Raw genomic sequence first — 133,485 nt, forward strand, 5'->3', positions numbered from 1 at the left:
AAGATCGGATGTGAAAGAACTAGCATTCAGGGTAATGGTTACCTTTTGGACAGACTGTGTGGAAGAAGGGGACTGAATTCAAACTGTATCTTAACCATTTGTTTTTCAATTACAACAATATTTAATCTGGAATAGGGTAAAATGTAAATCTGTTATATCTGAGGAGGAGGCATATGGTTTCTATGTAACTCTGTATTGTATTACATTTTTAAAATAAATTGAAATTTTAAAATAAGAATAAATGCTATGCAAAGGATTGAATTCCCTGGGCAGAGAGGGACATGGTTAGTTTTATGCTCTGGAAAGCTCCCTCTGGCCCCTGTGTGGAGGAATTTTTATGAGAAGGTAGGCAGAGACAGGGCTATTGCAAGAGACTAAGAAAGAGTTAATGAGGCCTGGTGCAAATTCATGGTCAGGGAGTGAAAGGAAAGGAAGGGTTTGAAAACTATTTAGGAAGTAAAATTGCCAATATACTGTCAGTCTTTTTCTTTAGCCTTTGGTATTTTTGTTTGTTTTTACACACGTTCCTTTTTCCCTTTAGAATTGAAGTATGGCATAACAATAGGTAAATGCATAAATCATAAGTAGACTGCTTCGGAAATTTTCACAGTGACAACCACCCAAGGCAAGACCTCTCCTGGTCGACATACCCCCAAAGGTAATCACATATCTGATTCTGTCACCAAAGCTGAGTTTCACCAGTTTTGTTTGTTTGTTTAAACACTAAAATAAATTTATTAAAATAACAGAGGCATTTAATAATCACATATCATGAGAGTCTAGATCCAGGTGGCTTCAGAGCTGATCCATCCAGGGTATTGGGTCAACAGCTCTCTGAAGTTCTGGCTTTTTCCTTAGGCTGGCAAGGTGGCTGTCATCATCCCAAACATCATACCCTCACCAGACAATGCCAAAGGAAGGAAGCAGCAATAACCAGCTTCATGAGCTGTCTCCTCAAGTGCCTTCCTGTTTTCTCAAAGACACAGAATATGAGCAGCTGCAAGTGGCCTTGGAAAGCCAGTGCCCCTCTTTTTTAGACTCCATGGTCAAGGTAGGTTAAGAACAACCTTCTTAGGGTGGGGGCCATTATGACGGTCAAGCCATTTCCTTGGTTTCCAACCAGGCCAATTTGACGCTAGGAATCAAGTAGTACAAATATTTATTTTGGTTCAAGTGTCCTTTCTGTCTAAGGTATAATCATTACTGTGGAATTTTCTGTTCTTGTTGAGCTTCTTGAAGTACTGTTTTTGTTAGGGTGGTTTTATTTTTTGTTGCTGCTTTCCAGTTTTGAGATATAATTGACATACAGCACTGTTTAAGTTTAAGGTATATAGCATAATGATTTGACTTACATGTATTGTGAAATAGTTACTACAGTAAGCTTAATTAATATTTATCACCTCATAAAAATAGCAAAAAAAAAAAAGGAAAGAGAGAAAGAATATTTTTTTTCCTTGCGATGAGAACTCAGGTTTTTTTTTAAAAAGCTTTTAAATATACTGTACAGCAGTGTTAACTATAGTCATCATTGCATCCCTAGTAGTTACTTATCGTATACCTGGAAGTCTGTACCTTCTACCACCTTCATTCAATTCTTTCTCCTCCCGCCTCTGGCCTCTAGTAACCACAAATCTGATTTCTCTTCTATGGCTTCATTTTCTTGCTTGTTTTTTACATTTTGTACTGAAGTGAGATAATACGATATTTTCCCCCCTCTGATTTATTTAAAGCCCTTAGAGTGCATCCATGTTGTTACGAATGGCAGAATTTCCTCCTTTCCTATGGCTGGATAGTATTCCATTGTACATATATTCGACAACTTCTTCATCCACGGATGACACTTAGGTTGCCTCCCTGTCTTGGTTATTGTAAACGTAGCTGCAGTGACATGAGGGTACAGATAGCTCTTTGACATCATGTTTTTGCTTCCTTCAGATATCTTTTCAGAAGTGGAACTGCTGGATCCTATGATATTTCTATTTTTAATTTTTTTTTTAAGATTTTATTTATTTATTTGACAGACAGAGATCACAAGTAGGCAGAGAGTCAGGCAGAAAGAGAGGAGGAAGCAGGCTCCTGGCTGAGCAGGGAGCCCGATGCGGAACTCGATCCCAGCACCTGGGATCATGACCCGAGCCGAAGGCAGAGGCCTAACCCACTGAGCCACCCAGGCGTCCCCTATTTTTAACTTTTTGAGGAACCTCCATACTGTTTTCCATAGTGGTTGCACTGTTTGCATTCCCACCAACAGTGTGCAGGACAGTTCCTCTTTGTCCACATCCTCACCAGTGTTTGTTATCTCTTGTCTTTTTCATGTCATTCTACCAGGTGTGAGGTGGTATCTCACTGTGGTTTGGGTTTGCATTTCCCTGATGATGAGGGATGCTGAGCATCTTTTCATGTATCTGTTGGCCATTCATATGTTTTCTTTGTGAAAATGTCTAGTCAGGCCCTTTGGTGATTTTTGAGTTGGGTTATTTGGTTTTTTACTATTGAAGTTAATGAGTTCTTTATATACATTGAATATTATCCCTTTATCAGATATAGAATTTGCAAATATTTGTTCCCATTCCATTGGTTGTTTTTTCATTTTCTTGATCATTTCTTTCACTGTGAATTTTGCCTGTTTTGAACTTCATAAAAATGAACTCATGGTGTGTATTCTGCTGGGCCTGGTTTCATTCATTCTATAGTCTTTCTGTGAAATTCACTCATATTGCTCTGCATAATGGGGCTTTGTTCATTTTTGTTGTTAAATAGTGTTCCTCAAGTGACTGTGCAATTATCTACTTAATTGTTGATGAGAATTTGAGTTGTCTCCAGTCCTAGATCTGTAAGCATTCTTATGTCTTTTGGTGAGCATACATAGATCCTTCTGTTGGGTACATATTTAGGAGGGCAATTTCTGGGGGATAGGGTGTGTGTATTACTGGCTTTAGTAGATACTGCCAACATTTTCCAAAATAGCTGTGCCAATTTACTTCCACACTTGTAGTGCATGAAAGTTCCAGTTTTCATGCCCTCACCATTTTGTAGTATTGGGTTGTCTTTTCTTTTCTTTTCTTTTTTTTTTTTAAGTTAGAAAAGGATGTCACAAGTATGTATTGATATCTCATTGCGACTTTAATGTGCCTTTCCCTGTGACTAACAGAGTTCAGCACGTTTTATGTTTATCTTCCATTTGTATATCCTCCATAATGAAGTTTTAAAAATGGGTTGGCTCTTTTTCTATTTCTGCCTTGGTTCTTAATTACAAATGTGTGTGACTATTTGATTTTATACATTCTCCTCTAGCCTATAAACTCCTTAAAACTGACATCTGGTTCCTTTAATCCATGAGTCTTATCTCATGTGTTTGCTAGTGCTCAGGACACAGTAGGTAATTAATCCTAATCGACAAGTAATTGAAATGGTTTGGACATGAATCCCAGAGTTGTCTGTACTATGGCATGGTTCTGTCTCTCCTTAAGTCTCCAGGAAATGGGATTATTTCTTCTTGAGACCAGCTGAGTCTGTCCAGTGCTACTGAAAAGTTGTGATGGGAAGACTGGAGAATTAGCAGTATGGGACACTTGGGGGTTGGTCTCCCAGTCCTTCCTCTAACTTGCTGTGTGTCCTCTTTTATCCCCCTCCCCCGGCAAGTTATTTTGTCTATCTGGACCTTTGTTCCCCTCGATTTGAAAGGAAGATTTGGATTCTGACCTCAAGGATTGCCCTGGCTGCATCCTGGGGCCCAATGAAACATTTCTGCTTACAGGAAAATGCTGGGAAAAGTGCTGAGCTAATATCAGGGCCTGACCGGGCTTGTCTCAAAGTGAAGAGCTGGGGCGCCTGGGTGGCTCAGTGGGTTAAGCTGCTGCCTTCGGCTCAGGTCATGATCCCAGGATCCTGGGATCGAGCCCCTTATCAGGCTCTCTGCTCAGTGGGGAACCTGCTACTCCCCCCTTTCTCTCTCTCTGTCTGCCCCTCTGTCTACTTGTGATCTCTGTCTGTCAAATAAGTAAATAAAATCTTAAAAAAAAAAAAAAAAAAAAAAAGAAGTGAAGAGTTGACTGACCTGGATGGCAGGAGCTACGAGCCACATGGGCTTATTCCCATAGCCTGAAACCAAATGAAGTTTGCCTGGTTGGATTTTGAAATTGTGTGCTAACCATGGCTTCTTTTTTTCTGTCCATTTTCTCTTTTGAAGAAAGTCTGTTATTCTATGCCTAGCCCGTCACTGAATTTTGGGAGCAGCTGACTTGTTTCACAGGCTTACTGATGGAGGGCAATTAATTATGCCTCAGAACAGATTCAACCCCGCACCTCATCTTTACCTGTTTTAGATGATCTCGTTTCAATGATGAGATCTGAGACTCTGAAGTTCAAAATTAGGTAAGATTTTGGATTCGAGCTGATGCCCTGTGTTGAAACCTTGTGGGATGTTGGGATCCAGTACAAGTATTTCGTGTGTGGCCTGGAGGGTGAACTATGGTAGGCAGCATGACCCTCGCTTCCCCTAAGTTGTCCATGTTCCAGTCCCTAGGGCCCACGTATCTGCTATGCACCATGCCAAGGTGGAACTAAGGAGGAGATGGAATGAAGGTTACTAATCAGCTGACCTTAACATAGGTAGAGAAGGTGGGCCCAACATAATCACCAGGGCCTAAATGTGGAAGAGGTGGAAGAAACAGAGATTCAGAGAGAGAGTGAGCCAGACTAGGCCCAGCGCTGCTGCCTTTGCAGATGAAGGCCACAAACCAAGGTATGCAGATGGCCTCGAGAGGCTGCAAAAGACCAGGAAACAGCTTCTGCCCTAGGGCCTCCCAAACTGCCAGATAATAAATCTGGGCTGTTTTAAGCCACTACGTTTGTGATAACTTGTTGCAGCAGTAATAGGAAATGAATACAAGTCCCGGCCAGCAGCTGACTCCTCCAGGATCTTAGACAAGTCGTTTGATCTTTGCATTCCTCTGTATTCCTCATTTCTCAAAATAAGAACTGCCATCGGGATCAAAAGTGACAAACAGGCATAAGTGCCTGGCACACAGGTGCGTGTTGAAGGAGAAATTTCTAGCTTCCCCGTTCCTCTCGGCTGGGCAGGCACCAGGAGAGAAAGCAAGGGCCAGCTGCCATTCTCCCTGGAGCGCCCTCCACCCTCCTTCCTTTGATGTATAAAGGGCTCCCTTGGGAGCTCCCCAAGCACACATTATCTGGAGCACTGCTCCTTATCTGCCTTTGGGGGGCCCACAGCTCCTCCCTCCCGACAAAACCCCTTTAGAATACAAAAGCTCTTTAGAAGGGTCCGAGACAGAGCAGAGGCAGAACCTCGCTGGGCAAACAGGCTTTCAGAGATGAAAGAGCAGCTCAGACAGCTATGGCAGTCCAATGGCCACCATATTTCCCATTGGAAGGATCTGGTAGTGGTGCCCTGAGGTGAGGCTGGCCTATTCAAAGACCTCAGATCGCCCACAGTCCCCCCTTCTTCCTACCACACACTGGAGACAACACATCCCTCGAACATTCTAGGATTCCAACTCCTTCATTAGTTGTGTTATGAGCTTTTATTTAAAAAGCACATTTAATACAAGTATAGTTTCGCAGATACAAGTTTTCACTTTGTATTCTACAAAAGTCTTTGAATATTATTCTCTTTACAAAATGGAACCTTACAAAAATACTGACACTTTAATGTTTTTATACAGTTTTCTCTAGTTGTAGTTATTTCTTTCATTGTAAAACAATGTCTACCACAGAACTACGGTATTTTAGTTGATATTAAAAAAAATAACTCAATGCTTTTTTAAGCAGCTAATGTAAATAACACAGGTCGAGACACGGTTTATAATCATAGTGGATATAGCTAAAATTGTTTCAGAAATAATATCTTACATAGTTAACTTTTAATGTTTTATACATTATTTATATAATATTTATATATAAAAATCATAGCTTGCTAGGAGTTGAAATGAAAGGACGGCTTCTGTAGTAAGGCTGTGCGTGTGGTTGATCCATGTGGTTACACTTAGTCCTTTGAAAGGTCTGCATCCGTGATCGGAAAGCCTTTCTTCCTTCCTCCTTTCCTCCAAGATTCAGTAGAAAGGATCCCTGTCTACTGCCTAGAGCGAGGCCTTGCTTGGAAGGACACTTATGGATAGAGGATGAGAAAAACTCTACGGAGATTTAACCCATGTGTTCTGCCCAGCAGAACCTACCGAGAACTGCCCTAGAGATCAACCCCAAGACAATAGTGCTTTACACAGCTTAGCAAGAGCAGCACCCACAGAGACCCTCGTCAGCTCCGAGATCTGGAAGGGTAGCCTCTCAGGCGTGAGACTGTCTGCTACTCTGGCTCATTCTGACTTCGAGTAGCCAAAAGCTTGGTGGGTTTTTTCATTCTTGCCCCTTCACTCCCATGTCTCTTGTGCATAAGGCTGCTTTCCATCAGCTGGCGGCAGAGCATGCCTTGGCTCGTGTCCGGACCCTCCCGGGAAACCCTGGCGGGCACACAGCAAGGGCCTCGAGGGAGAAAGCAGTGACGGAAGCTAACTAACTATTATCCCAGGGCGTGCAGGTGCTGGGTGACTGGTGAACACAACAGCGGCCTCCAGTAGCCGACGGTCCCCCACGGCAGCAGGACGTGGCAAAAGAAGACAAAGGAGGGCCAGCACCCTCGAGCTCTTCTGAAATTGTGCTATTTGCGAAATTCACTCATCCACAAAGAGTCTCCTAATCACTAACGTGAGGGGCTGTGGTTGCTGGCCTGTGGGCCGGGGAGTGAGGGCTGAGGCCTCAGGGCTGGGAGCTAGGACTCAGGATCGAATCACCTGGTGTAGAAAACCTGGTCTTTCCTTAGATTTAACTTCCCGAACCAAAGTCACAGTACAGAATAGAGTGGTGTGGACAGAGAGACACGAGAGAGGAGCCCCCCATGGCTATTTTCTTGATTCAGTGCTATTTCTGGCATTGTGTGCTACAATGGGAATTTGAGCTTTTTCTCACAGGCCTGGGATTCCTCGGGTCACAAGGGTGATCGGCAGACTGTACGCAAATCATTTTTAGTGTCTGTTCCAGAACAAGCCCGTGTTCACTAGAACATGAACACTTAAACCAATTGCACATCCAGGATTTCGGCACTTGGTGTTAATTTGCTGTTGTTTCCACATAGGTGAAAGCTACCTATTTTGGAAGGCCACAAAGTAAGACTTTTTTTTTCCTTTTTAAAATCGGTTGGGCAAAAAGTTTTTCCCTACATTCTACTGTCTGATGAGATTGAAGAGCAGCAAGAACTTGCTGTCAGCAGTCATTTCATAAAACAGCTCAGGAGGTGGGCGGCACCTACACCATGTTGTGGTGATTGTTCCTGTCAATAACGTCCACAGGTGAAAGGATTTCCTTCCGGAGAGCCGAGGGAGGCAGGGAGAATGTCGTCTTGGTCTTGAAGAGGTCGGACACAAAGAAAACCTAGAAACACAAAATCAGACATCCGAATCAGAAATCTGGGGTCTGGGGTCTGGGGATAGGCAAAGGGAAGGTCACAGGAGCACAGACTTTGGGAAAAGGGGACCCCAAACCATAGAACTTTGAATAAGGAAGGATCACATAAAGATCACATATATAATACATTCCAACTTGTGTTCTACAGCTAGAGAAACTGAAGCCCAGGGAAGAACAGTGACATGCCCCAGGTTGCACAGCTGTGGCAGGAGTAGAACTCAGTTCTCTGGACCCTCAGTCCACTGTTCCATATCCAAAACCCTATTTCCTTGATTTCTCAAGGCAAATAAATAGCGATGAAAAATAAGTTCCTAAACAAGGAAGCAAGTTGTAATTAGTCACGCTCATTAATCCATGATACTTTCCCTTTCCCTATAAAGAAATCTAGGGTGTGACCACAAGAGATCAGCCAAAATGAATTCCTATCAGCAGGACTTGAGAAGGAAGCAGTTGTGACCATGTTTTCCTGAAAGCCCAGAGAGTTCAACAATTTGATGGGGGTGAAGGAGCTGGGGTTTTGTGGCTGAAGGAGAGTCAGCAACTAACCCGGGGGAGAGGTCAATGAAAACTCCTATCGCTCCTTCCCAACGTCCTTCCTCCTTGTGAACAAGACCTCACCCAGTCTTAGAATCACTGAGGAACATTCACTGAACAGCCAACATGTAGGGCTACGGGGATGGCTCACGCGTAGTTCCTGTCTCAATCAGCCGACGATGACAGATTCAAGAACTTGATGAGTTGGCAGAGTAAGAAAACTTTGTGCTTTGTATTAGATGGCAAAGTAAACATGTAGGCATCCATTTCAGCCACTCAGCAAGCAGGAGTTTCTACTGAGTAAACCGTAAGAGGCAGCTATCAGTCACATCGTTTAATAGGAAACACATGGCTGGGTTTCAGAATGGAGACTAGAACACCCTTAACAATTTCCTTATGTCTAGCAGCTTTCTGGATTGAGATATCCTTGTCCAGCAGCGGGTCATGAGCTCACTAATGGTGATGATACTGTGACTTCGGACACAGTATAGGCTGGCAAGTGACGTTCTTAATTTAATAAGGTTTTGCCAACACCAAGGTTTGGAGCAGCCAAGGCCCGGCCATCGTAGGGACTTGGATCACCTGCTGAACCAATTTCCAAAATGTCCTTTCTGGAGAAATACAGCAATCAACAAAAGGGCCCCAAAAATCACAGCAAGAAACTGGCGATGACGGTTATTCAGGAGCTCAAGTGACTAGAAGACAAATGGGAAGCAGAGCCTCACCAGCCATGACAAAACTGTGACACCTTTTGCATTTTGTACCCAGGTCACAGATCACCTACTCAAACATTTGCAGTCCAAGAGCTACTTCCTTTTACAAAGGAAAAAAAAATGAAGCCTTCTGTCCCTTTCCTGTCCAAGGAGGTATCAACAGTGAAAGAACTGAGAGCCAAGGCAAGAAAAGATTTGGACCCAACCCTGCTGGGAGGTTCTAGGCCCCTGGGCCCGGGATCCTTTATGCACATCTGGAGAAGAGGCTTTCAAGTGCTCCCGGGATAAGGAAATACTAAGGAACACAATTAAAGTTAAATGTGGAGACAATCAAACTTTCAACTCTTGGCTGACAGGTAAAGAGTCAGTGTCCCCCCCTCTACCCGGAAACTACCCTCCCTTCCTCCTTAACTTGGTGTCTTCAATTAACCCTTCCATGGCTGGCTCCCAGCTGCACTTGATCCTGCCCAGCAGCTTGGCCTCACCAAATAAGGTCTCTTACTGCTCCCCGTTTCTCAGAGATCTTTCTCCCAGCTTCACTCCACCTGCTGAAGACAAACACAGCAGGGGGCAGTCCGCCAACCCCCATCACCGTCTTCCCTTCAAGATTCTGACACCGCCTTCATCTACTGGCTCATTCCCAGTTTAATTTTCAGAGCTCGTATCTATTGCCTATTACGGTTTCTGTTTCCCAGGTGCAAGATGGGGATAATATTGAGGTTCAAGGCAATAACGTACTTGAGGAGACCTAAACCTGAATCTGGAACATAGTTCAATAAAAAAATGTTCCTTTCGGGGCGCCTGGGTGGCTCAGTGGGTCGATCTTCTGCCTTCGGCTCAGGTCATGATCTCAGGGTCCTGGAATCAGGCCCCACGTCAGGCTCTCCGCCTCGGCAGGGAGCCTGCTTCCTCCTCTCTCTCTCTGTGCTTCTCTGCCTACTTGTGATCTCTGTCAAGTAAATAAATAAAATCTTAAAAAAAAAAAAAAAAGTTCCTTTCTGTAATGCTCTGGACCCCAAAGTAAAAACCTAACGGACCTCAAGTAAGTCAATCCCCTCATGTGACCTTGCTTGTCAGCCTTTCTCCCTAGATGGGAGGCCTCTTGGGGATGGAATCCGGGCCCTAATGATCCCACATCACCCATAACACTTAGTTAGCACTGGCCCTCCCCACATGAGGGGCTCCGTGTTTGTTGTTGAATTTCTAAACTCCTCTCTACTGGAAGTAAGCATTCTAGCCTTCCATCTTATGGGCACAGGCAAACACCCCGGACTTGAGGGAAACCACGCGCTCATACCCTGCATGTACACAGCTGGGCAGTGGGATGAAAAGTTGAGTGAGGTCCGGCAGAATCCCCCTTTAAGCTGCATTTTGCTTTCAGTGTGACTTGAGCTTACACAAAAACTTTTCTGGGATCATGAAACCCGACCCTGTCAGGACTCAAAACAGGGCTCAGTCTTTCTAAACAGCGGGACACAAAAAGGACTAGCAGAAGTGAAAACTTCGCTCGGAGCAGTTCCATTTCCTGCAGAAGGTGATCTCCACCCAAAAAGAAAACCCAGAGGCCCAGGCCGAGAGGCAGCTATCTGATGTCTAGGGAACCGCTCTCAGTCCACAGCCCCGGTCCACAGATCTCTCTTTAGGAAAGAGCGCAGTAGGTAATAAACGACAGTGTCGGCAACCAGAAATCTACACCCTAAGCAGCAAAATCAGCTCTTGCTTACGCTGCCCGAAGCATTTACCTTCAATTCCATTTCTCTGATTCTTTGCATTTTATAAATTGCTTTTTCACACCGAACATCTGCTCTGTGCCAAGCTCTGAGATTAGAAAGACAAATACACATAAGAGTCCTTTGCCCTCCAAAAACTCGCAGGACAATGAGGGAGAGATCCCGGCAAACAGACAGCTACAATGCAGTGTTAAAGATCATGACAGAGGGAACCCAGGGTGTTGAAGTAGCGCAGAGAACGTGGCATCTAACCCAGACTGAAGCGGACAGGAGGCGGCTTTACAAGACTTCCCCTAAGGAAGGTGTATTTGAGCTGAGCTCGATAAGGATAAGTAGGAGTTAGCAGATGGTGAACGCCAGGAATGTTGCTCCAGGCAGAGGAGCACTGGAGAGGGGACAACACGTTCAGGAGCTACGGGAAGGAAGCTCAGTCTGGCTTTGGCCAAGCAGTCAGTAAAGCTGAAGAGGACAAAGCCAGGTCTCAAGGAGCCTCCCAGGACATGTTAAGGAACTCAGACCTTATCCTGGAGGGCCTCAGGAGCCACTGCCTAGGCGTCTACGGGGAAGAAGCATGGTGAGAAGACAGTAGCTGATAGGCAGAAGCAGTCGAAAAGGGCACGGGGAACCTGAAAGCAAGGGCACCAGGTAGGCCCTGCAGCACCTCGGGGAGGATAAGCCCATGGTATGGTTGTGGTACAGTCCAAGAAGACACAGTTTTCTGAGCCGTTGAGAATGGACTGCGGTCGACAGAGATGCTGTGTACCCATATAGGTGGTTATGTGCGCAGGGGAGGTGGTACTTTCCTTTCGAGTTCTGCATTAACTCTAGAAATCTTTGCACTTGTTCCCACCAAACCTCTTAAGGTCTGGGTAACCACACCAGGGGAAGGAAATGCCAGCTCTGCTTTCCTCAGCCTTCGAATATTCAAGGTCCCTCTTGTAGTATCTTGGGGAAGTGGTTCTGACCTTCTCCTGGCAGGCTATTCTGTGACCTAAGGGTGCAAGGTGAACTGATGGGACCCAAGCCATCAGGACGGCGGGCTCCTTCAACTGAGAGCAAGACTACATGCAAACAAGACAATTTCAGGCAAGAAATGCCATTCACAGTTATGAGGGGGGTAAGAAGCATACAGGGAGTCTCCTTGCCAACGGTGGCTGTCTTTACTAGACTATCACATGCTTGCAACCAGCTCTGCCCACTAGAGCAAGACAGACTAGCCTTCAAACCCGGGCTCTGTCATTTTCAGTAAAATACCTAAATGAGAGACCCAGTACCCACCTCCAAGCGTTACTCTAAGGATGTGTTATAACAAAAGGCCCAAGCATGACAATGTGCCTGGGGCCCAGTAAGAAGTTAAAAAATGGGAGCCACTGTCACTGGCTTGTGTGTTCAGTGCCTATCCATAAAATGTCACTTCTCCTCCCCTGCCCTTTGTGGGGGAAGGCAACGAACAAGAGAAGGCACTAGGAAAGAAGGAAAAGGAGAGAAAGAGGGAGAGAAGAATGAATCAGAATTATAAGCCAACAGGTAGAAGTTAAGCCAGACAGGAAGACCATAGGCAGGTGGGAGTTTTCCAGAAGGCAGATAGAATCTGATTGCTAGGTCCTGTAATTTCTGAGGCTATTTTGGGGAATGAGTCAGCACAATCAAAAAGGAAGATGCTCTGTCGCTGGCACTTACTGGCTCCAAGAGACGCCAAATCCCCGGGAGCTCACACAGTCCAGCGCTGCTGGGGTACTGCCTGGCTGGAGCTCACCAAGAACCGAGGCAGCCAGGAGCAAGCATCCTGGTCTACTGCCAGGTTTCCACTCCCGCTGCTGCGAATGGCCAGCTCAGCAGATGCGGAAGGTCATGTTGTTAAGAGTTGCTTATGGTGACAAAATTGTTCTTTACGTGTTCCTGGGGTCCTTGCGTGTGTCAACTTCTGAGAATGATTAAGTGAACGCCTTGAAAAGAGCATTCACATCCTCAGACATTGAGGTTTTTAGAAACCCCCCCACCCCCCACCCAACTGTCCCCCAGGTGAGCTTAGATGCCAGCTCGGGGCAGATAAATAAAAAAGGAGAAGAATGCTGGAATCTTACAACCAGAAGAAAACGGCAAGTTGTCCATTCTAGTATTTCTCAGAGTGTCATCCTCAGAGGATTATTTCAGAATCAGCTGGCGGCCTCTTGAGAAAGCAGAGGCCTGGGCCCGCCGGCGACCTACCGGGAGTGTGGCCTGCAACAGGCATTCAGCGATCCTGGAGGTGTCTGCTACGCGGACTCCAGTGAGGAGAACCACCGGACACTGGGTACAGATGAAAGATGGGCTCAAACACGGCCTCTGCTACTGAGTGGCTGAACGTCTTCCACATCTTGCAACTGCTTTGAGAGCCGCTCCTTGATCTGCACACTGGATTTCGAGATACCTTCCCCAAGCTGCCCGTATCTTCTCTTTGCTACCCCTGCAACTTTCAAAGACCTGCCATCTTAGCACTAGGCATAGGTTTTCAGGCATAATGCTGCAACAAATTTCCACTTTAGCCTATGACCTACTCAAACCCATGAACTACTCAGAGCCCAGCAACTATAGCCCTCAATAAATTTGAATCCACCCACATGTGAGGATAGAGACCATGTGCTGCTCCCCCCACTTTTTTTTTAAGATTTTATTTTTAAGGACTCTCTACACCCAACCTGGGGCTCAAACCTATAGCCCTGAGATCAAGAGTCCCAGCCAGGGACTCCAACGACTGAGCCAGCCAGGCGCCCCTGCACTGCTCCTTTTGCAGACATCCCCCATGCCTTGGCCCCTGGATTTCCTTTTGGCATCCTGCTCTATCATAACAAACAACCTCCTAGATTAAAGGAATCATTTTCTCTGTAGGAGAAAGCCTCGGGACCTGGCTCACCCTCATACCCTAAGGGTAAGTGTTGTCTAAAGAAAAGCCATCCCGGGCAAGCCCTGTCTTTTGACTAAATGAGAGTGACCCAATTGCAGTCATCACTTCTGACCTCAAAAAAGGGCCTCCACTGGCTTTTGGCACTGGGAACCTGCCAGCACCACTGTTGAATAATTTCCTGGTCTATCTGTGAGGGAACTTGACAGGGTGGAAAGAGTGTCTCGTTCAGAGTCAGACAGCAGGATCTGGTCCCCAAACTGCTCCTGCTGTGTCACCCAGGCCAAGCCACACTCTTGTCAGGGCTTGAATTTATCCAAAGCGAAGAGTTTTGTGACTTCAGATGATGGATCTGCCCTGCACTTGAGTGCAAACATTATTTAAAAATTGACTTTCCCATAATTATTGTCAAGTTTCCATGGAAGAATTTATGTGAAAACACTTCCTATCCATCAAGAGTCATTCTAATGCTGCCTCAGTTACCATGATTCATGGCCATCCTTGCTACTGAGGGATGTGGAGGAAGTTAGTCCCAAAAAAAGAAGGAGGGCTCGGAGCAGCAGAGAGAGGGTGGGGGCCATTGTGGAGGAGGAGAGTAATCGGTGGCTGCCTGGGGACTTCTGGGAAGGCACTTCTAGGTTATGATGAAAGAGGGTTTCTGGGAAGGGGGAGCACTGGGCTGACAGCTCTGTTAGTGGGGTACTAGTTCCAGCAGGAGCCAGCGCTCAGGAACACCATACTAAAGGATGACAGAGGCTGGAAAGAGGCAGGGCCCTCACTCCCAGAAGTCCTACGTTTTGAAGCTTTCCAGGATCAGAAGACACACTGTATTCTCACTGTTCTTTTCCATCCCTGTGTCTCTGAAACATTCCTCCTGTGTGAAATGCCTTTCCTTCTCTTTTGCAGCTCATAGAAAATGTCCCCTCGTCAAGGTTCCATCTCAAGGAATTCTTTCTAGCCTTCCACCACCCTCAGGAAGAACCAACTATCCCCTCTCATGTGTCCCCACGGTCCCCAGTAGATCAGTGTTTTTCAAACTTCATGTCACAAGTCATTCATAAGTTATAAAATCCACTGACTGCTTTTTAAAGGGTTGAGTAAAAAAATACTAGAATGTCTCACACACAGTGAGGGTAAGTCTTATCTGGTGAAATATTTCAGTTATGTGCTGGTGCCTCTACTGGCTTATGATGGAAAACGTTTCTCTTACCATGGATCACGGTCAAGTCTGGGGAAGCTCCTGCACAAGAGCTCTTTAAGGACCAACTCTTCTTAGCTCCAAATCTTAAAGACAAAATGTAGTACCTTCCCCATGACACAGTCCGTCTGGGTTGCATGGGCCAAGCATGAGCATCTTTTATTCAATGAATCCTCAGTTCAAAGACTGTGAGAGGAGCTACCATCCCCATATCACACAAGGGGGAAAGGTGGCTGAGAGGAAGCGATGTGCACAGTATGCCTAATTAGCAGATGGCTAGTGAGACGCCCCTCCTGGAGTCTCTGCCTCATCATTCGTCCCACCCATCTCAGCAGCTCAATGAGAAAAGGGGATTGAGATGGACACTACCAAGGGTGGAGGACAGATTCATCATCTATTGGGGTCAACTCTATCTCCATCTTTGCTTCCTTCTCTGTCCCATATCCACAGTCTTGGCACCCGTACCCACCCGAGAGTAGGGGCCCCTGGGAGGCGAGTAGGGGCCCCTGGGAGGTGAGGTCAGCCCAGTCTTTGCCTATTGGGCAAAGACCTAGATTTTTTGCTGGGTCAAAAAGAGACTCGCAAGGTCATTTCATCCATTGTCCTGTGCCCGGGCAGCAGTGGGATAAATCCACTGGGAATAGATGGGAATCTTCCCTTAGAGAAGGAGATCTCAGATTCCTGACATAGACCAAGCATGTTTAGAGTTCACAGTCTTAGTCCTGTGAGATAGGATTAGGAGGGCTAGGATCTGGTCCCAGCTCTGCCACTGTGTGTCCTTGGGCATCTCACGCCCTCTCTGTACCCATTTGCTCTTGAAGGGGTGTCACTACCGAGCTCTTCTTCACACTCCTGTTCTTGCTTGTCTGCTCTCCCAAGGTCACCTCACTGGGGCAGAGACAAAGAACACCCTCGCCCTTCCCTACATCCTGGAGGAAGACAGCAGCACACAAAAGAGCAACGGCTAGCCGAGCTACACCCCCAGGGAAGAGGAAAACCAGGAAAGACTCTGCTGTGTGTTTATGACATTCGACAGCAGCTGCTTCCTCTGCAGAACCCATAGCAATGGCGGCCTGGCCCTGCCCTGACCCCTCCCAGGGCCCTGTAATTTGCCATCTGCAAGAGGGTCAGGGAGGAGGTGACCAGATAGGCAAGTTGTCACCAGACAGGAAATGAACTGATGTTTGTTGCCTCGTCTGAGTCCCTGGGTTACTCCAGGGGTGGGCCAGCTAAGCCCAGCTGTAGAGCTCCAATGTTGTTGGTAGGGATGACTGAGTGTGTGTTTGTGTGTGTGTGTGTGTGTGTGTGTGTGTGTATGTGTGTGTAGATAGGCAGGAGCAGGACTATGAAGGTCAGTATGTGCCTGTGTTTGCATTGGCCTATTTGGCGTGTCTGAGCTTCTCAGTGCCTGTGAGAGAGAGAAAGAGAGAGAGAGGAGGGACGTCTATGAGTCTGGATCTTACCGGGTCTGTCCATGTGCCTCTGGATCTCTCCACCTTCGTCCATGTACATGAAGATGAACATCAGTGCACTGGCCCATCCAGCCCTACGTGCTCACATTTCTGTTCAGTCCCTGACACCACAGAGGCTCTCTGTGACAAGTGCCATCATCTTTCCTCTTTGGAAAGGGTTTGAGGGAGCAATGGGGGGGGGGAGGAAACTGAGTCAGCTCCTGCTTGACACGTGGTTTCTGTCTAGACACATGTGCTTGCTAGGATAGGACTTAGTCTCCACAGACCTGGGTGAAAGTGCTTCGCTGTCACAACCTGTTGCCCAAGGCTCTCCAGTGACTCAGCCAACATTCTAGGGTGATACCCTGTACCCACTGGGGACTTAGAGACATGTCCCCATCCGCAAAGAGAGGCCCCCCTTTACAGACACTGCAGGGAGACGGGTCCATCTGAGAAGGGAGGTCAAGCTTAGTTACTACAAAGTCAGCTATGCCTCTGAACTTCTGTGGAAGAAGGTCACAGAGGGGCCTGCAAAACGCATTTGCCCAGATGAGGAAACCAGGCTCCAAGGGGAAGTGTCTGGCCTGGGGTCAGAAGCTCATTCATGACTCATTCTTTAACCTCAGCTAATTGAGCATCTATGGTGCCCACCCCTCACTAAGCCTAAGGACGAATCCGCAGAAGGTGAAGCCATGGGTTCTGCTAATAAGACAGTGGTTGTCTAGCTGGGGAGACAGACATTTGGGCAGGCAACCACACAATAAAACCAGGCTGAAGACCACAGCAGGAAAATCACACAAAGGGTCAAGGGAGCAGGAGGAGAAAGTCAGACAATTCTGTCTTCAGGGAAGAGGGAGGAGAAGGTGTGGCAGATGAACAACGGTCCCCTGAAGATGTATGTGTCCTAATCCCCAGGACTGGCCATTATGACACCTTCCATGGCCAAACAGGCTTTACGGATGCAATGAAGTTAAAGACCTCAAGATGGGCAGATTCTCCTGAATTAACCAGGCAGACCCAGTGAGTCACAGAGCCATAAGAGGGAGGCAGAGAGTCGGAATCTCAGAAGATGTGGTGATGGAACCAGAGAAAATGAAAGAAAGATCTGAAGAGGGAGGAAGGGGCCATTGGCTAAAGAATGCAGGCAGCCTCCAGAAGCTAGAAAAGTCAAAGAAACAAACTCTCCCTCGAGCCTCCAGAAGGAACACAGCCTGCCAACACCTTGATCGTAGTCCGGTGAGATCTATTTTGTAATTCCAAACTCAAGAACTGTAAGAAAGTAAATTTGTGTTGTTTTAAGCCACTGTAGTTTGAGGTAACTGTTGCAGCAACAACAGGAGAAACACAGAAGGTTCCACCAGCGATGGGGTGAAACCAGAGCCATGCTCTGCTGAAGGGGGGCTGCCATTGAAGACGGGCGCTCAGGGGGTGGGAAATGGTGAGAAGTCTGGTGTGCTTGGAGGTGTGAGGGGGGCAGAGAGGAGGAGACCAGACCCTCCAGGCCCTTGGATCTCACAGTGCCGGCTCTTGCTGGCCCTTGTCGACCACCTGTGGACAACTCTGGCTCCTCTATCTTCTCTCCGTGGTACTCAATCCTTCGCATCCCTTCCTCATCTCTTTAGAGAGGACAATCATGGCGACATGGTAGGACGGCATTTTCAGAGGACTGAGAATGATCTGTGAAAAGGACTTATCACGGGCGGCACACGGAGCTCTCAACACGTGTTTGCGAATGTTACTTCTCTGTTAAGGTGATGAGGAATCCAGTGAAGCCCAGCTCGGTGACGGGGCAGAGGGAGAAAGGGATTCCGGAGTTCCTGGCACCCAGGCAGCGGCCTGGTACCATCCTGTGCTGCCTCCTCCGGGTGTCCCTCACCAACCCCAGGAGACGCCCCATGCTCCGTGTTTCCACATCCATCAGTACAGCCACATTCCCAGAGAGGAGCACTGGGCTTTTCCTGGGATTCACTGGGACAGCCAGCCTTGGTTCTTGAGCGGGAGTTTCTGCCACAAGACACAAATAGAGGGGAGGCCACGGGCTTTGGCCTAGGCTGCAAACGCCATGCTGCACCACTCCAGGAGAGCACCTGAGGCACTGTACCACCTGTGGGGCCACAGCCTGCCACCTGTCCCCTCCTCCAGTGAACACAGGGTGCTCACAAGGCCTCTGGATTGCCCAGACCCCTCTCCAGCTCAGGCCAGGGTTGAACTTTGCTTGTCTTCCTTACACTCAAAGCCAGAACAATAGCTCTGGTGATGGGCAATCACCCACTGGCTTCCTTCCTCCAAGGTGAGCACTCTTGAGCTCTTGGGCTGACTAGGCACAGTGTCTTCTGACCCTGGCCCCTCTGATGTCATCCGTGAAGTGGATGGCTCAGCGCTGAAATGCCAAGCCTGTCAGGACCACGAGCTCCTGAGTACCAGGCTGGATGTTAGGCATTTTGGAGAAAAATGCTAAATAAGACCAAACCCCTGCCATCATGTGTTCCCAGCTAAGTAGGCAAAAGACAGGGAAAGATATTTATCATTCCTTTCCAAACATCCTTACAATGTCAAACAGGCTCTTAAACTCAAAGCGATGGTAAGGACCTAGGTGGCTTAGTTCTTTGAGCATCTGACTTCGGCTCAGGTCATAAACCCAGGGTCCTGGTACACATCAGCCCCACAATGGGCTGCCTACTCAGCAGGGAATCTGCTTCTCCCTCACCCTCTACCACTCCCCTTGCTTGTGCTCACTCTCTCTCTTTCTCTCTGTCTCAAATAAATAAACTCTTAAAACAAACAAAACAAAACAAAACAACTTGAAGCAATGACCAGAGCCTGGGTGGCTCAGTCAGTTGAGCATCTATCTGCCTTCAGCTCAGGTCATGATCCCAGGGTCCCGGGCTCGAGTCCCACATTGGGCTCCTTGCTCAGTGGGGAACCTGCTTCTCCATCTCCCTCTCCTGCTCCCCCTGCTTGTGTTCTGTGTCAAATAAATAAACAAAATCCTTTAAAAATAAATAAATAAATAAACGCGAAGCAATGACCAGATCAGCCCAAAGGGTAGGGAAGGGCCCTGTGACACCCTTAAACGACGCTCCTGAAGCAGGTGTCTATGCTGTTCTGCCTCAGGTTACCTCTGGCTGCCCTTCAGCTCCAGCGACCATCCTCCCTTGCCCAGTGGACATGGCCACAGTCTAGAGTCAGGGGGCTTGTGAGGGCAGCCATCGACCAGTTCTGACCTTGGACAACTTGGCTCATCTCTCTGAGGGGCTTTACAATCACTACTACCAAATTCCTATCCTGTGCTACAGTCAGCCAGAGCCAAAGAAAATAAAAGTCAGACCTGTCACTTCCCTCCTTGAAAAAAAAAAAAAAACCCTGGTCCTGGTCCTTCCGGACGCCATCTCACTGCCCACGGAGAGTGCAATGGGATATGCAAGAGGACAGCAAGGAAGGAACACCAGCACCTTTTTAAATTGGGGGTGCAGGAGACTCGAACTAAGGCAGCCGAGCATGGAGAAGGAAACGCAGCAGCAGGCCATCCGCCTGCCAAGAGCACAGTTCAGAAGGGCCCAATCAGCAAAGGGTGACCCTTCCCTGCAAACACCCGACCCCCGTTGTCCCTGCCCATTAAAATGCCAGTGACAGCTGTTCTCATTAACGGTTTGCTCCCACAATTTCTCTTCCCTTAGCCTTGACTCAAAAAAAAAAAGAAAAAGAAAAAGAAAGAAAGTAATGAATAAAACCATCGAAACAGGCGGTCCCTTGGCACGCAGCTCAGATGCGACTTTCTGCGTGTCTGCGTGGTACCCACTCCGGTAGCCCCAGGCCCCTGCCCCCCTCCCTTCCTTCCCGCTGCACCCCGCATCGGCCCCTCTCCCCCCTCTCCCCCAGGCATCCTGTGGGTGTCTCTGTGAGGCCCCCTGCTACATTCTCACTCCTGTCCTGGGCCGGCAGTGCAAGCAACTAGACTGGGGTTTCCTTGAGAGCAAGAGTCCTGCCTTACTCATCTCTCTGCCTTCAAGAAAATGTCCCTTGTAGTGTTCGCAAGGAAGACAGCCACCCACTGATCCTTTCTTTTTGTTGATTAAAAAACACGTTTACTTATTCTGAGCTAGATTCCCTAGGAGGTGCTGGTGAAGGCAAGGAGAGCAACATGTACATGTCACCTATGGTCCCTGTCCCCGGGCAACCTGACAGTCTCAAGGGAGACACACATCAGCAACATCAGCACAGGGCAACAGACACCAGCAGAGGAGACTGGGAGAGGCTATCGTCGGGAGACACAGGGCTGCAGCCAGGCTCAGAAAGGAGGAAAGGCCGGGGGCTCGTCTAGATCTCTGGATTGTTCATGAGTCCTACAGTGGGTGGGGCAAGGGTGACACAAACAACACAACCCACATGCGTGGTGCCTAAACACCCAGCCGTTACTGTGCCCTGGGCTTTCCACGGGCCTGGCGTGAGCTCCCCTGAGTGGGGCCCAGGAAGGCACGGGGTCAGAGCAGGTGCTCCTGGCATTTACTGAATAAGCCCCACAAGATTTCGCAGGTGAGAAAAACAGATTCTTGGGGAGACGGAGGCATACGGAAGTGAGTTGCCTCATGCTGCACTCACCGAGTCAGGGGTGAAGTGTGAGCAAAGGGTAACCTGGTCACCTGGGGCAAACAAGAGCCTGGCCCAACCCAAGGCCATTCTCTAGGCTATTCTCTTGGTGGACAAGGCCCTTCAGGCTAGCCAGGGTAGGGCTCGGCCTTGACCAAACCCCTCTTCTCTAGCCAGCACCAAGTTTAGACTTTGACCAAGTCACCCTAAGGTCACAGTGGGAAGGGGAGAAGTTTCCAAGAAGCTGAGTTCTAGTGAATTTTAAGTGTCTACCAAAGCAGCACGTGAGCACCAAATGAGTCAGGGACCCAGACTCTGCTAGTCACTTGACATGTGACCTGGGGCAAGTTTCTTCCCCCCTCAAACCCTAAATGTTTTCATCAGTAAAGTCAGCAAGGTGGACATAAGCTCTCTTTCAGTTGCAACATTTTATGAGCCGTGGTTAGAGAGAAGAGGACTTTTAGATTCTGCCAAAGGAAAACTCACAGGCTGGAAGGAAACAGAAAGTACCGTCCTTTTACTGAAGGGGTCCTGGGGTGAGGGGAACCCTTGATACACCATGCAGAGAAAAGAACTGAGAGCTTGCTAGTTTTGGTCACTGGGCTGGACACATGGAACGAGCAAGCCATCTGGGGCTTTGCCTGTGGACCGAGAATAAGATGCTACTCACTATGCAGCAGGCCACCAGGGCTCCTTGAGCAAATCCCGCCAGCACATCACTGGGATGGTGCTTGTGGTCAGACACACGCGACAGTCCCGTGTAAAAGGCCATCATGATGAGGGTGAACTGCAGGAGGGGCCGGAGCAGGCGGGCCCCTCGCCAAGTGAAGCGGGCCTGCAGGTACAGCTGGAGAGGGGAAAGAAAAGAAACAGACACTAAGTGCATTAGAACACCAGGTCGAGACCCACTCTGTTTCCACTCAGTGGAACCATCCGGACCTTTGGTGACATGGTGTGCAAAGAGCATTCGACCTGGATATGACTTCAGGTTACTCAAACCTGGAGCCTTAGTCCCGATACAAAAACAAAAAATACAAAAAATGAGAAGAGCCAAAGAATGCCCTAGAGCCCACTGCCTGGCACATTCTAGACACTTCATGAACATGTGTTCCCTTTCACCTTCTTCATGGTTAAACTAATGAAAGCACAGTAACGAGGGGGAGTACAGGTCTCTCTTCTGCAATCCGTGACGACTCATGCACTGCATTTGTGTTCCCTGGACACTAGCATGGTGCCTTCTGTATACTACTTCTTGCTTAGGACTATCTTGGAAAGAAATGCAGGACTGATAGAGGAGGTTCTTGTGACAGTCAAAAAGGGATGTTTCTACTTCAACAGAAAGCACCTCTACCAAAGAACAAGTTTCTAAGTCACCACTCCCAGCTATGGATTTTTGAGTTCGAATATAAGGAAACACATAAAGCAAGCAGACAATGCCAGAGAGCTTTCACACAGAGGCTGACAGACACTGGGCTGGGTGGAGTAGGAGAGTAACCTGAAGAAAAATGGAAGAAAAAAAAACCACCTCTGGCCGAAGCAAAGAAGTTGAAATGACGTCAACTGAGCATTGTCCCTCAGAGTTATCTTGCTGCAGTTTCCGTTCTAACCTCTGGGCACAATCTACTTCCCAGGTTCCTGTGGGAACTTGGGAAATGAGGGGGAAAAGGCAACTGGACAAGGGGAACTTCCGACGACAAATCAAAGGCAGTCACTGGGGGAGACCAGGAGAAAGGGGAAGAGAGCGGAGGGGAGGAGCCGATGGCCCCAAGATAGACCTGGGACAGCGGCAGAGGTTGGGCTCAGCCCTTCCTGAGACAAAGGGACACCTTCCCTCTGGCGGACAGGAAGGAGCTAGCCAGTGGCTGGACCTGAGTAGAAAGACAAGTGGAAGTTTCCGGAGCCACCCTTGCCAGTGAGGGAAGACTGCCGAGCTCTGAATTCTCAACTACCGGGAAGACAGTTTCAAAATCCAGGCCTACACAACAGCAGACAACTTTGTAATCATGATGAAAGTCTACAAATGCATTCTTGGGCAATCTAAGAATAACAAATGAAAAATAATAATAAAGAATACACTGAGGTTAGCTGCTAAACAAGCAATAAAGATCGACAGTTTCTTGTACGTAAAATATAACCAGTTAAAAATCTAAAAGAAGAGGTAAAATCCTCACAGCAGCCAAGGTGATTTGATAAACAGTAATCACACTCCCACAAACTACACAGGACCCTTTCTGAAGTAAGGGACATAAAGGACATGTTGAATAGACAGCTAGAATTTTTATTTATAAATACTCAGTTTGTAAGCTCATAAAGTTGATAGGTAAATCCCATCCGAATCCTAGGGACATCCTAAAAAGATTGGAGAAAAAGACTTGAAAGAAATTCCACTAGGAATAACTTAAAAGGCCCAAATCATACAACTAGCCAGAAAAGAAACACAAATAAGCCCGGGACTCCAACAGATGCTAAGGACACAGAAATGGGAGGCCGTAATTCCTGTCCTAAAGAGCATTCATTCGTTGGGGGAATCCACGAACATGAGCAAGGGCACTTCTAGGCTTCCTAGGAATTACGAAGAAAATTCGGAAACCAAGGTCAGTTACTAAGGGGAAGGGGCACTTGGCTTAAGTCCTAAAGATGCATCTGCGTTGCTAGGAGTTGAGGGGACACCGGGGAGGGGTGTGTATCTAGGCAGAGCAACCACTTAGAAGCCAGAGTTCTGGAGAACCTCACAGCTTTCTGTACAGCTGAACAGGGTGTACAGGGTGGGGATGTGGGGACTGGTGAGCCACAGAGCTACAGAGGCAAAGGGGAGCGCTCAGGAAGGGTATGGATATCAAACTAAAGAACCCAACTTTTACTTAGTAGGTCAGTCTTTCCCAAACCATACTCCGTGGAATACTAAGGGTCTTTTAACAAGATGGTAAATGCTCCATAGGAAATCATCACTTTCATTACCAACAACACTTACTGACGTTTACAGGGTAGCTACCTGCTGAATCACAATTGGGAAATGTTATTATAAGCAAATGGTGAAAAATTACATGAATTTAAGCCATCAGTACCATAACAACCTGCAGGTCAAAGGCCACGCCCTCGTTTGTGCAGAAATGAGCCAGCAGTGGATTCTGTAATGGAGAATCAAAAAAGGTCCTTTCCTTCAAGGAGTGGGGATGGGATGACACTGGCGTAGCTCCCACTTAACACAAGTCTCGGGCCAAAAACCAACCATCTGGGGCACCTGGGTGGCTCAGTGGGTTAAGCCTCTGCCATCGGCTCCAGTCATGATCCCGTGGTCCTGGGATCTCGAGCCCCGCAATGGGCTCTCTGCTCGGCTGGGAGCCTGCTTCCCCCTCCCCCTCTGCCTGCCTCTCTGCCTACTTGTGATCTCTGTCTGTCAAATAAATAAACAAAATCTTAAAAAAACAAAAAAACAAAAAAAACCCAACCATCCGTTTGCCAGGTTGGGGACAGAAAGAACGCCAGGTGCTCATCAGAAAAATCTCACTGAACCTTTGGTTTTCTCACAAATAAAATAATCTGCAGATCCTCAGAAAATGCTCATTTAAAATCCTCCAACTCCTCCCCGCCCCTCTGTGAAGAGGTTAGGTCATGGACCTAGGCAGTCAGGGTGGGGCAGAGGAAGGGTGGGCTTCCTGACCGGACATGGCACACATCTCCCCTTCCACTGACTCAGATACTTAAGGCTGGAGCTTAAGGAAAGAAAATAAATAAATAAATACAGGAGAGGAACTTGGGGAGAGAGGAAGAGACCCGTCATCTGAAGAGCTTCAGGAAAGGAGTGCTTATGAATGAGAAAGGAGAGGGGCCATGGGAAAAGAATGCCTTGGGGAAGCAGTCAGATGTGGAACAGCCAGACCCACACTGAAGCTTGCCTCTCGCTACAGTTAGTAACAAACACATCGATCCCGGCTCAGGGTCTCAGGATTGACCTCGGCGGGTGTCTGCAGCTGGGGCTTCAGGGCAAAGCAGAGCAGCAAGAAGAAGGTGACTCTGGGGGTGAAGTGGCCCCAACGCTACCACTTTCTAAGTGGGTGGTCCCTCAACTTCTCATCTGAGAAAGAGGTCCAAGAGAGTCTCCCTCTCCAGGTTGCCAGGATCAACAGGACTCCCAGGACCGGGTACTCAAGGGGCTCTTCAGAAATCCTACCACCCTTTGCCTTGGTGAATGAGATTTACTCAATGGCTGTGGTTGATTTCACCAAAACAAGTCGATTACTGAAGCAAAAGATTGGGCGATGATCCTCCACGTGGTGCCTACTTCTCATCTGAGAAGATGGCCACATCGGGCTTTGAGGTTGACCAAAGGATCGGGTAAGTCCTTCTGTACCCCACCAATCCTACTGCTAAATGGATTGGCTTTTGCTGGTTCATAGCCCAGTTCTCATGAGGCTCTCCATACTAGAGGTCTGGGCCTCACCATGACCAGAGAGAACTTTCTGGAGCACCCTCCTGCCTTGGAAACCTGCGCCAGGGGACAGGCCAAGGAGCAAGCAACTGCATTCGTTCCCATTTCACCAGAGGAAGTCACACTCCTGACCACAATGATACTGTGGCCCATGTCCCAGACCAAATAGTAAGGAGACTTGCTGGGACTCAGAATTTCTGCAGGGGCTTCTGGGAAGTCCTAGGCATCCTGCAAAAGAGTGGTTAGGAAAATGGTAAGCAGAACTGGACAAAACCAGAAAGGCTGAATTGCCGTGACCTCTCATAGAGGTCAAGACTTATCTGTCTTTACTTCCCCAGCTGCCTGAAGGTCTCTGGGCTGGAGGAATCCACTTCTAAGCACTCGTGTGACATCGCAGAAAAGGGTCTGATTTGCAATCAGAGCAAAACTAAATTTGAATCTTTTCTCTATTCCATGCCACCTGCAGGACCCTAAACAAGCCACTGTCCTCTGAAGTTCTGCTTCTTCTTATGTAATGAGATTCACTCATTTAAAAAACAAACACCTGTTGAGAAAGGAAACACCTATTCTGCTCAAAACTGTGAAAAGACAGCCAACAGGAATAAAGTTAAGCTCTCTTCCTGAAAAAAAATGTTAAAATTAAAAAATGAAATCTTGTTCTTGTACTAAGATTTTTCTTCCAATTGCTAAAATAAAATGCTGACTGTAGACAGGAAGGTTACAACAGAAAGCTGTATGCCCTGCCCACGATCCCCCATCCCCAAAATGATGTATGTGAAGGTCCCAAGTACAGAGAACTCACTCCATAAATGGAGTTCTCTCCTCTTTCCGAGTCCTAGCTTCAAAACTGGGGTCCTGTGGAATTCCAACAAAACCTCTTTAGAGAGGTCTGGCTGAACTCACGCAGGCTCCTCTGGTCTGAACCAGCAGAGTCAGATGTGGGGTGAGTCACACTGGGTTCTTGCTAAGTCATTTGTGTTTCATTACATGATTTGCATACTGGCGAAACAGGTCCGTACTGTCCTCTCACTTCATTTCCATTGCTCTTGGGACTGCTCCCCTCAGAGCGAAAAGGAGGCTTTTGTCCTTCCTTCTGTCCCTGCCTGCTCTCTTCCTGGAAGTCTGTCCAGATCCCTGACACCCACAGGGAGAAACTTGCTCCCTTCTCTCATCTCCACCACAGCTCACGCCTGGCTCTGGTTCATGTGCCTGGTGACTTGTCTACGTGGGGCAGAGCTGGAATTTCTCTCTGGGAAGCTATTCAACAGCCTTCAGGACAAAAGAAGAATTTTTAGTGGGCTTTTCTCCTCCTTCAAGAGGGAATCAGCTCTTGCTTCCTGTCACGATCACAGGGAGAAAAAGAAACTACCAGTGTGTTGAGCCCTGTTCCAGACATTGTTCCAGACGCTTCACATGACCTTCCCTGCAATTATCATGGCCATCCTACGGGGTAGACACATTCTGCCCATTTTACAGATGAAGAGATCAAGCCCAAAAGGCCACGTCACTTGCTCAAGTGACATGCTGCAGGATTTACACTGAGTAAGATGAGTCTTTTTCTAAGTCCAACCTCTAATCACAGAACGTGGCTTCCTTAGCAAGGAATTAGAGGAAATTTGGGCTCTGCACAGCAAGTTTTAGCTTTTTGTACTGGACTTCTGCCTAAGGAAAAAAGCAATGTGAGGGGACCATAGGGCTGTTGGGGGCTAAAGGACAGTCTATAGTGCATATCTGGAAACACATGCTCCTGAAATTCACCTGTCACATACTTTTTATAAGGTCCACGTCTAAAATCCAAGTGTAGCTTTTCTAATAGTGAGAGTATTAGAATCTCTGCCCTGATTATCAACTAGAGAACCTGTGAACTGTGCAGTCAGTGTCCCTCCTAGTGGAGTGAGCAGCCCCCTCCTCAGGCCCTGTGCCTCAGTCCACCCGAGTCAGAGACGCCCCCCGCCACCTGCTCTGAGACTATTTACTTTTCAGACTTTCCACACCAAACAGGTCACTTGGTGTCCCCAGGTGCTCACACAAGGTCTGGCTCAGAAAGTGCCAGATGGACGGGTGGACAGATGGACTGGCGGATGGGTAGATGAATGATGGATGGATATAGGCAGGGGAAAGACAAGGGAAAACATCTATATCTGACATGGTGGTTTATTCTCTGCAGAACCACAATTTTCTCCCTGCAAGGGGTTTCACCATACACTCCCAGGTTCTGTGGGCATGTCTCGTGGGCATACCAGACCCCACCGCTCCAGGATTCTAAACATGCTGAACAAAACCTCAATGACTAACAACCACAGGCCAGGGAACATGGCTGTCAGAGGACAGACACTTCCCTGTTACCTTGGTATCCAACAAGCCCTTTGACACATAAACAGTTCCCACGGGCACCCCAGTAAAGAGTCAATATGTCAACGGTTTGGCAAAGAGGCGGCAAAGGCCTTTCCTACATCATCCAAGTCCTTTCCCAGCGATCAGTTCAGGGATGAGGGGACGAACACAGTTCTAACCGGAATGGGAAAGAGCACAGCTTGGGGATATCCAAGGCCTGCAATGAAGTCATTCATTCATTCATTCATTCGTTCACTCATCAAATATTCACTGCATACCTAGCTAAGGGTCAGACCCTGTTTGGAGCAGTGGGATACAGTGGGGAATCAAGAGACAAAAATGTCCCCCTCATGAAGCTGACACTTTCTGGTAGAGAAATGAATACTGACGTCAGATGCTGAGAAATGGGTGGGGGGAGAGGGGAATGAGGCTGCAAAGGGAGTTAGGGAGTCCTGCAGGAGGGGCCAGGGAAGGCTTCTGACACAGCACCCTGAAGAAGGCAAGGCGGCATGGCGCCCGTTCAGAGAGGGAGGCGTGGTGGCAAAGGAAAGGCCTCGCCACCAGCTTACTGCTGCCTGGTGGAGCTGCAGGAGAAGGGGCTGGGGCAGCTGGTCCCGAAAGCCCCCTCAGCTCTCAATGCACCCTCCATCCCCTTCACCCCGGCCACCACAGCCGAACTGAACCGAAAACCTGCAGCTTGCAAAGCGCCACCCTCCTCTTCATCCGCACGCAGGCAGTTCTTCCGATCCACCCATCTTCACCGCACGGGCAGCCTTCCCCAGCTTCCATCACCTGCCACTCCAGGCTGGCCTGGGCGCCATAACTCTAAGTTTCCTTAAGAACCTATACCTGCCCCTATCCCCACCCCGCACAATGTACCAAGCTGCTGTCATCGTCTACTTGCTCCCTGAGTCTAGACTGAACTCCCCAAGGCCTGTGCCCATGACTTACCAATGTCTATGTCCCCACCCCCAGCATGCCACTGGGTCTATCAGTCACCCCCTAAACATGGGCTGATGTGCTGAGTGCTGAAGCCACATTGAGCTCCTTGAGGGCTGGGCCCAGGTCTGATTCATGTTAGTAGCCCTGGGAGGTAACAGAGGGCCTGAGACAACACAAGCAACACCAGGTAGGCCCACAGATTGGGTCCTGCGCGGGTGTTGGCATCTTATCCAGAAAGCCAAGTCATCCTCGACCCCTGACCGTGGAGGCACAGGGCTGGTCCAGATGTGGCTCTCTGAGGCTTTGGCCGGACTCAGGGTTAGAAAAGCATCATGTACGCTTATATATGCTGTGGGTTTTTCTTATTAGAATCTGCATTAATCACTAACATGCCTTAACCTTGTCTCAAAGCTTCCATGCCCAGAGATAATTTGGTGTTTGGGGCATGGTTTTTCCAAGCTAACCATTTTACAAATCAAAACCTAACGTGGAGAGTCCTTCAGAGCCATGGGAGGCTTCGGAAGGCAGCTGCTGCCCACAGGCCTGGGTAGGGGTGGCTGGTGCTTCCCAACTCCCCACCCCCCTTAGAACGCCGGAAGTAACAAGGGCATAGGTTTGTCCCTGAGGGCTTCCCATCTTTTCTTGAAGTGCTGGGGGTAGTTCAAACTTCTTTCAAATAGAACCACAGAGATTGAGAAATAAGTAGATACTATCTAATTCCACTCTTTATGAAGAAAGCAGGGTCTAGAGATGAAGTGTGACAACAGCCTTTCAAAAGAGACGTGACTACCTCCACTTAACAGAGGAGTACATTGAGGCACGAAAGCTAAGCAAACAACCCAGGTTCCAGAGCTAGTCAGGAGGTGGCGGAATTATCTGGGTCTGCCAGACCTTAAGGGAAAACACCATCCATGCTACACCCAACTGGTTCAAAGGTGATTTTCCCCAACGCCCCAGAGAAGCCGCACTGGCGAAGACCAGGGTCTCCTCTGCCCACCTCCACTTCCTGAAGCTCCACAGAGCAGCACTGGGGGTGGGTGGCGGGGGGCTGCTCGGAAGGCAGCATTTCCCACGGACCCTGACCCGCAGCAACGGTGTTCTCGAAAGCTCTGCACACCGGACATTCAGAGGGTTGAGATTTCTGCGTAGCGTCATGTAGAAATGCACCTGACAACGAGTACCGTCCTCCTTGGAATTTAGCCTCAGGGGTTGTTTCAGGGCAAGATAACCTTAGAGCTAAAAATAAGAGCCCTGGGTTTATATGTTGTATATATGGGGATCCGTGAGTTGTGCACGTCCCAATGTGTGCAGTGGTGTGTGCGTGGCTGCGTGTGTGTGTGTGCCATGAGACACGAGGGCGATGGAGGACTAAGAAGGCTCTTCTCTTCCTCCCTCCCTCTTCCCTGCCTCCTTCCCCTCCTTCTTTCCAGAAACATAAAAGCACTATAATTTCTTTCCTCCCCCAAAGATGCAAACAAACATTCGGTACGAATCCACCCTCACTCCTCACCCCTGCGGAGGAGGTTTCTGGCTATAATCATAGCTGGTGGGAGGCGGTCATGGGGAGTGGGGGCGGTGGGGCACAGCTCCTCCATTAAAGTAGATCTGAAGAAAGGCAGGTTGCTGAAATGGAAATTAGAGTGGGGAGATTATACTCTTTTTCTTTTATTTTCTAAAAGATTTTATTTATTTGACAGAGAGAGAGAGAGAGAGAGAGAGAGAGAGCATAAGTAGGGGGGAGCAGCAGGCAGGGGAAAAGCAGACTCCCAGCTGAGCAAGGAGCTCAATGCGGGGCTTGATCCCAGGGCCCCAGGATCATGACCTGAGCCGGAGGCAGACACTTAACCAACTGCGCCAGATGAACACCTGGCAAACTTTTGTTCTTTAAGGTGATCCTGGTGGGGTTGTTTTTGTGTTCTGAAGAGCAGTAGCATGAAAACCACAGACTGTGATCCTGCTGTCAGCAAGAAAAGCCTTCAAATATACTTTCTCCCTTTTATAGGAGATAGAAATTTTATTACTAAAACTCTTAAGATTCGGGTTGATTGGTGGGTTTCCAGCTAAGAATGAGGTTATCAAAATGCATCTCATCGAGTTACTGAGAGAACCGAATGCCGTCTTGTGAGCTTGCCCAGTGTCCAGCACACAGAAGGCACCAGAAATGTGTCAGCACCTTTATCTTTTCAGTGGCTGTAGAGCACACGGTGCACAGGGTTGGTTTCAAAATTACCCAGCATTTTTCTCTTGGGAAAAATAAGAAGGAATAGGAGAAAAATGAACATAGACCCACTCCTCCAAGCACCTTTGCAAACACTGAAATTACATTTGTAAAATTGTTTCCAGACGGGAGTAAAGTATAAAAAAAAAAAGAAATAGGAAACTAAATATCTTCGCTACATTAGCTTTCTAAAAGCAGAGCAAAAGCAAAACAACAACAACAAATGAAGAAGGGAGGGGAGCACAATTCGTGAATAAATAAAATCCATGTCTGAGGGTTTTCTAGGCTGGGGCCCACCTTTCAGCTCTGTATCCCAGGTAATGGGAAGCCCGAAGGCCTCCGGGCTTGGAAAGGATGGCGAGGGAAAACAAAACAAAACAAAACCCTTCTGCTAGTTTTTCCAAATCCTAATTATGTTTTGTAAGTAAGTCAAAATCAAAACGCTCTTTCTGCAAACAGCTTATGCTCCCCTGAGCTACGTCTGACCTCTCAGCGCCTTCTTGCTCTTCATCAAAGGGGCCGAAAGCAGGAAGTGCCTTGGCACAGGGACCTCATTCAAGGGGAGAGGAGAGGCAGGGGACCGCATGTAACTCACAAAGAGAAACAGACCAGCCGCTGTCTGGGCAGCAGCTGGAGACGAGCCCTCGGCCTGCCCTGTCCCAGCGCCTCTAGGAAATCAGAGCAGACGTGGCCATGGGAAAGGCAACATGGGGGGTCAGATCATGGCCCCACCACCAGCTGAGGGACCCCCCCAACACACTGCTTAGCCTCCCTGGGGCTTGGTCTCTGGATCCCAGCAGCAGGGATACCCATGTCATGCCTCACTGTGTTATTATGAGATCACTTGTGCTCAAAGAGGCAGAATTATACTGTCACACGTGAAATCACTCCCCATCGCCAGATACTGATAATTTTGAAAGCCTTTCCCTCTGCAGGGGATGGAGGAGGGTTGGCATTGCGAACACCACAAGGAATTTTATGACAGAGCTTAGATGTGAGCAACAGTGCCAGTGCCCGTGTGAATTCTGACCATTCACTTGAATTCTCTGAGCCTTACTTAATAATCCGTTCCCACAAAAGAGATAATACTACTTCTAACCTAGGGTGCCTGGAAGGGTCAGCTGAGTTAAAGGATGTTCAGAAAACAGTTTTGTTACATTAAAATGTGATACACGTGTCTTCGTCACCTTTTAACTTCAAAATGGGTGCACAGTCCTTATCAAAGAGCCATGATAAGTATTAGTTTTATTTGAAAAATGGGAAACATCTAGAAAGTAAAACAACTTCTAATGATGCCATGGCAGAGCTCAAAACAGAACCTCACTTTTCTAGCTAACTTCTCTTTCAAGGATTTCACAATGACAGCTCTCCCTAACCATCCCGAGGGCTCTCTGCTCCGGAGAGATGTGAGCTGGGGCGGGGCCCTACACGGCACTGGAATCAGAAGGAAGGTACTTACCACCAAATACAGCATAGTGTACATGGAGAAGGAGGCGTGGCCAGAGAAGAAGGACTTCCTGCAAGAGCAAGAGAGGGGCATGAGGGGGCCATATTCACACCCTGACACATGTTTGCCTGTCTGTATTCCCTCCGTAGACTGTGACCTTGACAGCAGCACTATCTTGTTTGGTTTTGTATCCTTGGTAGTGCTTTGGATACATTGTCTAGAACCTAGCAGGCACCCACGGATGCGTGAGCAAGCGGATGGATGGATGGATGGAGGGATGGACTTCCCAGTGTTCTATCATAATTGCTATTTATCAATATATCTAAAAAATTTGACCCTGAGTTCCTTAAGAATGGGGACTGTGCCTTATACACCCCTTGAAACCGAAGCCCAGCCCTGAACTTGGCACCTCGTGCAGTAGGCGCCTTAGCAAGTGTTCCCCAAACTGCCTGCATCCAAGGCGTGCACACCGTGCCCGTGGCAGGCGGCGACTCACCTGGCTTCCTGGACTTTGCTGTCGTCCCCTCTGCATTTGTAGTTTTGGATGTAGCCCTCGGAGCAGTTGATCTGGCTGAAATCGGGGTTGCAGACGCTCAAGAAGTGAGGACGCAGGCGGCCTATGGAGACTTTGGCAATGTCTGTGAAGGACTGGCTGATGGCACAGCCAAAGAGGAAGCAGCCCACCTGCTTATAGAGGGCCGCCACATAGGGATTCTGAATCGTTGACCGGGACTTCTCCTTCAGGTAGTAGATGCGGTAGAACTCCCCAGTGATGATCTGAAAGGAAACCAATAGGGGAGTTAGGCAGTATTGAGACTGGACATGAAACCGGAGGTTGTAAAGGATATTTACTGATGGAAGAGAATGTTCTGTGTATAACTGCTGGCTATAACCTAGAAAGTCTCAATTTTCAGGACACCTGGGTGGCTCAGTCAGTTAAGCAGCTGCCTTCGGCTCACGTCATGATCCCAGGGTCCTGGGATCGAGCCCCACATTGGGCTCCCTCTCTTCTCCCTCTGCTTCTCCCTCTCCCTTTGCCCCTCCCCCTCCCTTGTGTGTACCCTCTTTCTCTCTTTCAAATAAATAATAATAAAAAATTCAATTCAAATAAATAATAATAATAAATTTCAAATAAATAATAAAATCTTTTTAAAAATCTCAATTTTCTATTTGAGAAATACATGGACAGAAATATGCACAGGAGGAAACATAGGAGTGCTAACATGGTCATTTTTCCCTTTTTGAAAAAGTCCCACATGGCCCTATAGTATCTTCGTAAAAACAAAAATATACAAATATATTTATACATATACAAATATAACATTAAATATATATAAATATTATATATCATAGTTATATGTATTTTTTTTTTTTTTTTTACTAAACAAAGAGACAAAGACCCAAATATAGGAAAAAAAAAATTAGATGAACAATCAAGGACATGGTTAAGCATGGCCAGGGCGTCCGAGGATCTGAGCCAATCTCAGGATAGTGGGCTTCGGAGTCAGGGATCAGCAGCCTTGTGTCAACACTGAGCCATGGTGGGAGTTTCTACAGGAAGGTGAATGCCCAAGACCATGTCTTGGGTTTGAGTCCCGGCTGTGCCACTGGCCTGGTGTTGCTCAGTCATGACAACCTCTCCAAGCTTCGGTTTCCTTCTCCATGAAAGGAGGCCGCATGCCCTTGCCGAGTCGTTGGCTTAAATCTGGTAACATGGATGGGAAATTACCTCGGTGATAGAAAGTGATTCTTCCATTTTCCTTTTTAGAAGAATGCTGTGATGAGAACACTGGCCTACAAACTAAGGAACTTTTAATACAATGACCTACGGTGTTTGCAAATTTCCAAGTCTATGGGCATTGTCTTCCATCTCCTCAATTCTACAGGACAGCCAGTGAGTCTTGGCTTTCATACCCTTCCCCGATCACACCGTGTTTACTCCTAACACTTCAGGGAGACTTCTCACCCCTGGGAAAAGAGGAGCCACCAGTCACAGATGACCCAGTCTCCACCAGGGATTGCTCCCAGATGCTTTATTTCATGAAATCCTGACAATGGCCATGAGACAGGTATGGCTGAAGCTCAAACAAGGGAAGCGGCAGCTCGACCCACACTGCCTGGTGTGACATTAAGAACAGGGCTCCAGCTCGTTCCTCGCAAGGCTAACGCCCGTGATGCCTACACAATAGAGGACCATCCCACTTCGGTCATGCCCAACCACACAGCCTGCTGCTCTTGTCTTAACTCCACAGCACAGCCCCGGCCACTTCCTGATTGCAACCACAGTCCAGGGACAGCAACAGTCAACTCATCACGCTCCACAGAGCTCCTTTTACAGCTTCTCGAGGGGCAGGGTGATGAGCCACGCTTGCTCTTTCAGGGAAGCCCAGTGTGTGTTCACAACCACAAGGGAAGTAATAGACAGACGTATCCGGCCACTCCTTTCCAAAGTCTCCCGTTATTGTTGGGGAAGGGGTCAAGGCATGGGGTCTGATCCAAGTTCTCAGGGGCTCCCAAGTCTAGTGGGGGGTGGGAGGGATTGGCCAGGTGGAAAGAAGATGCCAGCTGGGCCCAGGAGCCAGCAGGTGCGGGAGCGAGAACAGCCACCAGCACTGCTAACGTTTGTACAGCGAGTCTGTGTTTATAAATACTTGATTATTTCTAAGCGGTACGCTTTGGTTCCCAGATCACACTGAGTGTGATTCAGAGGGAGATGGTCAAAGGCCAGTCTAGCACACAGTACTGGCTTAGCCATTCTCTGGGAGAGCACTGATCGCACAGATGTGCTCAGAGACTACTGGTTGCATGAATGAATGAAAGGAAGAAGGACCATAGTCTTCACAGTTGTTTTATTATAAAACTGGAAATATCCTCTAAATATTACTGAAAGGCCTTTGATAACATGCTGCAGAGATTAAAACCTGAGAAGCACAGCACATCAGAAATGAAAGGGTCCATTATACATGGAAGAAACTGAGGTCCAAATTAACTAGCAAGGAAAGATTGGACCCAGGTGTTCTAGCTCCCCACCCAGCAATCTTTCCTACTGTTGCCGGTCTAATTCCCCTTTGAACCTGTTTATACTTTTACCCTGTGTAACCTTACGGGCTAACAAGTTCCAGATGTCCACTGCCACCATCACGCTCTTTCTTCTTTATTTATAAATCACACTCGCATGACTTTGGACTCAAGGAGACGAACGCTCAACTAGGAGGCAGTGGCCAGGGTTCAAGTCCCTACTCACTGAGTGAACATGAGATAAGCCAGTATCTGCATTTGCAAAATAAGGACGCTAGACTCTGTAATTTATCCCTTCATAATTGCAATGACATTTACTTTCAACTCCCCTGTGCTACCTCCACCACTAGCCTCCCAACCAAGCAAAGGCAATAAGCAACAGCACAGGAAAGTACTTCCTCAAAGAGACGATGCCATGGCCACGGGGCAGAACCAAGGCCCTATGCATAGTCCCTGCCCTTGAATGATTCCTGAGTTCCTTGATGTGTCACAGCTACAAATTAAGAAACTCTAAACTGATCTGGCTTGAGCCTGACTTCCTATTTGATGCTGAAAAAGAACATGTGGCTTTTCACTGCCAATCAGCAACTCGTAGGTGAATTTACTGATTAATCTCAGGCGAGTCACCCCTGTGCTTCTGTCACTTCAGGGAGAAAGGGTTTTTTTTTTTTTTTTTTTTTTTTTAAAGATTTTATTTATTTATTTGACAGAGAGAGATCACAAGTAGGCAGAGAAGCAGGCAGAGAGAGAGGAGGAAGCAGGCTCCCTGCTGAGCAGAGAGCCCGATGCGGGCCTCGATCCCAGGACCCTGAGATCATGACCTGAGCCGAAGGCAGCGGCTTAACCCACTGAGCCACCCAGGCGCCCAGGGAGAAAGGGTTTGATTACAGCTCAAGGGCTACTTTCAGCTCTAACATCCCTTCATTCTAAAACTCCAGTTTCAGTGCCAGGGGCTCGCACGTGGCAAGCCACCAGTTAAAATGCTTTCTCCTCTCACGGGAGGAGAAAGGGGTAAAGAAGCTGTTTCGTGGCATCTCAAATTCCTAGTAACTAAGCTATTAATAGCAGTACCCTTGTCCATTTCTTTTGAACTTTACAGTTTCATTTGATCTGTGATTCTGTGAAGAATTTACACCCACTGTACAGCTGAGGATGGTAAGGCTCTGAGGGACAGGCACTTCGCTGAAGGAGTTGAGGCTTCTTAGTGACAGAACAAAAGTGGAGCCCAGATATGCTGACCCTTAAGTTCAAAGACTCACAACAGACTATATGGACAGAATGTTTTGTTACAGATCTTTCTCGACTTATGATGGTGTTACGTCCTGATAAAACTCATCCTAACTAGAAAATACTGTAACTCAAAGATGAACTGAATACACCGCCTGAACATCATAGCTTCGCCTCACCAACCTTAAACATACTCAGAACACTGACATTTGCCTAGGGTTGGGCATAATCAATTACCACAATGCCTGTGTTGTAATTAAGTATAGAATAGCATGTGTAATTTATTGGCTACTGCACTGAAAGTGAAAAAGAGAAGGGCAGCATGGGTACAGAAAGGCTGTTTACGCTCGTGATCACATGGCTTGGCTGCGAGCTGGGGCTCACTGCTGCTGCCCAGCCTCACCAGAAGGCACCCGTACCACAGATTCTTAGCCCATGAGGGGAAAAAAAAAAATCAAGTACAGCTTCTACTGACTGTGCATTGCTTGTGCACCATTGTAAAGTCGTAATTCAAACCATCGTAAACTGGGCATCAGCTGTATTTCTATCGTTATTAAAAACAATTTCCACTGCAGAACAGCAATGGCGTATTTTCAAGGACAGGAACGGGCTGAAGCCATTTAGCAGACATACGACTCCAGGACCACATGGCCTTCTGGGGCAGCCCTGACAGATCTCGCAGTTAATGAGCAACAAATTATGTATTTTCTCTATCCCCTTGTACAGAAGGGTCGGGGAGTCGACAACATGGCCATAAATCATCATTATGAACCAGCCGGACTTGGCTTCTTGTAATCCTAACCCTTAAAAGACCACTAAAGGAGATTCGGGCTGGGAGAGTGGGGCAAACATCTCACCTCTGCAGAAGAGGCAAAAGCTTAAATTGTTCTCTGACACATTACACACCTAATGCTGGAGTTCCAGATTGACTGCTTTCGGACCTTATTCATCCCTCACAATGTTTTTATTCCTGGGTCATAAAATCAGCTCTTCCCTTCCCCTATGAAGGCTAGGGCCCCACCCAGGACTCCAACCCCTGGAGCCTGCATTTCTGCTTCAGTCAGCGAAGTTGTGATATGTAAATTTCGCTGCCCAGAAGAATGCCTTCAATGTTGATCCCTTTCTAAAAGAGCAAGCAACAGATTCAGGGAGATGGCAAGCTGCCACGCAGCAGAGGAGAGTTCTCCCCTACCTGCCTTTTAAAGCACTTGGCACAGAATCTGGAAACTAATAAAGTGGGAAAACACTGCAATTAAGCTACGAGGGGACAGAAAGGGATCTCAACTTGCCTGACAATGGTAACGGTTTGTCCCCAGCTCCAAGAGCATGCCTCTCTGCCTATCCTCTCTGGTGTCAAAGAGCTTGATGGCCCACATGTTCACAAGTATCAAAGTGTTCCAGAGAGGAAATTTGGAGAACATTAACTTTTTGGAAAAGAGAGAGCATGCGGTGGTCAAAGAGGCACTGACTTTGGAGCCAGAAAATCCTTAGTCTGAAGCCCATTTCTTACCTTAGGCAAGTGCCTTCACCTCTCTGGGCTTAGGTCTTCTCATCGATAAAAGTAAGATAAAAATCATCCACCTGGTGGGATTGCCAAGGGATGCAAGCAGGTGATATGCCAAATGGCTGGCCCCCAGCAGAAGACCCCTCCAAAAGTTAATTTTTTTTCTCTTTCCTTCAGAGAAGAGGAAATAAAAAATCAACACATACTTGTAGAAAATATCTTTTCTAAGCTCTTTCCAAAAGCTCCTTAGAAATGAACATTCCAAATCGAAGAGTTTGGAAGTACCACCCCTCCAGAGTAGAACCAGAAGATATGTGTACCGATACGTTGGTTTTGACCACTGGGCCTACAGGATGTCTTTCTCAGAGGAGCTAAGCAGAAGAGAAGCCTAAACCCCAGGCAGCAAGGGCAGGCCTACAGTACTGTTTAGGTCACTTGTCACATTCCTCTCTATAAATGATCCCAAGAAAAGTTAAGACTTGTGGACAGTGTCCCAACAATCCATCTTCGAGAGACTTTTGAGTTCCAAGGACAAACATCCCTATTTTTCTGATCTGCTTGAATAATAATAATATTTGCAGAGCGTTTTACTACTTACAAAGCATTTTCACATCCGCTGCACTATCTGCGTCTCACAACACCCTAGGAATTACTCAATTCTTGTCACCACTTTAAAAGTGAGTATAGGGGAGACCAGAGACCAGTGAATCAGGCTTGGTCAGAAATTCGGCGATAGCAGGGCTGCAGCCGCAGTATGGACCCCACTCCAGTTCCTGTGCCCTGTCCCACGGCACGAAGCCAGCTTTCTGTGTGAAGTCCTAGCAGGCAGCATGATCTGAGTTTCTGGGGAGACGGATGCTCCTGGAGCATGTGGTGAGGTCACTTACTCGTCAGGCACTTGCACACCTCAGCCCCTGTGAGCCACAGTGCACCAAGCTGTTCTTTCACATCTTGGTTGTGTGCATGAATGAACTTCTTTCTGTGCAGAACAGAATCATTCATTCAACAAACACTGGGCTCTCAGTCCTAAGAGAAAGGGAAACGTATTTGGGTCCTGCTGCTACAGATGGGGACGGTAGCTGCATTTTCTCTGAAGCTGAATGCTCCATCTCGTACAACAAGATGTAGCACCTTTCGTGACTAGAAAGAACTGATGAGAAATTTCATCCTCGCTGCTTCTCCCGCTTGATCGTCTTCAGCGTTTTGGCAAGAGATCGGTGCAGTGCAGACTGGGAAAGGCAAGGAGGACAGAGCTCTGTGCAAGGCCACCAGTGGAGTTTCTGGGCCCCATGGGTAAGTCAAAACTCCAAAATCCAGCATATAGACAGCAAAGAGGCCAGAGAGAGGCCCAGAAGCTAGTGATGGCCAAAATCAGTGGTGGCTGCCCAAAGCCCAGACACTTTATGAAGAAGGCATTCTGAAGGATGAAGCATCATTATTTTCCCAAAGGTCAGGACTTAGAGCCACAGGTCTCCTACATGACTAGGCCTGCCTATCTGTGCAAGGAGCTTCAGGATGGGTTTTCTGTACCACCTCCTGGGGCCCATCTCTTACTCTGTTTTGACACCGAATTCCCTAAGCTTCCTGAATAATGCACCACAGTGCTTTTCTTCCTATTTCTCAAATACTTATCTCCTTGCCTTTCTGCTGTGATCTCTGCTGCTTCAGCAGTTTGAATTATTACCTCTGGGAAGATGACCACCCAAAGGGCATCTCTCTCTCTCTCTCTCTCTCTCTCACTTTAGCTTACCCCTTATTCCAGTCAGCCCTCTACCGATCTTCTGCCAAATCTCCCAACTAGCATCACGGATGACATTAGGATGTCAACCCAACCCAGTCTCACATCACGCTCATTTCAACTTCTGTCCCAAACCTCACGGCTCTTCCCTTCATCTCTGTTCGAGTCACCACCATACGACTGCAAAGACATGACCCTGTAGGCCTCCTTATCCCACTGCCATCCACATGTGGTCACCCTGCTTCTGCAAGCTGCCTCCCGTCCATCTCCTCCCTCCTCCTCTTGCATCACCCCCACCGTGGTTCAGGTCTCATCCTCACCTTAGCTGTAAAACTGATGAAGCTAGCTTCAAATACTTCCATCAGTCTCCAGTCCACTAATTTGGGCACAAAGTCCTTGACATTCAAGGCATTTCACCATCTTGCTGTGTTCTCTTTATCTTTTATCTCTATCTACTTACTCCCAGATACTCTATTTTTCCAGCTGAACAGGTCTGCTTTACAGTTCCTGAAAATACTCCATTGTTTCTGCTTCTCATCCCTGAAGCAATCCCTTCTGCCTAGAAGCCTCTCTGATGAAAGTCCTTCAAAGTAGAGCTCTAGTGTCAACTCACAGATGGGGTTAGAGTTCTGGCTTTTAACTTCAAGGTCTTGGATGATTGAGCACTATAACTCTTGTTCCCTTACGTGTAAAAAGGCGATGACACCAGTTCCAAGAGCTCCAGGGTCATTGTGATAATAAAGTGGGACTATTGCTCAATGGATGATGATGGTGGCAATGATGATGAAGTCTTCAGCAACGAAAATAGCCTCAGTCATCTTCCTCTGAATTCCCATAGCAGCACTTTATTTATACCTCACACCATCTACTGCCTTTGGTCTCCTTTGTCCTTGAAGCTCTCGGCTCTGGGGCCCACCACCAGCAGAGAGTGCTCTGGCTCTCCTCATGTTCTCTAATCAACTCCTCAGTCTTCCGGAGAGTAATAGTGCAGTCGGTCTTCTCCTTGCCTGGCTTCCCCTTTAGACCACCAGCTCCTAGTTTTATATCTGCATCTTAATACAAGCTGTAGGCCGAGGTGTCTATCACAATGCTTCCTTGCTCTAAGGGCAATCTCACCGAGCATCCACCTACAGCCGGCCACTGCCTTCTGCAAAGCCACTTCATACAAAACCCTACTGCACACCATTGGTCTTAGGATCTTAGGCGATCATCTGTGCAGTGTTCATGTAGACCTCCTCCATACACTGAGCTCTCCAAGCAAGCCCAGAAATGACACAGTTTTATAGCTCATGAAATAAAGAGCACTCCGCATAGTACCTAGCACAGAGCAGGCCTTCAATAAATGTCAGTCCAAGCACTGGGCTTTGAAGCCAGAGAGAGACTGGGGTTTTAATTCCTGCTCCCTCGTTCACTAAACTGAGAGTAACCTTGCACTAGCGGCCTCTACCTCGGAAGCCTCCTATCCTGCCTTATTTATAAAAAGGGGTAAATAATACCTAAGTCACCTAACTGTTGAAGAGGATTTAAGATAAGGCCTTAGTCTCTCCCTGCCACCCCAACATTAGATCGCTTATAAATGCTATCAGATTTCCCACCCCATCCCCTAATGCACAGACTCTCAGAATGGATTTCTCAGCCTCCAGAGCATTATCACTTAAAATGGATAAATTATACCCTAAAGATACAAATGTAGTGATCTGAAGGGGCACATGCACCCAAATGTTTATAGCAGCAATGTCCACAGTAGCCAAACTATGGAAAGAATGTAGATGTCCATCAACAAATGAATGGATAAAGAAGATGTGGTATATATACAATGGAATACTATGCAGCCATCAAAAGAAATGAATTCTTGCCATCTGTGACAAGGTGGATGAAACTAGAGGGTATTATGCTTAGTGAAATAAGTCAACCAGAGAAAGACAATTATCATATGATCTCCTGATATGAGGAAGTTGAGAGGCAACGTGGGGGGGTTGGGGGTAGGAAAGGAATAAATGAAACAAGATGGGATCAGGAGGGAGACAAACCATAAGAGACTCTTAATCTCACAAAACACACTGAGGGTTGTCGGGGGGAGGGGGGCAGGGAGAGGGTGGTTGGATTATGGACACTGGGGAAGGTATATGCTATGGTGAGTGCTGTGAAGTGTGTAAACCTGGCGATTCACAGACCTGTACCCCTGGGGCTAATAATACATTGTATATTAATAAAAAAAATTGAAATGGCTAAATTAAAAACCACTTTCATGCTGGATACATTTTCCAAGTAGTCATTAACCCCTAAGAACTACACAGACCTAAGGGAGAACTGCTGGAACTCTCACGTCTTCCAGGGGCTGGAGAGGTTGTGTGTGTGTGTGTGTGTGTGTGTACGTGTGTGTGCAAACTAAATCCTAATCCAACGCCTGTGTTTGTTAAATGGCAAATAGATGCCCCCTCCCCCCATCTCCTCAGGGATAAGAAGGTCTCAGAAGAACTCTGTAGCCATCTGATCAAGGACCCGCACAGTGGAAGGATTCATGGGGCCACTCTCCGTGGGTGGTCCTGGTAATTGCACAGATGTCGTGGACTGTAAACCAGGGGACCGGGTCTCCTACCAAGGCACTGCTGGGCCAGCCTGGCTTCACTGTTTTCAGAGTTGAAAACTCGCCTAACCTTTAATGAGGAGGCAATCTTGGGGAACCTTGTTTTCTTGGCAGTGCTCTCTCAGATAAAGGGGGCTGGGGGCGTGGGGAGGAAGTAATGAAATCCAGATGTGGGCACACTGAAGCGCGATCCTGAATAAACAAGTCTTGGAGGTATTAAGCTCTTCTTCTTGTCTCTCCAGCAAGAAATCTGTACGTCCTACAGAGCATGTTCCCATGTGCATCCTGGGCCATATTTAAGATTTGAGGGAAGAAGATGGCATACTTTTCCTTGCTACACAGGTCCTTTGACATTTCCTGGACTAATTTTTTTTTTTTTTTTTTAAATTTTCTGCCCGAAATGTATCGCTTGTGATTTGAGCACCACAGTCTGTGCCTTGCATGAGCAATTCAAAGCCAGACCGGGCCAGTCAGTCCCTGTCCCTCCCTGCTTTGGCTCGCAGGGTAACAGAAGAATAAACAAGTAAACACACAGGACAGTTCCACCCAGTGACTGCAAAGTCCGAGGCTGGCCCAGAGAATCTCTGGGACCTTTGGAAGTTGGGGGAGGAGGCAACCAATGAATGTTTCCTGGAGAGAGAGATGTCTGTGGGGGGTGGATGTAGTTCCTACCCCGGGCAAGGGGGAAAGCCTGGTCTCGGCCTTCTAGGAACCTATTATCTAGCTGGGGAGACAAGACCTGGACACAGAGCACATGACCAGGCCAGAAGTATGGAAGGTACTATTTGCTTGAGCTGCAACTAGGGCAGAGGTACACCACCAGGTCCCTAGCACCTGCTACCTCGGAGTGCTTGAGAAGTAATTGTGGAAGACAGGCAGGCTTTACCAGGCAGCAGTGGGGCCGTTATTTAGGGAGGGGAAAAAAAAGAAAAGAAGGAAAAAAAAAAGCCTTGCTTTTGAATCAGAGGACCCCTGGTCTGGCCCTGCCACTAATTAGTTATGGGAAAGTCACTTAATATCCTTGATCCCCAGTTGCCTTGGCTGTCACAGTCCACCTCCCAGGATCACCACCAGGTGCAAATCAGGGGATGTGCCCAAAATGTGCACTTTGTTAACTGCAGGATGCTACGGAAATGAAAGGGAGATTCTCGCTGACGGCATGCATAATGGCACTTGATTTGACCTCCAGAAAAACCCTATGGAGCTGGAGAACCACTGTCCCCAATCCACAGAAAAGGAAGGTATAGTTCTTTCCCAAAGGGGTCTGATCATGAATACGCACAAAAGTTAGGACGGGAACCTAAACCAGATGATGCCCAAGTCTGAGCTGTTTCTCTAATGAGCAGTATTATTACAGAAGTCACATTCAACAGGATCTCTGAGGAGGAGTAGAATTCATATGGCCAGAGGGAGGGGGGAGAGGCTGCACCCACGCCTCATCCACGCTTCAACTCCTAGATATTAAGAATCTATATAAACCACTTTCAGGGTCTGACCAAGGCAAGCACAGAGCCCATGTTTATTTGAAATGAACCCTGAGCATTTTTTTCCGTATTAAAATCTTCGCGCATAATGCCTTTCACGGTGTAGCGTAAGGCAAACGGAGAGGAGGCTAGGTAGGGGGTGATACTTTACTGGTTTTGCTCCTAATCTCACTGCTGCTAGAGTCATTAAACCTTTACAAGGCAGGGATAGGAACCCCTGCTCTGTGGATTTGGAAAGAATTCCTATTATGCTATAATTCCAGAATCTGAGATACATCTGAAAAAGCAGTCAAAACGACTAGATTTTTCCACATCTCCTGCCATAGAAAGGTGTCTGCTTTCTCTATAATTGCTGACGACCTGTGTGTCCACATCATACTCTGTCTTACAGTGGCCCCCCACTCCTTTGCTGTGGGGACACTCACACTGGAGCGAGGGCACCCAAATCAGCCAAGGCGTCTCTTGTTGTTTTAAACAAACTCGAGGTCGGCAGGCAAGAGAAGGCCCGGCCAGCAAGAAGTGGGATGATTAGATTTCCAGCCCTGGATCCCCCTCTCCGTCCCTGACTGTCATTCACGCCCTCTGATCAGAAGGAGATCCGGGATGGAGCCAGCCAGGCTCTAGGGCCAGTCGTAATGGGAAAGTGGGAAATGTGTTGTTGTTGTTGTTGTTGAATTTAGGCCATATATAGGTTTTCCAGAATTGAGCATACTAAAGTGAATAACTCATTTTTCCTCTGAGGTCTCTGCTTCTGCTTGTTTCCACGAGGACTCAAGTACTGAATGGCAGGTAAGTAGGTAAGCAGACCTCACGATGGGCCCAGAACTCAACACACGCCTCCGACTGAAAAGCGGACGTAGCTGGATCTGGAGGTCAAGCCCTCTTGCAAAGAGCACTGGAGGGAGTCAAGAGATCTGGGTTTTAGTGAATTAACTACAAGGAAAGAGTGGGAGACAGGATGGGTCCCAAGGCTGGAGCTCCTTTCCTGACTCTATTTTTATTAGACATGAGGTCTTAGCCAAGTCACTTCACCACTTTTTGACTGTTTACTCAATTGCCAATAAAACAGTTCACATTTATTGAGTATACTATAGATGCCAAGCATGGAATTACTTTACATACATCATCTCCATTTCACAGATGAGCCTACTAAAGCTAAAAGGGGTTAATTCACTTGCTACACATTCCACAGCAGGAGTTCAGATATGCTCATACCTTTAACCCCTAGGCTAAAGGGAAACCTTGAAGATTACCTAGCTACTGGGGCTTCTGCAAGGGTGAAATGCTTAAACATGGTTCATAGGTTTCTAGGACACATAATAGCGCTTAACAAAGGACACCAATTATTGTGGTATTTTCTTGCCTGCTTCCCTCCCCCACCCCCTCACCCATTTGGAACTATAGGAAAGTACTCTCCAAGCCTATTTTGCTGACATCCTACGGGATAAGGAAGCAATGCCCTTGCTCATCCTAGATCCAAGGCCACAGCACGTGACTGCCTGTTTCAAGGAAACCTGAGAGGTCAAGGAGCACTTTAATTAAAACACCAACATGACATGAGGAGAAAAGCAAGCCAAACTAAACTCCTTAAAGCAGATATTTCTCAGAAATGCTGGCCTTTCAAGAGGAAGAAGGGGCTGGTCTTGGCCAACAGCAGAGAAAGGGCTGCTGAGCAGGAGTTTTGCTTAAGGAAGGAAGCCCAGGCGAGAAGCCCAGCCCTTCGAGAAGCATCTTTAGCACCGTGTCCATCTAACCCAGAACTACAAGGTCCATTCCCACGAATAATGGTGTTTGAGTCTCACAGCCATTCCCATGAGTGAACGCAACACAGATGAGGAAAACGAGGGCTGGAGAGAGTGGTGGTTCACCAGGTTCACGTAGCAGTGGGTGCCACAGCCTCTGAAGGGTGCCGCTGTCCGCTGCACTGGGCCCAGGAGCTGCCCCACCAGGCAAGCCCATGTTAACTGCATGCAGAGAGAGCAAAGGGCACATGACTCCCCTGTCCCCGTGCTATTCTTATCTTAACCACTCCTGGGTTATAGTCAGCTTCCTAGAAGCCCTCAGTTAACTAATCCTCCAAGTGTCAAAAACACCTGTTCAAACCTTAGTACAAGATACTGTACAATTATTTGCCTGCTGTGACAAACTTCTCTTCCACGAAAAGCCATGCAACTCAACTGCACACTGTCAGTTTGGAGCAATAGTAAAATTAGATCTTATATCTCTCAGTTTCTGAACACAAAGATCCTCAGTCCACCTTTAAGAAACTTCTAGAGTTGCCAAATGGACTGTTTTTATTTTAAAGGTTGGAAAGAATTCTACTAGTCCCCATCCCCCTCTCCCAATTTCAAACTGTTGATTGTGTGCCTGGTTTACGATGTTATTAAAAAACAAAGAGGGGTCTCAAAGTTTACAACCAACCCCCAGAGTGGGGAAGTCAAAAGAAAAACTTCATGAAATGTGTTTCAGTACCATCAGCAACATGTGATCCAGAACAGGCAAGAGTAGCCAACTGCCTATCCCTTGGCAATTGATTTGGAAAGGAGAGCCACTCACAATGTGAAGTCAAGTCTCCAAAATGGAAACAGAGTTATGAAAAAAGCTAGGGATAGGCTAGAGCCCCCAATTTTATTTGCTAGAGACATTGAGCATATCATTTAACCCCTTTGAGCTTCCAGTTTTCCATTTGTATAATGGGGATATTAGCACTTAACTCATGTAGAATAGTCTTAACTTTAGCTTCCTTCCTTCTTGGCTTCTAATACAGGGCAAAGATAAGCTTCCAAGTTCTGGCTAATATAAACAGGACTCAAGGAACTGAGAGGAAGAATTTATGACCTTGGTGGACATGACGCTTGTCCCTTATGCCCACGTGGCTAGGGTTCAAGGGCAGAGATCAGCAGAAAATTCTGGAGGTGGGTCATGGACAGCTGTGAAAATGCAGGACTCATAAATTATGAGACAGATTACCATCAGTTACGCTCTTCACCCCTGCCCTAAATGGACACGTCTAAAACAGGGTGGTGACTTTCCAAGTCAGGCCATACCCCAATTTCCACGATGTGGCTGTTGCTCAAAATAATTTTAGACTTGGTTCCAAAGTCCGTGGCTCATTTTTGCATCCTCAATGAGGACTTCATCCTTTAAGGGAAGACCTGTATGTTTATGCTTGCACCTGAGTAACCTATTCTGCAATTGGGAGTTTGCAAACTATTTCAGTATTCATGACCTCTTTTACTGTTCATCACAATACTATGAAGCAAGATGGTCATCTCTGGTTTTAAGGATGTACGGCTTGTTAGCAGAATGCCAGGTCTAGAACCTTGGTCTCTCGATTCCAAGTGCCATTTTATCTTCACTTTTCCACCACCATCCCTGGGTGTGAGAAGTGAATGATATGCCAGAGAACATCAGTGGCATAACCACTGTTACAGCAGCACAGCCATGGTGTGAACAGAGCCCAGAAAATGCCTGTGACATCTGATGGCATCCCCCTCTCTCTGGGGCTCAGTGTCAGGGCTCAGAGCTCAGACTCTGGGCTAAGGGGCAGCTGGGTTCAATTCCTGACTCTGCAGCTCCAAGTGATCTTGGGCAAATTATTTTTACTCTTGCAGACCTCAGTATTTTAATTTGTAGAAGAAAGATAAGAACAGAATCTAGAGGGACGCCTGGGTGGCTCAGTAGGTTAAAGCCTCTGCCTTCAACTCGGGTCATGATCCCAGGGTCCCACGATAGAACCCCACATCTGGCTCTCTGTTCAGCAGGGAGCCTGCTTCCCCCCTCTCTCTCTGCCTGCCTCTCTGCCTACTTGTGATCTCTGTCTGTCAAATAAATAAATAAAGTCTTAAAAAAAAAAAAGAACAGTATCTAGACTTTACTAGATGGTTGTGAGGATCAGGCAAAGTATTTTAGGGTGGGGGGCTTTGTGTACTTTCATGACACTTTTAGTATATGCATGCATATAGAAATTATACTTCTGGTGTATTCATGTATACATATATATTTAGTATTTGAAAATACTTTTCTTAAAGTATTTCTTAAATGATTTTTCTTTATTTTTTAGAGAGAGAGAGCACAAGCTGGGAGAGGGGCAGTCCTGCAAGGAGCCCAATGTGGGACTTGATCCCAGGACCCTGGAATCTTGACCTGACCCAAAGGCATCTGCTTCACCAACTGAGCTACCCAGGTGCCCCTGAAAATACTTTAAGTAACAGTAATAATGTAAATAAACAATATTAATAACATGAAATTCTACTTATCTGCCAACTGTGCTGGCTTGGATTTTCTGAAACGGGATCCAGGGGCAGTGAGTGGGGTTGAGCACAGTGGCCCGGATGCTTACCGCAAGGATGGCGATGACGATCCCCACAGCGCAGAGCACGGCATCGTTTATTGTCTCACCGGTTTTCAGAGGATACTTGATGCTCTCATCATTGCAGTAAAACCCTCGGTGGTAAGGTTTGATGGTGCTTGTCTCAATGATGAGGAAGGGCAGGCCAGCTGCTCAAGATGGAACCACCATATGGACCAGAAGAAAAAAAAAGAGAAAGGAGGGGAAAGGGAAAACATCAATGAAAGGAGGCCAAAGAAACACTGACGGACAGCAAAGACCACCCTAAATAAGAACATTGACAGTGACAGTAATTCCTTGCATTTGTAGCCATATGTATGGGCCACAGAGAGTGTTCAGTACATGCACGCACTTTCTCCTTCCTGGTCAGCCCCAAGAGGAGCATCCAAGGGTACTGTGGGAGGCAGTGGAGGAGCCAGGGCAGGAGTTTTCCCCCTGTGCCAAAATACCCTCCTAAAATTTAAGCCCAGTTTGTAATATTGACCAACAGAGCCTCAGTCTAATGACGTCTCATTCATCAAGAGTGTTAGTTGTCACTATACCCTCTTGGAGAAGCTCCTCCCGGGGCTCTGCTGCTTGGAGAAGGGAAGGCCTTGGAGTCACGGAACCTGAATTTGAATCTCAAATCCATCACTTCCTAGCAATGTGACCTTTGGTTCTAATTCCATTTTCCTGAGCCTCAGTTTCCTCGCAAATGAGTTGTGAGGACTCAAAGAGAATGAAGCCCACAGAACTCCTAGCATGGTGCCTGGCACTTAGTAGCTGCTCAGTGGGGCCCTTTTCAACCTCTTTCTTCCACTGAAGAGTCACTAAGAAGACTAAGTGAGCTGAGTGGGGCCCTGCTGCCCGCAGTCCTGGAGCAGAGCCCAAGGGCATCCGGGAGCACCAGGCCGCCCTGGCAGCTGTTGCCGGTTTATCAGTGTTAGCTTAGATGCCATTCTCTTAAAGGTCATGGCAAATGGATTCCATCACCTCCCAGGAAAAGCTCTTCATAACTCTGAAGCAAAAAGCAAAGGCCTACAGTATCTCTTGCCTGGTCACTGCAATGTCCTCCACATCACTCTCCTGGTTTTCACTGACTCTCACATGTACCTACCAGTTCACTTCCTGACCACAAGCACATCAGTGTCTTGCTTAAGTCTCTTTGATGGCTCTCCATTGCACAGGACAAGATAAAGTCCCTAAGTATGACCTCGGGATTTCCCTGGAACCTGGACCTCTTCTCTCTTGCCTCACGGTCTGCTGCCTTCCTGGACATGGCCTCCAAGGAGAGAGTACACGGAGACTGTGTTTTTGTTCATACTCTTCTCTCCGACTAGAAAATCTCTTCTTTCCCTACCACCCAAGTTCAACACCAAGCCATCATGCTACTTCACAAAGTCAAAGGTGAGCCACCAAATGTTAGAGGACTGGGGAAGACCAAGAAAAGTATCTTATTAATAGCCAGCACTGACGGAACAGCAACACCAGCAATGTGGAAGGTATTTTATATCCATTTTTGCACTGAATCTTCCAACAATCTGAAGAGGTCAAGTTAAATTATTTAAGCACACATCGTTCATTTTCAAGTGAAGAAAACAGAGACGAAAAAAAACAAAAACAAAAAACAGAGACGAAGAATATTTAGCTCATTCAGAGTCTCATAGTCTACCCCCAAATGCCCGGATCCCCCAATTTAACTTTGCAAATTGGTTTCATCCAACTGTGAATTTCATTAGCTGAAAAATCCCAAGATAAGCGGTTGTTGAAAAGATAAAATTCCATTTCCATGTTTCTCAAAAAGGAATTAAATTCACGTCACGTTGCTCGCAGCCCCAGACCGCCTCTTTAAAAAAAAAAAAATGTACCATGAACTCCACAATTTTTCAATTACTTTGGTCCAGCCCAGCAGCGATAAAAACGCTCACTTTCTAAAAAGTGTATTTATGTATCACTGTGCATACACACATGGATTTATTTGGTTTTATTCTTCGGATTTATTTGAATTCTACGGCTATTTATTTTGTGACCCCTAACTGCTTCCTGCTAGAACAACAATTTACTTTATCAAATTCATACTGGTGCTTTGAAAAGAAAGAAACAGCGACACACCACCGCATTGTGCCTGACCTTCTCAAAGTAAACACAGAGGGGCCCTGGAAGCCAGTAACCATTAGCTCTTGAGACTGTCTCTGCAAAGGAGGGAAGCAGGCAAGGGGAGGCAGCTGGGAAACGCGGTGGCACTGAAATTGACAAGAGTATGCAGCCAATCTTTGCAGGTAGAAGGGCTGAGAGGGAAAAAAAAATATCACATAGGCCTGAACCATCTTCATTCTACTATTCGACATTTTGAACTGTGGCCAAGTTGGCCATGAAAAGTAGCCGAGAAGCCAGCAGTATGATATTAATAGTCCGCTTTTAAAGTTCCACACGTCGTGATAAAACGTTGAGGTCCACGTCTGAGCCCGGCCGCAGCCTCCGTGGTGCCTGGGAGCCAATGCGTTGCTAATAAACTCAGGAAGGAGCAGACCCCCGAGTGTCTTACATTTGTGCTATGCTCTCAAGCCCCGGCTTCTATTTTTAATAGTGTTCACATGATAGGCCTGTAAAACATATGTTTCTAAGGACAATAAAACACATATAAAAGAGCTGTGGAGTTAGACAGAACTGGGTTAATGATCTCAACTCGGCTCCCTGCTACTTAAGTGAGTTATTTCCCATCTTCCCCGACGCCCTTCTCATCTACGCAATGGGAAGAACGAGATCCAGTGTGGGGATGGCAGGGATGACAGCACACGGATCCATTCATTCATTCAGCAGACATTTATTCCGTCTTCACTGTGTACCTGCAGTACAAGGAATATGGAGATGGTATAAACCCTGTCCTCAGGGAGCTTACCATCTGGCAGGGGAAGATGGAATGGAAGGAAATCAGCACAGGAAGTGGCGTTAGTGAAAAGAAACCGAGCAACAGCACTGGGTAAGTCAGCACGGCATCAGGGCGCTCACTATGGACACTGAGGAGATGTTAAAAGGACGAAGTAGGGGGGCAATCCCACAGAGAGGGCTAGTGAAGAAAATCTGTTTATTCTGTTCCTTTGGCTTCTCTTAGCCTGGGAGCAATCCAAATCCTTTCTCTTCCTCCTTTGCCTGAGGCTTGGGGAGTTTCCGGTTCTGATTATATGGATGAGGACCACAGACAGACAAGAAGCTGGATCAGAGTGGGTTCTGTTTATTTTCTTGAAAGGCATGGAGATAGCATTTAGAAAACCCAATGGCTTTTTCTGTCTTCCCTACAAACTTGTGGTATGACTGGTGGTGTTGGGGGGGGGGTGCCAGTCAAGTCTTGACTTTGCTCCAGAAAAGAGTAACCTCAGATTGCCTTCATTTGATGGGAAAAGCATAAACATCTTCTCAATGGGGCAGCTAGTCCTCAAGAGACATAACACCATGCCTTGTCTCTCCAGGACACAGGGAGAAGGTTGTTCTTTTTGACAGCAGGATCTCCATTTCCAACACTGGCACCATCTTTACTGCCAACTACTATAGTCCCCGATCCCTTCATTTCAAGAAAATTCCCAGTGCTAGTGCCTGGGAATCTAGAGGTGAATCTCACAGAACCTGCCCTCGAGAGGCTCATGGTATTTTAAGAAAATTACAAAAACAAGTGCATTAAGATATTTCAAAATGTGAGGACTGTACGGAGTACATGTAGTGCCCAAAAGACTGCCATACCAGGAACACCAAAGATGGCCGACAGAGGACGGAAGGCTTGAGGGAACCCTTATGTGAATAGGAGGACTTTCAGATCCAGGGACTAAGTACACTCAAGAAACTCAATGTAGTTTAGTGATTTCAATAAGGCAGTTACCCAAACATATGGCTGTTACGAGAATATGATTTTAAATCTGGCTACAGAGCAGGGAAGAGACGCACCAGTAGACAACGAAAGGAAGAAAGGGAAAGCTAGCACAGAACACAATGATAGAAGCCAACATTTACTAAACAGCTATGTGCCCAAACTGGGCTGAGGAACCCCACACGAATGTTGTTTGACGAACCTGGATGCCTATTATGTTCTCAGCACTGACCCAGCCACTGTGCTAAGGAAAGTCCCAACCTTCAAGCCACCCAAGGGCTAATGGGAGAAGAGTCATAACAACGAATGCATTCAGTCACCCCAAGATTCAAAGGTATTAAAGTTGACTTAACAGAGATACTAGGACTTTTGGGTGCTTTCTAATGGCAGCGAGTTTAAAACAGAGAAGGAAGCCCCTGTGAGTATTGATAAATTAGCTACAGCTCAGCAAATTTCATGGCCTTTGAAGAAAAAGATGCTTTCCATGGAAGAATTAAGGCAATAGCACAGGCGATTATTCACTGAACATTTACCACGTACCACGCATGGGCTCAGTATCTGATTTAACCAACACTCTGAAGCCAATATCCTGGACTTGAGATTTATCTATAATGAAAGCTAATTACAAGCTTTCTGCAAGGCAAAACCAAACTCTAAGTGTGTGTTTGTGTGCATGTACATACCATCTGGTGATTCTAGACCCCAACTCAAAGCACTTCTCCTTCTTTTAATCAAGGATCAATTAACTTCCTATACCTCGAGGGACCTCTTGGGATGTGTAGGTTGCAGAGGAGGCGAAATACGAACTCACTGACAAACACTTAATGGGCAGAAAATCAAAGCATGAAGAAAGGCCCCTGTGTTGGGTTCAGGCCTTTGAAACTTCTTGGGCTTTGAAAAACTAACACTTGAGCAGGTTGGGTGGTTTGGGGGTGGGGTGTAAAAGAAACACAGGGTAAGTTTTTGCGGCCCACCCATTGATAAAGTCATGTGGGAAGTGTTACCAAAGTGACCCAACCCCAGAACCCTGCTCCCTTCAGACCCAGCTTCACGTTTGCACAAAATTAAACACAGCCTCCTGCTCTCAAAGTGCTTTTTAGAAAGCCGTGGCATGTGTCAGGGAAAGAGTGGGGGTAGGAAAGTGAATAAGAAATCTCCACACTTTGCAGGACCCAACTGAGAGCATCAAGGAGAGGCTGCCCGGGCTCCTACAGACCAAAGCCTTCGACTGCCCTTCCCAAAGCTGCCCGGCTTTCTACTTCACCCAATCTGTAGCTACCTTAAAATAAGCAGAGTCCAGGATCTGTGAGAGTAATAATTAAACAAACACCTACCCACAGAAGAACAGTGAGTGCAGAATCCAGATGCGGACGCACTACTTCAATCAGACAGCTAGTAGAAGAACTCCACTACAGTACTTTCGACAACTTACCTACAGCGCAGATTCTACTGCCCTGCTCATTTTACAAATGACAGACTGAGGTTCAGAAAGTTTAAGCAGCTCATCCAAAGGACAAAGCTGGCAAAGAGTACCAATACGGACAGATGTTAGACATACAGATGGAAGGCATGGAGCTTCTGATTTCAAACGGAGAGTCCGATTTGGAATTAATGTATCTGAACTTCCCTAAGAGCTGTGGCCAGGGTTCCCACATGAGTCAGGTGGTCACTGGGATTTGACCTCAGGTCTGTCTGTCTTTAGGTTCATGTTTTCTTACTCCATGACCTGACCCTCTCTTTCTTTATAAATGTATTCCCTGTTAAAATATGACCAACTGCCTTTTTTTTTTTTTAATCTCTTAAGGCCAGAATGGTCAACCCAACTACTACTTAGAGGTTCAAAATACAAATATTTATGTTGCTTGTAAGTGACAGGGTTTCTATTTAAAGTAATTAATTGCTACTGGTCTTAGAAGTGTGCAAACTTTCTTTGGTTTACGATATTTGTCCAGATTTTTATACTGGACACAATCCAGATGAGACAAAACTAAGTTTATTATGAAGGCGTTTCCCACCTTTGAAACAGGCTGCCATGAAAAACACTTGCTGTTGGCTGGTGTGAACAGGCAATATTCTGGGTCTAGGGGTTTTCTTTGACAAATGCTCATTCTTCAAAACTGGAAAGTCCAGTCCCTTTCTTCACAAAAAGAAGATTGTCAGAACTGAAAGCAACTCCGAGGTAGAAGTGAAGAAATTAGTGGCACCTCTAGTCCTGGTGCCTGGGTTTCCCGTGTCCAAGTCCAGGGCCTGCAGTGGAATTCCACAAACATGTAGGACAGTTCCTGGGTACGGGACACTATTAAGTGCTGGGGACACACAGTATCAAGATCCCGAACCGGTTCTGAGTTTCTCAACTTTGGAAAGTCTCAGGTTCTATGACAAAGGGACACCTGTCTCTAGTCTACTCATGGGTGTCAAAAAGAACTTTGGATAGCCTTTCTTATTGAAAAGTGCTTAAAGAGAAAACATTTTATTCTCCAGAATAATATAGGCTACCTTAAAACTCTTAGCTCTGTCTGGCTTTGGTCTTTTCAGTTCGATTTTGAAAGGGCTGTCAGATCCATCAGAGACTAAAAAATAAACTCATAACATGGCATGATACAGACCTTTCATGAAGAGAATCCCAGCCCCCTTTTGTGGACATGATAGTTCTAGTAATCTACAGCTACCAGAGCTAATAGGATTTATGTTTCCTCTACTCCAGGTCAAGCTGGATCACCTCCTTCCTCTTTGACCCCTCTTTTAAATAAGGATGTGAGTAAATTTGCATTCATTGGGTACCTACTCTGTGCCAGGAGCTCTGGATATGTCAACTGATATAACTTAAAACAATCCTCTAAAATAATTATTAGGATACAGCCAAAGAATCGAGAGTCAGAGAGATTATATTTCACCACTGTTGATAAGAACAGTGTAACCAGGATACATAATAGAATATGGAGGCCTTTGAAGTTCATTCAGAGATGGGGTTAGCCTTTCTTGCCAAGTACACATAGGAACGAGGTCGGTATGCGGATATTAGCAAAGCTACAAAGCTCTGGAAAAGTGTATGCTGACCTGGAACAAGGATAAAAGGCAAGGCTCTTCCTTAGATGCTGAGATGGATTTATACTGATCCAGCTACTCTCCTGCCTCCAGTCTTCCTGATGACCCAAATGTGTTTACTTCCAATATGGCTGCCCAGAGCTAGGACACAGCAAGAATCCCAATGTGTGCATGAGGTTTAATAGCTCTTACATATATATCACATTTGACCTTCCTAACAAACCCATAAAATAATGTCTTAACATCTAAAGACTTTGCCCCTGCAAGGTCCTATATGTCTTTGAAGACTTAAATACCCCTTCTACAAAGGATTCACTGAGCCACGTTAGCCACTCTGGCACAGTTATTTCATTCAATTTATCCATGAACTTCAGAGTCAGGAAGATAGGATTTTACACCCTACTTCTATTACCTGCTGTGCTTACCATTTGACCTTGGGCAAGTCACTTTACCTCCCTGGGCTTCATCAATGTACAACAGGACTTTGTACAATAATTCCCAATGTACAGACTGGATCGTGAGGACTGAGATGACACAGTTTATAAAATATCCAACTGCCTGGCTCCATAAATGTTAGCTCCTGCTCCTGCATGTGACAGGAAGCCCCTAAAAGCTTTTAAGCAGGTATAAGATGTGATCAGAGTTCAGTTGAAAGCTCCCTCAAGCAGCTGAGGCCTGCCAACTCCTTCCCAAATGCAATCTGATTCCACGGGAAAAGCGCGCTCATAAAATCCTCTAATTCCAGGGACTTCTTGGGATTGTGTAAATAAAAGGGGCTTCGATAGTGGTTAGCAGGACCTGGCACCCTGATGGCCAAAGAAGTATTGCAGCAAGAATCCCGCCAGGCTCTGTCAAGAGATCACACAAGGCCAAATGGGAGGTTAAGTCAAGAAGGGCGAAAAAAATTCTCTTTTCATCTTCCCAAAGAGTTAAACATACATTCGTCAGCAGGCATGTTCCCACCCAAGCTATGCTGCCCAGGTGTACACAAAGCCCCAGGTTCACACGGTGGTTAAGATAAACAACACGTGGACTGGCAGGACAGTCCTGGGAGGGCCAAAGTTCGAGATAGTCCAAGGGCAAGACTGGAACCAGATGCAGTGCCAAAAATGAGGAGTTGGCACACTACTGGAGACGCCATGAGAACCAAATCATGCTGGCGGGCAGTCCAAGGCCACCAGGACACCCCAAGGTAACCCACCAAACTGCATGGGCCAATTGAGGTCAAAGGTCACATGCTAGCCAAATCTGACCCACAGAGATGGTCTGTTTGGCCGCCCACGGTTTAAATTTCCTAACATCAATTGTTGCCATGTCACGACAGCAGGTCTCACGCAATGTCCAGATTTCCAGCGACTGAACCAGCTTCAACACCACGTGGCAACGGGGGCAGCACTAACCATGGCTGGACATGTTCTCCGCCCTTCCTATTATCTCCCTGACACCCAGGCCACAGGTCAGTCGTCACTGTCCCTGAACTTCTGCTGTTGATCTTCCTACACCTACTCTGCAGAGTCTGACGTGGAGCTCGATCCCAGGACTTGGAGATCGTGACCTGAGCCAAAGGCAGCCGCCTAACAGACTGAGCCACCCAGGGGCCTCTCGCTCCTGTTTTTCTAACACGATTCCCCCAAACAAAACACCACCAGATGTCCTCATGGAGAGCCGACAGATCCATGAGGAATTATTTACGGGGCATCTAACCAGTTTCAAGTCTCAGATGCATGGCTATTGGGCTAGATGACAGCTAAGACCCTGCCTTTTCAGTTTCCCAGTCTTTTTCATGTAGTGAAACGATCAGGAAATACTTTGAAGGGCGCCTCCCTAACCCCAGTGACCCAGTGGCCCCACTCCACCCTGCCCAGTGGTCCCCAGGGCCTAGAGATCCATTTCCACACACCCTTGACCCACTTCTCGTGATCCTTCTGGGAATCATGGTCCAGGAGAAAGCTCCCAATCAGAGGAAGAGCACAAGTCTAGAAAGCAGCTCGGATCTGGGTTTGAAAACCAGTTTTGGGGCGCCTGGGTGGTTCAGTGGATTAAGCCTCTGCCTTCGGCTCAGGTCACAATCTCAGGGTTCTGGGATCGAGGCCCACATCAGGCTCTCTGCTCAGCGGGGAGTTGCTTCCTCTTCCCCCTCTGCCTGCCTCTCTGCCTACTTGTGATCTCTCTCTGTCAAATAAATAAATAAATCTTTAAAAAAAAAAACAAAACAGTTTTGCCACTTAAAATCCATGTAACCAGCAGCAAGCGGCTTCACTTCTCGGAGCCCCAACTTGAAAAAGAGGACGCCAATACCCACTTTGAAGAACTGAGAGCATGACCCATCATAGGGCAGGGATTTAAAGAAGGTGAGTTCTCTGCCCTCCAAGCCTGAAAACCTACTCTCCAGCTGTTTACAGCTGTTTACAGCTGATGCTAATCAGCCTGCTTGACTGGTTCCCTCTGGTTTCCTCGAGAAGGTGGCCAGACTAACCGGGACAAGGCTGTGTCAGCTCCAACAAGGACTGTCACTGCAGTCAAGCGACGCTGGAGCCATTCCAGGAGGCCAGGGATAAGACAACCCTCACGCCAGGAGCACACTCCCCACTCCCAGGCCATCAACGTTCCTTTTGTAGAACCCAGAAACCTTCTTCCAATCTGACAGCTGCCACCTGCACAAATAATTCAGGGATGCAATTTTGTAACTGAATACAGGCCCTGAAAGCTGGAAAGTTTGAAGTCCAAAATAATCCCTTTGACCTTCTGCCTAAACGCTCACTAATCACTTTTTAATTTGTCGTTTATTTCCTCTCTCGGTGCTGGACTCACAGGCTACGTTTTCGTTTTAGAAGTATCCGGGGAGTGAATGGCATTACAGAACACCTGATTAAAGCACAGAAGTCAAACTTCTCTCCCCCACATCTGAGGCTTGGTGAATGCCCCACCACCAAGATTTCCAGAAGGCTCTGGGTGGCAAGAAAGTGAAGGGAAAAAAGGCTGCTTTGAAGCAGAGTCCTTACTGGGAAAATTATGGGCTATGGGAATTAATAGGATGTGGTCCCTGCCCTCTAAGAAGGCAGACTCTGGGGACAGCTACCCATGATGCAGTGGGACAGCACCAGGCAGGGAGGCCTTTCCAAAATGCTCAGGGAGCACGGAGGACGCGCGTGAGCACAGGACTGGGCTGCTGGCAGGGATGCAACACCAGTTTATTGATTAACCCAGTAAACGCATTTCCAAGAGTCCTTGCTGTCATCTGAATGCCAACAATGGACTTAAGGCTATACAAAAAATGTTTTTAATAAAAGTAATTGAAAAAAAAAAAAAACCCAGAACTGAAAAGAGCCCCCCCCCCCCGCCAAACAGTTAACAAAACGGCTGTTGTAACCCACCCTCATCTCCTACTCAACTTTTAACCCTGAGGGAAAATGAAAAAAGGAGATGGAGGGAGCCCATCTAATTCCTAAAACACAGATGCTGAAAAGATGCTAAAAGAGGAACACTGGCAGCTAAAAATATTGTTCACTCCAGAAGAAATGTCTTACTTGGAGACAGAGGCCTCTAGTCTAATCATCACTAGGATTACTACACACTTAAATGAGTTGAATCCAAAGAGATGTACTAGGGTCATTCCACATTGTGTTTTATCCTAGCAAATCAGGCAACCTTTCACCTACTGAATAACAAAGTCTCCGGGAGCCAGAGCTGCGTCAGCTCAGCCCATGTCTTGGAGAAGAAAATGATTTCCACACTAGTTTGTGATTCAGTGAAGAGATGCCTGCTATCCATAAGACAACACAAGTAAGTTCAGGAGTTTTCATTAAGTTTCCTTTGGCAAGGCGACCTCAGAAAACAAATACCAACCCACACTCACTGACCATCCTAATGACCCATATTCATCAGTGTTATTGAGGTTAACTATATAGTCACACTTGGGCTCTCTCGGGCTCTGTTTCTTCATGTGCAAAATGAAAGGGACGGTTTTTATCAGGTGTCCTAGGGACATTTCTAATTCAGGAGTTTCCACCTTTAATCTAGGTATTTTATCAACCAACTGCAGGCTTCCTACCTGTGGCATCCCTATGAAGGCTGACAGACAGCATCGCCACCTGCCCGCTATCCCCTCGGGGGTAACTGAGGGGCACACTATGGTTTTTTTTTTTAAGTCTGGGAAGACAGACTGGCCAAGCAGTGCCCTCCAGAATTCAAAGGTGCTCCTTATAAAGAACAGCTCTAGCAAAGATCCCCGAATCTGCAGACCTCCAGATGCCTATTGAATTAATGACTGGCCATTCTTGGCTCTGTCAAAGAAGGAGGTTGACAGCAAGAACGCCGTGTGGGTTGGACGCAGGTGGGAATGAGCATCAGGGACTGCAGCAGACTGGGTACTCTTCTAGGTGCTTTCGACCGGGGCCTCTTTCATTCCTCCCGGTCATTCTTTCCAGGTAAGCAGCACCAGCTAGGTTGTGCAAAGGCCCAGACTGAAGATCAGAAGCAAGGTCGTGGAGCAGCAGGGCAGAAATGCCACTGGGCTGGCTGTCCACGGCTCTGGGCAGCCAGCAAGCACTCTTCCTATCTGTAGGTGCTTTCGCCCAGACCAAGAAGGGGTGCGTCTGTCAAGCAGGCTGGCTCCCCACAGTTAGAAATCTGCGTGCTCTGGGGCCACCCTCAGCTGCTCAGGCAGACCTCCCCTTCCCCCACCAGCATGGGGACAACAAAATATGGGCATTCAGATACAGGAGAAAGGGCTGCAGTAAAAAAACCCCTAGGTGGCTTGCTATAGGAACCCTATTGTTCCAGGGGGAAGCTCTTTTGCCAAAACTCTCCAGGAAGCCACACTCTGTGATGCATTTTTCAGCTGTTGAGAGAAAAGGGTAGTTCCTGGGATGTTTCTTCAATGGTATTGGAAGCCAGGCCCTTAATCCTTGCAAAGCAGCAAGGAGCCAGCTTCCCCCAGAGGAACAGAACGTCTAGAGTCCTTCTTCCAAATAAAAACACAAAAAACTCCTCAACTTCCCCCTTACCACCTCCCAAAATGTGTGAATCAGGCAGAAAGGGAGAAAAAGGGAGCGAAGCCGAAGGGTGGGTGGGTGGGGTGGGGGTTCAGGCCTTCTCTGCACCCCTCCTCCCCTCATGGCCCTGCCCACCTGACCTCTCTATAGCAGTAAATTACAAAGCCCCCACTGTTCTCTCTGCCCATCCTCCCCACATCCTCCTTACCCCCACCAACATACATTTTTTTAAGGGCGAAATGCCAAACAACATTATTCCCCTTCACCATGGTATTGCCATGAGAGCTGCCTGGTATGTTTGCCTGAAAATTGGAAGGTTTTCATGGAAATCTCGGCCTCCACTACAGCTCTCCCTTTGTGGAAATGGACTTGGAAAGAAATGGAAGGCCCCTAACTGGAACCTAATTGGACAGATGAGAGCAAGGCCCCTGAGATTGCTCGGAGGCTGGAGGATACCTGACTGTGCCTTTGGCAGCCTGGAACGGCCAGTTCTGCCTCCACTCGCCCCTGGGCACAGTGTGACTCTCTCTAAGGGGGAGCCTCACCTCAGAGGAGGGGCCCTATTATGGAATTGCAAGGGGGGTGGTGGACACTGGCAGCACATATGTTACCCATGGGTGCAAACAGGTATCCATCCCTGGGGCACTGAGGTCAACAGCAGGAAACTGTGTCACAGCCCATCTGAACTGACCAAGCTCCAAGAAAAATTGAAAATGGTTTTCTGGGTTTGGTCAGGTTTTGTGACCGCTTGGAAGGAGCAGACCTTGTTCTCATGGCCCTGTGGGCCCAGCCCAGAGAATTCTCAGGGCCTCCATATCCTCATTATCAGCAAAAGAGGTCAGGCTGCGTGGAAGAGCTGCCGTGAAGATCACCCGAGCTGGGGTGTCTGGGGTGGGGAGTCACGTAGCTGGGCACAGCACGGAGCACCCGCACTCGGGTCCTTCCTGCCCCGCCCTAGCACGAGCGGGGGAGACAGGCTGCTGGGTGCAGGAGCGGATCCGTGAGAAATCATCTCTCCTGTCCTGCTCCCTGTGCCGCGGAGAGCAAAACTGTGGAGGCGGGCTCCTGTTTGTCCATCAAGATGACAGAATGGGTCTCGGGGAATTCATTATTCAACAAACTGGCCCTTCACAATTCCCATCCAAAGGAACGGTTTGATGCCTTTCAGCACACTGGCTATACAAAATACTGAAAGACCAGCGCGCTTCAGAAGCCTCACAAAAACCCGGGTCTGGGTTTGGCAGAAGTTCCTCCGCCACCGGGTTTTTCTGTGTGTGGTTTATAATAACATGCAAGCGCAGTGCCAGCGCCTAACCTATTAAGGGACTGCCAATTAGCAGGGGGCTCCGAGCTGCAGGTTTGAGAACTGGGGAGCAGGTCTAATGAGGAGCCCAAGCCACTTCTCTCTAGCACCCCCTCTCAATCTAATACCGGGTATACTGGTCTATTGTTCTGCCTAGAACCTTCCTGTATTTCTCAGCGCGTCTCGTCTGCTTCAAGGGTCCAGGCCTGGAGGCCACTGCTGATGTTCACGTCCGTCTTGAAGGGTAAAACTGGGCCCTGAACAAGCTTATTCTCTGGATAGTGACTTTCAGATCTGGCCAATCATCAAAATTATCAGGGCCACTCATTAAAGAGCACATTCTGGGCCCTACCCTGCTTAATAACTCACTCGGAATTCCCAGGACAAGAGCCTTTCACAAGCCTTTGAAAGGATTCTATCCCCCGGTGATTTGGGAGTCACTGCTCTAAAAAGAAAAAAAAGTTCATTTTTGAATTCAAGGGCTTTACAAAAAATAGATGCATAATATACATAAAATGAAACTGATATATACCTACACCAAACCAACACAATTTTAAACCACAATGAGTATCAAATGTCTGGAGCGCCTTGGGGGCTCAGTCAGGTAAGCGTCTGCCTTCTGCTCAGGTCATGATCCTGGGGTCCTGGGATCGAGCCCTGAACTGGGCTTCCAGCTCGGTGGCGAGCCCGCTTCTCCTTCTGCCCCTGCCTGCTGCTCCCCCTGCTTGTGTTCTCTCTGTCAAATAAATAAATAAAACCTTTACAAATATGTATCAAATGTTTGCTGTTGGACCTATTGTGTACTAGAGATGGGATATACTGGGACGAATGAAACAGAGTTCCTGCCCTCAGAAGAGCTCCCTATCTAGGAGATGCAGCAAGAGCCCAGCAGGAGAGCCTGTCTTTCCTACCTTGGGATCCTGTGAGATTGCAAACCTGCAGTTCTTCCCTCCTTTTTTCTCTTCTGCCTCATGCTGGCCTCAGCTTTCCAATATCTTTGCCAAGATGGCATCAAATATGAAACAGAATGATTCCAGACACCCAACCTCAGAGGCCTATCTTAGGATGGCAGACAGAGCCAGAGAAACGTATGGCTTCAAGATCCAGGAAAAAATATGGGCCTTCGGACTGCCTAGGCTGAAGATAGAGTGGGTCCCTGTGCAACAGACAAAGCCCTGGGCTGGGTTTTGGAGCCCAAGCCTGGATAAGTCCCTGTTCTTCACTGAGCCTTCTTATCTACAAAAGAGAGGAAAATGGACTGTGTGGTCATATCGCAAAGCATGTGTAGCATAAGCCTTTCCCTGGAGCCTTCCTCAAAGTTCGCTGCTGAGTTTCAAAGGCAGTTGTACAAACTTGAAGAACCAGAGCTCTCCAGAACACTCTCCCAAGAAAAGTGAGACTAAATGATCTCTCACTGGCTCTAAAATTATGTCTCATGGATATGGCTTTTAAACAAGACTCGTTTCTCAGCCGGCAGAAAGGTTTTTCATCCACCCTCTACAGTGCCGGATACACAGCAGAGACCCAACCTTAAAGACGACGTCTAGGGTAGACAGTGGCATGGCCAGGCCGTTTTACAAAGATGACTGTGGCAGGCCTGTGGGGGACAGGCTGGAGCACAAGGCGCTGAGAATTCAAGCTCCCTGCTCACTGAGGTGTGACCAACCACCTTCCCGAGGAAAAGCCTTCTGCATTCTGTAGACACATCCCCATCAGCCCTGAATAAGATGTATGAAGGCCCCCCACAGCCTTGACGCCACGCTAGGTCCTGGCCAGCGCAACTCAAATAAACACTGCCCGCTCTCCAGGAGCGTCTGGGGCTGTTTCCCTTCTTGCTTTAAACACCTCTCGGAAACCGACTGCTGCAACCTCCCTGTTCAGACTCTCAGGTTATCTTAACACACAGCGCTCTTCGGGAGCACACCTCGGTGTAGACTAGAAGCTAACAGCTCGAGAGGGCACCCCATCTCTTGGCAGTACAAGGACAATGGCCTGGTGTAGTTCTAAGCATGTGAATTTCGGAGCCAGATGCACCTGGGTCTCTTCACCCTCATCACATCGCTCGGTAACTGTCACCATGACAACAAAGGGATGGTGTGTCTTCGGCAGCAAGGGCAGAGACGGGTGTCATCTTGGCCCACAAAGAAATCCATGGTCTACCTCATGTACAGTTACTGAATAGGTACCGTGAACATCACCATTTGAAGCTTGGTCCTGCCTCTTTTTAGTCCTGTGACATCAGGTAAGCGGCTGGATGAAAGCCATCTGTAGCAGGGAGCTAGCTGAGCCCATCTTGAGGGGTGACTGTGAAGCTGAGAGATACAGTATGACACATAATGTGCACTCAGTTCACAGGAGTGGTTGTCGTCGCTCATGGTCTTCCTACACAAGACATCAGCGTGAAGAAAGGCAAGTAGGGCAGCCTTTTGCCCCATGTGGGAGCTCTTCATTTCCTTTAAAGCAGCCAAGGGCAATAATGTATGGAGAATTTTCTAAAACACCAGTGTCTTTTCAACATTTGATTATTTCCAGCTAAAGGAAAACGAGTGGGGATTTTCTCAGCATTCCGTGCTGGTCTGAATGGAGTGTCCCTTGGGGGACTTCCTTGGCCCTTCACTTCATATTGGCTGTCTTCATCTCTATGGAGACTCTGTTCACTTTCTCGTCGTTCACTTTTTCCCAATAAATATTTATTACACGCCCACAATGAACAAAGGACAGACGTGAGAGCAACTGGGGAATATGCGGTGATTATAGGTCAAACCCCTTTTTTAAATTCCTGTGAGGAAGGTAAGAAAAAGGGCAGGGGTTTGCCCGAGTGCACTCAGTGAGAAAGAGACACAGGGATCTGCGTACTATATGGCTCCAGAGGTCACTACTTCCAGGCTTCAGTTTCAGTCAGGATGGAAACTCAGTGCCATTTCTATTTCTGCTTCATGGAGAAGGCTGAGCAGGCCCCACGCAACCTCCTCTGTGCAAGAGCTTCACGGGGTCCTTATATTTCCTGTGAACATCACACCCTACGCACCACATCCCGGCTGGTTGGGTTAGCTGGGTATTATTACATGGGTTCTGGCCTTCCCTAGGGCCTACTGGTGTGTACGTGACATTCACGCCAGACTTGTCTCACTGAATTAGTTATAAGGAAACAGAAACACCCAAAGTGTGGGGCATGCTGGAAAATAATTGGTCAGAGCCCTTCAATAAACTCAATGTTATAAAAGAGGAGAATCTGTTGCAGATAAAGGAAACTAAAGAGACAATTTTATCAAATATGCAGATAAAGGAAACTAAAGAGACAATTTTATCAAATATGATGAGTGAAACTTGATTAATTAGATCTTAGATCAAAAAATATCTATTGGGGACGCCTGGGTGGCTCAGTGGGTTGAACCTCTGCCTTCGGCTCAGGTCATGATCCCGGAGTCCTGGGATCGAGTCCCACATCGGGCTCTCTGCTCAGCGGGGAGCCTGCTTCCCCCTCTCTCTGCCTGCTGCTCTGCCTACTTGTGATCTCTGTCAAATAAATAAATAAAATCTTAGAAAAAAAATATCTATTGAACAATTTCAAGTATGAACCGTGTATCAGATATTATTGAATAAATGTTACTTTTCTTGCAAAAAAATGTGGGGGTCTGGTTGGCATGCATATATGTGTACACGTAGCTAGTCACGCAGAAGGACAAACAGCGAAGGGGAATCTACATAAAAGATACGAAAACTGATGAAACGTATGTTACATTGGGTGGTCTTACTAAGAAACAGAATCCAACTGCCAGGACACGGGGATGCCTCTGAGCCTACTTCAAATAAGAATGGAACAATCTGTGCAATGGGCTTAGCAAACACTTTAGAACAATGAAAAGTTCTAACAAAGCATAGTGTATTGTACTTAACTTCATTTTTAAATAACATGATTACACAGGTTTCAACTGGTCAGTTAAATTTAGCAATTAATAATCATCATCAAACATTGTCTCACACTAATCAAATTCAAATCAAGGAAGTAATTTTTTTTTTCTTTGTTCATGGTATTTTCAATTCATGGGTAGAAAACAGGATGTGATGATAATGCATATTTCAGACTCACAGAAGCCTAAATTCAAATCTCAAGCTACCTGACTTAGGTCTCATTTGTCTATAAATGGAGGGGTGCTATGATTGCAGTGTTCCCTCTCCCCCCCCCAAAATATACATAGTGGAAGTTCTAGCCCCAGGACCTTGGGGTGTGACCTGATTTGGAGATGGGGTCTTTACAGAGGTAAATAAGTTACAATGATGTCATTAGGGTAGATCCTAATCCAGTATGACAAGTGACCTGCTAAAATGGGGATACATAGACGTAGAGACGCCTATAGAGGACATACAGAAAGGACGCCATATTCACATGAAGACCGCCATCTTCAGCCAAGAAGAGAGACATGGAACAACTCTTCCCTCACAACCTTCAGAAGGAACCTCCTTGAATCACTATGATCTTGGACTTGTAGCCACCAGAGTTGTAACCTAGTAATTTTGCGGTTTCAGCCACTCAGTTCATGGTACCTTGTTACAGCAGCCCTAGCAAGCAGAGGCAACAGTACCTACCCCAGAGAGTTTTAATTTGGGGGATTAAGGCAAAGGAAAGCAAAAGGGAATGAAGAGAAATCTGTGTAATTAAAGGGTAATCCTTCATTTTGAATGACTTTAAAAAGAAACAACTTTAAATATGGCAATCAGTAACAACACAGAAAATTGTACAAATATATATGTATGTATATATACCTAAATAACTGAAAGAAAATCAAATAAAAATGACTAAAATGAAATACGCCAAATGGTAGTAACATTTGTGTTAGGTAGAAGATTATAGGTGATTTTCTCCCTTTTCCCATATTTGGGTAGTTTAAAAACATCAGTGATGAAAATCAAAGTCACAGATTTAGAGGGGAAAAGGCTAAAAGTATGTATGCTAGTGTCAAACTACTTGGATTTTTCTATTTTTTCCATCTTTATGGAGCAGCTTCTGCCCAAGTTAGGCACCAGGAAGGTGGAGGTAGAAAGAGAACATCCCGGCCTCAGATTTCAGTGTCAGGGTTCTCCATGAACCAATATTAATCCTTCACACCCCACCAAATATGGAAAGGCACGCACTATTTCCTCCACATTTTAACCTCCCATGCAAAATGCTCTAATGCAAAGAGGGAAAGGAAAGTTGCCAGTGCGGTCCAGATATCCATAAACACATCAGAAACTTTTCTTCTAAATGCCCCCGTTCAATAAACCAATCAGCTGCTGTCACTTCTCTGATTAGAGTGCAGTTGTCAGAAACACCACCTGCCAGTGCGAATCAAGAGAGAGACGAGCTGTCCCCGCATCTCATGACAACACCTAACTGATGTGAGGGTAACCCAACCTGTTCGCAGATCCAAGGCCCCGGCCCGTCTGAACTCAAGTGTGCTTGCCTTTGCTGGTCCAGCATGTCTGTAAAACTGTGCAGGAACAATAGCTTTCAAGGGCCAGATAAACAATGCTAAGAGGCAAAGGCTGGGTCCCCTTAGATCTTGACTCTCAAAAACCACCCAACACGGGCTCCATTCTTGATGCTCGTGGGGGGCACAGAGGATGCATTTAAGATAAGCATTTAAGATCAGATCATCTATGACCAACTGTCCCTTCTTGCTCACAGCTTGGAGTCCCATCTGTTCCAGAAAACTCAAGCTTTCCAAACGTGTGACCCAGAGTCACTGCCCCTCTTCCAGGTGATGGTCCCAGTGGACCCAGGCCCTCCTCCCAGGCTCAGTTCTGTGGCCAGTGGCTCTGCCAAACCCACTCATTTCCTTTTGTTGTTCCCATTGTTCTATCCCAACCCCCCAGCCTCCTCCCCCGATCTCACCCAGCAGTTGACAGGAAGTGGGTCTTGACTGTTCAGGGAAGTTTTTGCTTAGTAGGTACAGTTTGGATACATAAAAATGAAGAACAGGAGGAGACTAGAATCTGCCAGAACTTACTGTCTCCTGCTCGAGTTACATCCTTGAGCCTTCTCCATGTTTGTCACCCTTCTCTAACTGATCTATGCCCTCGGGGCTCAATATTGGGTCGGTTGCTGCTGTGAAGATGAGTATTAGAAGCATCACTGCAGGGAAGGTCATGTTTAAAAACCTGTTTGGGGGGCGCCTGGGTGGCTCACTGGGTTAATCCTCTGCCTTCGGCTCAGGTCATGATCTCAGGGTCCTGGGATCGAGCCCCACATCAGGCTCTCTGCTCGGCAGGGGGCCTGCTTCCTCCTCTCTGCCTCCTCTCTGCCTGTGTCTCTGCCTACTTGTGATCTCTGTCTGTCAAATAAATAAATAAATAAACTCTTTAAAAAAAGAAAAAAACCTGTTTGGTGGGTGGTGTGGGAAGAGGGTCACACATATGTGAACGTATTGATGGATACGTATGAGGAAAGGCAGTCTCCTTCCCTTCAAGCCTTCAAGTTCTGGTCAACTCAGGTATGAGTTCCTTGAGCAGAAACCATACCCTTCCAACTCTACAGTTCCTAGGAGATAGCAGGTGATCAGTAAATGCTGCACAAATAAATGGGTCAGTAAGTGAATTCATGAACATAGTTGCTCTGGGTCTTGAAAGAAAACCTTTGCTCTCAGGTCAGACAGCCTTGCTAGAATGGTCACGTCTGTGTGTCCCTTCAGGGATCATTTCCCTCTTCGACTTAGAAGAGAGGTGATTAAGATGACAGAGGAAAGATAACAGCTTCTGAAAACAACTTTCGAGGGTTTTGGAATAAACTCTTACTGTATGGAGAAAGTTTATACTTCCTCCATCGATCTCATAGTCCCTCTCCTCCTCGGCAAGTCCCGGGGCGCTGTTCCAATCCCACACTGCTCTGTGCTGAGGCCAAAGCCCCGTTTCCTGCCTCAAAAGGCCCTTTGTTTGGGCTCTCTTTCCAAATCAGCGTATCCTGAGCTTGAACCCTCTTGCTTTTGAGAACTCCGATGCCTTGGCAGCAGAAGGCCTTGCCAGCAGGTTTGTAGTCCTAACAGCTTTCAAAAACCTCAATGTGAGGGCATGTCTATAGCTAAGAAACTCTTTTCATGGGAGGGGGTGGGGAGAGGGAGTATTATTTTAAGAGTTGCAAAAACAACTTCAAATTGACTCTTTAGTCTTTAATTGCTACCAGAAGACTGAGAACTTCTTGTTCTCCTGTATTTAATTAAGATGATAGTTTTAATCAACTTTAAATGATATTGGTTAATACGCTCAGCTTAATCTCTCAGGCAAGGTTTGCCTCCGAACACTGGAATGCATTAAAGACGGATTCCCAACGTGCACTCTCCCAACTGGAATCATTCCTTCAGCGAGAGCAGATGGAAAGGTAGCCACATCAGTGCAGCTGCCATCGGATTCTCTGGAAGGACTCCAGAGCTACTTTTCAAAGATCAGGTAAGCTATGTCCAATCCGTACTTTGTATACTACACACGCCGTCAATCCAGGTAGCACTCTCCCACATGCTTATTTGTTCTGAAGCTTGCCAATTATCTGGGACAGAAAATGGCTTCTGAATAAAAACTTTTGGGGGCAGGGCAGAGATCAATGCAGAAGAGCCCATGCTCTGCCAGGCATCTTCCAACCTTGGGGCAACCTTGAAGATAGGAATTCTTGTCCCCATTTGCCAGATGAGGAAACTGAATTTCAGAAAGATTATGACCCTTGCGTTGGGTTGTGAGCTAGCAAAATGGTGGAACCAAGATTTGAGCCCAGAACTGCCCCAAGACACATCCTGCTTCTGTTCTTAGAGTGGAACACTTTAGGCAAGCCTTAAGTTGAGATGACTCTCTGTTCCTCCTCTTATGTTGACGTCCTATGACAGGATTCAGGCATTCGATACATGGTCAAGACTCCCAACTAAGGTTTTATTTCTTCTGGATTTTGCCCATTTTCTAAGCACTGTGCTAGGGGCAGTCTTTTCTATTTTATGGCCTCAAGCAGATCTTAAAGACCATCAATTCAATCGCCCCATTATTTAGGTGAGGAGTATTAGACCAACAGAGCATAAGTGCTATGCTTAATTAAGGTCGCTAATCAGTGCCAGAGCTGAGATGAGATGACTTGAGATGGGGGGTGGTGAAAGCACCCCAAAATAAACAAGTGAGGGAGGGGGATGAGCAGAAAGCTGCCACCAGCATGGATACCCTTTCCCACAGGCACAGAGGAAGGAGAGGGTGTTGGAAGAGGGAAGACATGATCAAAGGCCAAAAGGCAGACATCTGTGGGGTGTGTCTAGGACACAACGAGAGCAATATGGTAGAAGGTGGATGTCAATGAGAATACCTATGCCTTCAAAATCAGGCTGGCAGGAACTCGAAATCGTTAATAGCTGATGCCTCTGGGGATTAGAATTTAGAGGACTGACGGGTGAGAGGGTTATTCCCTTTAAGCATAATCATATTTTTGGAATTTTTTTACTCTAAGAATCTATTACTATGCTTTGGGATGTTGTGTTAAGGTTTAAAAGGCTTTGTAGATTACTGACACATAGGGCCACTATCTGGTTTGCAGAAGAACTGAATCCACAGTATCCAGGGAGGCTTTAAAATAGGGAACGAACTAAATAAATAAATAAAATATGGGCCTTATTGGATTTGAACTTGAACTTGCACAAGGTAAGGATTTTATTTCTTGTGGATTTTACCCATTTTCCAAGACAGTTAACTTCCCCTAGCCTCATCACCTCATCCATAAAATAGAAGCAGGCAGGGGGAACTTGATGGTCAGGTCCCCCCACCTCCTGCATTCTAAGATTTTCCTAAAGCATGGTGGTCAATACTAGTCAGAGCTGAGACACAACAACCGCTCTGCTGGTGGAATGCCTTATTTGACAGCAGGGCTGAATAGCATTCTGCTGATTCGCCGTCCAAACAACTGTGATGTTGCCACTCAGCCTCCCCAATCAGTTCTGCTACCTCTATATGATGTCAGTGCTGTAATCCTAGAGTTGATCTACTAGTGTCCGCTCTAGAAGACTCACGGTCAGCAACCACATCCAATTCATCATTAGATCCTGACACCAAGCACAGTACCTGGTACATTAAAGATGCTCAAGGAATATTCGTTGAAATAACATATCACAGTGACTTACTCTGGGGCTTTAATGATAAAATCTATTAATATTATTAATAATGGTAGTAATTACTTAACAACACAGTACCAAGCATAGCTGATGCTGTGTTATAACTACGGGAAGGCAGATTTCATATTAACATACTTATTGAGGCCGACAGTCACAGACAAGGAAAGTTAACTGGGCAAGGTGACCCAATAAGTTAGAAAGTTAGGACATAAACCCAGATTTCTTTCTTTCTTTCTTTCTTTCTTTTTTTTTTTTAAACCCAGATTTCTTATTCCAGTTTGGGCAACTTTCCTCTGCAGAAGGCTTCTGCTCTCTCCCTGAAGAACCCCACCTAAGGCAGGACCAGATGAGGAAAAACTTTTCACTCTAAAAACAGCCCTAGCTTTTAAGGTAAGTTAAACTTTTTTGTTTGTTTGTTTTTTGAACGGGAGCTATCATCGTTAATACAAATTCAGTCTGTTGACCAAGTTCAAAACACTATACGAATACAACCTTGAAGTCAAAATATCTAACCGCCTTTCATTTCATATATACCCAATTCTCTCAAGTTAGTTAGTACTTGATGGGCTGTTACAAACTCCAGAAGCAAAGGTTTTTTTTCCCCCCCATTTCATCACACTGCTTTGCAGGAAGTACATATTAAGTATCCACTGTTTAGCTTTATAATTATACTTAATAATAATGTAGCTATTTATAGAAAGAAGACATACTGTGCCAGTGGCCACCTTACCATTGTGGTTATAAAGGCTGCAAAAAATGTTGTTTTTCTTCTTGCTTCTTGTCTCTATTTTCTAAAATAAGTTTTTGTTGACATTTTCTATAGTAAAAAATTTTTGAAAGCACCTTTTTTTAATGTTTTATTTAAATTTGATTTGGTTAACATATAGTGTATTATTTGTTTCAGAAGCAGAATTTAGTGACTCATCAGTTACATATAATACCCAGTGCTCATTCCATCAAGTGCCCTCCTTAATGCCCATCCCCCAGTTACCCCATCTCCCTCCTCCCCCATTTTCTTTAATAAAAATTTTTAAGCATTTATTATATACCAAGAAGTCATATCCTATTAAGGTAGAACTGTACAAAACTGAAAGCAAACCATAATTTTCCACCTAAGAAAGATATACACAAAGGGCCCAAAGAAGGTCTAATTCTGCCCAGATGAAATCAGGAAAGGCTTCACAGAAGGGGCTGCCCTTGAACTGAGTGAGTTTCGTGAGGTAAGTAGCACATATCGAATGAAGAGAAAGAATGACAGTGGGAAAGCATGTGGATTGGCCACAAGATGGAGATGTCTGGGACAAGAGTGGAGCAGTGAAGTGAGGCGGGGGCAGTGGGAAGCAAGGGAATGAGGAGCAGGAAAGGTTAGCTGGGGTCTGATTCTGAAGGGTCTCAGATATATTTGAAAGTTTATTTTGTTGTCAATGAGAGGTCATAAAGTCCTGGTCTGTAGAGAAGGACCGATGTGATCTGCAGTTTCAAGAAATGACTCCTGTATACTTAATGCATAAAAGATATATGGGGGAGAGCAGACAACCTCGAAATAAAACCTCCAAAGAAATATTTTCAGCCACAGGTATGTGACACCATGCACCTCAAATGAAAAATAGGGAGAATGTAGAGCACAGAACAAATTCAGAAGATATATATATTACATTTTTTTTTCATTGCACAATACAGATACGACTTTATAGCCTAAAGCATTTTCCTATATATTTGTGACAGCATACCCTTGGGTTGCAATAGTTCTATGAGGTAGGGAGGGAATGAATCTTCACCCCCACTGTATCATTCCTAAAGTAGCAATGATTTTCCAGGGGTCCCCCAGCCAATACAGCAAAGAAGGGAACAGAGCCCAAGATCAGCACAGAGCTGCCTCCTAGACTCCATGTTGGAAATTTCTCATTTAATTTTGTACTCAAAACCTGGCTGTGTTTTCTGTGTATCTATCTCCTCATCTTCTCACCTACCCCTCAAGGGCAGGCTCTACCTCCTGTAATTCTTTGTATCTCACTGAGCCTTTGCATTTATCTCAATAAATACTGCAGGACAGATAAGACAGACAACAGGGTCCCAGGAATGTTCTCATCTGCAGTTTTGGTTAACAGCCAAGAATGCACTTTCCCATTGGTCTGGTGGGTATTTCCCATCCATCACTGACTGGTCCAGAGTAGAGGAAAAGCCCTTGCCGTGACTATGATCTGAGGTGCCTCTTGCCAACTGCTTTGCTGCTCTGCATTCTAAGTGTGAAGGATCTGTACAAAATGGGTCTTCTCTGAGTCCTATTTAACTTTTCCATGGGTCTGTGTTTGTCAAAGCTTCATGCCAACTCTCTCAGAAAAAGAAACGCCACAGAACTTCTTTTAGGAAAAGGAGAAAAAGACCTACTTTATACACTTGCTCTCATGCTAATCACCCCACCATTCAAATCCCAGATGAATAGGAAACCTACAATAGCCTGGGAAATACACAGAGCCTCTGGGCCAAGTGTGGGCTACTGAGCTCAGAATGTTGCATTTCCCTGCCTTTTTAACTCCTTTGGGGAAGACTGATAAGAAGAGGCAACAGTAGAATATGAAGCTGCTCTCCCTCTGCAGATAAGTCCCTCCATTTCTGTATGGAATTAGCAAAATATTCTTCTGCCCTGGCCTGTCCTTCTCTGATGCTCTGCGGAAGCTGAGCCGCTCCCACGTATTTTCAATAAAATTGGCGGCGTGGCATGAGTGACCACCAAGCACATTCCAGCAAAGCACTTGCCCTGGAATCTTAGTAAATGATCTCTGCTAGTGATTAACTAGTTGGGTTATTAATATGGTGTGTCACCCCATCTCTCCCCCCTCCCCCCAGCAAAAGGAGTTGAGACAGGCATTGCTGACTAAGTCCATAGAAAATGAAAATGAACCCCAACCTCCTCCTTCACAGGGTTGTTAGGAAATTCAAGTCAGTTAATAATGCCTGTAAAGCCCCTTGCCTTACAGTCTAGTCTGCCAGGGAAGCGTTCGGCAAAATGCATGCCCTTCCCCCTTCCAGCCTGAAGCTTCTCAGCTTAATCTTTGTCCTCCAGGAATTTTACGAAGAAAAAGGCAAAACTGAAATGGGCAAAAGGCTTTTTAAATCCCAAACCACACTTGGAACACTTCGCAAGGCCTGATAATTTCACTTCAAAACTTTCTGGCCGACGTGCTTGCTTCGTAAGCTTATTATTGAAAATAGAAGTCAGTGCAAATTCCAACGCCAGTCTTCATGGCTGGAGGAAAGAGCAGAGGTGTTGACTGGTTCTTATCCCAGGCGCTCAACCACTTTCCAGTTGCAGGATCCTCAGTAAGCTACTCGACCTTCTCCCAAAGGGCAAGGGTTTCATCTGTAAAAATCAGTTCTAGCAGTCTCTCCCTTTTGGCATTATACTATTTGATGAGACACGTGGATATGCCTGACTAGGGCTCAAAAATGTCCTTTTCCCAGTCTTTTTCCAGTTAGCGTTTGGAGAATGCCATCCTGGGTGCTATGGCATTTGTCTTTTGTTAGCTTTCAGGGTTTAGGCACCTAGAGATCTAGAATGAGAGAAACTGAGGCAAAAAAGGACATTTACATTCTAATTCTCAGATGCATATTTTATCATTTGCTGGAACTAGCCATGGAAAGAGACTATTAATTAACAATAACCGATTTCACCGCAGAGGACTGCAGAACCACAAACATCCAATTCAAGGCAAAATCATAATTAAAGGTTCTTCAGCCCTTAGTGGCCCTAGGCAAATGAAACCAAAAGTCAAGATGGCTTATTTTCCTCATGGGACCGAGAGCACCCAGTATTTTTAATGTTTTGACCCTAGAAATGTACTTTAATTTCCCAAGCAGCCCCTGGGAGTCACCCAATGCCTACAGTGCAGATCTTCCAAAGCAATGGTTTACGAGGAAGAGGGGAGCCCATCATTCCTCCCTCCTAGTTACTGGAGTTACTTTCTCCAAAGAGATTCAAGCGAGAAGCCCACTAAACAAGACTCAGGTAAGTTGGTAACAACCTTGGGAATATTTTTAAAAATCTCAGCCTGCTAGAAGTTCTTCCCTATAATTATAGCATATGAGATTACTTCAGAAGAAAATACTATGTATTTAATCAGAATGTCCACCAAGGCCAAGATGACAGCAAGACAAATGCAATGCTGGGAACTAATATCTTAGGCCATTCTTCCCCAGAAACCTATGGAGGCCAAATCGACCAAAACAGCTACTTTGGGCAAGTGTCTAATGAAATCCACTGTGCGGCTGACAAGTATTCTGCCACTTCCTGTTAGTGGTTGCTAACTCCACAACAATGTGGGTCATTTGTGGGGAAGAGGCTACTCACAGAAATTCTATTCACCACATTTAATGAAGGTGCTGTGCCCACAGCCACTAACCAGAGAAGCTCACAATTTCTCTATGTGACCCAAAGGTTACAACAAACCACAAGGACAGCAGATCAAGTCCATGATACAAAATAGGTTACTGACAAAGCGACTCATTACTGATGTGAGTGACAAAGGCCTACCCCTTCTTCCCTCTAGACCATCTTCCTATGATACGATGTCTTCCCCTCCTCTAAATTCACAGAGTGGCGGATGTATTTTAGGATGTCCAGCCTTCTGACCACCAAAGATACCTGCCACTTCCTTCTTGACCCTCTGTAATGTCTGGAAGATGTCTTCATTTCCCAAGTAAACTACATTTTGAATCATCTCTCTCCTTTTGTTAATCAAAGCAACCCCGTCTCCTGAGTAGTGGAAATAACCAGCAAGACCAGAGTGAGAGGACAGGGGTCCTTCAACATTCACCTCATAGCACAGAATGCCAGTGCTCCGACTCAGCGAGGCAGAGGCCGATGCTCTGAGTGAGTCTCGACTAGCTGTACACTGGTAAATGTGCTACAGTACAGGTTAGCTATTTCTGAAGCGCTGAAAATAGCATAAGATGGCTCCTTATTGCTCTAATATACTTTACAGGTCCAGAGAGCCCAGGGTGAGAATCCCAGGTCTAACCCATTTTGGACAAACCATCACATGTGACAGAGGGAGAGCCAGCACAGCGGGGTGCGGACAGAAAGGGAACTTCAGAAGCCCAGGAGAATAAAAGCAGCAGAGCCCGGCGGCAAAGGATGGCCCGATGGGTCAGACGTCTTAGGTCTGACCCCAATGCTGCAAGTCACCGCCACAGAACCTCTGAGAAGTGATTTTTTGAACCTCTCTGATCCTCATTTCTATGAAATGGAGATAAACAGTAAGCAGGAGCCCACAGGCTCACTGGGAGGGTTAAACGAGTGAACGTGTGCACACTGCTCTGCCCAGAGAGAGGCACAGAGCAGGTACCTGACAAATGTCAGAAACTGTCATTATGTGGGCAGGCCTGAGTGCCAGCCCAGCCCCCACCCACATGAGCTGTGTGAACCTGGGCAAACCATTTGTCCTCTCTGAGTTGCTAAACCAGGTGACTGACATCTCCTTATTCTATTACTGGAAAGATGAAGCAAGACCGCATCTAATGCTTCCGGGAACAAAGGCAAGTGTCTCTTCCGCACCCTTTTGTCATAGGGGTGCTTTAAGTTTTTAAGCACTTACAGTTTAACTTTCAGTGTAACTTACAACTTGACACTTTGACTAATTCCTAAAGATGTGTGTTCGGGCCTTAACAGTCTTTAACCATCTCCGGCATCCAGCACGTGAGTCCGAAAGACACACAGTAATTCTGACTTCTGGGATGACTGGTCTGTACACAGCCACACATGTATCAGGTAAAGGGTGAACGATCAACCTCATCCGAAACTACAATTCTACCTCATGGTCTTAAACAATACTGTAAAACAGATCCTAGGAATATGAAGAGCTTAATATTAGCATCTGGCTCCATAGCTCAGGGGTTAGAGCACTGGTCTTGTAATATTAGCATCTGTACACTTGATCGTTTTCAAGAGCCTCTGAAGACCCCAGGCTTGTTTTCATTTGGCGGAGGCAGGAATGTGCTTGTGACATCCCGGGTCTGTGGAAGTATGTTACTCAGCGGGTGAGCGGGGCTCACTGACCACCCAGCATCTTTTTCTCAGTCAGCTTCATTGTTCTCTGCTCACTCATCTCCAACCCAGTGACAGTAGTGAACTGATTAAAAACTTTGCTTCTTTGTGGAAAATGGCTGGAAGAACAAAGCCACACTAGAGTGGTTTCATGAATATGTTAATTCCAAAGTTCTTTGGTAAAACTTTTGTGTTCTCTCCTTACACATTTTAATTAATCCTAAGACAGTTCTAAAATGGAGCAGCTACAGTGGAAAACGGTTTGGCGGTTTCCTCAAGAAGTTAAACACGGAGTTACCATGTGATCTGGCAATTCCACTCCTTAGGCATAGATACCCAAGAGAACTGAAAGTGTGTGCCCACACAAAAAACCTGAACACGGGTGTTCATAGCAGGCAGAATGGCCAGGAAGTGGAAAATACGCAGACGTCTATCAACTGGTAAGTGTATAAAATAAACGTGGTATGCCCATACAAGAGAATATTATTTGGCAATAAAAGTCAATGAAGTTGGGACACCTGGGTGGCTCAGTGGGTTAAGCCGCTGCCTTCGGCTCAGGTCATGATCCCAGAGTTCTGGGATTGAGTCCCGCATCAGGCTCCTTGTTCAGCAGGGAGCCTGCTTCTCTCTCCGCCTTTGCCTGCCTGCCTGCTTGTGTGCTCTTGCTCTCTCTCTTCCTCTCTGACAAATAAATAAATAAATTAAATCTTTTTTTTTTTTTTTTAATATTTTATTTATTTATTTATTTGAGAGATAGACAGTGAGAGAGAGCATGAGCAAGGAGAAGGTCAGAGAGCGAAGCAGACTCCCCATGGAGCTGGGAGCCTGATGTGGGACTCGATCCCGGGACTCCGGGATCATGACCTGAGCCGAAGGCAGTCGTCCAACCAACTGAGCCACCCAGGCATCCCATAAATTAAATCTTTAAAAAAAAAAAAAAGTCAATGAAATTCTAACACATGCTCAACAAACATGCTATACATTGGTGATAAGTTATGGATGAACCTTGCAAACATTATCTCCAGTCAAAGAAGCCATTCATGAAGACTACATATTATACAGTTTCACTTACATGAAATGTTGAGAACAGGCAAATGTACAGACCTAAAGAGTTGGTCAGTGGTTGCCATGGCAGGACCAAAATTGGAGGGTTACTGTTAACAGGTTCAAGTTTCTTTTTGCAGTGATGAAAATGCTCTAAAATTGATAGTGGTGATGGTTGTCCATCTCTGTAGACTGTACTGAAAGCCTGTGAACTGTATATTATCTATATATAACATATGTGTAATTCATATATATGACATATATAACACATATATACATATATAACATATATATAATTCAGATATTATATCTCAACACCATTTTTTAAAAATACCATTACAACCCAAGAAAAACTGTTTCTCTAAACCAGAAGGATTTCTTTCTTTCTTTCTTTTTTAAAGATTTTATTTATTTATTTGACAGACAGAGATCACAAGTGGACAGAGAAGCAGACAGAGAGAGAGGAGGAAGCAGGCTCCCTGCTGAGCAGAGAGCCCGATCTGGGGCTCCATCCCAGGACCCCAGGATCATGACCCGAGCCGAAGGCAGAGGCTTTAATCCACTGAGCCACCCAGGTGCCCCAAACAGAAGGATTTCCAATGGCCCATTTATTTTAAGGGGAATTTAAGAACCTAAGAAATTCCAGAATGGGGGTAGAAAGAGAACTTATAGCTTCATCTGCCTAGTAAGGCCATGACCACGAAGCATCTCAGCAATCCTACAAGATGGATTTCATTTAGCTTTCTACAAACACTGCATGGAAAGTGTTTGGGAAGGGAATGGCAGCACCTGTTCAGAGGTTCCCACCCAGGAGATCAGGAGCTACTGGTCATCCTTCTCACCCACCCTTCTCTTCTCAGTCTCCAATGCTTACGGTCCAACTCTGCCTCCCTGTTATGGGTCCCCTCCCCTCTCTCTCATTTACCTCACCTCAAACCCAGCGATCTCAAATGCAACTCAGAGCAGATTCATCCTCTCTTAAAAACTATTCATGAATATGCTAATTCCAAATGTTGTCCATAAAACGTTTCATTTTTTTCCTTACATATTTTAACTAATGTCACGCTATTTCTAAAATACGGTGCAGCCACTATGGAAAAAACCATTTGGCAGTTCCTCAAAAAGTGAAACACAGAGTTACCATATGACCTAGCAATTCCACTCCTAGCTATATACGGTGTTTGGTTTCTATATGACATTTTCCATAATAAAAAGGAAAACGAAAACAAAAATAAAATTTCATTGGCTCGGCTGATCCTCCGAAACAAAGTTCAAGTTCCCCCACTGCCTGCCTTTCACCGCCCCCTTCCCTGATCTGGCTCCCAACGATCTCTCCGGCCTCATCTCCAACAACCCCCTTCCGTCACACAGTACAGACACACAACGCCGTACTACATGGCAGCCTCTCACACTCACCCTTCCCAGGCTCGTTCACGCGTGCCCTGCTCAGCACCTGCTGCTCCCTGTGCTGGATCGCCCTCTCCCCTCTCCTGGCACGTGAGCTGGGATTTCTCTTGCGTGACCCAGCTCCACGCCCTCAGGCAAACTTCCCCATTCTTCATTTCCTAGCTAAAGCTCCTCCTCTATCATCCACATTCGTGATACTTAGTGTGTTTAATCGCACAAGTCTGTTTCCCACTCCCAGCCTGAGAATACTTAAAGGTCAAGAGACCCTGGGGGCCCAGCACAGAGTAGGTGCTCAGGAAGCAACCACGGAAGACAACACTGATGCTTGAAAGACAGATACAAACCTAGACTTAACTAAATAGGCTCTCTAGAAATTACACTGATTGATACCGCAAACTAATTGGGGGCCAGATATAAAGAAACCATCAATGAGAATGGCTTCCTTCGTGTCAATATAATTATGTGTATTATGTGTTTTGGGGGATACATAAACAGGAACCAAAGCATACTGCTTATTATGACGAGGTGCTTATACTGATTTGCATTTCTCTGCAAAACTCTTGAGGCATATAATTTTGTTAATTTGTGACAAACCTCAAAAACACGCTTACCACCAATATTCTGATTGCAACATATACTTTCAAAGCATACAGAAATCAGCAAGTTCCCTTCAAAAGTTTCCAACTGGTTCCTATGTGTGTTGTTTGGTTTGGTTCTAAATTGGGAGAATTTCGAGGCAGATTTTAATTTATAAGCCTGGATCTAAGGGAAGGAGAGTTCCACGAGGATGTCTGAGAACCTGACCTAGCTCTCTTTTGAATGTTGGCCCCGCCAACTAAGGCAGGACCTTGAGAAAATTATTTAATCTGAGACTCTGTTTCCTCCTTGGTCACATGAGAATAGCTTCTACCTCAAGAGGTTTTTAAAAAGCAAAAATTTTGAAAACTTGGGTTTCTCTTTCTTCTCTCCTGTGATACATCGTTTGCAAAAGGAGGCGCCTGTTCAAGCTCAAATCAGTCCATGGTGATCTTTGGTAATAAGCACTTTCTAGAACAAGTGCCAGTTGGAAGAACAGTGGTATCTGAAAACTGCCTCCTCCTTCAAATTTGCCTCATGCCTCTCTGGCCTCACTTGACTATAACCCGGCCATCGGGATTAAGAGTGAACCCATCTGTCTTTTCCTTTTTTAAATGACACGGGCAGGAGAAAGAAGAGATTATAGCTCTCTGGAGAACCGGACCTCCCGGACAATACCAATTTTAAACTGACAAGTCAACAACACCAGAAAAGCAAAATGGTATAAAGGCAAAACATGGGCTGCAGGCCCTGATCTTTCAGGATCGCTAGACCATCACCACCCACCCAGTCCAGGCCTTGGGCTCCTCCCATCACACCGAGGGCACAAGGTAGGCTGTAGTGACAAGCGTGACAGCAGCTACCACCTGTGGGCTCCCAGCACCAGACGCCATACTTGGCATAGCCTCCCACCTCCAAGACGCCCATACCATCCAATTTACAAAGCAGAAGACGGGGCCTTGGTGACTCTTGTGACTTCCCTAGGGTTCCTAGCCAATAACAGCAAGCACGCTCCCATCTGTCGGACTCGAAAACCCGTGGTCCCCGGTTCCCACCTCTTGCCCTGCCCTGCCCCAAGAGGCCTGTGTTTCTGACAGAGATAAAAAATGACATTGACGTTGTTGATAATGACAACTCCAAGAGTTACCATCAAATTCTTTTTTTTTTTTTACAGATTTTATTTATTTATTTGACAGAAATCAGAAGTAGGCAGAGAGGCAGGCAGAGAGAAAGGAGGAAGCAGGCTCCCTGCTGAGCAGAGAGCCCCATGCAGGGCTTAATCCCAGGACCCTGGGATCATGACCTGAGCCAAAGGCAGAGGCTTAACTCACTGAGCCACCCAGGCGCCACAACTACCATCAAATTCTAAAGACTCCGTGAACTAGGCAGTGAACAACTGTTCCAACAGCATTTTCATAATTTACGCTGCCCACAGAAAGGCTCATTCAACACACTCCCGGCTGTTTTGTAGTTATTTATGTATACCTAGCTCCTCACCGCCCAACATGATCCTTGAGACTTTTGTGCTGGGGCGGTGGCTCAGTGGTGTCCGCGTCTGACTCTTGATTTCAGCTCAGGTCATGATCTCAGGGTTGTGAGGTCAAGACCCACATAGGGTTCCATGCGAAGTCTGCTTGAGATTCTCTCTCGCCCTCTCCCTCTACCACTTCCCACTCCATGCTCATGTGCTAGCTCTCTCTCTTTCTGAAATAAATAAATCTTGGAAGAAAAAAAAAAGACTCCTATTTGTGTCCTAGAGCAGGCCCTGTAAAACATACGGTACACATTCAGACTCAATACAATTAAAATGAATAAAATGGAAGAAACTAGAAAAGAGCAAGTCTTTGTCTTCTCTTAAGATGATATGGCCATGTCCCTTTCAAAGGGAAAGAAGAAAGCAACCACCAAAGATGACCAAGGTCCCCGCATTGGGACTTTCCCAGATGGGGTCGTTTGCCTGCACCTGCTTTTCTTTAGCTAAAGGAAAATATTTGTGTTCCCTTTGCCTGGTTATTTCTTAGGATTCTCTTCACAGTTTTTTCCTCCTAATATATTTCAGGCAACTTTGCTGCCCAAAAAATGAGACGATTTCACAGCACCATTGAGGAGTAAGAACACTAGGAAGGAAAGGAAAATACTACTATTACTATGAGTAATAACAGCAACGTGATACCTGATAATCATGATAGAGGGCTTTTTTAACTTCCTAAAAGGTTTTCAGAATCATGATCTCATCAGAGCTTCACTGTACCAGGGTGCCACTGGGAGTCTTGTTTCTTTCCCAGATGAGGACACCTTTCTGCCTGGAAAGATGAAATACTTTTCGTCCAAGTTGTACCCAGTTGGGAGTGAATCCAAAGCTTGTATTGTTTCCACAATACTATGCCAAGCTAACTTTGATCTTTTAAAGGCTCTATTCCAAATCTCATTTATTCATTTCACTTTTCACTCAGACACAAACTTCAATATCTCAAAAGAAAATATTTACAGAGTTAACACCTCATTTTTCCAAAAGTGGTCACTAGGCAGGCAACTTCCACTACACAGAACTCAGTTTAGGACCCAGAAACAGATAAAAATCCCAGCCTCTTAGCAGTTAGGAGACACCACCAAGTCCCTACATTAAAAAAGTCACCAGAGACCTTCAGGCCTGCACCCAGAGGTAATTTTTCCTGTCGAACGAATTCTAACAAGTTTCATTATCTTTACTGAAAGACAGGTGTGCAGGCCACAAAGAAAAAAAAAAAAAAAACAAAACCTAACAGCGTGAAAAGTGCCAGAACATTCAGTCCAGGGACAAAAAGCCCAGGCCCTAGCCAACTGCCCTTAAGACAACAGCTGTTAAACAACATAGTGATTGTCTGATTGGCCTGAGGAGAATCACCAGAAGCTTTTAAATAAAAAAATACAGACTCCTAGGCCCTGGCCCAAAGCCTGCTGAATTTGAACTTCCTCAGAAGGAGCCTGAGAACCTCTGTTTCACACCAGATGGGTCTCCTTATGTGGTGAGTCTGTGAAATGCTGATATAATAGACACCCCCCAAATAAGTGATTGCTCCTCCAACAATGTGTACTGGCTGAACTGACAGGCTGGGTAGGGTGTCCCCATAAATATCACTGCCTACACAGGGAAGAAGTCCTTGCCTACGGTCTCATTAGCATCGTGCTGCGACCAACTGGGCTTACCAGCCCAAGCAACTGCACAGGAAGGGGAAAGAAAGAATCCAAAACTGACAGGAAATCAAAAAAGGGCCAAAAGTGGAAACGGCCACCAACTCTAACCTTAACAGTATCCCACAAAGACAGCTATACCCCCTGGTATATCTCCTAAGTATGCTAGAATGCTGGAGAAGAGCAGGCTAAGGGGAAAAAAAACCCCAAAAACCAAGAATCAAAAATCAAGAACAAAAAGACCCCAGGACAATGAGGAAATAGGGGTTTTCAACCATTCTGGAAAAGTCAGCAAGGCCTACCTACGAAATGAAAGTTCCCTTCTTTATTTCAACCCATGCAAGATGTTTGGCTGGACCATTTGCCAGTGGATCAATGAAAATCTACTTCTATATTCTGTGGTTCACAGGGTAGATTAAGTTATTAAGTTATAACTTACTGAGTTATTAAAAACACATACTTAGTGAATATAATAAGAGTAACCAAAAAAAAAAAAAAAAAAAAGGGAAAGTTGTTACCCGTTGTGATTGTGTGCTTGTGACTATAGCTGACCCTGAGAACACAGATTTGAACAGCACAGGTCCACTTAGACACAGAATTTTTTTTTTTTTGATACAGTACTATTAAAGTATTTTCTTGGGGCGCCTGGGTGGCTCAGTGGGTTGGAGCCTCTGCCTTCAGCTCGGGTCATGGTCCCAGGGTCCTGGGATCGAGTCCCGCATCAGGCTCTCTGCTCGGCGGGGAGCCTGCTTCCTCCTTTCTCTCTGCCTGCCACTCTGCCTACTTGTGATCTCTGTCTGTCAGATGAATAAATAAAATCTTTAAAAAAAAAAAAAGTATTTTTCTCTTCCTTATGATTTTCCTAAGAACATTTTCTTTTCTCTAGCTCACTTTATTGTAAGGACGCAGCTTATAATACATATAACACACAAAATATGTGGGAACTGATATTTATGTTACCGGGAAGACTTCTGGTCAATGGCAGGCTGTTAGGTTTTCTGGGAAGTCAAAAAGTCATATGCATGGTTCAAGGGTCAACTGTACTATAAATTTCAGGAGGCAGGTTATAAGACACATCTGGCCAAGGAAAAATCTAGCTGGTTTCTCAGCATATTGGGTTAACTTCAGTAACAGTGCTTATTTTCCCTCCAGAATGAATACCAATATAAGCTTAAGGTCAGCATTAAGTCCTTGGTAAAAAATGTAACAATTTAACCAACAATGAATGGTCTAACAGAAGGAATGGGTTCTGTTCAATTCAGTCAATCCAGAATGACTGGGTTTCTGCATCACAGGATGTATCTACCAGTACAGAATCCTAAAACTGTTAGTGCTAGAAGAGGTCTGAGAAGATGATCCAGGCCCTTCCCTGTACAGCAATAATGAAGAAACCCAGGCCCAGGAAAGTCAAGGGCATTTCTCTGAAGCTACGCAGCATTGAAGCAGCAGTCCAAGGCCAGAACTCCTATTTCTATAGGAGTCTGTTCCTATAGGAGTCTAGAGGAGTCTGCAGCTCAGCACTGTTGGGGTCGGTGACCCCCTGTGATAATGTACAATGAAGAGCTAAGCAAAGTGCATGCATGAGGGTCATTCTTCTCTGCCAGAAATCCGTCACAGAACCTTGCAGGGCAGCTTTACCTATTAGACGTGATCCTGCACAGCCAGCCACTTCACCAACAGAAAAGAAAAACCTGAGATCCATAGAAAACCAACTTGTCCACAACCACATAACCGGATGCTGGCACTGGCCAGCCTGGAATCTGAAGCCTGTGGCTCTAAGTCTCTGGTTCTCTTCGCTATACCACGCTGCCTCTCTTCCGGGATGGAAAGTGAATAATTTAATAATAACACAAGATGAGCTTACGTAGCCCATATTCGGAACCAGTTCTAGGTATTCTGTCTCCACCGTTTAACTGAAAGTCAAAAAAGGCCAAGAATATTCTGGAACTGCTATATTACACAGCATGACGGCTGGGCATCCAAACTCTACATTTTTACCTATTCAAGCTTCTTTCCCTTTGCTTCCTGACACTCCTGTTGACTGCATTTCCAGGAGGGGACTGGCACAGGAGTCCGGCTTTTCAGACTAAACCTGACCAAACACCTGCTTCTTCAACCTCCTCCCACCCCTCATGGCTTAAGTTCAGATTACCTACTCTCTGGTATCAAAAGCCAAATGAGGAACAATTTTTTTTTTTTTAAACAAGAGAACCTTCTCTAAGAACGGCTCAGGGTACACTGTGAATATCAGTCGGCTCCCGAGTTCTGCTCCATTTTAGGGGCTGCCTTCTCAGCTCAAGTGTAGAGTCAAAATGAATGGAAATCATCTGTCATCAATTTACTGGGCAAATGTGACATTCTCCTATTTGAAGTACAGCTTTATGGTCTTCAGCATAATATTATTACTGAGTATTTATTTCATGGCCTCATCTACCTGTGATTCTGAGACAGGACGTAGGAAGAAAACCAGAAAACTACATCCAGGGCCCCAGGTTATAAATCCCCTGCGTTTGCCCTTGCATTCACCCAAGTCTCAGGAGATTAAAAAAAAAAAAAAAAAAAAACAAACAGTCACACCCAAGATTTCTTCTGATCCTTAGAGCAGTGTAATGGAGTGGCCATTCTGCTCATCACTTAACACATGAGCTAACTGAACTCAAAGGATAATGGGCCTTGAGCAAAGTCTACGCAGAAAAAGTTGGACCTGTCTAAAGTTGCCCAGCCCTCCAAGTGCATTGGCTGGAAGGAGGCACTCAGCAACTAGCTGGGATGAGGGACAGGAGAGAGGGAAAGTGGGGGCACAGACACTTAGCATGGTTTTACCAAAATCTCTGCATTTTGCTCCAGCCACGTACAGCTGGTGTCCTTTCTGCGGCACCACGGTCTCATGGGGGAAAAAGGTGTCCTCAAAAATCTGTGAACTGCGTAGTCTTGGAACTAGCTTACTATCCAAACAATGCTGTGGGGCAACAAGACCGTATCTCTGACCAGAAGAGTTCAACCACCTTTCTCCATTTGCTTTGGTGCAAATAAGGTAACTGGGAAATGCAGAGAGGCAGGATTTTCTGCAAACAGCTTCAGCATTTTCTGATAAGTATCTTGAGTTTGAAAGGGAGATGGGCTCCAGTCACATTCACTGAGAAGGAAGCATCTACCCAAATCTACTTCATGGTGCATCTCAGAGCTTCCTCCTTAACACACAGTCTCCTCACCAGTGAAATGGAGATTATCTCTTCATGAAGGTTACAGCGAAGAGTACACACACTTATATTAAGAAGAGGCTAACAAAACTGAGAAAGACAGTAGATGCCCCTCCCTTCTTGCCTGGGAAGAGCCTCTGCTGGTCTCTTGTCACCTGGTACACCAGAACCCATGCTTGAAAAACAGGAGGCGGGACATATTATGTAATTGAAAGGAAAACAAAATCAATTTCAGAAAGACTAGCACACCAAGATTTGGAACTGTATTTATCAAAGCAATTAGCTGGCAAAGACAGCTGTTCAATGGGAGGTCAACTCCCTTTGGGGTTCTCGGACACCAGATTCTTTTGGCCTTCAAACAAGAGTGGACTTTTGTTTTTGCTAAGAATTTCACATTCGAAGAAGGTATGTGAAACAAGTTCAACTGCTTGCATATTTCCACTCACATAACACTTATGTAGCACATCAGCTTTTATTTTTTCCAGATACAAAGAGATGAAGCTTGGTATATATTCCTGTGAGAGAATAAACAGAAAACTATGTTTCTCTTTTTTACTATATTAGTGCCCTGTAATCCAGACCATATGATCAATAAAACATATAAAAATTAAATCACACTGACAGTCTGAGGCAAAAAGTGAACCAAGAAGAAATAATTTTTTTTAGGACTGTTGTGTAGGGCATATTAAAATCACATGTTGTGTTACTAATTTTCTCTTGGAAGCCAGAGTTCTCCCGCATAAATTTCTCAAGTATTTATCTTACAGTTTTTCCTATTAAAGGTAGGTGAGGCGTTAAATTAGTGATGTTATATTTCGGTCTTTGCATAGGGGAGACACTGACCATAAGTCACTTTGAAAATGACTTCGTTGGCATGTTTGTTTGTTTTTTTTAATAGCAAGGCAAATACCCTTTAAATACCCTTCTGTGCCTCAGAAGGCAAATGCAGGGTCCAGATATCACCTTTTCGAGGTAAACAAAATCATTTATTCCAACAGACCAACCGTGAGTAAACATAATCAATAGCTAGGTAGAGAATATTAGCTTTGGGGGGACACAGGGAGAGTTGGGGCAGATGAAGTGAAATGCGCAAACATCCACCTTACTTGCACCTTCACAGCACAACATTGTCCTCAGTTAAACTATAGCTAATAGGTGTGTCTTCCTACAAATTCCTTCACACTTCTTTTCCCTTTAACAAGAATGCACCATGTCTCAGGACTGCCTTCTGAACTCAGAAGAATGGAAGAGGGGAGGAGAACAATGAAACTGTACAAAGGCTGACAGGCTTGTTCTAGCTTTGCTTTCCTAATCACAAAGTAGGAGGTAGGAGGGTACTCAGCACATGCCGTCTGGGAAGAGTTTACCTTACCACCAACAAAACACACCAGTAAACACTGGGAAGCCCCAGACAAGTTTACAGCAAACAACTTCAATGTGTTTAGTGTTCTCCTTGCACTCCCCCAGGACCAGGGAGGGCCTTTTAAAAATTCAATAGCTTGGCAGCAGACGTTAAATACTAATCTTCCCACTGTGCACGATAATAAGCCAGCGGCCCACAGGAAGGCAGGCCCCCCAGTGACAATTCCTTTACATAGCATCTAAACCTCCAATTTCTATGAAGAGGTGGGAAGCGGATTTGCCACCTGAACTAGCCCATCTCTCTTTCCTCCCACAGAACACAATTTTACCCACAGCTGTCTCTCTGTACCCAAAGGGGAGAATTTTTTTGTTTTAATAATTCTAGGTGTCCCATCTTCCTTTGACTCCCAAACTGACTAGGGACGTTCAAGCCCAGGGCAGAGGGACCTCAGTGAGGACCGAGCTGCGGAAAAGAGTCATAAAACACAAGAGAAGTGTAACTCCAGTCCACTAAGTCTCTGGTTCGCACAATCTGCACGGACAAAACCATTTCAAAAGGGACCTACGTCTCCGTGCAGGAGTTCTATTTTAAGGGAACTGAATTGGGAACACAGATGTTTCTTCAGTTAGCAGAGCTGGCAGAACAGCTCCTGGACCAAATCCGAGTTCTTAATGCAGGAAGGGGCCTTAGGAGAGCATCTAATTCAACCCACTCACTCAACTGATGAGGAAACTGAGGCCCAGAAGGCAAGGGGAAGGGGGTGGCACGCCCAGCAAGTGGCAGGGTAGCAATGTTCTGATGACAAGTCCTGTGCCCTTTCCATTACACCATGAATCGTTTAAAAAAAAAAAATCTACTCTGACTTCAACCCTGGAAATCCTCCTCACTCCCCGATCTTTTTTTTTTTTTTTCTTTTTTTTTTTTCTAGCGCCCACCGCACTTCGGGCTGGGGCATCCAACTAGTTTGGAAAACAGAAATGGACCATCACCTTAACTTTCTAGGACAGCAGTTAATCGTGGTCCCCAAACACGATCTTGATCTTGGATTGCTCTCCCAGCGCCTCAGTTTTCTAATCGGTGAAATGGGGCTCCTCACCTACCCTGCACCGAGTCGGGGCGAGGGCTGGTTGAAACCGTGTCCGTGACACAGCCTACCGCCCGCACACAGTAGGCGCCTAACAAGTGGCAGTTTAGTGGGTACCCGCGTCAAATCCCCGGGGCGCAGCTCCCAGCTCCCCGGGGGGCGTGCGGGGTGGGGGTGAGGAGGGGAGCGGGGGAAAGGCCAGCTCGAGTTTGGCCGGGACGAGGAGGCGGGAGCGGAAGGGTTGGGTGTTTACACACAGCCAGCGAGGAGGCAGCGCGGCTGCAGGCAGGGGCCCGGCGCCCCAAGAGATCCATCTTACTCGGACTGGGGGCACCAAGCTCCGCGCGGGCTCTGGGTCACGGTTCCGCCCACCGCCCTGCGCTAAGAGGCCGAACCCACACCTTCCGCGGGACCGTGTCTGAGCCTCCGGCCGGAGGCGGCTTCTAAGGGGCCGGGCTCCGGTGGCCCGGGAGAGCCTGCGCGCGCCCCACGCCCGCTTCCAGGCCGGGAAGTCGGCAGCCTGGGGAAGGGCGGGCGCTGGGGCTCGGTGCTGCGCGAGGGCTCCGGGCCCCACCCCCACCCCTACCCCGGGGGCTGACGGCGCCGGGGCGCGGGGCCGGGGGCCGGGCTCACCCATGAAGAGGCAGAAGAGGTCGAGGCAGATGAGCAGCACCCGCTTGCTGCCGCCCTTCCGCGGGTTGTTGTTGAGCGCCGGGCTGCCCCCGTTCTTGCTCTCCGGAGCGATCGCCTTGTCGTACTTGTAGTTTTGCATGGCGCTGGCTGCGGTGCGAGCCTCCGGCCCCGCGAAGACGCCCGGCGGCGGCAGCCACACTCCCGCGCGCCCGGCCCGCCTCCCGGCCGCGGCTGCTGCTGGACGCGGAGGCTCGGACCCCGGCTCGCGGCGCGGCGGCGACGGTGCAGCCCGCCGCGCGCTTCCCGCTGCAGCCCGGGCTGTTCTGCTCCGCACTGCTCCTCTGCGCTCCTCTCTCAGCCCCACAGCGTCCGAGAGTCCAGGGGGCGGAGAGCCGGCGGCCGCGCAGACACTGCTGCGGAGCTGGGTTGCGCGGGGCGCGCGGGGCTGGCGCGTGTCCCGCTGCTGGAGCGGGTGAGTGGGCAGCGCGGGCGCTCGGCCACCTTCCTCGGCCGCTGCTTACTTAATGAATGGGAGCCGCTCCGAGCCCTGTCGCTCCGGAGCGCCTGCCCCAACTCCGACTTTTCCTCCTCCTCTTCCTCCTCCTCCTCCTCCTGCTGCCGCCGCGGCTGCTGTTGTGGTCGCCTGGGTTTGTTTCTGCACTTTTATTGCACGAGGTCCTTTTAAAAAGAGAGAGAGAGAGACAGACAGAGGCAAAGAGAGGGACCTCCTTACTTGGCTCTGAAGAGATCACGAAAGCACAGCCCCTTCCTTAAGCTGCCTAAGACGTAGGATAATTAAGGCCACATTTTCCCCCACCCCCTTCAAAAAAAAAAAAAAAAAAAAATCCTAAAAGGAAAAGTTACTCTCAAACCAGAGAATCCGGGAGCCCCTAGCGTTCAGAAACACCAAGCTGTCACAAAAAAAGAAAACTATAGAAATAAAAAGAAACACTTTCTTGCTGGCCTTGGATGGGGCAAAAGTTAAGGCTGTAGAGCGAACATGCGTTCACCTCCCTTACAGATTTGGGGCTCTCAAGTATTTATTTCGCTTTGAATCGTATTATCCTGAAAATACTCAGGGAAAAACACCCAGCACCAGATACTGAGCTGGAGTCTGAGAATCTGAACTTGAGAGAAGAGTCTGGAGCCAGATCTTGTAGATTTGAATTCTGGCAGATGACTCTGTGCCTCAGTTTCTCTATATGTAAATGGAGATGTTAATTGTTTCTCCCAAATACAGTAATTGTGAAGACTGAATTAGTTAATCCATGTAAACATCTACAGGTACATACAAGTGCTAGGTAAGGGTTAGCTGTGACCTTTATACCTGTTTCTGAGGTGAAGGCATCCCAAGCCCTCAGCCTTTCTGCTGGTTTTGGGGGGGCCAGGGAGGGGTGTTAAGCCTGCCTATACCACTATTGGGGAGTGGGTGTCAGGACAGCAGGAGTGCTCTCTAGAGGTATCATCTTCACCTTGAGTTCTGGGGCAATCTAATGCTTTGCTTTAGAAGCTGTAATATTATTTTACATTATTTTATGTGAGTTCATCTTTCTTCTAGACAGAAGGCTATATAAACATTCCCAAGGCATGGGTCTTCCCGTATATCTTCTATAGAGCCAAGCAGAGACCTGGGCACCCAGTGGGCAATAAATGGATATTTATTCCAGGTGTCTCTTTTTATGCATCCAGAAATAGACACAGCTGTAGCTTTTTGATACTTTTACAGTGACATGTTATGGGGTTCAGTAACCGCTATATCCAGACACCATCAACCACTTGTCCTTTCTGGAACACTCCTTTGACACTTCACACGCCTGCCTTCCTACTTACATCGTACCTCTATCCCTTCTCTAGCTAGCAAAATGCTTCTCTTGCTCTAGAGTGCCCTGAAACGTCATCTTCTCTCTGAGCTGTTCCTTGACCCTTGGACAGAATTAACTTCAACACTTTGTTTAGAACTGAGGCACTTATCGCAGTCTGATTTGGCATTATAGTTAGTAAAACTAGTCAGCTCTGTGGATTATCAGCTCCGCAGCATCTCCCCAGTACCCAGCACAGGGTTTGGTGTCTGTTGAATGAAGCTCAAGTCCAGACTGGACAACAAATGGGGTTGGCAATGAAAGGTCAAATACTGTCTTCGGGAATCTCTAAGACTGTTCTGCAGCTGGGGAATCCAATGCCTGTCAGCCACTGCCCTCTCATTTCAAAGAGCAGCAGGTAAAACCAAGCCAGGATAACTAAGAGAACAAATTCCTTAGACAGCTTTTCAGTGAGAAACACCCCTGGAAAAGTTAAAATAGCAGAAACAATACAATGTGATTACTGACATTTTAAAAGGAATTCAGGGATTCCAGCATCTTTCCCTTGCCCACCCAACCCTCTTCGTAATTATATTAATCCTCGAAATTCTAAGTCAGCAAACCCTATCTTTGGAACTCTAAGCTCAAAGTCAATGCCAGTCTTGAAACTGCAGATCCCTCTCCCCTCCCCACCTCCTTGGGCACCTGTGCCCCTCAGGCGGCTGCTTCTCTTCCATGATTAACTACTCTGTTCTATCATAGAATTTTAGCATTACCTCCCTTTACCTTTCCTGTCTGCTCTTCCTTATCTGTGAAATGACTTTTATTCATTTAAGAATAAACATTTTTAGGGGCGCCTGGGTGGCTCAGTAGGTTAAGCCGCTGCCTTTGGCTCAGGTCATGATCTCAGGGTCCTGGGATCGAGTCCCGCATCGGGCTCTCTGTTCAGCAGGGAGCTTGCTTCCTCCTCTCTCTCTCTCCCTGACTCTCTGCCTACTTGTGATCTCTCACTGTCAAATAAATACATAAAATCTTAAAAAAAAAAAAAAAGAATAAACATTTTTAGAAGCCAGGCTTTTACCCTAACTAAATGGTATTACAACTCCTCAATCTTGTTGGTCCCTAAAGCCATTGGGTAAGACTTAATTTTTGCTGGCACTAGATTGAATGCCAGGAACCTAATATTCAGGTCCTCGGGATTGAACTCAGCCATTTAATAGGAAGACTAAAGTCTGGTGCTCCAGGAGCAGATAAGAGGGAAAATTAATGGATGTTTAAATAAGTTTTATATTTCCATTCACAGGGCTCTGTGGGCTTTTTTTTTTTCACAGCAAAAAGATTATAGTGTTAATCGATACATGTAGTTGCATGCAAACAAGTATTATATATGAATGACTCTTCAAGGGAACAGAATACTACAGATACTCATTAAATGGACTTGAACAAGTCATAAGCACATAGTCAATATCATTCTTCAGATAATAGGAAGTTAAACCACCCAACCAGACATGGAAACGGGAAGGCCTCTTTGCTTTAACCCTTAAAAGGAACAATCTAACTAGCAAGTTAAATTTAATGGAACAGACTCCATAGTTAAAATGGTGTCATTTCAAAGTAATTACGTAATTAAAATTCCTACTAAACATAGCTGACCAAAATTCACACCTGAGAATGGCATCCAGTTCACTAAACTAGTCTGTAGAAACACTGTAACATCAGCGGAGATAAATGCCTTTTTAAGACTAACTTATTATGTGTGGTAACAACAGCACATCATTCTTAAACAATGGATACCTCTCAAGAGACTTAAATGGCTTTCATTTCTAAGATCTCTTGTTACCTCATAATTTTATTTCTCTTTCTCTTTAACCCCTAACATTTAATAATTAATCATTTTTTATTTTTTGAAAAGGCCTGAATTGGCTCTGGAAATATTTAGAGGAAAGGTAACTGAGTGCCTTTCCGGGAAAATGATAGTCCAAAGGTCAGAGCAAGCCATGGAAATTCACACAAGAAGACAGATAAGTTTCAGCTCTGAAGTCCCCCTTTAGCCAGTTTCCTTAAAACCAGTACACTCCACCTCTGGTTTATACTCAACAAAAATTGCTAGCTTGCTTCTGTAAGGGCAGATGCAGTATCAGGAGTGCTTCATAGGAGTGACTAAAAGCCTCCACAGTAATGCGCCTAAGACAAGACAGAAGGGAGCAGGGGATTTGAAGTCTGTATCTTGAGTCACTGTTTGATCTGAGGCAAGCTGAGCAACTTCTCTGAATCTCACTTTTCTCAACTTTTAATTTCAATTTTCCTTAAATCTCAATTTAATTTCAATTTCTCTCTGATTTTGAGGACCAAAACACTGAAAATGAAAGAACACATTTTTAAAATACTTGCTACGAAATAGGCAGTTGACGGGTGTTAGTTGAATGTTAAGATTTTAAGGGAAGACATTTATTTCTACAATATACTTAATTTAAATGCAGATATTCAAGAAGTGTTTATCAACTAACTCTGCATATACCATTTAATTTTATTTATCCTTCCCAAGGTATCCCTGCAGTGATACCTTGAGCTTCTTTATTCCTCTTTTTAAAATGTGCAATTTCCTGAGATTCTGAAGCAAATCAAACATGCTTATTTCTTTAAAAACTACTTAGTTACATGTTACTTCCTTCAGGATTGTTTGTAAAACTCGAGAAAAGCCATTTGCTTAAACTAATAATCTTGTACAAGTGAGAGTACATTCATTTTAAATGCACTTTCACATCTATTATCTTATTTTATCCTTACAGCTCACTGAAGTAGGTGGGGGTTGCTTTCATTAGCCCATTTTATAGATGAGAAAACCGAGGCAAGCCCATTTAGCTGGCTAGAACTGGTTTTCCCCGTTGGTAAAATGGAAATGATTCTAACCCTAGCTCATGCCATATAAAATAGAGCCCTTTACAGTTTCTTAAGGTATTTACATTCACTGATCTCATTTCAAGTAGGTAAGACAGAGATTGCTATCATTGTTTTAGAAATAAGGATGCTGAATTCTGGAAAGAAAGGAACTTAGCTTAAAGTTAGAGGTAAGGAGATTCCTTGAAGCACCCCTGGAATCCCAGTTCTCTTCATTTCTAAACCAAGATTCTTTTCTTTATGCCACAAGGTCTTACCCTCAAAGGTGCCTAGAACTTTCTGTTTCTCAAGGGTTTCACAGAGTAAGTTAGAAGGACTGCAGAATTAACCTCCTATCTTTATTTAGAAAACAGAGAAGTTTGATTTTGTTTTGTCTTTTCTTGCAGACTTGGAAAGGAACAACATTGTTTCACCTTGTGTAGCAGAAATGGAAGAGATTTGCTTATTATTTGCCAAGCACTTATTTGTTACAAAGCCAGAGTGTTAAGAACACAAAACAGTTGTGGTACTGTAAGGCAGCCTGGGTAAATGTCAGTATTTTTATCTTTTTACAAGCATTCACCTTTTCCTTAGCTAGAAATTAGGGAAGCTAAGAAGTAGCCTTATAATGATTCGGTTAATGTTGTTATTTAAAATAACAGAATCTAGATTGGATGGAGGAACTTGCAGAGAAGTTGCCCAGTTTGTCTCTAGAATGCAAAGCTACTGTGGCTGATGGCTCAAAAGGAGACTGATGCTGCCACCTTGCGTCAATGTCAAAAATTGCTATGATTCCCAAACTGAAATTGTCATCAATGGGGGATGGGGAATGGCTGGAAAGGGAACCCAGAATCTCTGTATGAAATGATACCAGTCAACAATTAGAGATTTTCGTGATCCAGGGATTGGTCGTTCATGCGACAGATGTGTTAAATGAGTATCTAGTATATATCAAACACTCTTCTAGAAGCAATGAACCAAGCAGACAAAAATTCCTGCTTTCATGGAGCTTTTTGGGCCTCTGATTATTTTACAAGTATGTGCTCATTTAAAATTCTAAACAACTGGGCGCCTGGGTGGCTCAGTGGGTTAAGCCGCTGCCTTCGGCTCAGGTCATGATATCAGGGTCCTGGGATCGAGTCCCGTGTCGGGCTCTCTGCTCAGCAGGGAGCCTGCTTCCCTCTCTCTCTCTCTGCCTGCCTCTCCATCTACTTGTGATTTCTCTCTGTCAAATAAACAAATAAAATCTTTAAAAAAAATAAATAAAAATAAAAATAAAAATAAAATAAAATAAAATTCTAAACAACTGTACGAGAAAAGTTTTCCCATTTTATGGATGAAGTTACTGGGGCACGGGAAGATTCAGTAACTGGTCTAAGGTTACGCAGCTACTGGGTGATAGAGCTTGGATTTGAACAAAGGCAGTCTACTACAAGAACCACCAGGACTTCAACCATGAATCTTTACTGCATGAATTTTGTCCTCTGACTAACGTACAAGAGATTAGTGATTGCCCAAGAGGCATTTTAGCTTGTATGTCTGGAAGAAAGAGGTCAAAGTTTATGTGTGTGTGTGTGTGTGTGCATACACATATGTACATTTATGCATGTTATTCACTGAATTCATATATGTCCATATTCTGTATACATATGCACTGTATGGATACATGTGTATTTGTATACTGTATATGATGATGATTTATTCATTTAATCACTCATCAAATTTTCATTAGCACCTCTTCTATACTAGAGTTCACACGAGGTGCTAGAGATAACCAAATTAAAGCCTGTGGTCCCTTTCTTCAAATGACTCAATTTCAGTAGGAGAAAAACATAATGAACATAAATGAATAGTTGCAATATTATCATGGCACTTATCACATTTTATTTATTTATTGTTTTTTAAAAGACTATAATCTCCTTCAGACAAAAGCCAAGCCTTTGTGTCTAGCATGGTCCATAAAAGCCTTTTAAAAGTAGTTGTTGAATGAATGACTACCAGACAGGTGTAAGCTCCTCATTCTGCCACCAGGGAAAGTTTCACAGAGCAGAGAAGTCGTGGCTACATGATAAAGTCAGAAAAGATCTATGATCAAACTCAAGTACATAGAAACCAAGGGTAAAGCCTCTACCTCACACCATACACAAAATGTCATCCTAGGTGGATCAATGACATAAAAGTGAATGATAAAATGCAGCTTTAGGATAAGACAAAGGAGAGCCTATTCAGGAACTTGGAATAGGCAAAGGTTTCTTATATAGAAATAAAAATATTAATGACAAAAGGAGAGATATAACTTGAGACTCAAGAAAATTAAGAGCTCATATGTGTGAAATACATCTGAGGCCACCAAACTATGGCCAGCATACTAACCTAATTCTGCAGCATGGCTTTGTAGAGCCTGGGAGCTCAAAATGGTTTTTAGATTTTCCCATGGTGGAAAAAAGTCAAAAGAAGAATACTGTGTAATGATATGTGAAATGTACGTGAAATTCAAAATTTCAGTGCCCATAAATAAAGTTTTATTGGAATACAGCCATGCGCTTATTCATGTAATGTATGGCTGTCTGCAGCTGCTTCTGTGTTACAGTGGCAAAGTTGAAAAGTAGCAGCAGACCTCACCAAGGCCTGCAAAATCTAAAATAATTGCCATCTGGTCCTTTATAGAAAAGATTTGCTGATGGCTAAAATACACAAGTGAGAAAATGAGAAGACAATTAGGGCAGATTAGGAAAAGACATATATTTACAAAGAGAACTCATATCCAGGACATATAAAGAACTATAAATCAATTGGAAAAATACAGAAAAGACCAATTTTTTTTTTTTAAGTGAGGGGGTGGTGTCTGAGTGGCTCAGCTGGTTAGTCATCTGACTCTTAATCTCAGCTCAGGTCTTGATCTCAGGGTCATGAGTTCAAGCCCCATGTTGGGCTCCACACTGAGCATAAAGCTTACTTGGAAAAAAAAAAAGTTAGGGGGAGGAAGAAAAAGCCTTCAATAACACTTCTCAAGAGGATATGCTAGTGGCCAATAAGCACAGCACAAAATACTCAAAGTCATTAGTCATTAGGGAAATGTGAATTAAGACCTAATTAATTACCACTACCTACCTATCAGAATAACTACAATGAAAAGTCCTCACATTGTCAAGGGTTGGTGAGTATGTGGATTAGCTGGAATGAAAATTGGTAGAGCTACTTTGGAAAGATCTTCGACTATATCTGCTAATTACTAAACATATACCTATCCCGTGGCCCAGCAATTCCACTCCTCCAGATGTGCCCCAAAAGACAAGGGTATATGTCCACCAAAAGACTTGTACAAAATGATTCCTAGCAGCTTTATCTATGATAGCTCATAAATGGAAGCAACACAAACATCCATCCAAAACAGAATGACTAAATTATATTATACGTGGTGGAATACTATGCAGCCACGAAAAAGAAATGAACAGCCTCTCCCCTGAGGGGCATGGATGAATCTCTCAAACATAATGTTTGAAAAAATAAATTGACACAAAAATGCTTACTATATTGCTTTATAAAATGTACAAAAACAGGGGCACCTGGGGGGCTCAGTGAGTTAAAGCCTCTACTTTCGGTTCGGGTCATGATCCCAGAGTCCTGGGATTGAGCCCCACATTGGGCTCTCTGCTCAGCAGGGAGCCTGCTTCCCCCTCTCTCTCTGCCTGCCTCTCTGCCTACTTGTGATCTCTCTCTGTCAAATAAATAAATAAAATCTTAAAAAAAAAAACGTACACAACAGGTAACTAACTAGTCTATGCTGATAGAATAGTGGTTACCTTTGGGGAGGGGTTATTAACTGGGCAGAGGTATGTGAAAGTTTTCTGGGTACCTAATTTGGGTGGTACTTACGTGGATATAAACATATATAAGATGTAATAGTGTGAAATCAATATGTGGCCATAAATTTTTATACTTCATTGCTTGTATGTTATACCACAATAGAGACTTAAACTGTAAAAAGGTCACCAAAGTAGGAGGGAAATATGATTAAGGAAGAGAAGAGCTCTGTATGGTATGGAGGGAGAAGGGAGAAATGGAAGAATTTCTTCAATTTTCCAGATTGTTATCACTGATTAAATTTATCTATTTGATGTTTGGCCAACAGACAATAACTGTTCTGAAAATTTAACTTACCTAGTCATCCCACCTCCAAAACAGATGCCAGCCCCACCTTGCCCTTGGATCACATTAATGGCTGTGACCATACGATCATCTCTCCTTCCTCTCACTCTTAGTCATCTACCTCACTTAGTATTGCATGGCCTTACCTTTCCAAAACACACACCTATAGGACCTTTCAACCTGAAGAAAAAATAGATGGGGAATGTGAAGGAGTCCATAACGAGGGCAAAGTAGAACCAAGACTACTTTCCTGAGTATAGTGGACTGAATGGTCCCCTCTCAAAAGATATGTTTATGTCCTAATTGTCAGAACCAGTGAATATGACCTTATTTGGAAGAGGGTCTTGGCAGATGTAGTTAAGGATCTTCAAAATGTGCCTGGGTGCCTCTGTTGGTCTGCCTTGGGGTCAGGTCATGATCCCAGGAACCTGGGACGAGTTCCATATTGGGCTCCCTGCTCAGAGGTGCGCCTCCTTTCCTGGTCCCTCTGCCTGCTGCTCCCCCTGCTTGTGCTCTCTCTGACAAATAAATAAATAAAATCTTAAAAAAAAAAAAAGAAAAGAAAAGAAAAGAAAAAGGATCCTGAGGTGAGATCATCTTGAATTATGCAGGTGGGACCCGAATCCAATGACAAGTGTCCTTATAAGACACCGAACAGGAGACAGGGACACACACACAAGAAGACCCCGTGATGGTGGAGGCAGAGAGGGCAAACACCATGGCATCCACCAGAAGCTGGGAGAGGCAATGAAGGGATTCCCTAGAGAAGCCCCCACAGGGAGCACAGTCCTGCTGGGTTTTGGATTTCTGGCCCCCAGAACTGTGAGGGAACACATTTTTTGTCGTTTTAAGCTACCCGGTTTGTAGTAATTTGTTGAAGTAACCCTTACAAATTCATACGGCGTTGGTCATGTACCATCGGGTGACATCTGGGTTGCTTCCGCTTCTGAGTTATTAGGTATAATGCTGCTCTAAACATTTGAAGGGATTTTAGCCTTGACGAGAAGGAGAACGAAAGTTGATTTTAGAGCTGGGGTCACAGGAGTGGTGATCTGACCCAAGTTTAAAAGAATAATTCTGGCTGTTTTGAGAACAAACTGGGCATGGACACGGGGAGAAGCAGAGTCCGGTTTGGAGGCCACTGCAGGATCTGGGAGAGGGACAGGGGTGGACTGATTTGAGGTGGTGTTGCTAGAGAACGTGGTGACGGGCAGCAGATTCTGGAGATATTTTGAAAGTAGACCAATCGGATTTGTTGACAAAATGAATATGTAGTGGGAGAAAGACATCAATAATGACTCTAAGTCATTAGCCTGAGTAACTGGACAGATAAAGGTGCTATCAATAGAAAGGGGAAGGGTGCCTGGTTGGCTCTGTGGGTTAAGTGTCTGCCTCTGGGTCAGGTCATGATCCCAGGGTCCTGGGATCGAGTCCAGCATAGGGCTCCTTACTCAGTGGGGAGTCTGCTGCTCTCCCTGCTTGTGTTCTCTCTCTCTTCCTGACAAATAATACATAAGATCTTAAAAGAATTTTTTATTTTAAATAGAAAGGAGAAAGAATGAAGCGTACCTGTGATGGGAAGATCAGGTGCTCAGTTTTAACCATGTAAAATCCAAAGCATCTATTAGTTATTGAGGGTGCTAAGTAGCATAAACACATAACATAAACACATCTTCTATAACATATTACTAATTTATTTTCTGTATTTATTCAATAAATAATTAGTGAATGTCTATTATATGTAAGGCACTGTGGATATCCTATGAAGATAATCTACCAACATTTCTATTGCCAGTCATCAGTCAAAGCAGTGTGGAGTCTGGAGACATGAATATTGCTTCTGTCTCTGTTCCAACCGGCTACCTGACCTTGGGGCAAGTATCCTCATGTATCTGTGCCTCAGTTTCTTTGACTTTAAAACGGGGGGTTGTGCAAGAGGATGGTCAAGATGGTCCCACCCAGCCCTAAAACATTGTCCAGTTTGCTCATCTGAACCGAAGCCTATTTTTCCTCAGGTGATATCATTTCCTTGGAACTTCGCTGGGGAAGGCAGCTATTTTTCCTTCTTCCGGTAATTCACTGGACAAAGAAAACGTTGGTTTATATACGAGCAGTCCCAACTTACAATGGTTCAACTTACAATCTCCCATCTTCATCCTGGAGTGAGAGTGATATGCCTTCAGTAGAAGCTGTAGTTCCAGGTTTGAATCTTGATCTTTTCCTGGGCTAACGGTACAGGGTACAGGGCACTCTCGTGATGCTGGGGAGGGGCGGCGAGCCACAGCCCCCGGCTAGCCCCGGGGTTCACGAGGATGAGTCTCCAGTACTCTTACAGCCATGTTCTCTTTCCTTTCTGTACGGCATTCAATAAATTACATGAGATAGTCAACACTGTACTATAGACACTTTATTTATAAAATAGGACTTATGTTAAACGATTATGTCCAGGTGCAGACTGGTATAAGAGTCTGAACATGTTGAAGATAGGCGAAGCTAAGTTGTGATGTTTGGTAGGTTAGGTGTATTGAAGGCCTTTTCTGAAAGAGATTTTATTTATTTATTTACGAGAGAGAGAGAGCATGAGTGGGGTGAGGGGCAGAGGGAGAAGCAGACTCCCCCATGAGCAGGGAACCCAATATGGGACTTGATCGCAGGACTCTGGGATCATGACCCGAGCCTAAGTCTAACTGACCAAGCCACCCAGGTGCTCCTTAAATGCATTTTCAACTTGCAATTTTTCATTTTGCCATGAGTGACCAGGGTGTAATCCTATCGTAAATTGTGAAAGACCTGTATTTCTGACTTACCATGGCCATTTCTGTACCTGTTATTCTTCCATAAATATAATTATCTCTCTTCTTTAAATATTAAATGAAGCATTTAAAATTATTATTGTAAGAGTAATATGTATTTAATGTAGACAAAAATGAAAATTATGTTGCCTCTGCTAATTTCTCATAATCCTATACTCATGTGTCAGCTATGGCTTTTGAATGGCTTCTGCCCATTACAGTTATTTGTGTGCTTAGAGATGATATATTTTAGGCCAGTAATTGTATCATTTTTACCATCCTATAATGTTCAGTTCAGTGCCTCATCAATAACAGATACCCCAGAAATGTATACCGAATCAATGAGCAAGTCAACAAACCATCTATAATAAATTTTTAAAAACCTCCTATACAAAAGAATAAACTAAAACTTCCTTTCTGGTGTCTGCAGGTGGTTTTTCTGCTCTTTTGAGCTTTTAATGTAATATTGTTTATGCATTGTTCATGTAAGACCCCCTTTTATAAACATACCTATACGGTCTTTGAATTCTCTCTGGCACAGGTAAGATATTTCTGATTTTTTAAAAAAGTAGATAGTGGGGATGCCTGGGTGGCTCAGTTGGTTAAGCAGCTGCCTTTGGCTCAGGTCATGATCCCAGTGTCCTGGAATCGAGTCCCACATCGAGCTCCTAGCTTGGCAGGAAGCCTGCTTCTCCCTCTGCCTCTGCCTGCTGCTCTGTCTGCCTGTGCTTGCTCGCGCTGTCTCTCTCTCCCTTTCTCTCTCTGACAAATAAATAAATAAAATCTTCAAAAAAAAAAAGTCGATAGTGGATGGGGAGTTAGAGAGGAGAAGGGAGTTGGGGTAAATTGGAAGGGGAGGTGAACCATGAGAGACTATGGACTCTGAAAAACAATCTGAGGGGTTTGAAGTGGCGGGGGGGTGGGAGGTTGGGGTACCAGGTGGTGGGTATTATAGAGGGCACGGCTTGCATGGAGCACTGGGTGTGGTGAAAAAATAATGAATACTGTTGTGCTGAAAATAAATAAAAAATAAATTTTAAAAAAAGTAGATAGCAGAAATATTATAGCACATAGAATCAGAGTTTTGAATCCCAAGCCTGTCACTAAGTGGCTGTGACTTTTTGGTCAACCTCAGTTCCAAATTTGGTACAGTAAGAATCATAGACATTATAGCCTGGGTTGCTTTGGGAATACATTAGGATAATGAATATGGAAATTCTTGGTAGACTGAAATGACTCTATTTTATTTTATTTTTTTTGAAAAGATTTTATTTATTTGAAAGAGAGAGAGAGGAGAGAGTCCATGACAGAAGGGGAAGGGTCAGAGGGAGAAGCAAACTTCCCACTGAGCCGGGGGCCTGATGCCGGGCTTGATCCTGACTTCCAGGATCATGATCTGAGCAGAAGGCAGACACTTAACCAACTGAGCCACTCAGGCACCCCGAAATATTTATTTATTTATTTATTTATTTGTGTGTGTGAGAGAGAGAGAACAGGGGAGAAGCAGAGGGAAAGGGAGAGAATCAAGTGGACTCAGTGCTGAGCACAAAGTCAACATAGGGGTTGGGACTCAGTCTCAGGACCCTGAGATCATGACCTGAGATGAAATCAAGAGTTGGAGGCTCAACCAACTGAGCCACCCAGGTGCCCCTGAATTGTCTCTATTAAAAAATTATCTTAAAAAAATTTGGAGTTACCGGGTGCCTGAGTAGCTCAGTTGGTTACACATCTGTCTTTGGCTCAGGTAATGATCTCTGGGTCCTGTGATCGAGCCCCTTTTTGGGAGCCTGTTTCTCCTTCTCCCTCTGCTGCTCCTCTGCTTGTGCTCTCTCCCTTTCTCTCAAATAAATAAATAAAATCTTTTTAAATATATTTTTTAAAGAATTTATTTATTTATTTGAGAGAGAGAGATTGAGAGAGCATGAGAGGGGAGAAAGTCAGAGGGAGAAGCAGATTCCCCATGGAGCTGGGAACCCAATGCAGGACTCAATCCTGGGACTCCGGGATCATGACCTGAGCCCAAGGCAGTCGCTTAACCAACTGAGCCACCCAGGTGCCCCAATAAATAAAATCTTTTTTAAAAAATCTTAGAATAGGGGTGCCTGGGTGGCTCAGAGGGTTAAAGCCTCTGCCTTCAGCTCAGGTCATGGTCTCAGGGTCCTGGGATCAAGACCCACATCGGGCTCTCTGCTCAGCAGGGAGCCTACTTCCCCCCCACCTCTGCCTGCCTCTCTGCCCATTTGTGATCTCTCTCCCTCTGTCAAATAAATAAATAAATAAATAAATAATCCTTTTAAAAATTCTGAGAATATATACTATTATTACATCTTTTTTACTGTTAAAGTGATCAAAATTCTTCAGTGGAAGAGTTTATCATACTCCTTGTTCAATGCTAAGATTTGATAGGAATTTGACTTGAGAGGCAAGCTTTGTTGTTTCTGAAGGAGACAGAGAAATATGCCATTGAAACTTTGGGAAATGCATGTAATCTCAGAACCACTATGTACGGCTACACAATTCCAGCATCTTCATTCACGTGGGTGCCCCAGCCCCGTGGAGCATGGTGGTCATGGTCCACCATGCAGTTACAAAATGAATGGAAAGCCTAAATATGGAACACCTAGTAAGTTCTGTGAGTGTTTTACAAGATATATTTATAATGAATTATTAAACTGTATATGTCACTCTTCATCATTACTAACAGTAAAAATATGAAGAAAGAGTGTTGAGGCAAATATGAGACATTATGTTGAAAGGGTACAGCCAACTAGCGATAAAGAGTTATGGGTGTAGATACAGAAGCATTCTTTCTTGGCCTAAGTGCTTCCCATCATTTTATTAATGTGAGTCTGGGCATGATTCTTCAATAAGAAGTGTTTTAAAACAAAGCTACAGTTGTACTTTGTTAAAAATTATATTTTCCAGTGCTGTGCTTTTCATCTCCAGGACTTGCTTATTTTGTAACTGAAAGTTTGTATCTCTTAATCTCCTCTGTATCTATTTTAACCATCCCCTCATTCACCTCCCCTCTGGTAACCGCCAGTTTGTTCTCTGTTTTTAAGTTCTCTCTCTCTCTCTCTCTCTTTTTTTTTTTTTGCTTTGTTTGTTCATTTGTTTTGTTTCTTAAATTCCATATATGAGTGAAATCATACTGTATTTGTCTTTTTCTATCTTACTTACTTCATTAGCATAATACCCTCTAGGTCCATCCATGTTGTTGCAAATGGCCAGATTTCATTAAGATTGCAATAATGTTATTTGGTGTCAGACGGTGACTACACTTACTATGGTGAGCACTGAGTAATGCATAGATTTGTTGAATCATTATGTTTATATATGAAACTAACCTAACATTGTATGTTAATTATACTTCAATAAAAATTACATGTCCCAATAAATCAATCATAATGTCTAAAAAGTATATGTAAATAGATTACATATGTATTTTTAAGTACAGAAATACTGCAGTACACTTTTCTGATGTAACTTAACTGTTATGCTTACCTAATAGCTTTGTCTCACCAATGTGGCCATTCATGCAAATAAATATCAATTGAATGTTGACACTTGTTAAGTTCTAAGAACAAAAAGTGTCCTCAAGATGCTCACAGATACTCACTATGGGTCCCAGAAAAGCACGAGGTAAATTCTAAATGTGATTATGGGTGTTTAAGCCTCAAAAATGAAAGAAGGAAGGAAAGAAAGAAAGAAAGAAGAGGAAAGAAAAGAGAAAGAAAGAAAGGAAAGGAAAGGAAAGAAGGAAGGGAGGAAGAGAAGAAAGAAAGATCATCCCTAATTTCATGGCGTAAAATCATCTTCAGGTAGGAAAGAATTAAGACACAAGAGGCAATTTGGGGCTTAAGTCAATCTTTCCCCAAGGGGAATTGTTTCAAGTAAGACTTTGACTCACTATCAAATGTGTTTCATTCCAGCCAACAGGGAAATTCATAAAACTCTTTGTGAGCCAAATACAAAGCTATGTATGATGTTAGAAGGAAACACCCTTTCCATTCCCTGGCATGCCAGTGATATCGGGAAGGGATGAAGCAGCAGTTTGGGAATGAGCCCAGCAAGTGCCAAAGCAGTGGGGTACACCTGGAGCCACAGTACCGCTGGCGAAAAAAAATCATCCAGGAGCCAATGGAAATAGGTGTACACTTGGGGGTTGGGATCCTAGTGACTTTTCTAGGAAAGGATAATAATATTGAAAGTAGTCCCATAGTAACAAGAAGTACGGGTTACACAAAGGGACTTTGTTGTCCCTCAATCTCTTACAAGAATGACAGGCCTTTTTGCCTTAATAAAATAAAAGATCTTCTTTTTAAATATGATTTAAATTCAATTTTTTCATTTTTTTAAAACCAAGTTGGTATGACAGTAATAAAGAAGGCATTATTTTGTAGCTGAATCTGGGCAAAGTATTTTGTCTGATGCCCTAAACTTCGGGTTGGAGTGGAGATGACTATCCCGAGGTAGTCACACATAAGAGCTTATGTATGCCCTTGAGCATTCTTTCCTGGTCATTCTCCTAGGATAATTAGTGGTTACGCAGGTTCCAGGATTTGATGCAGAAATTCTGTCTTAAAATAGGGAAGGAAACACAAGACAAAATATTCGGGCTAATGTCTGAAGAAGTTTCTTAACCCCTAATAGGCATGTCTCTGAATATTTCATTTTGGAGGAAAGGGGAAGTCTTCCTTGAATTACCTAAATGATTCCATTGGTTACATTTGATATTGTGAGTGTGGAGTCAGATAGGCTGTACTACTTGCTAGAATGTGTAATCATCGTCAGGTTACCTCAGCTCCCTGTCCTTGAGTTTCCTGATCTGTAAAATAAGGAGAGCTGAGTCTGTTTTGTAGTGTTATGGCACAGAATAAAGAATGTACGTTGAAATAAAATGCTCCATTCACGGTGACTGTTTCGCAGTCCAGTAATAGAATGAGACTACTAGCAACTACATTCTGTTAGGGAGGATTCGTGTTCTATGTTTGGCAACTAACTGAAATGCTCAAATTTCTAAAATGTGTAGACAAATGAGGAAAAGAAATGTATTATTCCGTATCAGGCAAACAGATTCTTCCAAACAAAAAGAGTGGAAGACAAAAACATGAGCCTGAGAGCTCATGTACGCCAATAAAAATCTTCCTCTGAGAAAGCTAGGGAGGCTGTCTAAATTCTTCTAGGCTTCGTCATCCGGCCTCTAGATCATTTGATTACATCTATAGGGGAGGAAGGGTGATTGAATCTAAACCCCTCCCCTTTGTAATGTACAAGTTGCAAAACTGGTCTGAGGCCTGGGACTGAGAAGCCATACACACAGGACAATGGAATTAGCCCTTTGCTATGAAGTTGAAGCTTACAGATCATCTGTTTTACACAGGGATAAAGAAAAGCTGAGGGCAATTAACAATGGAAAATTAACTATGAAAGCCAGAGAGCTTCTTTGGCATCCTAGAGGCCCCTTTTCTCTTATAGTGAGAAAAAGAAAAGATTAAAACCAAACTCAGAATTGAATAGAGTCCCTAGCTTCAAAGAAAATTGAACACATGACCCAAGAAGAACTATTATGCCAATGTGTGGGAAACCCAGGAATCCCAAAACATGGGATAAGGATATCTGCATATTTCTTGAAGTTTTTGTTTCCAGACTTACTGAAAATCTTCAGAGCCTGCAAAGGTGGCCTACTCCTCCTAACTAAGATTAATACCGTCTTCATAGAGGAAGATACTTTATAGACCTCTCCTCTACAGTGCAACTGGGACATAACCACCAAGTTAATAGGCACGTGGAATGACAGCCAGGTTCATGTGAGCCTGATAAGGGAGGACAGGGCTTGTACTCCACAGGAGCTGTGAGAGTTAGCTAGTATTTTCCATAAGAAACCAGGGGGGTACCTGAGGGACTAGATCTTGAGAACATTTTATCAAAGGGGCTAAAACTGAAGACTAAGTAAGGTAGAATTTATTGACTTGACGGAAGTTTCTCTCTCTCTCTTTTTAAGATTTTATCTATTTGAGAGAGAGAGAGAGAGAGAGAGAGAGAAAGCACAAGCAGGCAGAGCAGCAGGCGGAGGGAGAGGGAGAAGCAGGCTCAGTGGGAGCCCGAGGTGCGGTTCTCTCCCAGGACCCTGGGATCATGACCTGAGCTAAAGGTAGACACTTAACTAACTGAGCCACCCAGGTATCCTTTGGGGAAATTATCTTGAGATACTGGGTATAGCACCCTTTCAAGAAACTCAGGGGACAATACAAACTCAATGCAAGCATGGCTGAAGAAAGAAATGGCTTGTGCTGAGCTAAGTTGAAATGCTCCAATTTTTGTAGCATATGATGAACAGAAAGAATGAGCACACTTGAGTGTACATATCGTGTGAGGCTGAAAAACCTATCAGAGGATTGTATTTCATAGACGTCCATAGATCATGCAATTTACCAAGGCCATCAGGTATATGACAGTGAGAAGCATCAGCGTCATGAAGAAGTCTAGTGGTAGCTCTGATCTTACAGGAGCAGAGTAGAACTTGACTCATTGAGAGCAGAGCATGAGAACAAGTGGTAGTGCTTAACCACTGGAAGCCAGTGGTTCACAATGATCGCCATGATGGGCATAGTTGATGTGACATTCCAGAGGACTTGACCTGCAGAGTTACAGAAATGGTTAGTAGAACACAGTGTCGGAAGGGGCAAAATTTATGTGACAAAGAAAAAAAAAGTGCTGGCTTATGTCTCTAATCAAAAGAAAGCAAGAATGGATATGGGGCACCTGGGTGGCTCAGTTAGTTAAGAGTCAAACTCTTGATTTTGATTCAAGTCAGAGCTCAGGGTCCTGAGATCAAGCCCCATGTCAGGCTCTGCACTCAGCACAGAATCTGCTTGAGATGTTCTCTCTCCCTCTCTCACTACCCCTTCTGGCTCACACACTCTCTTTCCATAAATAAATAAATAAAGTCCTTTAAAAATAATAGTTAAAAAAAGAAAGAAAGGATGGATAAACAGAGGGGTGCAGAAAGTTGTCTTAATAAAAATCCAGGACACCTTGCTCCATTTCTGGACCTGTGCCAGGTATAAAATTTGGAGTCCATTTTCATATAAATCCAGTCAGAAGATAAAAACTACACTGTGATTTAAACAAAGAAAGTTCGATATAAAAAATTATCAGGCTATGATAGAAGAGTAACTATAAGATACATATAGATCTTGGGGCTGAGGGAGAATGACCAAGGCAGGACAAACATGGACAGGGTTCAGATCTCACTGGAGATGGTGTAGTTGCAGTCCACTGGATGGCGAAAAATTCTCCGACTTATCTGACCAGAGATGGTCTATTGTCACCAGGCAAGTAGGAAGCAGTCCTTTGGGACACAAGCAAGCCACAGTCAGCGGATGGGCACAGGGTACAGGAAAAAGCTGCTTCCATAATGGAGCTGAAAATGAATGGGCTTCAATATATCTTTTTTTTTTTCTCTGTAAGTGCCAAAGGAAGTGCTTTCAAAAAGATCCATCCCATACCACAGTCCTTATAGACAGCCATAATCATCAAACACCATAGCCACTTACATTTCTAAGGCTCTGGCTTCATCTGGCACTTCATCACAATTAACCATCAATCTTGATTCGTTGTGATTCCATGCATGCAATGAGTTACTAGCCTCCTGCTTCCCATTAGCAACATGCTCAGCACTGCACTGAAAACCAGAGGATGAACAATCTAATTCCCAAATCTTGACTTTCTAGGGCCATTCCCATTCTGTTATCAGTCTGGGTCCAATCAAGAGACAGAAGCCACACCACAATTTTAAAAAGGGTAAGTACAGTATTAAGAATAGTTAGGGTAGGGGCACCTGGGTGGCTCAGCATGTTAAGTATCTGCCTTCAATTCATGTCATGATCCCAGTGTCCTAGGATCAAGCCCCATCTTGGGCTCGCTGCTCAGTGGGGAGCCTGCTTCTTTCTCTCCTGCTCCCTCTGTCAAATAAATACATAAAAAAATTTTTTTAAAGAATAATTAGGTTATGATAAAAGAGTAAGTGTAAAATATAAAGGTACCTTAGGGGCTGAGGGAAGATATCCAAGGAAGGACAAAATTCTATTGAGGGTTCCCCCAAAGGCTAAGGTTCAGATCTTGTTGAAGAAGGTATGGATGCAATCCATTGAATGACAAAGAAGTGTGCTGGTTTTCCTAGGCCAAGGCTGCTCTAATTTCTGGATAAGCAAGGAGATAATCATTGTGCGGGAGGGTTGCCCACAGTGGCTAGTGCAGATGGGACACCTAGAGAGCACAGTGTCTATGTCAGGAAGGCCACACCACTGCCACAGATGTAGAGGACAAACCTCTACATTTGGGGAGAGATATTGACCAGGAAAAGAGGTTAAGTTATAGGGTTTGGAGGTGAGAGGCTTGGGGGTCAAAATATCTGTATTGAGAGGGCTATGGGAAGATTGTTTTGCTAGGCTGGGAGCACAGGCTAGGTCAGCACCACAGAGCACATCATTGCCTGACAGCACAGCAGCCAGGAGCAGAAGGAGTGGAAGAAGCTTCTTCCTCCTGTATTATTCCTCTAGCACCTGCCATTGAGAAAGATTAACATTTTCGTCACTGTAAAGGATAAATCCTTAAAAGAATTTCATTTGTTATCATAGAGTGAGTACTGAAGAGTAAATTTGGAGCTGAGAGATAATAAATTCATAACTAGGGCACCACTGAATAAAGAGGTGGTTTGTCTCCAGGAAGAAGGACCCAGAAACACCCCCACAAATATATCCTCAGTTCTCCTTGTTCTTTCCCAAGGGACAAATGGCCATTGGTTTGGGTGACAGTACATTGGGGAAAGAGAAATACCAATACATTTTGAAAGCTATTGGAGCAGGGTCTAATATTTGACATTGATGCTGTGAGAGTTAATTTCATGTGTCAACATGGCTAGGCTATGATGCCCAGGTGTTTGGTGTAATACCTGTCTAGATGGTATGGTGAAGATGTTTTTCAGATGTGGCTAACATTTAACTTAGTAGATTTTGAGTCCAGCAGATTACCCTCTATAATTCCGAGTGGGCCTTATCTAATCAGTTGAAGGGCTTAAGAATGAAGACTGAGGGGCGCCTGAGTGGCTCAGTGGATTAAGTCTCTGCCTTCTGCTCAGGCCATGATCTCAGGGTCCTGGGATGGAGCCCCGCATCGGGCTCTCTGCTCAGTGGGGAGCCTGCTTCCCCCTCCCTCTCTGCCTGCCTCTCTGTCTACTTGTGCTTTCTCTCTCTGTCAAAAAAAATAAAAACAAAAAACAAAAACACAAACTTAAAAAGAGAATGAAGACTGAGGTCTTCTTTAAGAAAAAGGAATTCTGCCTCCAGACTGCCTTTGGACCTGAACTACAATACAACTCTTTTCTGGGTCTCCAGACTGCCAGGCTTCCTTGCAAATGTGCCTGTCACTATAATCACATGGACCAGTTTCTTAAAATCTCTCTTTCTTTCCACACACACACACACAAACACACACACTTATATTGTTTCCCTGAAAAACCTCAACAAGTACAGATACCTAGAAGCCCTGTGTTGTCATAACCCTCTGGAGAGTGGATGCAAAAGTGAACCAGGCAATTAGTAGATTAATGGCCAAGGTATGGCTAAAAATCAATATACTAGGTCTGTGCACTGACCTTGTGGTTCCCCCCACCCAATTCCTGAATCCATAATTGCGTTTGAATTACTTAGCATTTGGAGTAACCCTTGGCCTGCAGAAGTAAGAAATATGATAGTGCTAGACCAAGTAAATATCTCTGAACTTGCCCCATCCTCATCCCTAATAAAGATAGAAGCAACATTGTATCTCAGGGAGGATGGAAAGGATTAATGTCATTCTTAAGGATCTCAAGGTTCAGGGATGTTGGCCACAACCATATCTCCATGTATGCAGCCAGTCTAGCCTCTGTACAAACCAGATGCTAGATTCTGGAGAATGACAGTAGATCACAGCAAGCTCAACCAAGTAATATCCTCAACTGTAGCTAACATGCTAAACATACTATTTTTTTTTTTTAAGTAGGCTCCACACCCAACGTGGAGCCCAACATGGGGTTCAAACTCACAACCCCATGATCAATATGTGAGCTGAGATCAAGAATCAGATGCTCAACCTACTGAACCATCCAGGTGTCCCCTCAACATGGTACCCTAATTCGAGTAGATTAATTATGTTCTTAGACACATGGCATATGGCCATTAATATAAAGGATGTATTTTATTCTATTCCAATCAAGATAAAGGACCGCGTCAGTTCACATGACATGGACCACTCTACATATTCACAGTTTTATCATTGTGCTATGTTAACTTTTCTGCTATCTGACAGTAATATGGTCCAAAGAGACCCAAACTCTCTGGATGTTCCACAAACATCATATTACAGCATCATTACAGCAACAACATCATTCTGATTTGGCAGGATGTGCAAGCATTGGCCAGCACACTGGAAGCCTTGATAAAGCGTGTGCATGTACTCTAGAAGGTAGACGACGCATCCTGTGATGGTTTGGGGACCTGCCACTTTAGTCACGTGTTTAAAGCTCCAGTGGTCAGGCACGTCCCAGAACATCTCTTCCAAAGCAGAAGACAAATTGATGCATCTTGTATCCTTCCATTTTCAGTACCTTCAGAGTCACTTTGGTTTAACCTAAAACTTACTCTTTCCAGGCAATCCCAAGCCAATGACTAAGAACACTGGATGTATGTTATGGATTGAACGTTTGTGTTCCACTCCCACTGATTTATACATTGAAACCCTAACCCCTAAGGTGATGGTGCAATTGTCTGAGGATTGGTGTCCCTGCCAAATTCATCTGTTCAAATGCTAATGCCCAGTGAGATGGTAGTAGGTAAGGCCTTTGGGAGGTGTGTATGTCGTGAAGGGGAGGTTCTTAGGTCATGAGGGTGGAACTCTCACAAATGGAATTTGTGTTCTTTTAAGAGAGAGCCCACAGAATTCCCTGCCCTTTCCACCATATGAGGACTCAACGTGGTCTGTAACCAAGGAGACGGCTCTCATCCGACCATGCTGTCACCCTGATCTCAGGCTTCCAGCCTCCAGAACTGTGAAAGAAAGATACATTTTTATTGTTTATAAGTCTGTGGTATTTTGTAATAGCAGCCTGCACAGACTAAGATGGATGATATTTGGAGGTGGGGACTTTGACACTAAGTAGGGTTAGATCAGGTCATGATGACCAAGGGGCCCTGATAATGTGATTAGTGGCCTTCTTGGAAGAGGAAGAGGAAGAGAGAGAGATCTCTCTTTTTTTCCCCATGAACATAGAGGAAAGGCCACGTGAGGACACAAAGAGAAGGCAGCCATCTGCAAGCCAGGAAGGAGTTCTTACCAGAAGCTGGATACTCTCAAACTTGGATCTTGGACCTCCCAGACACCAGAACTGTGAGAAAAATAATCTGTTGTTCAAGTCTCCCAGTCTACGACAGTGTGTTACCACCACCCGAGAAGATGAAATCAGTGTACCGGCCATTAATAGCCAACCGGAACTCTTAGCCTTTGCTCTAGAGCTCTTCATTAAGCTGATGAAGACTTAGTCAGATCTGCATTGCATTCTGATGCCCTCCCTTTATCAGTGACCACTCAATGTATCTGTGGTTTGTCATTTTGTTTTTTTAATATAAGCAATTACTAGCGAGCACAGATATTTAACTCCTCTTCTCCCTTTCTTAGATCAATGGTAGCATACAATGTTGTGCTTTTTACACTTAACAGTATATTCTAAAGATAAGTCCATTGTAATATATAGAAAACTTTGTTCCTCTTTTCCATCTGTTTGGTATTCTATCATACAAAGTTGTACAGCAAGTTCCTTGCCCCTACCGACGATGTGGGGTTGTTTTCAGCATTTGGTCTTCAGTTCACCTTGAAGATGGAGTCTCAGAAGTGTAGCTGCCAAGTCAAAGAGCAAATACATATGTAATTTTGCTAGGTGTGAATTGGCATTCATGCTTTCGTTTGCCATAAAGCCTATTTCTACTCTTACATTGGCCATTTTCCTTCAAGGCATCTTCTTCATCCAGTCCAACAAGTCAGACATTTGGAAATTTCCTCCAACCTTCCTTTTATTCCCTGCCTCCATCAAAGTAGACATAAAATTTAAATAATTTTGCTTTCCCGGGATTGGGTTCTGACTTTTAGCCCTGAAGTCCATGGTTTTAATTCAAACTCTTGTAAACTCTTTGGACATGCTTTCTTACACACTATATTATTAGCGTCTTGGGGCACACACCCATTAGAGTATACAATAGGAATTAGACTTGGCTGGAAGGTCAGGGAAGGCTTGCATTAAAAAAATGATTCCTGAATTTATACCTGAAGACTGAACAGACATTGACTACAGAAAGGGCTTTCTAGGCAGAGGGAAATCATACTGGGAGGAACTGAACGAAAGCTAATGAATTCAAAGCACAAAGTACAAGAAAGCAAACTGGAGAGATAGAGGCCAGAACATGCAAGGTTCATAGACTAGATGAAGGATTCCCTAGTTTATTCTAAAAATATATAGAAACCATTTTAAAAATTTAAGCAACAGAGTGACACAATCAGATTTGGGGATTGATATCATCATTCTGGTTACTGGGTGAACAAAAGTTGGAGTAATCCAGGCAAAAGATACTGATAGAGTATGAGGGCAGTGGTGGTGGTGAAGTAGACAGTCAATAAATATTTGAAAGTGGATTTAATATAGGGGCGCCTGGATGGTTCATTTGGTTGGGCATCTTTCTTCAGCTCAGGTCATGATCCTGGGGTCCTAGGATGGAGCCCTGCGTGGGACTTCCTGCTCAACAGGGAGCCCACTTCTTCCTCTCCCTCTGCTTCTCCCCCTGCTTGTGTTCTCTCTCTCTCTCAAATGAATTAATAAAATCTTATTTTTTTAAAAAATTATACTTATTTATTTGAGAGATACAGTGAACAAGAGAGAGCACAAGGGGAGGTGGGGTTGAGGCCAGAGGGAGAAGCAGCCACCCCTCTCCCCATGCTGTGCAGGGAGCCCAACATGGGGCTCCATCCCAGGACCCTGGGATCATAACCTGAGCCCAAGGCAGATGCTTAACCAGCCACCCAAGTGCCCCTAAATAAAATCTTTTTAAAAAATAGATTTAACATAAATGAAACTAACTAAAATATTTTGGAATCTCTACAAATAGACAGGACTTAGTGATAGGTTGGTTAAGAAAGTGTTTCCCTTAACTTTGTTCCTGCTCCTGTAACTTCATGAACAACAATCTGATCACTGAAAGACAACCAGGTTGGATTGAGTGGAAGGTAAAGTAGAAATCTTGAATTGGATTTTTGGACATGCTGAGTCCAAGGTGCATTTGGTATTCTTTTTTTTTTTCAGTGCAAAAATATGTTTTTATTAAAGCTCAGGGACAGGACTCATGGGCAGAAAGAACTGCCTCCATCGCATTTGAAATTCTAAGATAAGACAGTAAGCACTAGGTAGGAAATAAAGGTCAGAGGAAAGGTCTGGTTGGTGACATACATTTCTGAGTCATCTGCAAATGAAATAACTTGGAATCATAGGTCTATGTCAGAATGTCTCACTATGTAATGAGGAGGGGATCAAGTCTTGACATCTGGTGACATTCACCACAGCACATGGCAGGTGAGGGAGAGGGGGAGGGTGTTAGAAGGAAGCCAGGGAAGGCGTGGTTAAAGGAGAGAATGCTTGGTTGTGTTGATTGCTGCTTTAAGTTGGGCTAAAATGAGCCATTAAAAAAATATGATCATTGGATGGAGCAAGGGTCATTAGTAACTTCCATGAGGTCATTGTCAGCAAAGGGTGCAGGTGGAAGGATCATCACAGTTTGCTGAGGAGACAATAGAAGGTGAGAAAGGTGAGACAGCTTTCGCTTCAGAGGAGTATGGCTGGGGAAGCAAGTACAGAAGTGTAGAAATAGCTGGAAGCCAGCATGCAGTAAAGGGGGGGGTCTTTTACAGATGGGAGCGTGTTTTGAGTACAGATGGGAATAGAGAAAGAGGGATTATTGCTTCAAAAAGAAGGGGAGTAAGGGCGCCTGGGAGGCTCATTCAGTTAAGTGTTTGCTTTGGCTCAGGTCATGATCTCAGGGTCCTGGGATCAAGCCAGGCTTCTGGCTCCCTGCTCAGCGGGGAGTCTGCTTCTCCCTCTGCCTCTGCCACTCCCCCTGCTCATGTACTCTCTCTCTTTCTCTCTCTGGAATAAATAAAATAGTTAAAAAAAAAAAAAAAAAGAAGAAGGAGGAGGAAGGGAATAAGAAACCAAGTCCCTGAGAAGGCCAGAGGGAATCAGATCTATGCTGAGGGCTTAGCTGGTGATCGGAGAAGGGGCACTTCACCAGATGAACAGGAGGAAAGGAGATGAATGCAGGTGCAGATGGGCTTGTTGATCTAGTGATAAGATGATCAGAGCATGCCCATCTGAGGGTATTTCTTTTCCCAATTAAATGGAAAGAGAGGTTGTCAGGTGAAGGTGATCTTGGTAGGGATAGAAGTTTGAGGCTAGAGAGTCTACCAAACCGATACCGGAGAATTCCAATGTGAGCTTCTAAGAGAAAGGTGGTATGATGGTCACACGATGTTGACAGCTCACTTGAACTTGTCGGTTGGCATTACCATTCTCCTATATTTAACATCTTGTCTTGTAAACGAATCCAAATTGATCTCTGCAAGAGTTTAGTCTGAATTAAGCAGATGATCGTTTCATTTCTCCACTTACATCTGAGTCTGAAACTCTCAAAAGTAGAGCCTGAATCAGAGGGCTTACGTGCTCTTATTTTGTTAAGGAGTACAATCCCAGGGAAGAGTGAAGAACAAGGACCGAAAAGCAAAGGCGGTGGGAAAGCCGAAGTGAAATTGTACCTGCTAGATGTGGCAGCATGCTATTGATTGCTGGATGCAAAGACTAGGGTCTTAAGAATTAGGACATGCTGTATGTCAGGACTACTTACTTACCAGGGAAGAGGGTAGAAAGGAGGAGGATTTTATCCGATGGCTATGATCTACAAGATCATGGATTCACCCCCTGCAACTCCAGGTGCAAGTGTCTGTGTGTGCATGGACCCCTAGTAGCAAGAAGGTCTGGGATAGGAGGAGAGATGTGCAAGGCAGGGCTGGACGTGAAATGTTTTCAGCTTTGGCCAGTGTGGACTTTGTCAGAGCTCATACAGAGCAGGCCTGTCCAGCAGCAGCTGGCATGAGGTAGATACATCCACAGAAGTATCTAAGGTAACTTAGAATGACTTACTGATTTCACTAAAGTCAAGTAGCATTTTAGAAATACAGACAAAAATGTAAATGAACTCATCGTTTCTAAAGTCATTAGGAGAAGTCCTCTCATCTGGGTAGTGAGTGGATCCGAGATTCTAAGATGCTTTGCATGTAGCAGGAGAATTTCAGATTTGCTTTGGGCAAACTTATGCAGGAAACAATTTAAAAACTTGTTATTATTTTAGGGGCGCGCGGGTGGCTCAGTCATTTAAGCGTTGCCTTCGTCTCAGGTCACGATCCCAGAATCCTGGGATCAAGCCCCACATTGAGCTCCTTGCTCAGCAGGAAGCCTGTCTCTCCCTCACCCTCTCCCCGTGCTTGTGTTCCCTCTCTCGCTGTCTCTCTCTTTTTTAAAATTAAAAAAAAATAAAAAATAAAAACTTGTTATTATTTTGAAATTACTTAAATTTGTATTTAGATTTAAATTTTAAAATTATTTACCTTATTATTTAAAACTGTTATTATTTTAACAGGGCAGAAGAATCTCCTGGATTTTGAATGCTGACTTCTTTTCCTTAATCTTAAAGTTTCCCTGTCCTGCCATCTAGTGTTCATTGGTTTCTCAGAGGGAAATCTGCAAGGAGGTGCTTTATCTGTGTCTAATTGGCACCACCAACATTTTGTGGCAAGGCAATTTCTAGTTGAGGGAAGCGTCTGGGGATATTTATATCCCTGCCCCCCTCTTACATCCCTCTGGGCATTGTGGGCTGAAAACACTCCCACACATTTTCAAATGTGCCCCAGCACCCCAATCTTTGAAAACCACTGCAGGAGGTGTTGATGGTGAGCCCCTACTTTACAGATGATGAAACCAGAGCTTGGAGAAGTAAAGAATTAAGGTCATACTACAGATGCGCCGTGGAGTAGATGCTCCAGAAATAGAAGTCTTTTCCTAACTTCCCTCTGCAGAGAGTGTTTAAGTAACTTCGTGCATTTGTAATAGGACACAATTTATAAAACACTCTATTTTCACAGAGCACAGAGCTCTGTTTCATAAAGTGAGGTACACTTGTCAGATTGCCAGGCTAACAAAGACAGAATGAACGATAGATCAGAGAGAAGTTACAAAACATGAAAAGTGTTAAGAGTTTGAGAAAAGATTGTAAGAAGAAATTATAAATAGACGAGGCTATTCAGCTTAGAAATTGGAACGAGAATTTGATAGTGGATTTCTAGTGTATGAAAGATTTTCACACAGAGAATGGTACGTACATGTGACATGCTATATAATCAGAGATAATGTGAGTTAATAGTGTTTGCATCAGGCTAATGTTTTTATAGAGCTTGAAAGCTTACTGAGAACTTTCATATACATTATCTCATCTTCATAATTTTTATAGCATTGAGTTGAGTTCAAAATGGCAGTTATACGTATCTTGCTATGTACCTATGTAAACGATGAAGGAAAAACAATCATTACTGATAACAATGGGAGAAAGGACTACTGGATAAACATACTCAATGACTCAGGTTTTTAAATTTTTTTTTTAAAAGATTTTATTTATTTATTTGAGAGAGAGAGTGAGGGCATGAGCAGGGGGAAGGGCAGAGGCAGAGGGAGAAGCAAGCTCCCCCCTGATTTGGGAGCCCAGTGTGAGACAGGACTCTGAAGACAGGCAAAGGCAGACACTTAACCAACGGATCCATGCAGGTGCCCCAATGATTCAGGTTTTAATTAGGTAGGACAATGGGAGTTCATACGGGCAGGCTTGTGCCTGACCACCTGACATCTGGGAAATGCAGGGAATTGGTTAATTTAATTGAATATAGGGAAGATAGATGGCTATTACAAGACTTGGCTTGCTGAACAAACCAACAAACCATCAATCAAAGTGAAATCAAATTCAAAGAGAAAGTACATATGCATGACAGTATCATAGACTGTCACTGAAAACAAACCCCCAATTTTAGAGAACAATAAAGTTAGGAAACAGGAATATTGGGAATGCATGAGGCACAATGAAAAGGCAGGACAAAAAAAAGATGCTCTAAGAGAAAACCCTGGGAGAAAAGAGAGTTTTAAGAAGAACTTCTTCTGGGGACGCCTGGGTGGCTCAGTTGGTTAAGCAGCTGCCTTTGGCTCAGGTCATGATCCCAGCATCCTGGGATCGAGTCCCACATCGGGCTCCTTGCTCGGCAGGGAGCCTGCTTCTCCCTCTGCCTCTGCCTGCCTCTCTGTCTGCCTGTGCTTGCTCTCTCTCCCTCTCTCTCTGACAAATAAATAAAATCTTAAAAAAAAAAAAAAGAAGAACTTATTCTGAGAAAATAATTGCATGCAAGCTACAATCATCTAATTCACTATTCAAGAGGACTTGCCCATCGTATTACGTATGTATGTTAGCTTGAATAACTAGAAATGGTATAAATGGTAAGAACAATTGATTCTGTGTGGTGAAGAATATGTGTTTTCATAATTACATTATTTGACCAACTTTTAAAGATTCTATGTATTTATTTATTTTATTTAGAGTCCACGAGCTGGGGGAGGGGCAGAGGGAGAAAGAGAGAATCTCAAGCAGACTCCACATTGTGCATGGAGCCTGACATGGGGCTTGATCTTGCACCCCTGAGATCATGACCTGAGTGGAAACCAACACTCTGACGCTTAACCAATCAAGCCACCGAGACACACCCTGACCAACTTTTAAATCCAGGAATTATTTCTAGTGATGGTGCTATTATCCCTTCCTCTATTCCAGAAATAGTATACCTACTGTGTGTCAAGCACTCTTTAGGCACTGGGGATACAGCTGAAAACAGAATAAACATATTCTTTCTCTCATGGAGATTTCTATCTTAAATGAGTGTAGGGTGTGGGGAAGAGAGGAACAAGAGATGGACAAAATAAAATAAAAACATTGCAGTATATCAATGGTGGTAGATATTATGGAGATGGTAAAGCAGGGAAGAAGGGTAGGGATGACTGGGGTATCGATAAAAAAACAACATTTTTTGCTCAGGATAAAATATTAAGTGAGAAGAACAAGACTGAAGGGCACCTGGATGGCTCCGTCAGCTAAGTGACTGACTCTTGGTTTTGGCTAAGGTCATGACCTCAGGGTCATGAGACTGAGCCCCGCGTTGGGCTCCAGGCTCAATTGGGAGTCGGCTTGAGTCTCTTTCTCTCTGCCCTTCCGCACACCCTGAAATAAATTAATAAATCTTAAAAAAAAAAAAAAGAATGAGACTGAAAACTGCATAAAGTATATTGCCTATTTTCATGTGAAAATAGATTTAATATAATATGCACAGAAAAGAGAATCAAAGGAAATATTCCTATATTTAAAGTGATAAAGTGATTATCATCTTGGTTGATGAAACTAGGAGTGATTTTTAAAGTGCTTTTCTTTATTATTTTGTTATCTTGTTAATTTTCTATGTTAGCATATATTACTTTAATAAATCAGAAGCAATAGAAAGTTTTAGTCATTTTTCTCAATACGTTTTCATCTTCACCAAATAGAGTGGCTTGTACCCAGTGTAATACTTCTGTGTTAGATATATAGAAGAATCATTTTCTAGATAGATAAAATAAAACCTTCTTGAAATGCCCAATAATATCGCTTATCATGATTCACTGTTCCTTCAACTAAAATGTTATGTTAAGACTATACTGTCAGGCTCTATTCCCAACATAGGGCTTGAGCTCTCTACCTTGAGATTGAGAGTCACATACTCTACCAACTGGGCCAGGCAGGCGCCCCAATCCAGAGTGTGCTTTTTAACCTCTATGTTGAAGTCCATTGGCTCGTGTGCCACAATGAACTGTGAGATTTGCCAGAAGTACTATGTGTTACTAATAAAAAATACAGCAGCAAAAGTGAAAAAAAAAAAAAAGACTATACTTTCAGGGATCATTTCTATCGTTTGTTACTAAAATGTTATATGTTTTTCAGGCTCTCGACCCTATGCCCTGAGTTCTTTTCCCTCATTCCCTAACTACTTAGACAAGTTATAAAATGCTTACCTTCCATTGTTTTGTATTAGTAACCTCCCTTCAAGAGGCACTGGCTAAGAACCCAGAATCCTGAGACAGGCGGCTTGAGAATTCCATTTTGCCACTCATTAGCGTGTGACTTTGGCCAAGTGGTCTAATCTTCCTGTGTTGTCCCTTCTTCACACAGAAAACAAGATGTGCATAATTCTTATCTCGTAGGTTATTGTGAAGAAGTGAGTCCATCCACGTACTAGTGCTTAGGACAATGCTTGGTATATATTAAATGTTACTCATTATGAGTCTAAATTTAATTTTCCAGAAGACGATATTCTTAACTCCAACTAAGCCTAGTACTTAGGAAATGCATCCTAACCATTTTATATCCCTAGGATGTAACATGTGGGGAACAGGCGAGATTTGATGTGGGGGCAGGAGAGAATAAAATGTCGAGCAGTTTGATCTGTTATGTTTGTAATCCACTCTGTCATTCTTCAAGGTAAACAGCAGATATGAAAGTTGAGGCTCGGAGAATTTAAACAGCTTGCTCAAGATCCCCCCGCTGTTAAGTGCAAATTAAACCCATGTTTGTTTGACTCTGTTCATTGTACTATGTGTTGGAAACAGACGTGAATAAATGGATGAGTGAATCTGAGAAGGATCTGGAATTGTCTTTTGAGCTCCTCCTGTGTTTATTTATTTACCGCTGTATTCCCAGAACTTAGCACAGAGCCAACTTCGCAGGAAGAGCTCAATAAATATTTATTGTTAAGTGAATGAATAAATAAATGGAGAAAAGGACAAAGGAACGAATCAAGGAACGAATAGGCAAAACGTCTTCTCAACACATTATTTTCAACCTTAATATCTAGTCTCCTGCATTCCGTATATGACAGATTCATGTTAAATGCATCTATTCAGTACTGAGAGGAAGTGGAGGAAATAATTCATTACCTATTTGCTACATGTACAAATTCGGACCAACTGGTACACAATCACCTGTGGATTTATTTTTATGAAATGAAGAAGTAATAAGTCTCCAGCTGTGCTACCATCAGCTTTACTTGTTTGACTGTGGGTTCATGTGGAATAAACAAAGGGATTCAAATGAATTCATATAGTTCATCCCAAACATATTTTTTTCTTTCGGTTCAAGGAACTTTGGGAAAACGTTTTTGTTTATATTTTAAATTATTATATTCTACAATCCCTCCCCACCACACACACCTCAAATCAGCCTCAAGCTGGCAAAGGTCTAGAGGGACTCCTGGAGGGACTATTACAGATGCTTCTTTTGATTCATACTCGTCCCCCACTTCCTCTTAATATAAGCATGGGAGAAACACCGTCAGTTTAATGTAAAGTGGATTTATTTATAATAACATGTCAACGTGATAAAAACACATTAATATATCTGCAGGGTACAATGAAAAACTGCTACAAAAATCAGCTGTAAAAATAATTTTCATTTAGATGAAAAATAGCAGATAGTTCAGGAATGAGCCAATATGTGTTTTTGTGAAGAAAGTTTATATCCCATTGGTGCTTATAAAACATTTCTCCATTTATAAAATATGCTTTCCTGAATGATTTTAGAGTTTATAAAAATACTCATGCTGGAAATAGCATAATATCATTATGTTTTATATGCTTACATTCTCTCCACCCACATATACAAATCTTCAATATTAGAATTAATTTTGGAACAGGGAGGTTGCTTTGAGATAGCCAAATAACTATGATATGCAAATACCATAGAGCAGAAATATAAACAAGATGAGTGTTAGTCACAGATTATTTTAAAAATTTTGAGATCAACTATTAATGCACACTATTGAATAAGAAATCTTTCTCAGTGGCAGAACCAGAAGCTTGCTACAAATGAGGATATTACCAATGTTTGGTGTTATGTTTAGTACCATGTGTATCTGAGGGTAGAGTTATATATAACACCGTTGCAGACCTGTGACATGGTTTCTTTATTTCATTTCATGTGGCCATTAGTGGGTAGTGAAAACTGTCTGAACATTTAATAAGCTCCAAATTCTATTGTATTAGAATAAAACTCTTTTTCTTCATGTCCATTTCTTCATTGAATTGGATCATGGGCAATCAATTTTATTGTAAAAGGAATTTTATAATTTTATAACATATGAGGAGTCATAACAAATAAATGTTATTTATTAATACAAACATCCAGACACATAGACATAGCTGTAGGTTATTGTCTGGCTCCTAAATATTTGGATCCTATGCACACATTTTGGTACAAAAAGGTAGGCATTGTGTTAAGACTGATAGAAATAGAGCATATCCCATAATCCATGGATAGCATTTACTTTGTTTTGAAAGTCACTTCAAATTCCTGCTTTTTTAATATTTTTCATGTTCACACAAGTGTCCTGATAAGGTTGACTCTTATATTAGTCATTTTTTGCTGCAATAACAAGCAACCCCAATATTTGTCACATATGTCACATCAGCTCGCAATCCATTGGTTGAAGCAAGTCACGTGTGCAAGCCCTGTGTCAGTGCCATACAGAAGTATACGCCTCCCCCTCTCCCCGCGGGTAGGATGGGGGTGTAAATACTAGTTGAAAAGGAATACAGTCTGTCTTGACTACAGATTAAAAAGCCAAATCATACCCATGCATTACAAAAAGAGTTAAATACTGAAATAACATTACAGATTTAAGCAAAAGATCAACTTACAAAGGGCACGATTATTTGGGAGCCAGAGTGGAAGTTTATAGAAAGCAACCAGATATATTAATTCATTCTAAGAAAGGACAAAACAAAACATCTTAATTTCTTTCTGGGGCTTCCTTAGCCCCTCAACTTTACCTCTGTCATTTTACTTATTACTGTGCTTTCTGATCATTCATTTCTGAGGACAGCAGTAGTGTCTGCATATCCAGGGCCTAGTAAAATCCCTGGCAGGAAGTAAGCTCTCAATGAATCCATGCATACATAATCCAGAATGTTTTCATAGTTTCTTTTTCTTTTTCTTTTTTTTTTTTTTTTTTGAGAGAGAGTGAGTGAGCCTGGGAGTCCTGGGGGGAGGTGCATACCAGGAGGGAGAAGGACGTTCCAACTCCATGCTGAGCATGGAACCCCTAGGAAGTTGGGCTCTGTCCACCTGAGATCATGGCTTGAGTGGAAACCAAAAGTTGAATGCTTAATCCACTGAACCACCCTGGAGCCCCTTATTGTTTCCTCTCAATGCTGAAACTATTTATATTTATAACATGGGGGAACAAACACATTTGCTTTTCTCTTCCCCGTTTCCTTTTTCTCCATGGGACTTTTCACTTTTCCTCCATCCCAGTGAGGTGATTTTATTTTGAATAAAATAAGTTGAACACACTTGGTTTAGTACACCTCAAGGATTTTCCTGCAGATAAGCTTTGTGCATGTGCACATATACGCCAGTGTGTGCATATGTGTGTGTGTGAGAGAGAGAGATAAAGAAAGAGAGCTGTACAAATAGTTTTTATACCTTTACCACGTGTCTTTAGGGTAGTCACTATTCATTTACTTACCAATGATAAAGATCATTTCTTGAACTGGCTTCTTTCCACATTTATTTATTTTGTGATTTGCTTACTGGGAAAACCTTCAGAGAGTCACATTATGCAGTTCTGATCCTGTCAGGAGGACCATTACCATACTAGCACAGTTAAAAAGATTTCAAAATAGGTCGTATAATACAGTCCCCTTACAGTAAATAACAGACAACAATGTAAAAGAATGAGAAAGTGATAATATTCCCCCCCCCAAAAAAAGGACACAGTAGAATACAAACTGGTTTCTATTACCATTCAACACATATAGTAAACCTTTCAATTTCTATAAAATTAATGTTAAACTCCCTTGGTTCAGTTGTGTATTTTTCATGATTTAAACTTCACACTGAAGTCATGAGATATTGTTAAATGGAGTTCATATGAAATTGCATCTTTGTGAGTCATCCAGAAATAATATAGCGATATCATCTCTGCAATTCCCCCTGCTTCTCCAAACCATGACTTTCCAATTCTGTAGCTGATATTAGAGAGGCAAAGTATGTGACAAGAGTAGAAAATATTATTTTTATGCAGCTGCACAAAAGGAACAAAATTTGCTCATGATTTTTACATATACATATCATCTTACTATAGGAAACTTGATTGTTTATGGCAAAATTTTGAAGATTCAAATGGATATTATTTCTGAGTGCAAGTGACCTTGGCTTTTGTTTTCATTTTGGGTAAAAGAGTGATGACAATTTAGACACCAAATGAATTATCCAAAAATCACAGCTTCATGAAATACCTGATTTATAATGAATATTCAGAAGATTTTAATTTAGAGACCCACACATATCATGGCAGAAATAGTAAGGTGATTCAAAATAGTTAGCATTTGAAATCTCAAGATTTTTGGGGCACCTGGGTGGCTCAGTCCTTTAAACCCCTGCCTTTGCCTCAGGTCATGATCCTGGAGTCTTGGAATTGAGCCCTGAGTCGGGCTCCCTGCTCAGCAGAAAGTCTGCTTCTCCTTCTCCCTCTGCTCCTCCTCCCTCTTGAGCTGTCTCTTACTCACTCAACTCTCTCTCTCTCTCTCTCTCTCTCTCACACACACACACACACACACAAACTTAAAAAAAAAAGAAATCTCAAAATTATTGGCTTAATGCTGAGAAATATTTGCAATACAGTAAGATCAAACTGTTGTTAGCTGATGCTTGACTCTGTGCTGAGGATTCTATTCGATACAAACTCAGCCAAGACTTACGACATAAAGCTACGATACAGAGCCCCAGCAGCGAAGGAGTGAGAACATAAAATTCTTGTAGGGGTTTATTTTTTTAATTTATACTTGAAAAATGTTCCTAACAGATGAGAAAAAGTAAGGAGCTATTCATAAAACCTTTGGCTTATTTCCACAAAAATGTTCCATTTACTGAACAGGAAATAAGGTGTAGAATGTACTTTTAACCAAACTAAGAATTCATTCCTCCAATTTATAAAAGCTATTCATTCCTTCTACTCCCAATCCAAACATTTCCTCATCTGTACTCCTCAAGAGACCTGACTCTAAATGAAACTCAAGAATAAGTGTTTATGGCACCCTCTTTTGTAAAGAGGAGAAAACAGTCCCTTTCTAATGTTGATAAATTCTGGTGGGTAACAAAGTTGGGGGTTACTCGGAGTGATGAAAACTTGTTGCGGGGGGGACACCCAGGTGGCTCAGATGGTTGGGCATCTGCCTTCTGCTGGGGTCATAATCTGGAGCCCCTGGATCGAGCCCCACGTCCGGCTCCCAGCTCAGCGGGGAGTCTGCTTTTCCCTCTCTCTGCCTCTCCTCCTGCTCATGCTCTCTCTCTCTCTCTCAAATGAATACATTAAAAAAAAAAAAAAACTTGTCAGAGGAGCATGTTCCTGGTTTGATACCATGGCAACCTTTCTCTGGTGAAAACTTGGACTTTGCCATCGTGAGTCCACATTTTGTAGAATAAATTTCGCAGTGGCGGGGAGGAGCAGGATGTTGTTGAGACTTTCAGGCCCTGGCTGGAGCAGTCATAGAAACCGGGTAAATATACAAATTCCAAACAAATTTAACCAGCAAACTAACTGGTTAAAGAGCAAAAATGAAACAACTGGTGAGAGCTAACACCGGGTGTCCTTAGGACTAATGCAGAGAGCCTTCGCAGCAGGAATTCAGAGTGGAGGCTGAGTTTGGGATTCAAGAAATAGAGTCAATACTGGGACTTAGAAACATGAGTTTTAGTAAAGACTAGTTTGATTAATTCTCTCTCTCTTCTCAAAAAACCCAAAACCCCAAACCAAACTTCCTTGCCTTCAGGTTGTTTACTTTAAGCAATCACCACTTGATTCAGCTTTTTCTCTGTAGGCATCATAAAGATACATTAGATTTTCAAGGAAGGGAGTAAAGAAAAGGGCAGGAAGGGTGTATAATCAGACTTTTTTACAATGTTTCTGAGAGTATTTATGTCATAGGCAATGAAGACTGTTAACAAAAATCAAGTAATTTCTTTCCTATGCAACTAAAGAAAGTTTGGAGGGAAAAACAGGAGGTGCCATTTTACTTTAGGAGTTAAGAAGGAATAAGCCAAAAAATAATGACTTGTTTCTAATTGTTTCATGGGTACAAGTGTTCTTGAGAGCCTAGGGGTATTGTTCATGAGATATTTCTTTTGTATGTAGCATGGTAGGCACTAGAAAATTCTTGAAGCTTGAATGACATTCTGAAAAATTAGCATTTAACTGACCAAAAGAATCCCTCCAATGATTCACCTTTATAGTAAACCTAATAATAGTTACCTGAAAAATAAAAAAACATATCAAAATGGTTGTAAGTTTTATAAAAGAGAATCAGAACCAGATCTAAAACAAATGCCTTCAAATTTATTTATTTTTTATTTTTTGTTATTCCCCAAATAACACTTGAAAAAGATTTTAAAAGACTGTAAATAATATATTTTTTAAAAATCAGGAGGCACCTGGGTGGCTCAGTGGGTTAAGCCTCTGTCTTCGGCTCAGGTCATGATCTCAGGGCTCTGGGATCGAGCCCCACATCGGGCTTTCTGCTCAGCGGGGAGCCTGCTTCCTCCTCTCTCTCTGCCTGCCTCTCTGCCTACTTGTGATCTCTATCTGTCAAATAAATAAATAAAATCTTAAAAAAAAAAAGACTCTTTAAAAAAAATCAGGATGATGCTTAAGGTGATTTCTTTTTTGTCCTGAGGAAATTTGTAAAGTCCTATTTCCAAGAATATAACTGAAGGTTGCTTTGAATTCTATTTTTTTTCCCCAGGAAACACTCATGAGAGATGTTATGATAAGTTTCTCATTATACAGTATGATTTTTTTTAAAAGAATTTATTTATTTATTTTAGAGAATGAGAGAGATAGTGAATGAGAGAGAGAGAGCACAAGCCAGGGGGAGAGGCAGAGGGAGAAGCAGACTCCCACCGAGCAAAGAGCCCAATGCAGGACTCTGGGATCATGACCTGAGCAAAAGTCAAATGCTTAACCACCATATACATGATGATTTGTCATCTTGTATTTGGTGGCGGGGAAATGAGCCACACAGGTGCCCCATATACCTGATGATTTGTAAGTATTTTCCTATTATATGTCTGTAGCCAAGTACACCCAACATTCCATACACTGTATTACATAATCTATGAGATTATGTAGATCTCATAATCTATGAGATCCAAGTGGATCACATAATGGAAGAGTTTAAGAGCAGGATCATGGTGGGGATGCTAAGCACATGCTCACTTTCTCAATATGGGCAAGAGAACCAAACTGTCGAAATTGCACTCTGCTGTCCTCCCTCCCTGCCTTCTCCCTTTGTCCCAATGACAGGAGAAGCCTTCTAGGGCACTAGGATGATCACACAAAGAGGAAAAACAAAGTGAGGGGAATAAAAGCTGCCTCCAGCAAAAATGGAAGTTGTTCCCGGAAAAGGTGAGGATTCCTCATGCGGTAGAAGCAGCAGAGAGACAGGCACAGAGGAGCTGGGCTACTCGGCAATTGCTTGCAGGCATAGCTGGTTCCGGCGGCCTGTGGATGCTACTATCCACAGGGCACACTCCAGTCCATTGGTTTCAAGTTCTGCATTATGAGGGGTTGTAAACTAAAAGAACCAAATCACCCTTTCATTGTTAAGGAGTTGAAGTCACCAGGAGGAGAACATTTTTTTTAAAAAGCCCCCTTTTTCAGCTTTGAAGGTCTTGAAGGCAGCAGCAGGCACCAGATGGAAAAGCCTTGCTGCAGGACAGGGGAAAGGGAAATTGATGTAGGAAAGACGTTAGGGTTCAAAGCCAGTGGCCAAGAAAGAATTCTTAAGATGTCTTTGGTGCAAAAAGGTGGTTTTATTAAACCACAAAACAGGACCCCTGGGCAGAAATAGCTGCACTGGGTCATAAGGCTTGGCCCATTATATACTTTCAAGATGAGAAGGGGTTAAGGATAGCCTAAGACTCCCAGGTATTTTGGAAACAAGGTTTCCAGGATCTGGAGAGGGCTAGCTATTGTTGGGAAAGGTCATTTATTACTGTCTATTAACACCTGAGTCATGAGATCCTTCAAATGTGTGTCGGTGGGTCATATGCTTGGGGCTGATTGCCAATATGCATCTTAGGTGGCTTAGAGATAAAGGACGCTTCCAAAGGAATTTTTATATGTTGAAGTAAACTTACGGGATCCTGGGGGTTGAGCCCCAGGGCCTTTTGCCCTTAGCAAAGTATTCACATCCAGGCAGCTGAGTTCCTAAAGGAATGTCACTCTGCCTGTTTGAAGGACTTGTCAATGGATTGCACGTAGTAAGGAAATGTAATAATTTTTCTTCTGCCTTTGTTTCCCACAAAAGGAATGAACACTGGTTACTTGAGTTCCACAGAGAATAGAGAGGTCAGAACAAACTAAAACCTCAGGCAGAACTTAGTTCCTGTAACATTTCTATTTGTTTCCAAGTCTAGCATAGCCTGGGAAAAGAAGCATAATTTTTTAAAGTAAAACTATTATTTTATTTCAAATTTAATTTTATAAGGGACAATACTATCTTCCTCTAGCCCATACAGATAAGATTTCTGACTCTAAGCAGTAATAGAGTAAATGAGAAGGCTACTTTTGTATAAAAGGTAAACTGAATTGCCTCTGAACTTGGTAATGGAAATAATAGTTCTTCCTTCTTTTAGTCTTTCATCAAACATTCAAAGAATGCCTTTAAAGTAAGGGTCCAGGGGACAAGAGATTGTCATAAATAGTTCATAGTATATTCATAGTATAAATAGTATATTTATACTATAGTATATTCATACATAGTATATTTATACATAGTATATTTATACTATAGTATATTTATACATAGTATATTTATACTATAGTATATTTATACATAGTATATTCATAGTATAAATGCAGTAGTTTATAATTGTTTACTTGAACAAAATAAATCCTATCATTCTGGAGTGTTGTTTTATAGTACTCTCCCTTGGGAAAGGGTAGAATTGTGCCTAACCTTGGTGTGGGGGTGTGTACTACCCAAGAATAACTGTGCAGAAAAAAGAAGAGTTGAGGGGTTCCTGGGTGGCTCAGCCAGTTGGGTGTCTGCCTTCGGCTCAGGTCATGATCCCAGGGTCCTAGGATCGAGCTCTGAGTCAGGATTTCTGCTCAGCGGGGAGCCTGCTTCCTCCTCTCTCTGCCTGCCTCTCTGCCTACTTGTGATCTCTGTCAGTCAAATAAATAAATAAAATCTTTTTAAAAAAAAAAAAGAAGAAGAAGAGTAGAGAATTACAACTGTATGGGAATAAAAGGAAGAGTTTTTTGTTTTTAGGCTTTTGTAGTCACCCTATGCCCATTACTGTCCTAGAAAGTGATAATTACACAAAAGAGATACAGCTACAGGTTAATAGAATGCAGAGCAAAAGATGAATTCTAGCTAAGAGTGATTAGGAAATCCTTTGTGACAGTGGAAAAAGATGGGCATGATCCTGGGACGTAAGACTTTAAAGGTAAGATAGCTCTTTAATTATTAAACAATACATTCTTGAAACATTTATTGAGAACTTAGGAGATTGGAATACAAAGATAAGCAGGATAAAATCCCTGCCCTTGAATATTTCAGGGAGGGACATATGCACCAAAAAAGGGGGAAAAAAAACCAATGCAATAGAGAAAATATAATGTTAAAGCTTAACAGGGTGCTAGAACAGATACAGGAGTTTGCAGGGAAGGAAGAACCCTTTAGTGTTGCGTGTGAGAGGATAGGTGAATCAAGATAATGTTATGTCTGAAATGAGGTTTCATCTGTTACTCATTCATTCAACTAACATGTATTAAGTAAATGAATTAAGATATAATAAGTACAATTAACATGTACTATATACGCAGCTTGCCCTCAAGGGATTAACAGTCAAATGCTGAACCACACTATAAATAGATAAGCACAGTGATGGATTTAATTAAGTATAAAGCACATGGCATTATAAAGACATATCTGATATATATCTGGGAGATTGCAGAATTGCTGCAAAGAGGAGGTGAATTTTGAAACGTGGACATCTTTCTTAAGTAGATCATGATTGAGAGTACCAAGGGCTAAAGCCACACAGTGAAAACAATAAGGAACGGTGTTCTGCTATAGTGTGGTGTGTAGGCAGAATGGAAAGAGCTTTGGGTAAGGAAGATGAAGCAAGAAATGGGGTTGGCAATGACCAGATTATACAAGGCCTTGAATGCAGATTTAGAGACTTCGAATTCTACTCTGTAGACCAGTACTTTTCAAGCTGGATTCCAGTTCTTGAGTTCTAAGAAGTACGTAAGGAAGCATGTCAAAAAAGCAGATTTTAGGAGTCCATGAATTCCAGACTCTGAAGTTTTAGATATTATTCTTTAGGCAATGTAAAGTGAACATTTTTAAGGAAGGAAGTGATAGGCTAAGAACTCTTTTAGGAAGATTTGTCCATCTACAATACCATGCCACAAGTCTGGAAATCATCAAAATTGCCCCTTTCTATCCTCACTCATAAATAAGCAGTCACTAACTCCGATTCATTCTTCCTCTTAAATAACATTCAAATATACCCATTCCCTTCCTTCCCTACTGGAACTGCCAGTGGTTCAAGTCTTACCTGTTTTTTCCCCCTGGTCAAATACAAGAGCCTTCCAACTTACTCTTCAATACTCTCTAGTCAATTCTATCCATAACTTTGGTTAACCATACCACTTACTGCATAATTTTTGAAATTTGTTAAAATATATATGATTTCCATTAGAGAACAAGTCCCTTGAAAGCTGGTATGGGAGGTCCTGAGGAGTGTCAAATCAGGATTCACCACTAAATGTTACCCAGTTAGTCATTCTGTCATACTCCATCATCCCCCCCCCCCACTTTTCTACTGTATCATTCCCATCAGCACACAAGCATGTCATATTTTTCTTCCTCCTAAAAATATACTCTTGTCTCCACATTCTCCGGTTCCTAATGCCACCTTCACAGCAAACCTCATAAATTTCTCTACTCCCTTTCATAGCAAAGAATCATATAGAATCATCTTTTCTACTTTCTCACTTTAATTTTCTCATCAACTCACTCCATTCTGACTTTTAGCTCCGTTATTCCACTATAAAGTCATTGGTTAAGGTTATCAAATTCAACAGTCAACTCTTCATCCTTATCTCACTCCACACCTTGGTAGCACTGGAGATGGTTAATAAGAGTGTCTTGAAAAAGTTGATACTTTCTCAAATTTCCTCCTATCCTAGTAGATATTCCTTTTTTTTCCCCCCAATTTATTTATTTTCAGAAAAACATTATTCATTATTTTTTCACCACACCCAGTGCTCCATGCAAGCTGTGCCCTCTATAATACCCACCACCTGGTACCCCAACCTCCCACCCCCCACGCCACTTCAAACCCTTCAGACTGTTTTTCAGAGTCCATAGTCTCTCATGGTTCACCTCCCCTTCCAATTTACCCAAATTCCCTACTACTCTCTAACGCCCCTTGTCCTCCATGCTATTGGTTATGCTCCACAAATGAGTGAAACCATATGATAATTGACTCTCTCTGCTTGACTTATTTCACTCAGCATAATCTCTTCCAGTCCCGTCCATGTTGCTACAAAAGTTGGATATTCATCCTTTCTGATGGAGGCATAATACTCCATAGTGTATATGGACCACATCTTCCTTATCCATTCATCCATTGAAGGGCATCTTGGTTCTTTCCATAGTTTGGCGACTGTGGCCATTGCTGCTATAAACATTGGGGTACAGATGGCCCTTCTTTTCACGACATCTGTATCTTTGGGGTAAATACCCAGGAGTGCAATTGCAGGGTCGTAGGGAAGCTCTATTTTTAATTTCTTGAGGAATCTCCACACTGTTCTCCAAAGAGGCTGCACCAACTTGCATTCCCACCAACAGTGTAAGAGGGTTCCCCTTTCTCCACATCCTCTCCAACACATGTTGTTTCCTGTTTTGTTAATTTTGGCCATTCTAACTGGTGTAAGGTGATATCTCAATGTGGTTTTAATTTGAATCTCCCTGAGGGCTAATGATGATGAGCATTTTTTCATGTGTCTGATAGCCATTTGTATTTCTTGATTGGAGAAGTGTCTGTTCATATCTTCTGCCCATTTTTTGATGTGTTTGTCTGTTTCGTGTGGGTTGAGTTTGAGGAGTTCATTATAGATCCTGGATATCAACCTTTTGTCTGTACTGTCATTTGCAAATATCTTCTCCCATTCCGTGGGTTGCCTCTTTGTTTTCTTGCAAACTCTTCTTTCTTTTCCAGTTCTCTAAATCTGAGATATCTCTGTGAAAGAATTTCTTCTTTTTGCTCTTTATATTTATCTCCTAAGGGGTCTCTAGTTCTGTTGTATACATACTGATGGTATGTATACAACATTTTCAGTCTGGACCTATCCCCTGAAGTTCACACTCTTGTGGTCGACTACCTACTGGACAGGTCCTTCTGAATTTCTAGTAAACATTTCACACTTACCGTGATCAAAACAGAATTTTGCTCCTCTCATCCTTCCCTTCTTTCCAATGTATTTCTCACGAAGACTTTTGGATTTCAATCCATCTAGCTGTCTGGGCCAAAAATATTTAAGTCTGTCACTCCTTTTTTTGTGATTCTCCTCACACCTCACATCCAACCATTTGCAAGTTCTCTTGAATTGCTAACATCAAAGCATATGCTCAGTTTGAATGGTTTTCCCCACCTTCACTGCCACCCCACCCTGGTGTAAGCTACTATTAGCCCTCATCTAGTCTACTACATTGGATTCTTAGTTTCTCTGCTTCCACCCTTGTCCCTTTAAACGTTTTCCACACAGTCATCCAGAGAGATCCTTTAAATTTATAATTTATATCATGCCACTCTCCTGTTCAAAAATCTTCCAAAAAAATGATCACACTTTTTAAGATGTCCGGAGATTTTAATATAGTCTACTCAGTATGGTCTGGCTCTAGGGATTCTGACTGCAAACCCTTCCATTCTCATTTTTGTAGTTTGGTAACTGGACACATTGACCTTCTTGCTACATCTCCTATATGCTATATGTATTGTGTCTTTGCACTTGCTCTTCTCTCTGCCTGGAATCTCCAATCCCAGACTCAAGTCTCTGGAATCTCAAGTCTCTGCACAAATGCTACATTCTCAGAGAGACTTTCTCTGACAACCTATATAAAATGCCTATCCAACCCTCCCCCCTTTCATCTGTGCATCCATTTACTCTGCTCATTTTTCTTTATAGGACTTATCACTTATATTATATTATATTATATATTTGATTGCTTGTTTATTATTTGCCCTTCTCACCAGAATGTGACAAAGACTCTCTCCTTGACCAGATTCTTGTCAGACTCCTCTGAGCCCAATTAGGCCCTATCCTTGGGCATGTCCTCAAGAGCCCAGTTTTAGCAAGAATAATACTAAGTTAGTTCAGAGTAACCACCCTCACTACCCAACAAAATCCCTTGTCTTTACCATCACCTTGGCTTGTTAGTAATTGTATGAAATTGGGATTGCCCCAATTTTTCAAAAATATAAGTGACGTTAAAAAAAAAAAAAAGAGGGGGAGGAAAAAATCATTATAAATGAAAAGAACCTTGTGTTTTGGGGGCACCTGGGTGGCTCAGTAGGTTAAAGCCTATGCCTTGGTCCTGGGATCGAGCCCTGCATTGGGCCCTCTGCTCAGCAGGGAACCCGCTTCCCCTCCTCTCTCTCTGCCTGCCTCTTTGCCTAGCTGTGATCTCTGTCTGTCAAATAAATAATGAAAATTAATTAATTAACTAATTAATTAGAATAAACATAAGATCCATATCAACAAAATGACTTACCACGAAATGCATAGAGATTACATGACTTGTTAGGTCAGTTTAGCAAAGAATTACCCTACCCTTTTCTTTTCTTTTTTTTTTTTTTCTTTTCTAAGTAATCTCTATGCCCAA

The 133,485-nt window shown here is 44.4% G+C and overlaps 1 protein-coding gene across 1 annotated transcript; it reads right to left on the reverse strand.

Moving 5' to 3' along the window:
* Positions 1–5,524: 5,524 nt before the first annotated feature.
* On the reverse strand, positions 5,525–88,949 carry PLPP3 (phospholipid phosphatase 3). Its single transcript, XM_044238325.1, has 6 exons — positions 88,661–88,949; positions 47,841–47,998; positions 32,437–32,717; positions 31,953–32,010; positions 21,241–21,417; positions 5,525–7,443 (listed from the first exon to the last, which is right to left on the reverse strand). Exons 1-6 carry the CDS (start codon positions 88,797–88,799, stop codon positions 7,318–7,320), a joined length of 939 nt encoding a protein of 312 aa, XP_044094260.1. The 5' UTR covers positions 88,800–88,949; the 3' UTR covers positions 5,525–7,317.
* Positions 88,950–133,485: the final 44,536 nt, after the last annotated feature.

This window comes from Neovison vison, chromosome 2 (genome assembly GCF_020171115.1).
Source record: "Neovison vison isolate M4711 chromosome 2, ASM_NN_V1, whole genome shotgun sequence".
Classification (NCBI taxonomy): domain Eukaryota; kingdom Metazoa; phylum Chordata; class Mammalia; order Carnivora; family Mustelidae; genus Neogale; species Neogale vison.

What these genes read in the sequence shown, in the direction of transcription:
- PLPP3 (XM_044238325.1), bottom strand. Translation starts at nt 88,799, where the DNA reads ATGCAAAACTACAAGTACGACAAGGCGATCGCTCCGGAGAGCAAGAAC. An exon ending in TCGTCATCGCCATCCTTGCG is followed by an intron (nt 32,718 to 47,840) that starts GTAAGCATCCGG and finishes GTTTCCTTTCAG; the next exon opens with ATCATCACTGGGGAGTTCTA. An exon ending in AGCAAAGTCCAGGAAGCCAG is followed by an intron (nt 32,011 to 32,436) that starts GTGAGTCGCCGC and finishes TTGCTCTTGCAG; the next exon opens with GAAGTCCTTCTTCTCTGGCC.